Raw genomic sequence first — 138,934 nt, 5'->3', positions numbered from 1 at the left:
ATGGTCCAGCTGTGGCAGAGGGGTTGGACTCAATGATCTCTTTGGATCCCTTCCAACCCCTGACACTCTGTGATCCTGTGAGTGCTGTGCAGCTCCTGGGTGTGGGTTAGATTGACCAGTTATTCCTGTTTAACTAGCCTGGTCTGGAGCTCCTGAGAAAGACTTCATGATTCTCTCTGGTACACGGGATGTGTCAACACTCAGCTCAAAACAAGGTTTTGGGGACTTTGTGCTGCCAGTACTATGGCAGGACAAACTTACAGAGGGCTCAGCCCCAGCTTGCCCCACAGTCTGTATCTTGATGCTGATTCCATCCTGCACCAGAGAACTGGCAAAATGTTCCCCAGGCAGCAGAGCTTGAGGAAAACCCCACAGCATGTTTTTCAGTGTCTGCAGAGGTATGGAGTGGGGCACTGCATGCTCTACTGCGGTGCTCTCTGCTGTCTAATAGGGGTGGCCACTCGGGCTCTGACTTCATTCCACTGCCTGTTCTGCTTGCACAAACTGATTTTTCTGGCAACCTTCTCCTTTTGAGCTATGTGGGTTGAAATTAGCTGACCAATTAAAACGTTAGGAGGGTGGGCTGACCCACAGGCACTTGCACATGGTGTGCTGCTGCCTTTCGTTAGAAAACCTGGTTAATAACAGTAATAGAGCTAGCAGCTTTGCAGCTCTGGTGATGTATCAGCATGCTGTCATGCTCTGATGGCAAAACACTTCAATTCAAGCAAGCAGAAGGTGATGGGCCTGTGGAGAAACATATGTTCCTTCTCTATTATTTTTATTGTTCCTAATAGCAGTGGTTTTAGAAGCCCTCTATTTCCTGATCGCACCTTGAAGTGACAAAAGCCACTCTCCGTTTAGTGACAGGGTAGGAGGAGAGACCTGGAGGAGGCAGGCAGCAGGGACAACCTCTCAGGCAGCTGTCGTTTTAGCTCTGTGGCTCTAGGCAGAGCAGGTTGTGCTGTCGAGATTGCAGAGTTCCTGACAAACTGTTTGCTTCGTGTTTAACCCTCTCTGGCTGTTGGCAGCAGGGCGTGCTGGGGAAGCCCTGCCATGCTTGATCAGCTCTGCCATGCTTGATCAGCTCATCTTTGTTACAAGCTGCCCTGTGGAGGACTCAGCTCTCAGCATATTAGTGATGGCACATCTGGACTGATTTACAGAAGACTCAGCTGGGCTGGTTTCTTTGCTGTCCTACCCCAAACCATCATGGACACCTCTCTCCTGAAGCACCAAGGTTTTGGCAGCCAGCTTCAGCTCAACACGGACTGGTGGGGAGAGGGTGCATTTAATTTTCTCCTGCTGTCTCCAATTGTAGGAGCCCCATCAGTCTCTGATTTAGCTGAGCCAAGGGCTGGAGTCCCTCATTGTAAGAGTCAAGCCAGCCAAATTTGACTAGGACCCAGACCCTAGCTGTCACCTACATAGGGCAGAAACCTGCTCTGTGCTCAGAAATCCTCAGAAGCTGATAAATCAGAGGTCTTTGGAAAGGTCAGGGGGAATCTGTAATGTCAGTGCTGAGACTTTTGGCATGACAATTTTTGCTTCTAAGCATTGAAGTGTCACCCTGCAAAGGCAGTAGAGTTCACCTAGCCCTGGGCTGGTGATGAATTGCAAATCACCTGTGTTGTGTAACAGGGTAGCTTCTCGCTCTTCTTTCCATCAGTGGGAAGAGACATTTCTCTTGCAGATTAGGACAAAATTAATTGAAGTAAGAGTTGAGACAAAAAAGTCTGTCCACCCAGGGAACCCTGTGAATTGCTCTCCTGTCTCCCTCGGGAAGCAGGGGGATACATGTGTATTTGCTCTGCATCTCCAAAGAAAATGTGACACAGGGAGGTTGGGAGGCAGTGAGACAGAGTTCAGGAGAGAGCTGCCTGCGTGGGTGGAAGCACTGACAACCAGGAAACTTCCAGCCTAATAGAAAATGCAACCTGATGGATACGTTTATCGGCAAAGCCATCTGGGGTCTCAATGCCAGACGATCAGATGCATGTCTGTGGATAGATGGATGGAGGGATGGATGCATGGATGGATAGGGACTGCAGGGAAGAAGAGAGCCCTGATCCAGCAGCTCCTGTATGCATGGGAGAGCAGGACCTGCCTGGGGCTTTAAAGCTAAGTCTATGCCTAAGTGATGGTTTGAGCAGAACTGACTTCTATAAGTGGTGGAAATGGCCCAGCCTCTCCCACCAGTGATTGATTTCTCCCAATCCGTTCAGAGCATTTCCTTTCAGATGCATTAGTACAGGGGTCCCTGCCCTTCTGCAGCCCATCCTTATTTGCAGCACCACAGGGCAACACTGTGCCTGGGCCAAGCCAGCCTGAGCCCAACACACAGCATTGTCTGTGTAACCTCTCTGACCTTCATGGGCCGCAGCCACGACATATGGCTGTGTTTTTCCCACTGGTCGATGCAAAAATGACAGGTCCTTTGCTCTGCAGAGTCCTTGGAGCAGCAGCAGGGAGAAAGAAACCAGCTTTGTGTGAAGGGAGTGAGGGAGAGAGGGATTGAAATGAAAGGACGCGTCCCTGGCAATCTGTAGGCTGGGTTGGTTTCAGTGATCAAAGGTGACATTAGAAGGGTGCTGGGAGAGAAGCTGCTTTAAATAAGTGGGTTTCATCTTAATTGCATCTCTCTAAAGCCAGTGTAGCTGTTGTGTGAGGAAACCTTTCTGAGCTGGAGCCTGATTGACAGGATGGAGCAAAGGAGGAATGGGAAGGGGGAGAATGGCCATGTCCCCAGCTTTCAGTGAGAAACACTAGAGAATATCAAGTCTTGCCAGGACAAGCCCTATGAGGAGCAGCTGAGGGAGCTGGGATTGTTCAGCCTGGAGAAGAGGAGGCTCAGGGGAGACCTTATTGCTCTCTACAACTACCTGAAAGGAGGTTGTAGCCAGGTGGAGGTTGGTCTCTTCTTCCAGGCACCCAATGACAGAACAAGAAGACACAGCCTCAAAATGCACCAGGGCAGGTTTAGGATGGATGTTAGGAAGAAGTTCTTCATGGAAAGAGTGATTGGCATTGGAATGGGCTGCCTGGGGAGGTGGTGGAGTCACCATCCCTGGAGGTGTTTAAGAGGAGGCTGGATGAGACAGTGCCATGGTTTAGTTAATTAAAAGGGTTAGGTAATAGGTTGGACTTGATGATCTTAGGGGTCTTTTCCAACCTGGTTGATTCTGTGATTCTGTAGTGAGGTGTGTGTGTCCCTGGCACCCTGCTGTGCTGGGGTCTTAATTCGAGATCTCTTTGGAGAGAGCTGTCAGGATGACAGACCTAAAGGAGAGAGTAGTGGTTTCATCAGGGAGTCCCCAGGGGCTGCAGGTAGCCATGGGGAAATTCTCTCCCCTGTCACAGCTCTGAGGGGAGGAGGGATGAGACCATGGTGACACTTATCTGCTCAAGGACTGGCTTTCGGAGCTGCCACATATACAGGGACATGGACAGGTTTCAAAGTGGCTGTGAGTGATGTAAAGATGGAGATGAGAGAGGAGACAGAAGCATACTCTTGAGGTATGAACCAGTAAAGGAGATGGGAAATGGGGGCTGCATGGAGATCTGAAGGGAAGTTGGGACAAGTTATCAAGTATTTGCTGGCTTTTGTCTTTTGCCAGCTGGCAAAACTATCCTTTCCCAGCAGTACTGGTTTGCAGCAGCTGCACTGTGGCTGGAAGGCTGGACCCGAAGCTGATATGAAAGATGACAGTGCTCATGCTGCTCTAATCAGCTGCCTCCTCTCTGGCTGTTTTAAGGGTCAGAGCTGTTGGCTCTGTGACCAGCTGCAGTTCACTAGAGGTTGGAGTGAGAGTTCTCTGTGGAGGCTGTGCTGGTGCATAGACAAAATGGTTCTTATAGGCCTCTCTGTGTCTCAGAACACTGAGGTCTGTAGTACTTCTTGCATGGCTCTCAGCACTCAGTGGCTGTTAGCTTTCCCCTGGAAACCTCTTGGGGTCCAAAATTCCCAATCTGAAACTCAGGCACGCTGCAGTGGTGATCAACACACAGTCTGAAAGAAGACTTCTGTCTGTTGGAATGAGATTTGCTTGCCAGATCTTAGCAGTGCCCTGAAGTGCTCTTCTCCATCTGTGAGCAAAACCAGATGGGGACAGCAAAAGAGCTGAAGAACTTCAGCATCCCCTGGTTACAGAGGTGGCTGCACACCACGGGGCTGGTGTATGATAAGCCAAAGCCAAGTTACACTAATGAGCAGTTGATGAGTATAATCCCAGCTTCACCTGCTCATCAGTGGGCTGGAGCATTTCCTAATCAGTGACAAGAGGGGCCCTGGAAAGCAGTTCAAGGTTGGGAAATTTGAGGACTAACTCAGAAGGCAGGAAGGGGACGCTAGTATTTGCATATATTTGGCATAGCAAGAGCTGCTCCACTTCCTTGTTTTCGTTTAGGCACCCTGATAAGGTTGCTATAAAACTCTTTCCTGGCCCAGAAACCATGTGTCTATGAGAGCCAGCAGAGAGCATGGTAAGACTGCAGAGGAGTTGAGGGTACTTTGGTATGTTTGTGATGTTTGTTGCATTGTTGATGGGGTGTGAATTTTGGTCTTGGAGCCAGAAATACTCCATAGATGACTGAGAATGTGGTGCTTGGTACTTTAGGTTTATTAGCAGCCTGGGAGCATTTGGGCAGAGAGCACTTCTGCTTGGCTGTAACACGTCTTTGTTCAAGATGTGTTTGTAATCTGACATACATGGGAAATACTTTGCCATCAGGATGCAGCTGTCCTCAGGGAGAAGCACCACGTTTCATATCACTGAGAACTGCTCAACAACTGCCTTAAGATTGAAGCCACAGCACAGGCTGTGCAGCCTCCTCGTGCCTCAGTTTCCCCACTGGTTTGGATTGCTCCTAAAACCTGCCCAGAACTGGCCCTTAAGTTGGAACACCAGACCTGCCATCCCTGGGAGCTGCTTCCCTGGGAGCCCCTAAACTGTGCTCTGCTCAAACTCAGCAGGGAGGGAAGGGTTGAGCCTTCTCCCCCTAGGAGCAGCTTCTGCTGCCTTCCTATTCAAAGAGGTATCTGCTTTGCCCTTTGTTTTCAACCGCTTTTGGCTTTCAAGCCCTCTTCTCCTCTGCTAGCCTGCTCCTCAGCCCCCCGGTGTGCTCCCGCCAGCCTGGCTGTGCCCGCTGGAGGAGGACGGGGACGGTTGCATAAGCTGCACGCTGTCCTCCTGCCCGCTCCCGCATCGGCATTCATGCTGCACAGCCCCTATTATTGGGCTTGCAAATGACACTAATTTCCCTTCCCAAGCCCTCCCTATAATTTAGCAGCAATGTCCTGTACTCAGATATTATTAGCTGTGTCTTACGTGAACGGTTGCCCTCTTTCTGTTGGCGGGGGGAAATAATGAATTTGCTAGGGACAGCAGACCCGGACCTAGAGCCTTTGTCTTTATTTTTTAATTGACCTGGCTGGCTGGGGTTGGAATGGCATTAAACAGGCTCTGCTTAAGCCAGTCTCATTCCTTCTTAGCTGCCACTGGCAGCTCAGAGGGGATCCCCAGACTTGTGCGCTGCAGGAGCAGGGTGTCTTGGGAAGTCACCTGAGAAGGCAACGGACGTAAGGGCTTTCTAACCTCTAGGTAGCTGTGATCTATTTCAACACCTGTCACTCCTTGAGAGGCTCTAAGCCATCTGGCTCTTTTGTTATACCCCGTTCCTTTAAGGTTTTATTGTGCTGAGCTGGATGCAAGGTGACCTTGAACCTATGACATACAATGCATGCACCTGAGCAGGTTTTGTTGAGAGCAGAGAGAAGAATGAACTGTGAACAGTAAAGCTCCAGATATGCTGACCTGCCCCAACCCTTGGTTCTCCGTGCTGTGAACAGCTCAGCCCATGCTGTGCTGCCTTCCTGTCCTTTCCTGCCCATGCCTCATTTTTCCAGCCCTATACAAGATGCTACATGGAGAATTCCTGGTGGCTCTACGACTGTGTAATAATATTTGCCATTTGCCTTGGCTTCCTGTTCCTCCTGCTCCTTCATCATAGATCAAACATGTGTGAACAGTCAAATGCAGACACTGTCCCCTCTTTCCAAGTGATGCTTTGCCTTGGCCCCAGCAGGCAATAAGGTGGCCATGAGAGGTTTGTGCTCCAGCAGAGTGATCATTAGGACGCTTCTCTAGCCTACATCAAGCCAGCAGGCAGCACTGCTTTCAGGTGGCACAGGATACCCAGCTGAGAGGTCTGCAGACTAGGCTTCTTTTACACTCTTCCATCTGCTCTTGAGCACACTTGGATGGAGATTGTTTTGCACTTGACGCTGTTACTGATTCTGAAGATCTCCTGCCTTAGCAAGTTCACTGCCCACGGATGGACTCTGCTGCTGGCTGGTCTGTCTGATTTCTGTGATTCTGTGTATGGACAAAGGCAAAATTCAAATCCTGGCTCCCAGGGAAGGAGCAGCCCAGGACCGGATCAAGGAAGGAGGGCAGATAGGAGAGAGGATGAAGCATCAAGATGCTGGACAAGATCTCTTGGTTGAGAGCTGGAGCACGCTGCTGGAAACTGAGCTTTGTCTCCCTGGACACTGGAGAGAGAACATTTTCCTTCCTCCCACGTAGTCACCAGGCGTTTCCTACTGGAGATAGATGAGGAATTGATACTCCAGCTTTGTTAATTTTCTGTGGGTACTTGTACTCAGCAGTGCCATGGGTTTGTGAAGGGGATTTTCATCTGCCTAAGCAAACATATTAGAGATGCAGTCTATAGAGGAAGACTTAGAAGATAATCTTCTGTTGACCTCTCTCTTCCTGATTACCAGCCTTTCCTTCAGCAGATGCTCAGCTCTGCAGCAGGGATCACAGATGCTGGCTTTTTCTCAGCTTGGTTTCTGCAGGAATGTAATATTCCTGATGACAATGACAGACAAAATCCAGGGATTTGATATCAGCCATCTCTGCTGGTGACCCAGGGACTTAATCTGAAGCTTAGTGAAGGTTTTGATAGTTTAAAACCAGGAAGGGCCTTCGGGCTGGGCTCAGTAACAAAGGGAGGGAGAGAGGAGAGACTCCCAGCCAGACTGAGTCAGACCAGCTTGTGTTGTCATTTCTTCTGGCTTTGATTCAGTTCTTCTGGGAAGACACCCAGCTGGGACCTGCTCCTTTCCATGCCACCTGAGGTTGCTCCACCAACTGACTTCAAAGCTTCAGTATTGGTAGAGATCTCTTTGAAATATCCTGTGTTCACCTGAGGCCACAAGAAATAAAAGGAGGAGGAGGAAGAAAGCAAGAAGAAATGCTCCATGGGCCTTTGGAAATGTGTGATAGATGTGCCTCTTGCCAGTTGTGTGCCAGATCAGGTACAAATCCCAGGAGACTTTGGGAAGATCCACCCACCTGTTCCTGAAAGAATTTGGTCTGGGGGAAGAAGGAGGTAGAGGTGAAAGCACCAAATGTCAGTGTCACTAGAGCCCTTACAGGGCCTGGCAGTCTTTGGGGGTGCTGACACTTAGCTGACAGAAGGGGAGCAGGACTCAGCTCTCATGCAGGGGAAAAGTGGTGGCTCCAGCCATGGGAAGACGAAGCAAAGCTTTTGCCAGCAAGCTCTGAAAGTTTTTCCCATTCCACCTCACCCATCCCTACAGCTTTGCTGTAGTCTCCACAATTATTCCTCCCAGGGGTTAATTCACAGCTTAATTAAGTCTCCCCTTCCTCTGCTCTGGTCTTTGGTGTGATGGTAACACAGTCCAAAGGAAATGAACCCACCAAGTAAATGCAGAGGCCTTGAAAAGGAAGCCAGAGTTGTGACAGGGGATGATGGCATACTTGAACATGAGTGAAATGCCCCAGGTGTACCCTGCAAGGCTTTTCCAGTCTTACTGTCTTTGTGCTCAGAAAAGCACCCAGCTCAGCAGAATTTCTCAGCACTAATCTTAACCCTGCAGAGATCAAGGTCCTGATGAGGACCCAGAGGAGTCTGTGCCAAGTGTTAGAGCCTTTCAGTGGCAGTGATGATCTCTTAATGTTGATGTCATATGGATTCCTTAGGAGCACATGGTTTCGAAGCCATCCCTCAGTGGTTCAGCCTCCTCCCATCCAGGGCTGCTCTTTATTAGTAGGTAGGGCCTGGAAACATGAGAAGGAGGATGAAGTCCTTATCGCTGTCCTGGTATGTGAGGAAAGGCTTGAAGATGGAGAGGGCTTCACATGAGTCAGCTAGGTTGAGGAATTGCTCTGGACAAGCTGGAGCTGTGAAATACCAGAGATGCCTAAAACTAACCTACTCACCTGGAACCCACTGGAAGGTTTGTCAGCAGTCCCTGGGACACCCCACAGCTGGGAACCTCCCAGCACAACCCTGTAACAAGATAGACTTCGCTTCAACACTCTTCCTGGTCCTCGCTGATGACATCAGAGACCCGAGGGACAACAGCTACATTGAGAGAGCCCTTCCCATGATGAAGCTGAGGCCCTCCACAGCAGCATGGCCAGCTAAGCTCCTGTTGGCTCTGGGAAGCTCCTGTCCTGCTCAGCTGCTGCACTGCTGCTGAAAGCATGTGACAAGCCTATGAGACTTCAGAAATCATCCAGGCAGGAGCTTTCATCTCTTCCAGTTTGTCCTGAGTGTGGTTATTTGAATCCAGCTAAAACATCTCTCACAGGAAAAAGAAAAAAAGAAAGAAAGAAAAAGGCATTTGCCTGTGATTGGAAGCCATTAAAAGAAGCCTCACTGCTCTCCTGGCTTGGGGGCAGCTGCTCCAGTGCTTGACCCCCCCAACACCCCTCTCAGTATTCTGGTCACATGTACATTTCTCTAAGTTCAAATGCAATCATTGTAGCCTCCTTCTCTGCTGGACCCTATAGCCTTGGGAAGGTATCTGGGACATGTAGCTCCCCTTACTTCACTCTGTGGAGGGTTTTCTTACAGAGAGCAGAATAATAACCGGGACTGCAGGAAGGGGCAGATAGAAGGCACTGATATCCGGAGGAGCTGTTAGCATTTTCCCTGCTGTATCCAAGCTGTTGACCTCTGGTGGTGGTGTTGACAGCTCCCCCGTCCTAGCCTAGCTGCTGCTGGGGGGTGGTTAGTGCTAGTTCCACTTGTTCTTGATATATAAAGAAACCTCCATACTAAACAAGTGAGGGAGTCAAAGGTGAACTCATCAGAGACAGTCTGTAATTGTTGGAGATAAGGAGATGATCTTTATCACTGCTGAGATCAGCTGGGGCTGTCTGTTGTGGACTAGAAGGACTGGGCAAGCCCTGCTGCTCCCTCCTGTCTTATCTGCTAGCTAGCAGCAGTAATTTGCACTCCAAGCGTGTAATGTCTGGAGGAGTAGTGCATCTCTGTGCCCAACACCCCCCCACTGCTGCCAGCAGCCTGCCCCCTCTCCTGGCAGCAGGGGTTTGTCTGCCAGGTCCACAACACCTGTTAACATGTATTTTCCTGCCAGTGTGGTGAGTACTGATGCTTCATATCTCCTGGGGACAGAAGTGGATATGGCCTCTCTAAGAGTTTTGGAGAAGGGCTATTAGTCACATTGCCATTGGTCATGCACAGAGTGGAGCAGGGTCCTGCTACAGGACAGGAGATGTCACAGGTGTTCATTAGAACTTTTAAAACTTGATGACAATGTGACTCTAGCAGGACTTGCTAAACTGGGAGGCAAATTGGTCTGACTCCAACTCTTTCCCGCTGGGGCCGATGAAGAAGGAAGGCCCTCCAGGCTGTGGCACATTTATCCTTGCCCAGAGGGGACTGCCCAGAGACAGCTGGAGTAGCAGGTAGATGAAGGCTTCCCCTTCTGCTCATTCTTCCACTCAGCCCAGCAGCAGGATCCTTCCTCTTTGAGGAAGGTTGCTTAAAGAATGAATCCCAAGTAGCAGGGACATAAAGAGACAGCCAAAGGGAGTAGTGAATGGAGAAGAAAAAGAATCCTCATGCCCCAGAGAAGTGGATTTATGCATTGAGGACATGCCAGCAGAGTTCAGCAGGGAAGGAGGTTTAGGTGATCTTTCAGGATGCCTTTCTCTCTTGCTTTCTTTAGTGTGATAATACAAAGACCTTATCCTGGTTCTCCTAAGGACCAACACAATCATGGTCAAACATTAAATAAAATAATCTGATTATCTTCAGTTTTTTCAACAACTATAAACAGGTTTTAATTTGCACCAAAATCTGGCCTTTTGTGCCTGGAGTGAGGAAAAAAGCCCAACCCAAAAGATTCAGGCTTGCAAAGATTAGTTTTTCTCTTTCCTTTGTTAGGGGAGAACAACTCCTCTCAAGGCAGCCAGTGCCTTTCTCCTGGTCAAATACTCACAGCAGTGTATGGGTCTTGCAAGATGTCTTTTGATCCTCTGGTCTTAATCACTAAGCAAACATTCTGAAGTTGAAAAATTAAGGAGAAGCAAACAGTATCAAAGCACAGGGGTCAGGTGTGTGGAAAGGCACTGTTGTGCTGATTCCCAAGCTCTGATATTCCACAAGTTCACCAAAATTTCCTGCAGTCTGGCAGCAGATTGCACCCAGGAGTACTGCTAATGAAACAGCTTTGAGAAGTGCAGAAGGGGCTGCTGCGCCTTCCCTGGGGGATTTCTGGGCTTCTGGAGGTTACAGAAGCTGTAAGGAGATGGTCCTGAAACATGAGGAAGGGATTTCTGCTGAAACTTGGCTCGTGAGCTTGGAACTGAATCTCAGCCCTGCTGAGTAAACCTGGGGAGTTGTACGTGTTTGTAAAGCACTCTTGTGACCTCTCCTGTTGCTGCAAGAAGTTAAGACAAAAGAAAAGTGCAGGAAATGTCTCTGAGCCACTGTATAAATCCACACACAAGAATCTTGAAGTCTATGCTTCATTCCCACACCTGAAGTCCTCGGTCCCAAAGGCACGATACAGCTGGGAGGGGCAGCAAGGATGGTCAGCGGTGTGCTGTGTGTCTGTGTGAAGAGCAAGGGGGACAGGACTCAAAACCTCTTTGCTGAATGCAATGGGCACATCTGAGCTCACCCTGTGACCAACGTTCTCAACAGATGTGCAGAGTCTACAACGGAGACAAGCAGAAGATTGTCTTCACAGAGCTGCAGAGGGCAGAAATGGCCACCAGGCAAGCAAATGGAGATATTACATCATGGATCCTATCTCAGGGGGGAAAACAACGGCAGCTTAGGGGGAGAAGAGATCCAAGCATGGCAGCCTTTGAAAGCAGGTGCTTCTCTATCTGCAGAGACATGATGTAACATGTGCCACAGTCAGCCTGTGACCCTTTCCCCCCCTCTTTTTAGTTTCTCCTAAGATGAGATCAAATGTGTCTTGAATGAGCATAACAAGGAGAAAATGGAAAGTGCATGGCACAGGGCTGATGACAGAAAATTTCTCCCTTGCTCTCTCTCAGGGACTTACTTGCCCAACCTTGTCAGGCATTAAGCTCCTCTGGAGAAGCAGAAGATGGTCTCTGCACCCATTGGACAAGGAGCCTTCTGTGCCAGGCACACGAAGCGCCACATAAACAGCTTCCAGGTTATCTCTGCATTTGTTCCACTTGGGAGACGGTGTCTGCTCCCCAAGTCTGCAGCCAGAGCGTGTGAGGCAATGGAGGCCAATTACCTTCCACGTCGAGCAATTTGGGAGCGATTTCATGCTTTTTGGCTGTACCAAAGCCATGCCCAGAGAACTCGTCCTTTCGGAGAGCGGATGCTAAACATCAAACAGGACTTGAAGTTTCCAGCATTAATTTCCCATTTAGCCAAGGCAATTAAAAGCATCACCATGTAACACAGCTGATTTTCTCCTGCATTTTTATTTGCCTGCGTCCTTAAAGAGAGCGGCTCAGAAGCAATCGCATCTGGCCTGCAGTGGCGTCCTGCTGCAGCATGAACAAGCCTGGCTGCTTGCCCTGTCAAGGGCATCCCAATGTCCTCTCCATAATAACACAGTCCTGAAAGCCTGGGCTTTAAGAGGACAGCCTAACCCACCCAGAGAACCACTGTGCAGGCAGGTCATAGAATCATAGAATCAACCAGGTTGGCAGAGACCTCCAAGATGATCCAGTCCAACCTAGCACCCAGCCCTAGCCAGTCAACCAGACCATGGCACTACGTGCCTCAGCCAGGCTTTTCTTCAACACCTCCAGGGACAGTGACTCCACCACCTCCCTGGGCAGCCCATTCCAATGCCAATCACTCTCTCTGCCAACAACTTCCTCCTAACATCCAGCCTATACCTCCCCTGGCACAACCTGAGGCTGTGTCCCCTTGTTCTATTGATGGTTGCCTGGGAGAAGAGACCAACCCCACCTGGCTACAATGTCCCTTCAGGCAGTTGTAGACAGCAATGAGGTCACCCCTGAGCCTCCTCTTCTGCAGGCTGCACACACCCAGCTCCCTCAGCCTCTCCTCACAGGGTTTGTGTTCCAGGCCCCTCATCAGCTTTGTTGCCCTTCTCTGGACACGTTCCAGTACTTCAACATCTCTCTTGAATTGAGGAGCCCAGAACTGGACACAGTACTCAAGGTGTGGCCTGACCAGTGTTGAGTACAGTGAAGAATAATCTCCCTTGTCCTACTGGCCACACTGTTCCTGATACAGGCCAAGAATAACCTCCCTTGTACTGCTGGCCACAGTATTCCTGATACAGGCCAGGATGCCACTGGCTCTCCTGGTCACCTGGGCACACTGCTGGCTCATGTTTAGCCAACTATCTACCAGTACCCTCAGGTCCCTCTCTGCCTGGCTGTTCTACAGTCACTCTGTCCCCAGTCTGTAGCACTGCTTGGGGTTGTTGTGGCCAAAGTGCCTGCACTTAGCCTTGTTAAACCTCATCCCATTGGCCTCTGCCCACCCATCCAGCCTCTCCAGGCCTCTCTGCAGGGTCCTCCTACCCTTCAGCGAATCAACACCTGCTCCTAGCTTGGTGTCATCTGCAAACTTACTGATGCTGGACTCAATCTCCTTATCCAGATCATCCACAAATATATTGAACAGGATCTGGCCTGGCACTGATCCCTGGGGGACACCACTAGTGACTGGCTGCCAACTGGATGTGACACCATTCACCACCACTCTCTGGGCCTGGCCCTCCAGTCAGTTCTTGACCCATTTCAGAGTGAAGCTGTCCAAGCCATGAGCTGCCAGCTTTGCCAGGAGCTTGTTGTGGCAGATGGTGTCAAAGGCTTGCATGTCTCCATACAAGGTGGCTGTTCTGATGTTGGCATTGCTGGCAGGGCAGCAATGGAAGGAGGATGAGAATTAATGTTGAGGACAGGACCACTGATTGGGGCAGGAGGGTCCTGAGAGAATGGATCCAGACTCTTCTTGGAGATTCCAAGTGGAAGAAAGAGTGCACTGGATGCAAGCTGTTACCCCTGAAATTCCAATTAGATGTTTAGGAGAGAAATTGTCCCTCAGGATAATCAAACATTTGGCACAGGGACCCAGAAAGGTGGAAAATCTCAGTCCCTAGAGATACTGAAGATTTGGCTGAACAAAGCACTAGGCTACCTGATCTAAGCTGGCTGTGTTTAGTTAAGGGCTGTTGGGTCAGAGACTTCCAGAGAGATTTCTTCCAACTTAAATTATTCTGTGACCTGATGAAGATGTCACGACACCAGCAAGACTGAGGGATACAGTTCTGGCATTAATGATCAAGGCTCTCCATGGCTGGAGGACAAAGAAACCCTCAAATATTTTCAGGTGAACATCTCTCACACAGCTCCCTCAGTCTCTAAAACACAGGTACCAATGCTCTACCCAGGATCAGCTGCCTGGATTTATCTTGTTCCTAGCAGGGCTGTATTATTTCATATTCCAGTAGCAGGGTTCCATATGCCAAGCCCCATCATTGTGGCAGCTGATTATTCCTTATCTGTGGTCAGAGCTGTGAGCTGGAAGGATGCTGGCTTGAATGCAGCCCTTAGGCTTCTCTTATGCACTTTTCTCTCTTTTACTCAATTTCACCACCACAGATTTTAGCTGAACTAAATAAGGTTGAGCCTAATCAGTTCCCCAAGACACACAGAAAATGTTGATGCTTTATCATTGTGTTCTGCCATAGTCCAAACTCCATTTGCTTTGGTAGGTCCTCCAGATTTACAGAACTCTGGTGTGAGAAGATGTCACAGCCCAGCATGTCTGCAGCAACAGGCAGGAGGTCAGACAGCTGCCCACATGCCACCCACATGTCACACACATGCTGCATGTGTGTCTGTCTTGAGCAGACAAAGGAGGGTGTGGGTGCTGCCCCCTGGGTACCGATTTGCAAACACAACTCTTGAATTGGCAGTAGGCAGTGAGAAGAACAAGGCTGGGCTGGGTTTGACACCACAGGAGCAGTCAGCCCTGCTGCAGCACTGGGCCAGGCTTTGCTGCAGGTGGGTGAGCACCAGAACAGGCTGCCCAGAGAGGTGCTGGAATCTCCATCTCTGGAGTCATTCAAGACACTCCTGGACACTGCCTTGTGCAATCTGCTGTAGGTGGACCTGGTCTGGCAGGCAGGTTGGGCTATATGATCTCCAGAGGTCCCTTTCAGCCCCTGACACTCCGTGATTCTGTGTGACATCCAGGAGCATTTGCCACAGCATCCCACTAGTGGATATATCCCACTTAAGAGAGAGTCAAAATTTTCCCGAGCTCCCCTGGCACTCCTGTCTAGTGCCAAACTTCAGACGACTTCAGAGTCATCACTGAATCAGCCTGCCTGAAGCCATGGGATGCTTTTAGCCTCACTAGCCTGTACCAGCGATGCGATGAGTGCTGGCAGGTCTTTTCTGAGCTCTGCTGCCTGGGCTGTAGGCAACGCTGCCTGCGCACTTGTCTGGAGGGGGAGTAGGTTGCACAGCAGCACCAGGGACAGATGCCTTAAAACAGTAGTACTCCTGCTTCAGGCAGAAGAGTCTCAAGGCATCAGCTTCTCTCTAAAGGATGGAGTCCAGCACAGCTGTCTGTAAATCAGGCGAAAGAGAAGTGAATGGGAAGATAAAGGTCCTCCCGAGAGCAGGAGAGCAATAACCCAGCTCTGCGCTAGCGCGTGAGGTTTGCTTCCAGCGCAGGTCATCCCTCCAGCTGCCCATTCCTTGGTCCCTGACAGTTCCTTGGGACACATCCAGGTATTTACTGTCAGCATTGGCTCTTGGGAGACTTTGAAGTGTGTTGCCTTCCATTCAATTATCTCTGGGAGCTGCAAGGCTCAGTGGCAAAGGTGCCTGTATCATTCCATTTGTTCCCCAGCAGCCGTCAGGTTTTTAACCAAGTAATTAACGGTTGGTTTCTCTTGTACCTGAGAATCAACCAGCGAGGCAGAGATAAGGTAACAGCAACACAGCAGGTACCCTGCTATTATTTCTGGCTATGAATTAATCACAGATGGCTCTGTGAATAAATGCATTGATCGTTTGCTACAGCAATAAGAACTGCAGCCAGTTATGGTCTTTTTCTCTCTAGAAATACTTTGGAGACTGCAGACTTAATGAGTATGAGCCCAGGCTCTTCCCAGAACACTAATAGCATCCATTTGAAAGAAAATCTAGGCCCTGTATTTTGTGCCTGCTGGAAAGCCTGTCACTGTTAAGTGCCTCCATGTCTGGGGTCTGCCAAGGGAGACTGGACTCTCCAATTCTCTCCCTCAGAGAGTCTGGAAAAGATTAAAAGCGGCTGAAAGCAAATCATGCTAGCCTGATGGATGGTGCTAGACACTGTCATGTTGTGGCTGCTGGCACTCCTTCCCTTGAGAGCAAGAGTCTCATGAAAAACAGGGATTTGGGTAGAGCCTCGGGGAGTCAATATGGGTGAGCTGAGAATTCCACCTTGCCTTTGTACTTCATGTTGTTACTGCTCTGTAGTGATGGGGGATGAAGCCCCAAACTGAGAGATGAGATTGGATGGCCCCAGATGGTTCAGAGGAAAGGAATCATAGAATCATAGAATGGTTTAGGTTGTAAGAGACCTCAAAGGTAAAGGGTGGGATTGTCCTCCTTTACTCTGTTCTGCTCTTGTCAGACCCCACCTGGAGTACTGTGTGCAGTTCTGGAGCCCCCAGTGCAAGAAGGAAATGGAACTGTTGGAATGAGTGCAGAGGAGACCATGAAGATGCTCAGAGGGCTGGAGCAGCTCTGCTGTGAGGACAGGCTATGAGAGTTGGGGCTCTGCAGCCTGGAGAAGAGAAGGCTTCGAGGAGACCTTGGAGTAGCCTTCCAGTATCTGAAGGGAGCCTACAGGAGGGCTGGGAAGGGACTACTGACAAGGTCTTGTAATGACAGGATGAGCAGTAATGGGTTTAAACTGGCAGAGGGGAGATTTAAACTGGATGTTAGGAAGAAGTTCTTTACGGTGACGGTGGTGAAACATGGGCACAGGTTGCCCAGGGAGGTTGTGGATCGCAGAATCACAGAATGGGATCAAGAGATCCCATTCTGTGATTCTGCGATCCACAACCTCCCTGAAGTGTTCAGCATCAGGTTGGACGAGGCCTTGAGTGACCTGTTCTAGTGGGAGGTGTCCCTGTCTATGCATGGGGTTGGAACTGGATGATCTTTGAGGTCCCTTCCATCCTAAACATAAACACATTTAACTGTTTCTCTCCCAAGCCTCTAAGTAGGTACTTGAGGAAAAAGTACATGGTGTCCAGTGATGTTTTGGGCAAGTATCTTTTCCTTCTTGGAGGAAGGATGATCTACTCAAAGCTAGACTCAGATTCAGAAAATCCAAACTAAGTTCTGTGCAGACTCCCTAGCCCTTACTGAAACTACTAAATTCCAGGTTTTGAGGCTCTGGGCCTTATTAGGTACTCAGTAAAACAATACTAACAATCTTTGGTCTGTGTATTTACAACACAAACTCTACCACATCAAGGCTATCTCCTAGTCTGGCTGGGAATTACTGGTCTAATTTTCAGATGGAAACTCAGTACATGCTGTTTTGTAACAAATGGTAATGAAAATTCCCACATGTCCCTAATAACTTGGATAGGTAGGATTATTCACTCCAGTTTCCCACCCAAACAGATGCAGGAAACATCTGTCACAACCAACATACCTTTCAAGAGCTGAAAAGCTCTTTCCAAGCATGGGTTTTACTGGAGAGCTCAACACTGACTTTCACTGCATACCCAAACTATTTACCTCTCATCATGGGTCCAAGAGTATCTTTCCTTCAGATGCTCTGATAGGTTTTATCTTATATATATATGTATATATAACTAGTCAACCTTTATCTGAATTTGTACTTTCTAAATGAAAATTTAATTAAATAAAAACCATTAATATTTTAAAGTCCCTACCTATGGAAGTGAATTTTTTAATGTTTAGAGCCACATAGGAGAAAAAAAATACCATGGACTGAGTGAAAGTGCTGCTGCTGCACGGATTGGTGGTGGCTGCTGCTGCTGACAAAACAGCTACCCTCAGCAGGCTTTGGGAAACACCTGGCAGTGACACCACTTTTGGCCAACTTCTCTCACCTCCAGGTGGACCCTCATTACAACAGCTTCTGGTGCTGAGAAGAGTGAAGATGGATCCAGCCATGGGAGGAGTTACCTACCTGCTAGTAAATACCCATTGCTGATATGAAATGATTAACCAAGGCATTAACTCAGTGCTGAAGAAGCTGCTTTATCTGCCAGACAGCACAATCCAGGAAATTCCTTCACATTCAAGTGGTAAATATTTAAATACTTGTGTTCACCAGCAAATAGCCCCAAGGCCAAAAGGGCCTTGCTTGGTTTACTCGTTAAAATCTTTCCTTTAATCAACATAGCAGTACAGAGAAAATGGAGAAAACACAGCAGTAACAAAGAGATAGCAGCCCAGACACCCCCAGAGGATCCAGACAGAAACCTTCTCTTATCATCACACAGGAGGGATTCAGATGAGGAACACAGAAATTAGTGCTGGGAACTTCTTTTACCTGAGCTTACTGCCCATTCTCCCAGAGAAGCAGAGAGATCACAGGATCACAGGATGTCAGGGGTTAGAAAACACCCAAAGAGATCATCGAGTCCAACCCCCCTGCCTCAGCAGGACCATACAATCCAGCTTGGGTCACATAGGAACACATCCAGACAGGCCTTGAAAGTCTCCAGAGAAGGAGACTCCACAACCTCTCTGGGGAGCCTGTGCCAGTGCTCTGTGACCCTCACAGTCTAAAACCCTTTGTGTTGAGGTGGAACCTCCTGTGCTGCAGCTTACATCCATTGCTCTTTGTCCTATCCCAGGGAGCAAGTGACCAGAGCCTGTCCCCCCTCCTGACCCCCAGCCCTCAGATATTGATAAACATTTGTTAGATCTCCTCTCAGTCTTCTCTTCTGCAGACTAAGCAGCCCCAGGTCCCTCAGCCTCTCCTCATCAGGCAGTGTTCCAGTCTTCTAATCATCCTTCTATCTCTCCACTGGACCTTCTCCAGCAGATCTCTGTCCCTCTTAAACTGGGGAGCCCAAAACTGAATGCAGTACTCAAGATGAGGTCACACCAGGGCAGAGTAGAGGCAGAGAACCTCCCTTGATCTGCTGCATCTTCTTAATGCACCCCAGGATGCCACTGGCCTTCTTGGCCACAAGGGCACATTGCTGTCCCATGAATGTTATCCACCAGCACTCCTAGGTCCCTCTCCACAGGACTGCTCTCCAGCAGATCACCTCCCAGCCTGTCCTGGTGCAGTTTATTATTCCTCCCCAAGTGCAGCAATCTGCACTTGCCACTGTTGAACCTCATTATGTTCAATAATGAACCTATGCTGGGGTTAGAAATAGGGTAAATTGAAAATAAGATTTTTTCTGGCCAGCTCGAGCTGAGCTGTATCTTCTGCCACACTGTTTTTATATGCTCTCCTCACACGTTGTAATCCAGCTCTGGAGGGTGGCTCTAGCATGTGCCTTTTTTTGGCCTCTGGTGTGGAACAACACCTTGATGGGCTGTCTGTGATACTGATCGAAAGGATACACCACTTTGCCCACAGGAAGGGACTGACTCCATCAGGATACCCTGCCCTGAATATTCAAGAGTGTCAGAGAAGCCTCCCCAACCTTGAATCGCACAAAGAAATGGCAATTAGTAAATATGTTGTGCTCTCCACACACACAAAAAACACCCCCCCTAAAAAAAAAAACCCACCAGAAAATCCCAGACATGAGTGAGAGGCTCAGAGAATTTGAAACAAGCCAAAAGATGTACTTTTTCCACACATTTTGCTACTAAATTAGAAATATTATTGCTCCAGGCTAAAGTGCAATAGTTCCAAAAGCAGCCTAAGAATTTAATGAGAGAAGCATCCTTCAGGGCCTGTTAATAGCTATGTCAACCTCCACTTCAGGAGTTCAACAACCACAAATTGCTGGAAACTAGGAAGAAATTCCAGGGAAGGATCACTCCAGACTTGTTTTTACCCCTAAAGCCCTGACAGAGTCCTCTGTTGGTGCCAGACACAGGTGCACAATGAGAGGGACTTCTGATATATCATTATTTGTTTTCTGCTTTTCATTTTCAAGGCTTAATTCCTACTCATGGCAGAGCATTTCCTTCCACTAGGCTAGAACTTCTCACCAGGAGGAGGCCGGTCCATTGCCAGGAGGAACATCAAACAGGTTGAGACCACCAAGCCTTTGGAAGCTCAGGCCCCCAAGGTATGGTTTTGATTTTGAAACTGAGCTTTTCCTGATAACTGAATCAGATTTTGCCCAAAGCCTGTGTTCAAACACTTTTCTGTCCCCACAAGAGCAAGGAACTTGGATTTTCTTGCTACTAAAAGACAAAGGAGCACCAGATCACTTTATGCACCTACCCATGTACTGCAGACTCCTAAACACCACCTTGGAACCAGCTCAGCTGCTCTCCGGCTTAAGCTTGCTATTCAGCTCGCAGTTGAAGGCACCCAGAGATGCTGAGTGCTGTTCTCCTTGAGTTTGCTCTTCCCGTTTATCTCCCTCCCTGCTAAAGATGTGTTCCCTGTGTCTTATTTGCATTTGTCTGGCTTCATCTCTCAGGCACTGGCTCTTGTTCCAGCTTTCTCTGCTAGATTAAAAAGCTCTTTAGAAGCTGGTGTTTTCTTCCGCTGGCGGCACTTACGCACTGTAATCAAATCACCTCTTGACCTCCTTTCTGATAAGCTAAATAGAGTCTTTTAAAGTCTTGTTGAAATGCTTTTTTCTCTTGCTCTCAGATTATTTGCAAGCTCTCCTCTGCAGCACTCAGCCTGCATGCAGCACTGCTGGCCTCTTTCTGGGATAGGGAGGGGAGGGGAATGGGCATTTTAAAGAAATGGGGAAAGTCCTGCTCTAGCCAAGGCTTTGGCTCAGGGACCAGCTTTGCTACAAGGTCATCTACCTGCTCCACAGTCTACCTTCTACTCGTGGCAGGCTCTCACACAGAGTCACAGAAACATCCAGGTTGGAAGAGACCCTCAGGATCACTAAGTCCAACCTAGAACCCTACTCTGCAAGATTCACCTTAAACCATAGCCCTAAGCACCACATCCAAATTACCCTTAAACACATCCCACCTCCCTGGGCAGCTCATTCCAGTTCCTGACCACTCTCTCCATGAAAAACTTTTCCCTAATGTCCAATTTAAACCTCCCCAGCCTCAGCTTGAGGCCATTGCCCCTTGTTCTATCTCCAAGTATCTGTGAGAAGAGCCCAGTGGCAGCCTCTCCACAATGTCCCTTCAGGTAGCTGTAGACAGCAATGAGGTCTCCCCTCAGCCTCCTCTTCCTCAAACTGACCATCCTCAGCTCCCTCAGTTTCTTCTCATAAGATTTATTCTCTAGACCCTTCCTCAGCTTTGTTGCCTCCTCTGGACCTGCTCCAGCACCTCCACATCTCTCTTGTATTGTGGTGCTCAAAACTGAACACAACACACAAGGTGTGGCCTCACCAAATTGAGTACAAGGCGACAATCACCTCCTACTTCGTTTACACACACCAAAGCTCATCTTTCATAGAATCAGATCTACTTTGTCCACCTATTTGGAACACAAATGGTCTCAGCACTTGTCAGCACTGAGTCCCAGGCAGAAACACTTCTCTTCAGACAATGCACCAGACCTGCTGAAGTGTCCTCTGTGAATCTGGGACAGAGCTGTCCTCAACAGATCTAGTGCTTGCTGCTCCTCTCTTCGGCTGCCCCCTCCAAGAGCACTTCTTCCCCTCTTGTCCTCCATCTTTTACTACTCCATCCTCTTTACAGACCTGCAGCCTACCTTCTTGGGACAGAAGAGCAGCATCTTTGCCTTGTATAAATGCCTTGCAGAGGTGTCTCCCCTGCCTCAGAGCCCTTTCTTTGCCGCAGTATGACCAAGCATCTTCTCTGCAGTATTATAAGAGCTTCTGGGACGGGGAAGATCCTCCTTTCCACAGCCAGATGTTGTCAGCCTTTAGTTTCTATCTCCATCATTACCAGAGATCCTCCACTGCTCCCACAGTGTCTGTATTTTTTTTGGCAATGAAATGAGGAGCCCTGGATCTGAAGCCATCCCTCAGCGTGTCAGACTTGGAATGACTCCACTGTCTTCTTCCTGCTGCTCAGAGGCATTCAAAATGTATTTAATTAAACCCACATCAGAGAGCTGTTAGCAAGCTTCTCCAATTAGCAAGGTGGAGAGGACCGCATGTCATGGGGGGAAATGAGCAGACATGAAATGGTTTTGTTGCCTGTGCCTTCTTCAGTGCCAGATTAATTGGCATTTCTCTTTCAATTTAAGGCAGAGCTCAGGGCACAGACAGGTCACAGCATCACAGTGCAATCCCATCCTATTTTCTAGTTCTCACTCTCTCTTTTCAAGTATGACGGAAAATTTCCTGAGACACCTGAATCATGTTTGGCTTAGTCTGCAAGGGCACACAAAGAAGCAAAATTAGTGGCACTCAGATTGGTCCTGGATTTAGAGTTATTTAAGAACCTCCATGCTTCCTTATACATTCAGTATGTGTCTGTTAGCTTTTTTTCACATGCTTTGAGGCATGAGAGCCTCAAATCAACCTCAAATGGACTTGTAGCTGCTCAGGCCCTCTTTGTATGAAGCAAGTTGTCTTAGTCAGATGGTGATCTATCCTGACTGAGAATCCGCCTCCACAGACATCAAACTGAGCTTGCAGGTAGCTACAAGGATCAGATTCAAGGAGAGGTCATAGAATTATAGAATCAATCAGAGTTGGAAGGGACCACAAGGATCTTCTAATTCCAACTCCACTGCCATGGGCAGGGACACCTCACACTACATCAGGCTCTCTAGAGCCTCAGCCAGCTTGGTCTTGAACACCTCCAGGAGTGGGGCTTCCGCCACCTCCCTGGGCAACCCCTTCCAGGGTCTCACCACCCTCATGCTGAAGAACTTCTTCCTAACATCCAGTCTGCATCTACCCATTTCTAGCTTTGTTCCATTCCCCTCAGTCCTATCACTACCTGACAGCCTAAAACAACGCCTCTTCCAAAGTGTTAGCAGGAAACTTGCCTAGCAGAGGTGCTCCCCCTGTCTCCTCTAAGGACCTGCTGGCTCTCAGAATGTGTGTGCATCCTTGAGTCCATCCCATGGACTGTCACAACCTGGTGCTGTGTCTCAGCTGGTGCTGGCACTTGGTGGCATAGTTTAGCTGATGTCGTGGTGTTAGGTCATAGGTTGGACTTGATGATCTCGGAGGCCCTTCTCAGCCTCAATGTTTCTGTGATTCTGTAACCCTTCTGTCACTGGGATTACTGATTACAGCTGGTAAGTTCTGCTAGGGTCATGGCTGTGGCACTGGATGTGAGCTTTCGTGTCTGAACATCTCCACTGACTATTTACCTCTGCATAGATGAAAAACAATGGAAGAGCTGAGGGTTTCAGACTTGGTTACCTCCACAACTAAGGCTGGAAATGTCTTTTCACTAGGCTCAGTCCTTGAAGCACATTTTGCCATTGGACACTGGCACACTGCTGTTTTAAATCTCCTCTAGAGACTTATGACACCTTTGGGCTGTGGTGACACACAAAGACGTACTCTAAAACTGCAAGAGCCCTTCCAGACCTATGTGACTCTGTCTGTGGCCACCATGGCAAAGAGCAAATTTAAGCAGTCAACAAGTTGGAGGGTGATCAGGGCATCAATATGTGATATTGCATGATGAGACATGACACCTCATAGCCTTACACCTCTCTTTGGATCCAGCTAGGGATCCCAGTACACAGTGCCAAGATGACTGTTGGTCAGCACAGACACAGAGCAAGGCATGGACCTGTGGCTCAGGAGAGAACCACGTGCCAGAACTGGTTGAATAACCAAAGTTCTGCTCCTTGGGTCCACGAGCTCTGTGGTAACAGGTTGGACTTGATGATCTATGAGGTTTCTTCCAACCTTGGTGATACTGTGATACTGTAATGACCCAGCACTGCCCAGGAGTATTGCCTCCTTTGGAAGGAGAAGGAACCTAACTCTCACTCCAGAGGACATAGAAACAAATTCAACAGCTCTTTCCTTTGACTCCGAAAATGAAAGCTGCATTTTCCTCCTTGGAAATTCTCACAGGGGTGTCCTAAGGGTGCTGACAATCAGCTCCATTTTCCTCCCATATTTAAATGCAATTACAATCCCAACAACACAGCAAATCCTCTTCTATCAAAGCAGGGCACAGGGGTTTGTTTATTATTTGCAAATTGCAAACCAGCACTTGCTAAAGAGCCCTACCTCAACGTGGGAGCCCGCGATGGGGGACATGCTGCTATGACAACATGAGGCTGAATCATCCAGACAGACAAGACACACATAATTGTGTGATCACCTGTTCCTGCTTGTTCAAAGGAAATTTTATTAGTGCTGCTGAAAGTACATTAGAGAACAAAGCATAAAGCATCCACACATCAATCAGGGCTCAGCTAATCAATGCAAGCACCACCTGAGCCTGGTGCCTCACTGTTCGGCCATTCAGCATTTCACAGGTGTCAGGACAGCATTTACAGGAACCTGTGCTTGCATGTGAAAGATTCAAGATAAAAAACTCCATTTCTACTAAATCAAACAGTTCTGGCTTTTGGATCTGGCTGAGAATGCCAGATTTTTGACTGCAGGATGTTTGTGGTCAGTGGAGGGATGATGGGGATCCAATATAATGATTAGATAATAAACATGACTAAAGGCAAAAGTGGCTTCTTTAATATTAAAAGATAATTAAAATCCCAATAATTAAGAGGTGTAGGTGGGAGAGGAGTGCTGATCTGTTCTGCTACAGGCAAACAGGAAAGTCCAGGGTCATACTTCACTCAGACATACCTATAAATCCTTATGTGTTTATGCTGGGCAAGTACATTAGCCACAGCATCCATTTCCAGCTGGTGAGAAAGCAGTTCCACTTCTGCTAACACAGGGGCACCAAAATCATGGCTGCAATCCTAGGAGTGCTTCATATGTCTTTTTTTTTAAAGACATATAACCCCTGGGCTGCACAAAAATGACTTAATGTCACTTCCAGAATATCCCTAAATGTGAGCCTGGCACTTTTTCACGCTCGGTCCTTTCCAAATCCATTGGTGGTTTGGCTTCCTGAAGTATTTTATACCTTAATCTCCTTCACCCAGAAGACTCCAGCAGGTACAAAGGGCTGCTCAAGTGGAAAGAAGCCCATTGTATTTATTAATCACACTCTTTCTGAAAAGGTAGTCACATTCCAAAAGATTCTTTTTTATTCCCAAGCATTTTGTTGAGATTTGAACACTGGGTGACAAAAAAAAAAGCAATTTCCATGAGGTATTTACAGCATTTTAGGACCTTCTACCAGAAGCAGTAATGGCACTTTAGCATGACTTGGGGAGTTTTCAACCACTGCTCCTTTCCAATACTGCCCAAATGAATATCAGTTGAGTTTGCTCAGAAGCTGACAGGCAGCATTGTTGGCAGCAGCAGTAAGAGCTGAGATGTTTTCCTCTGTAGGTATTGCATATGCATGAGTGTCTCACTGAGAATGCTTCCATCTGCTCTGCGGTGAGCACAAGATGTGGGTATTCCACGAGAGCCATGCTGAGACCACTCAATCAACCACTAATAAAACCAGCCCCAGAGTAATCTGAAAACAAGAGGTTCAGATGCACAGTCATGAAATGCTGCTCAAGGAGCCCATGCTCCCAGGCAGGGCTATTCCTTCCACTGACAAAGCAAATCATGAAAAGCAGCCTCTCTCCCCACCTTCCTCTGTATGTGGCACCAAAGATTAGCCACGTGCAGGGAGAGACTGTTTGAAAGTCAGCTTCAGAAGGCAGTGAAGAGAAAATGAAGAAATACTAAGAATGAGGATAGCAAAGCATGACAACAGATTTGCAGGCAAAAGCAAGACCTCCCCCTTGCTGGAGATGGGCAGACAGTGAGGTCCATTCAAAGCTGGCTGAACAGCCAGAGGGTGATGATCAGCAGCATCAAGTCCAGTTGGAGGCCAGTAGCTAGCAGTGTTCCCCAGGGGTCAATACTGGTCCAGTCTTGCTCAACATCTTTATTAATGGTCTGGATGATAGACCTCATTGCTGTCTACAACTGCCTGAAGGGACATTGTGGAGAAGCTGCTGCTGGGCTCTTATCACAGGTAATTGGAGACAGAACAAGGGGGAATGGCCTCAAGCTGAGGCTGGGGAGGTTTAGATTGGACATTAGGAAAAAGCTTTTCATGGAGAGAGTGGTCAGGGAGTGGAATGAGCTGCCCAGGGAGGTGGTGGAGTCACCCACCCTGGATGTGTTTAAGGGTGGTTTTGATGTGGTGCTTAGGGATGTGGTTTAAGGTGAATCTTGCAGAGTAGGGTTCTAGGTTGGACTTGGTGATCCTGAGTGTCTTTTCCAACCTGGATGTTTCTGTGATTCTGTGATTCTGATGATACAAGGCTGAGAGGAGTGGCTCATACACCAGAGGGTCATGCTGCCACTCAGAGGGACCTTGACAGGTTGGAGAAGTAGGACAACAGGAACCTCAGTAAGTTCAACTAGTTGAACTGCACCATCTACTCATGTGGTGACTGAGAACTAGAACAGGTGGCACAGAGATGCTGTAGCCTCCATCCTTGGAGATATTCAAAAGCTGCCTGGATATGGTCTTGTGTAAACAGGTATAGATGACCCTGCTTAAGCTGGGAGGTTGGATAAAATTACTCCAAAGGTTCTGGCCAATCTCAACCGTCCTATGACACTAATTCTGTGGAGTTTTAAAAGGTCACATCAAACAGACATATTTTCAGACTGATTTAGGAAGATATACTTGTGAAGGCTCCTGTAGCCCTGCCTAGGGCTACCTTTGCACCAGGTTTAGGTCCACGCCAGTTGGCAGCGTCTCAAACTGCCACTGGAATATACCTGGCAGCTGTATTTGGTGAATGACACTGTGCTCTTAAGAGGAATCTTCAAGATCAGATGGTGCTATAAGATTTCTGCTCAAGAACAGAGGAAATCCTATTTCTCTGTTACTGTTTAAGCAAAAAAACTATTTGGGGAAAAAAAAAAACACAACAAATTAAAAATCTATCCCTTTTCTGATTTTGGCTCCCTGATGCAATTCTTTTTCCAGCCAGAAGATCAAAATCTTGTTGCTCAGAGGCAGAAGAGCAGCTGGACCTGTGGGCATGGCTGTCACCTCTTTGAATGTTCTTAGCACTCCAGGTTCTGGTTAGAGGGACAAACTAGGAACCTCAAAGCCTCAAATAAGACACCACAAAGCACTCCTATGAGACCCTTACCATAGGTGAGGAAACCTTGTGCCTTGTCCTTCCATGGTTTGGCAGACAGATTTTGGGATCTGGACCAGGCTGAGTGAGCTGTAAGAATGTATCTGCCTCAGATTTCTTCCTTGAACCCTTTTCCTGGCAAATCAAGATGGTGAAGGTGCAGGTGTTGGACACAGTGTGAAGTGTGGGAGTGGCTGTCGTGTTAACAGTCGTCTCCTCTTCCCCAGCCCAGCTGTGGCAAGATGGGATCCTTTCTACATAGCCAGGGGAGCACACACACACACATACAGCAAGAGGACAAAACTAACCTGGCAGAAAGCAGACATGCTGTCACACCTCCAAGGGGAAAACTGATGCAGCCTCTTGCTTCTGTTTCAAAATCAATTTCAGGCTGCTTCCATGAAAGAAACGGCATAAAGGGCATTAGGTTTGGCAACAGAGGCTGCTGTTCCCAGGATGATGGATGGGAGATGAGTACAATTACCTGGATGCCTAGAGCTTATACTCAGCCTTTTCTGTGGAACACTCTGGCTGTCCTTACCCATCACTAGGAAAATCAAAACGAACTCTGCAGAGCCACTTATGGGACTGGATTTGTCTCTGCTCTAGCTATCTTGGAGAACAGAACAAGGAGCAACAGTGGCAGATGCTCAGAAAAGACTGTCTGTAATGTTGTATCAAAGATGATCTGCTGCATATAAATGTAAGGGAACCTCTTGTGCATCAGCCATGGCCACTTTCCTACCCACTGGTCCCAATGTCCCTGAAGCTGCTGGTGACCAGTCCCATACAGGGTCCTGTGGAGGGACTCTGCTGGCAGCACACTCTGCAGCAGCAGCCTGACCTCCCTAGATGCTGACAGCTGACATCTCCCAAATGATCTACCCCACATCAAACTTCACCTTTATGGTGCTGATGTCAACAGCATCAGCCATAAACTTTTCACTGAGTTGTCTACCAGTCAAGTGTTGACTGATTCCTTCTTCCCAATGCCCTGGAACTGTCCTGCTGCTCATCTCAAAGGCCTTGTTACACCATAACTCACAAAGGGACTTCTAGTGCGGGCACTTTGTTGGCAGCAAAGCCACTGTTCCCTATACCTGCTGTCCCATCTCTCCCAAACTCACCATCCATCTCTCAAACTCCCTGCATCCACTTCTGGAGCCCCTATTACAAGAGGGATATGGATGTGCTAGAAGGTGTCCAGAGAAGGGCCACGAGGATGATCAGAGGGCTGGAGCACCTCTGCTATGAGGAGAGACTGAGGGAGTTGGAGCTGTTCAGTCTGGAGAGGAAAAGGCTCCCAAGTGACCTTCTTGTGGCCTTTCAGTATCTTAAGGGAGCCGACAAGAAAGCTGGGGAGGGACTTTTTAGGCTGTCAGGTAGTGATAAGGCTAGGGGGGATGGAACAAAGCTAGGAATGGGTAGATTTGTGCTGTATGTTAGGAAGAAGTTCTTCAGCATGAGGGTGGTGAGACCTTGGAAGGAGTTGCCCAGGAAGGTGGTGGAAGCCCCATCCCTGGAAGTGTTTAAGGGCAGGCTGTCTGAGGCTCTAGACAGCCTGATGTAGTGTGAGGTGCCCCTGCCCATGTCAGTGGGGTTGGAACTAGATGATCTTTGTGGTCCCTTCCAACCCTGACTGATTCTATGATTCTGTGATTCTGTTATTCTAAGATTCTAACCACCTTTCCTCCTGCACCTGATGAGAGAAGCAAAGCAAATGCAAAACCAGATCCTAAACACACCCTTTTCCAGGTGTCACCTGGAGTTGGCATGATGGCCTCAAGCATGAGAGAGCCTGTGGAGAAAGAGGTGCTGAAGTCTTGGCACCATCCATGCAGCTGGTGCTCAGTGGGCAGCCCATGGGATGCTCGAATGAGGACATCTGCTCAGGGGTCGTGTGAAGCTCACAGAACTTTCCAAACTGCAGGGAGGATCATGTGCCCTGGAAGATGCCAACATGATAAAGCAGCTGAACATCTTCAGCCTCTGGATTTCACTCTACAAGGAGACATGAAAGGGCATAGTAGGCAAAGGGTGATGACTGCTGCATTCCCCACCTGACTGGCAAGGGTCTTTCAGTGGCTTCTTAGCTCTGCCTTTGTTTGGAGGTCAAATGCAATAGGAAGTGCCAGAAAGTAGCAATTCAGAAGCTGGCCCCAGCTGCTGGTTGTGTTTTCTCTCAGGCTCACAAAACTGTAGGGATCTATAGCCAGCTTTAGGAGAGATGAGGGTGATGGCACCTCCTGGTATTTGGTGAAACTAATGAAGTTTTGTCTTTTTTTCTCCTCTTGAAAATTGAAATGCTTTGGGAAAACTGTCTCTAGGCAGCTCTCCTGAATAAGCTATTGTCAGGCCTGAGAGATGTGACTCAGAGCATCTTTAATCTCTGGGCGGGAGCGCTCTCCATGGCTTTCATGCTTTGGAATAAATCTTCAGAGACGTTCCCAAATTAAGCACGATTCCTTTCTAATCTCCTTGCACTTCTTCCTTTCCCCATTTTTATCAACAGGCTCAAACACATTCAGCATGGCCTACTTCGAAGCAAACTGATTAATGCAATCGCTTCAGGTTTTAGGAGGGATCAGTGCTTACAGCAGTGGAAAGGGCTCCTACTGCTGCCGGCAGCCCCAGCTCCACAGCAGCTTGGGAGGCTTATAGAGATCTGCCTGCGAGCAGAGCTGACAGCAGAGGATGGCAGCAGCCATCACGCTCACATGGGCATCATCCGAACTCCAGCGGGAGCCTGCTCAGTGTCCAGGTGGTTCTCTGAGCCCTTGAGGATCAGAAGCTGCATGGTGCTGCATAATGTGGCTGGTGCCTCCCGGGCATGGGGGAGAAGGGAAGTGGAGCTCAGTGTCATCTCTTCCTTTCCTGCCCCACCCGGCAGCAGCCAGCTGTGCTGTGCTGTGCTGCTCAGTGCCATCCCTTCCTTTCCTGACCCACCAGGCAGCAGCCAGATATGTTGTGCTGCTCAGTGTCACCCCTTCCTTTCCTGCCCCACCAGGCAGCAGCCAGCTGCATTGTGCTGCTCAGTGCCATCCCTTCCTTTCCTGCCCCACCAGGCAGCAGCCAGCTGTGCTGTGCTGCTCAGTGCCATCCCTTCCTTTCCTGCCCCACCAGGCAGCAGCCAGCTGTGCTGTGCTGCTCAGTGCCATCCCTTCCTTTCCTGCCCCACCAGGCAGCAGCCAGCAACCACAGCCAGAGGCAGCTGAGCCGAGTATCACAGCTCATGCTGCTCAGCTGCAGCTGGCACACATCTGGCACAGGAGAGAAGTTTTGGGTTTGCATCACTTCCACATGGGATTCGGGCCTGCATGTGAAAAGCCTGAGCTGAGTAGTTGACTTAATGTCATACTGCTCTGAGACAGTGGTAGAGAGGGATGTTGGGAGGGGGTGGTGAAATGTCGTGGGAGAAACTTTAGCTCTGCATCCATATGTGTGTATTAGTGTAGCTTGCTGGAGAGGAAGCTGCTCTTCCTGGCTCTTCTGAATCAAATTTTCTGATACAAAATGCCATCTCTCACTGACAACCTTCCTTGCATTCAGCTCAGGCAAGTCATTTTCAGTTTGTCTGATGGAGGGCTTCCTCTTAGGAGAGCCTCCTCCAAGGATAGCTCCTAAGAGCTTAAACAGCCAAAACAGGCAAAAGCAATAATTAACTGTGTTTTACAGAGGAGAAGCTAGAGATGAAAGAATTATGGAGACTCCTTTCTGCATCTGCAGTTTGAAGGGACAGAATCCTGAATTCAGATCTGCCACTACATTTGCCTGGGGCTGGGAAATGTGAGAGTGTTAAGTGTCCTTTGATATGTCACCAGGCTTCCCAGGACCAGAGTGGGTCCATGGCTATAGTTTTTGAAGGTGAAATGAAATAATGCCTAAAATGCTGAGCTAAAAAATCATTTTCATGGATAATACCAAAATGGGACATTGGCTACAGAAAGCTGAAGCTCAGAGAGCTGAAGGAGCATGACAGATGTTGACGTAGCTGCCTTTGGCTGCTCAAGTGGAGTGGCAAGGAGCCCTACCAGCTTCTGCCTTTGCAGTCTGGCCTATGTGTCTATAATCTTGTTTTTTTTTCTCTTGATTGACAGGACTGGAGGACCCTCATGCTTTAGTGAGTGTATAATGGCTGCCTTGATGTCATTTATTTAAGCTTTGGAATAGCTGTGCTTTCTAATTACTTCTTTTTGCCTGCCTAAAGAGCACCTTTTGCTTTCAGATTAACTTATTGCTGTCTCTTTGAACATGTGCCTCTGTACTCCAAGCACCCAGGGTTCTGTGAGATCAAGGCAGGCTTGGTTAAGGTAAAAGGCAAGTAGTGATCAAGGTGGGTTTTTTCCTTTTTGGAACATGAACGTGCCAGGTTTGCTGATCAGACTGTGTGTGTGGCATGATCAGCTAACTTAGGGTCCTTGTGCCTGCAAAAGAGACAAAGAGAAAAGTCTTTTTCCCAGTGGTCAGAGGGGCGTTGGTAGTGTCCAGAATGTGCACCCATATGCACTGCAAGCATATTTTGGTTGTGTGCAGTGGCTTCTTTGCTCTGGCAAACAAGAAGAATTTTGGTCTCTCTGGTAGGAGCTTCCTATGTTTCAAGCTGAAAGTGCCAATTTACTCCAAATATTCAAATGGCCTGGACAAAAATGGCTAAGTGCAGATCCACTCTGAAATTATTCACTATATGGTGGGACAGTGGCTTGGATGAGTATAAATTAGTAACAATCACACTGTTCTTACCTAATACAGGTTTGGCAGAGCTTTTAAAATGCTACTTCACTGTAGTTTAGTTGTGGAATGGAGGAATGCCCTGAGGTACAGAAAATGTAGGCATGAACGATAAACTGGCACTGCATCACCCTTGTTGTCCAGGTCAATGGGGGAAAAGTTGTCATTGGGCTTTGTGCAGCACTGGACACACCAGGCTAACTGATAAACCCTTGTCCTTTCTTCTAAGGTTTGTCTCCTGCCCATCTATTTCAGGCAGTGTGTTAAGCTGCTGGTAGTTTCCTCAGCGATGGTGGCTTTATGGGAATACAGAAATCAGGTTAGGAGGGAGGTCTAGGGATCACCTCTAGCCAAAGCATATACCCAACAGAAGGTTGTGTTGCTTGCTTTTAAAAACTGCAAGGGTGGAATGTCACCCATGTCCAGACAGGATTAGTTTTCCTCTTGGCATGGTTTCCCTTAATTTATAACCCATATCTTCTTGGGCTGCAACTCAAGCCTCCTGCATCCTTCTCTACCTGTTGTGACCACAGAGAAGACTTCCTTCACAGGATCTTTTATGCACATTTACAGATAGATCTCATATTTCCTTCCTTCCTTCCTTCCTTCCTTCCTTCCTTCCTTCCTTCCTTCCTTCCTTCCTTCCTTCCTTCCTTCCTTCCTTCCTTCCTTCCTTCCTTCCTTCCTTCCTTCCTTCCTTCCTTCCTTCCTTTTTTTCTGAGACTAAAACAGTAGTAGTCTTTTTGGTGTCTTTTTGACCTTTCTGTTTTCAAGTGCTCTGGTCACTCTTTCCACCTCTTGACACACTGAGACTGGGAACAACATTGCAGCTGTGTAGAGAGGAAGGATGCCTTGATGGCACCTGATGGCTTATGCCTGCTGATACACTCCAGGATGTAGCAGAGCTCTTTAGCAGCTGCACATGGGATGGCTCCAGCAGCTGAGGACTAAAGGAGACCTGAGCACAACTTCCTTCCAGGCTAGAAATGAACCCTTTATTGCTGTTTGTACACAGGAATTGCTCAGAGCAAACTGCAATATGCCTCCCTAAAGCAGGACAACCTATATGGGATGCAGACAGGCTGAACTGCTGCAGCCCATTTAGCACAGAGTTATTCCTGGCTCTGCTTGGACTCTGTGATGCCCAGCAAATGAGATGTTTCATGGTCCAGTGTGACTATCTACAAGAGGCATTTTGTGCTAGTGAAGAATCTCTCTCCTCTCTCCAGCTGTCTGTTCACTCCAAGCTTGTCAGAACTGCACATCTGATCCCCCTGTGAAGAATTTGGTGCAAGCAGCCAAGGGATTTTAAAGTTATTAGGAAATAAAAAGGATGGGAAAAAAAAGGTGAATAGTGGCATAATTCTGCTTCCTTCAGAAATAAAGCTTTAAAAAGATGAAAGGTATTTGCCTCAACTCTCTGCAGGCTCTACCTCAGCAGCCAGCTGGAGAGACGTTAGGAAAGCAGTTCCAGGAGCCTGGAGTTCTTAGCGTCAGTAAAACCTGCTGCTGGGCCAGCTGAGCCATTTCACTCAGAGCAATCCATTCTCCTCTGCCTCCTAACGGTTTCAGGTTTTCTCTAGTAGGTTTTTTTGGGAGTTGAAAGTCCCTCAGTAGCTAGGTCTACTCCTGTACAAGATGGCAAGAGACAGCCCACATATGGCAAGAAAATTCTTTGCTTGGCAGTGCAGGTTGTGGCATTGAGGTTCTTCCTTTTTCTTTTGTTGCTGCAGAGTCATACATGAGCTTTGTGCCCCCAGAAATGCAATTACTAGCTGACTGAAAGGAAGAGAAAACAAACACTGATGTACACTCTATACACTGGTATACAGCTTGGAGACTGTTTTCTGGTGGGGCTGAGTGTCTACAGCATGGCTGGTTTGGTTGAAGCTGTTTTGATAAGCATCTACACTCACAGGCTCACAGGCTCGCAGGATGTCAGGCGTTGGAAGGGATCTAAAGAGGTCATCGAGTCCAATCCTTACACCAGAGCAGGACCATACAATCTAGCTCAGGTCATACAGGAACACATCCAGATGGGCTTTGAGTCTTCAGAGAAGGAGACTCCACAACCTCTCTGTGGAGCCTGTGCCAGTGCTCTGTGACCCTTCCAGTAAAGAAGTCCCCCCTTGTGTTGAGGTGGAACCTCCTGTGCTGCAGCTTACATCCATTGCTCCTTATTTGTGTCTGCACTGAAGGCTGTGGACAGAGGCTGAAGGTTTCTAAAAGCTCTGGCACACACCTCTTTCATTTTGAGGCTCTTTCCTCTGTGCCTGTAGATGCCACAACATATGCCAGCCCTCCTTAGACTTCTTCCATGACAATCCTAGGGCTGTGAGGGGCATTAGGACATTTTACAATAGGGCACTGAATCTGAAAGCTGAAAACCTGGGCACAGTTTGCCTGTTGACAGGGATGAAGGTGCTGGATGCCCATCCTCAAAGACCTTCAACGCTCAGGCAAACAAAGCCCAGAGCAAACTGATTTCATCTTTAAAGTTAGACCTGCCTGGATCATAGAGTTAAACCAGAGACCTCCACAGGTCCCTCCTCACCTAAACGAGTTTGTGATTGCAGGCACAGTTTGGGGTAAGACTCATCTTTCTGAACTTCAGTTCTGCATCTCTGGGAGAAGGAAAAGTCACCTTCCTCATTCTGCTTTCTCCAGCCCACAAAAAAATCACAAAGAGAAAGTAAAAAAAAGACAAACCCAAACCAAACTCAATCCCCTTTTTCGAGGCTGGGAAGATTGTTGTGCTTGTCAGACGTTTCATTTTTTTGTATGACATTTTCTCTGAGGTTTTTTTTTCCCCTTGAAAATGTTATTACTTTTTTAGCTTGACTGAAAAGCCTGCTTTCAGGGAGGAGAAATACTCAATAACCATCTTGATAATGCTTTCTCTTGTATCTTCTGGAAAAAAAAAACCAACAGCAACAGCAACAACAACAACAAAAAAAGCCAAAACAACGATTAAAAGCACTCATTAGAAATGCTGAAAATCCCTCACGGTGCCTGTTTTGAACCCTGCAAAGTGAGAACAACAGATATTTCTGTATTTATTTCCCCTCTCCCCCCTCCCTCAAAATAGTTTCCTCCCCCCCCTTTATTTTCTAACTCCTTCCATTCAGCTGTAAGCTTTTCAGGGCAAAAATTGCCTCTTTAACAATGTCATTTCCCAGCTCCCACTTCACCAAGGTTTTCAATTTGGATGGGAGCTCTAAGTCAGATAATCATTCAAGACCACAATGTCCCTGGTTCAAAGCAGTGCCAAACACTTTAGGTCACAACTCCAAGCTAAGACTTTCATTTTATCAAAGAGCACCATTTGAAAGTGGTTTGGTTTTGCTTAATTTTGTTTTGTCTTGTTCTGGTTCATTTTTGCTTTGTGTCATTTTATTTTGCCTTGTTTTGTTTCATTTTTGTTCGTTTTGTGTCATTTTGGTTTGTGTCATTTTGTTTTATATCATTTTAGTTTGTTTAATTTTGTTTTGTGTCATTTTGGTTTTTGTCATTCTGTTTTGCCATGTTTGGTTTCATTTTTGTTTGTTCCATTTTGCTTTGTGTCATTTTGTTTTGCCTTGTTTTGTTTCATTTTTGTTTGTTCCATTTTGGTTTGTGTCATTTTGTTTTGTGTCATTTTATTTTGTGTCATTTTATTTTGCCTTGTTTTGTTTCATTTTTGTTTCTTTATTTTGTTTTGTGTAATTTTATTTTGCCTTGTTTTGTGTAGTTTTGTTTTATGTCATTTTATTTTGCCTTGATTTGTTTAATTTCTGTTTGTTTCATTTTGGTTTGTGTCATTTTGTTTTGTCTCATTTTATTTTGCCTTGGTTTGTTTCATTTTTGTTTGTTTCATTTTCTTTTGTATCATTCTATTTTGCCTTGTTTTGTTTCATTTTTGTCTCTTTATTTTGTTTTGTGTCATTTTATTTTGCCTTGTTTTGTGTCATTTTGTTTTGTGTCATTTTGTTCTGCCTTGTTTGGTTTAATTTTTGTTTGTTCCATTTTGGTTTGTGTCATTTTGTTTTGTCTCATTTTATTTTGCCTTGTTTTGTGTCATTTCGTTTTGTATCATTTTGTTCTGCCTTGTTTGGTTTAATTTTTGTTTGTTTATTTTGTTTTGTGTCATTTTATTTTGCCTTGTTTTGTGTCATTTTGTTCTGCCTTGTTTGGTTTAATTTTTGTTTGTTTATTTTGGTTTGTGTCATTTTATTTTCCCTTGTTTTGTGTCATTTTGTTCTGCCTTGTTTGGCTTAATTTTTGTTTGTTCCATTTTGGTTTGTGTAATTTTGTTTTGTCTCATTTTATTTTGCCTTGGTTTGTTTCATTTTTGTTTGTTTCATTTTCTTTTGTATCATTTTATTTTGCCATGGTTTGTTTCATTTTGGTTTGTTTCATTTTGGTTTGTCTTGTTTTGTTTATTTTCCCCCTCCCCAGTGGAATGAGTTTCCTGCTGCCATGCTTGTTTTGTAAACTATTACAAAAAATCATTTTTTGGAGGGGGGGGAGAAGGAGGAGGTGCTCTAAGTTCTCTGCTTTTCATGAACTGCAGCTATCAGAAATGATCATCACAGAGCCTAAGAGATCTGTCCTTTAACACTTACAAACATGTATCATGTTGATGAATTTAGATGGTCATTTAAAGGCAAATTGCTTGTCCTACTTTTTGCTTCTTATTGATTGTCATGTAATTAACTGATTCAGTGTGTTAATGCCAGCCAAAGCGCCTGCAACCCACTTAATCAGCAGAGCCTGATCAGAAGACTTGGGTTTAATTAGACTGCACTAATTGCCCCGGTGAAATGATGTTTCCTCTGTCCTCAGCCATTACTTACAGGTGCCAGATTTATTTGTTTTATTGAAATTGAGTCAGGGGCAGACAGAATAATATTTTGCCTGACAGAGCAAAGACTTCTCTAAGCAAAGACAAAGCAGCTGAGGAGAGCAGTCACACACTGTTAGAGCTGATCCATCCCTTTTTAGCTGAGCAGCATTACAGTCTGCCCACTTAAGACCAGGTGTATTTAAGGTTGCAGGGTCTATGCTGCAAGCTCTCAAGCTGGCCTTGAACCTCTCTGGAGCAATATAAGACCTGGGGCAAGTTAATACTGAAGTGGGAAGATCTGGGAAGGACCAGGTACTGAGTCAAAAATAACCAAAACCCCTGTTCCCTGTGTGTTATGCTCAACACCTTTGAATAGAGGAGTTGAAGTGGTTTTGGGCAGTGCATGCTTCAGAAGATGTCTTCCAAAGAATGCAGCCCCAACACTCATCAAAGGGGTTTCCTCAGACCCAGGTCTCAACATAAGGAACCACAGAATCATAGAATAAGTCAGGGTTGGAAGGGACCACAAGGATCTTTTAGTTCCAAACCCTCTGCCTTGGGCAGGGACACCTCGACACCTCACACACTACATCAGGCTCTCTAGAGCCTCATCTAGCCTGGTCTTGAACACCTCCAGGGATGAGGCTTCCACCACCTTCAGCATAAGGTCTCAGCACCCTAATGCTGGAGAACTTCTTCCTAACATACAGCACGAATCTACCCATTTCCAGCTTTGTTCCATTCCTCCTTGTCCTAGCACTACCTGACAACCTAAACACTCCCTCTTCAGCTTTCTTGTAGCCCCATTAAGATACTGAAAGGCCACAAGAAGGTCACCTGGGAGCCTCCTCCTCTCCAGACTGAACAGTCCCAACTCCCTCAGTCTCTCCTCATGGGAGAGGTGCTCCATCCTTCTGATCATCCTTGTGGCCCTTCTCTGGACATGCTCCAGCACGTCCATGTCCCTCTTGTAATGGGGGCTCCAGAACTGGATGCAGTACTACAGGTGGGGTCTCACCAGTGCAGAGTAGAGGGGGACGATCACTTCCCTCGCCCTGCTGCCCACACTTCTCTTGATGTGGCCCAGGAGGAGCATTTCTGCTACTAACTAGCCCCACTTCTGGCCCTTGGAGGCTGTATAAATCACCAGACTCATATGCAGCAGCCTAACTGTTCTCCCAAGGCAGCCAGTACTCGATCTCTGCAGAGCTCAGCCAGAAGGAAGGGAAGCAATCTCTCCTGTCCTGAGGAAAAAACGATCTGAAGAAATGCCTTTTTCAGTCATGCAAGCTCATGGTGGAGGGTGCTTGGTAGACCAACTGCTTAGAAAGTATGCATGTGTGTGTGTATGTATCATATATCCACATACACTCTGGTTTTCAGTTTTCACACCCAGGCTGACTATGGTGGGTGCCTCCCTGTGGATTACGAAAGTGACATGATGGGGGTAGCTGTTATGGGAAGGTGGTTACAATCCCATTTATTTCAGTCCTGGTCCTGCAACTGGATTTGCATAAAAGCACATTTGTACCCTTGAGCAGCATCCCTGAATGTAGCCCCAGAGAATTCTGCTTAGTGGTGAGGACCCAGCAGGAACAGGGACTGTCCCTAGTTCATAAGGCTGACATCTGCCCTTGGGCTTGTTCTGCAACTCTCTGAGTGCTCTGTAAATGTCTGATCTTGGCAAGGAAAATTGCAACTGATTGTAAATTTCTTGCAAAAATGGACTTTCAGTAGGGCCAAGCCAATTTGCTAAATCAAGCTGAATTTGGGAAGTAACTTCTGACTCCCCACCTCCCCTTAAGAAATGAGGGACGTATTTTTGGAAGGGCCAACACAGCTTGACTTTGATGTTTCCCAAACCCAGGTTCCTAAACCTTTGAAATGTTTTCAGGCTGTGGGGTTTGTTTTTTTCTTTGCTTGCTTATGCTTATAAAGGTAAGCAAGATAAGACTGGCTAATTAGCTTGTAAACAAAACAGAACACTTTGCATTGCATCAAATAAAATATTTTGGGTTGCTGAGTCAGACTCAGGCATGTTTAAAAACATTTTGGCAAAAGAACTAAATTAGAAGCAAAGGTGCAGCAGGGAAGAAGTACCCCTTGGCGACAGCCTTGCTCTTGAATGAAGGGCTGGCTCTTGAAAGCACAGTCCTATGGAGTAGAAAATGGCTGAAGCACTCAAAATGCTGATGTTTTTTCTTCTGCTGGAGGAGGATATTGCTTTGTGGGTGAGCAATACTAAACCCAGCTTGGTGAGCCTCTGCTTCCAGGTACTCTTCAGCCAGTGCCACGAGCCTGAAGAGGAATCAGCTGCTTAATGTCAAATTAGTGCCTGTGATTAGTGCTGGATGCAGCAACAACATTGAAGGAGAAATCCTAGTGTTTTGTCTCTGGAGGAGGTTGTGGGATTACTTGGAGGCTAGTCCTCTTTCTGCTTCCCAACTGCTCCCACATCCTCCTCTTGTCTCTCCACTTTCAAGGCTTTGAGCCCATGGTGTGTAGCTCAGATCAGTGTGGAGGAGTCTGCCCTTGAGGGTATTCTGACTTCCATCATAGTGCAATAAAATACTTATATGTGAAAGGGACACACCAAACCCATGAGGGAAGAAGTGGGTGTGCAGCATTTCTAGGGCTCAGAACTCATTGGAGTAGCATCTGTGCAGATTTTCCCCTGCTTCTTTTGGTTTTGTTGCTTTAAGGAAATAGGACTTTGTTTTGTTTCTTCTTCCTTCCTTCCTTCCTTCCTTCCTTCCTTCCTTCCTTCCTTCCTTCCTTCCTTCCTTCCTTCCTTCCTTCCTTCCTTCCTTCCTTCCTTCCTTCCTTCCTTCCTTTCTTTCTTTCTTTCTTTCTTTCTTTCTTTCTTTCTTTCTTTCTTTCTTTCTTTCTTTCTTTCTTTCTTTCTTTCTTTCTTTCTTTCTCTTTCTTTCTTTCTTTCTTTCTTTCTTTCTTTCTTTCTTTCTTTCTTTCTTTCTTTCTTTCTTTCTTTCTTTCTTTCTTTCTTTCTTTCTTTCTTTCTTTCTTTCTTTCTTTCTTTCTTTCTTTCTTTCTTTCTTTCTTCCTTTCTTTCTTTCCTTTCTTTCTTTCCTTTCTTTCTTTCTTTCTTTCTTTCTTTCTTTCTTTCTTTCTTTCTTTCTTTCTTTCTTTCTTTCTTTCTTTCTTTCTTTCTTTCTTTCTTTCTTTCTTTCTTTCTTTCTTTCTTTCTTTCTTTCTTTCTTTCTTTCTTTCTTTCTTTCTTTCTTTCTCTTTCCTTCTTTCCTTCTTTCCTTCTTTCCTTCTTTCCTTCTTTCCTTCTTTCCTTCTTTCCTTCTTTCCTTCTTTCCTTCTTTCCTTCTTTCCTTCTTTCCTTCTTTCCTTCTCTCCTTCTCTCCTTCTCTCTTTCTCTCTTTCTCTCTCTCTTTCTCTCTTTCTTATTTATCCTTTTTCTTTTTTTTTGCCCTTGTTGTAAATAAACAAGATGAGCAAATATTTATATTTGCTCTTGTAACAGTAATAAGGATTAGGCACCACTGGGGCCAAAGGGACAGCAGTTACAAATGACTCAAAAGAAATTGTGAAATCCAGTGTGCATGATGGTGAAGGGCTCTGAGAGCAAAGCTGGCAACAGTTACCCAGCTGTGCCAGCCTCCTGTGGGACATGAGAGCACACCTTGGGGTGTGCTCACCCCACAGCAAGCTGAAGCTGAAGCTTGCAGCCCAGAAAGCCAATCAGAGTTTGGGCTGCATCAAGAGAAATGTGGCCAGCAGGGCGAGGGAAGCGATCATCCCCCTCTACTCTGCACTGGTGAGAGGCCACCTAGACTACTGTGTTCAGTTCTGCAGCCCCTGTTACAAGAGGGATATGGATGTGCTGGAAGGTGTCCAGAGAAGGGCCACGAGGATGATCAGGGGGCTGGAGCACCTCTGCTATGAGGAGAGACTGAGGGAGTTGGGGCTGTTCAGTCTGGAGAGGAGAAGACTCCCAGGTGACCTTATTGTGGCCTTTCAGTATCTTAAGGAGGCCTACAAGAAAGCTGGGGAGAGAGTTTTTAGGCTGTCAGGCAGTGCTAGGTCTAGGAGGAATGAAACAAAGCTAGAAATTGGTAGATTCGTGTTAGGAAGAAGTTCTTCAGCATGAGGGTGGTGAGATCCTGGAAGGGATTGCTCAGAGAGGTGGTGAAAGCCTCATCCCTGGAGGTGTTCAAGGCCAGGCTAGACGAGGCTCTAGAGAGCCTGATGTAGTGTGTGAGGTGTCCCTGCCCAAGGCAGGGGGTTTGGGACTAGATGATCTTTGTGGTCCCTTCCAACCCTGACTGATTCTATGATTCTAAGTGGGTGCTGTATGGCTATGATGGAGCGTGCCGCTGGAGTGACTGGGTGGGATATGGGTCAGCCCTGTAGCCACAGCCCTTTCCTACTAGAGACAGTGTAAGTGCTCAAGCACCGTGGCAGCTCAGCAGCCAGACAGCTGGGGGTGGCAAACGTTATCAGCTGCCTGATTTCATCAGTCTGGGCTCGTGACTCAGTTTTCTTTCCGGTGACGTTCACACACACACGCCAAAAGCAGTGGCAGCACTGGGATCTCTGCTGCTGAGCCTCTGCCTCTGTCCAGAGTGCACCCTGGCTGCACACCGAATGGTATGTGCCCTCTACAAAGCAAAACAAGAGATTTTTTTTCACCCTGGAATTTATATTTTTAAAACCCTTAATGTTTCCTCCCTCAGTCAGTGGCTCTGGTGGAAGAGCAGTTGAGCTGTCACTGGCAGTGCCAAAACGTGATCACAGCTCCAGCTGATGGTAACTCGGAATGAGTGTAATCAGTTTTCCCTCTTGCTGTTTGCAAAGGAATGATCTGGAAGGACACTTGGCTAATTGCTTTCTCAGCTGAACACAGCAAACCTCCACTGGTGCACAGGGGTCTTCATCCTGCAGTCCTGCTTGCTTCAGAGCTTCACCTAAGAAGAGTCAGGTGGCACCACTGAACACTGCTAAAGCTGTATCTCTGCCCTTCTTATCGTGATTACAGCTTTTCACTTTTCAGTGCAGAATGCCTGAAGCTGTTAGATGAGGTCTGAGGCATCCTACCATCAGGAGACATTTTCTCACATTATCTCTCCCCCATGCTGGGTTTTTTTTTGCCTTTTACAAAGGTCAAAAGCTCTCTTGGCAGGACCTGTCCTTATTCCTGCCTGTGAAGAGCTGGACACAGGGCCCCAGTTCCTACAACTCATTTTGAAATGCTTCTGAGGGCTACTGGAGAGGGCCTGCAGGCCACAGAAAAAGGAAGTAGCCTCATAAAAACAAGAAAACCCAAGAAAAGGGTGTAAAAGAAGGGAGATCTCACAAAGCAGGGAGGTCACTGGAGAGGTTCTGGGGTCTGAGTGCAGTAGTGGTCCCACTCAGGTATGGTGGTGGTTGACACCAAGGGAGTGCCAGGATTTCATACCATGATGATGGTATGGAAGACAGGCTCTGTCTGATGATTTTTTGTGTGTGTCTGTTTTTGGGGGGAGCTAATCCTGTAGAATCCCTGAGGAATATGTTTGGCATTCTCCCTTTTCTCTGCTCTTACGGGAGGGACTCAGCATCCTGCAGAGACGGCAAGGGAAATCACAGGATTATTCCCCATGGTGATTATCCTGTGATCTCTCAGGGCTGTATAAATGGGAGCTGATTACAGCTAGAAAAGGAGTAAATTGTGTAATTAGAAAGGGGAAGAGGAGAGGACTTAACCTCTGCCTGAAGGTGCCAGTTTGGAGAGAAGAGTGGAAATAAGAATGTTGAACAGCACTTGTGCTGACACCAGAATGGCACCAGAAAGGGCCATTGCTACCTTGCCCCTGTCTGCTCCTGCCACTCTGGGCAAGCTCTTCAGTCTTCCCCTCTGGACAAAGAATGAAATATTTCTTTCTGATACATCTTTTAGCTATTGTCTTTGGAAAGAAAGTGGATCTCCTTTGTGCATACCCACTTTTCCCCACTCTTGTAGCTTGTTGGGCTTACAAGTGGCTGGCTACACTCAGAGATTTCCCTCTGGAATGAAGGCTAGAAGAGAAAAGCAGGATGGAATCCTCAGTGGTTCTGTGTTGAGCATAAGATGACTAAAATCTTTCTGGTCACCCTACATGGAGCAGGAATGATCATTTTGCTTGCTCTTCCTCATATTATTGACCCAGCCTGGCCTGGGCCACAAAATGTGTCTGTTCCCATCACAAGCAAAAAAAAACAGGCAGCAGAATTGTTCTCAAAGCCATGGTGAGGGAGGCTATTAATGTGAATATTATTCATGCCAGGAAAAATAGCCAATTACCTTCCTATAGAACCACTCTCAGCCCAGTGAGCCAGTAATTGCAACATCTAACATTTGTCACTGAGCTCTGGAAGCAGTCTGGGAATAAAATACCGACAAATGGATTTGGTCTTAAAAGACAGGCTGGAAACAGAGCTAAGATAGCAGATATTCAGGAGGTGTCCTGTTTTGCTGCAGGGAATCTATGCCCACCTCCTATCTGACACATGCAAGAATCTGGCTTTTCTTATATCCACTCTATTTTGTGTTCTAAAGGTGTGTAACTTCTAACGTGTGTGCATGTTTGTCGTGGAGGCAGGAATTACAGTATCACAGTATCATCAGGGTTGGAAGAGACCTCACAGATCATCAAGTCCAACCCTTTACCATAGAGCTCAAGTCTAGACCATGGCACCAAGTGCCACATCCAACCTTGCCTTGAACAGCCCCAGGGACGGCGACTCTACCACCTCCCCAGGCAGCCCATTCCAGTGTCCAATGACTCTCTCAGTGAAGAACCTTCTCCTCACCTCCAGCCTAAATTTCCCCTGGTGCTGTGTCCTCTCGTTCTGGCACTGGCCACCTGAGAGAAGAGAGCAACCTCCTCCTGGCCACAACCTCCCCTCAGGCAGTTGTAGACAGCCTCCTCTTCTCCAGGCTAAATAATCCCAGCTCCCCCAGCCTCTCCCCGTAGAGCTTGTGCTCAAGGCCTCTCACCAGCCTCGTTGCCCTTCTCTGGACACACTCAAGCATCTCAATGTCCCTCCTAAACTGGGGGGCCCAGAACTGAACACAGTACTCAAGGTGTGGTCTAACCAGTGCAGAGTACAGGGGCAGAATGACCTCCCTGATCCTGCTGACCACACCATTCCTGATGCAGGCCAGAATGCCATTGGCTCTCTTGGCCACCTGGGCACACTGCTGGCTCATGTTCAGGTGGGTATCAATCAGCACCCCCAGATCCCTCTCTGTTTGGCTGCTCTCCAGCCACTCCGACCCCAGCCTGTATCTCTCCATGGGGTTGTTGTGGCCAAAGTGCAGCACTGGCACTTGGAGCTACTGAATGCCATCCCATTGGACTCTGCCCATCTGTCCAGGCGGTCAAGGTCCCACTGCAGAGCCCTTCTGCCCTCCAACCCAGCCACATCTGCCCCCAGCTTGGTGTCATCTGCAAACTTGCTGATGACTGACTCCATGCCCTCATCCAGATTATCTATGAAGGTGTTAAAGAGGATGGGGCCCAGCACAGATCCCTGAGGGACACCACTAGTGACAGCCACCAGCTGGATGTGGCACCATTCACCACCACTCTCTGGGTCCGGCCCTCCAGCCAGTTCCTAACCCAGCACAGAGTGTTGCCATCCAAGCCATGGGCTGACAGCTTAGCCAGCAGTTTGCTGTGGGGGACAGTGTCAAAGGCCTTGCTGAAGTCCAGATAGACCACATCCACAGGCCTCCCCACATCCACCAAGCGGGTCACCTGATCATAGAAGGAGATCAGGTTGGAGAGGCAGGATCTGCCCTTCCTAAACCCATGTTGGCTGGACCTGAGCCCTTTGCCATCCCTCAGGTGCGCTCTTATCACCCCCAAGATAACCTGTTCCATCAGTTTCCCTGGCACTGAGGTCAGGCTGACAGGTCTGTAGTTCCCAGGTTCCTCCATCCGACCCTTCTTGTGGATGGGGACCACGTTGGCCATTTTCCAGTCTCCTGGGACCTCTCTGGTGAGCCAGGACTGCTGGAAAATGATGGAGAGTGGCTTGGCCAGCTCAGCTGCCAGCTCTCTCAGCACCCTAGGATGGATCCCGTCTGGTCCCATGGACTTGTGGGTGTCCAGATGGCTCAGCAGGTCCTGAACTAATTCTTCATGAATTTCCAAGGGAACACACCGCTCCCCTGGAAGTGGCTCTTACCCGCCCCCCCCACACTTTTGAATTTGCCCCAGCTAACTCAGATGGCCTCTGGGAATATAAATGAAGCTATTTATTTTACAGCAGCAAATATACAAGCAGCTATTTACAATATATACAGTTATATACAGAAATATACAAAGGATAAACAATACGGAAGCACAACTCCCCTCCCAGAAACCTGAGTCCTCAGGAGAGGCTCTCAAACCACCCCAACACCTTCCCCGGCCCCTCTCAACCTTACCCCAGTTCCCAGGAAGAATAGAGGTGCAGCCAAGAGGTTAGGGAGCAAGGTTAGTGGGAGCAAGGTTAATGAGATGTGACTAGGTCTGAAGGCAAAGGCAGAAGAAAGAAACAAAATGGAGAATGTTTCCTTCTTCTTCCCAGAGCTCTCAGCGTGACTGTGAGCGAAGAAACACAATTGTTTTTCATTTCACTGCCCACTATGTAGTTCTTTTACCAAAACATTCTAGCTTGCTTCAAACTAGCACAGGCAGGAACCCCCAAAGGCGGGAAGACCCCCAATTTATACCCTCACTAGACAAAGGGCAGAGTTACCACACCTTAGGCGCGAAAGCGCACAGCCAGTCCCAGCCAGATCCCAGTGTGGGCGCTGCGCGGGGCACTCCCCGTGCGGGCAGGACCCCTTTGCTCACCCCCTTCACGCCTGCGGGGCAGGTGAGCGGGGGGAACCAGGCGGCTTTCCCCCTCCCATTCAAGCCACGGAGAGAGAGGAATTTAGGGGTACACAGGACTTCCAAGACAATGTTCAATAAACTTCATAGAAAAACAGTGTGCAGTTCTAGGTGAGGATGCTACCAAAGCAGCTCCCTGTGTTTGCTGATGTTTAAGAAGGTCATCTGTGCAACTGGAAGTGACTGAAGTTAAGCCTTTGCATTTAGTTCCCAGGTTCACCAGTGAAACGAACAACAAAGGGAAATCCATTCTTCCCTTTAAACTTTTTCTCCTTGAAGGGACAGGAAGGCAAGACAAAATCCCTTTAAGAGCTGCAGGGCATAGCACACTGATTTGCTTGCTCTGCTAGATTGCATTGAAGCCTGTGCTTCACTCCCTGCCCATTCCCAAGTGTTCCATGGATGGCATCTGGAGATTTGACAGATTTCCCAAGATCTGTTAAAGCTGTAAGCTACTGTGGCCTCCAGGAACCCACCAACTCCAGAGGACATTCCAAGGCTCGTGAGAGGCACATCTTGGTGTTTGGGCATCTTGAGGGTGCTTTCCTTGCCTGTGGATCATAAAATCATAGAATGGGTTAAGTTGGAAGGAAACTCAAAGATCATCTAGTTCCAACCCCCCACCACAGGCAGGGGTATGAAAGTGTTAACTCCATGGATCACAGGACTTGGCTTATTTCATGTTTTCTCTTACATAGACAGAAGGATAATTTAGCTGGGAGTCTTCAAAATATGGTGGGTTTGGAATGTTGTAAGATAAAATACTGTCCTTTAAATCGTTTGGTGGACATCAGACCTCATTTATCAAGCCATCTCTGATCCATGGCACAGAGCAGCCTCATTTTGTGTAAACCAGCCTGCCCTTCTCATTCAGGGAGAGAAAAAACAAAACAAAACAATAAAAAGAAATTAAAATCTATGCTCAAATTGCTGCTGCTCTGCTTGCTTTTTCACGTCAAACCCCAACAAATACCCTTCAGGATATACCAAGGGAATTGCCTGTTTGTTCTGTGAGGGCACAAACTTGATGGTCCATCAACAGGGCTTTGGGGTCAGTCATACTGCTGAGTTTGTCAAGTAACACAAAATGGTACAAAACTGTCAGTCTGTTTTGAAATATGACAGTAAAAGAGAAGACCTCTGCCTGCACAGCAGGGTCACCTGCCTGCTCACAGATCACAGGGTACCAGGCATTGGAAGGGATCCAAAGAGATCATTGCCAAACCCTTGCCACAGCAGGACCATACAATCTAGCTCAGGTCACACAGGAACACATCCAGACAGGCCTTGAAAGTCTCCAGAGAAGGAGACTCCACAACCTCTGGGGACCCTGTTCCAGTGCTCTGGGACACTTCCAGTATAGATGTTCCCCCTTGTGTTGAGGTGGAACCTCCTGTGCTGCAGCTTCCATCCATTGCTCCTTGTCCTATCCCAGGGAGCAAGTGAGCAGAGCCTGTCCCCCTTCTCCAGACCCCCAGCCCTCAGATATTTATAAACATTTATGAAATCCCCTCTCTGTCTTCTCCAGACTAAACAGCCCCAGGTCCCTCAGCCTCTCCTCATCAGGCAGAGCTACAGTTCCCTAATGATCCTTGCAGCCCTCCACTGGATCTTCTCCAGCAGACCCCTGTCCCTCTTAAACTGGTGAGCCCCAAACTGAACACGGTACTCAAGATGAGGTCACATCAGGGCAGAGTAGAGGCAGAGAACCTCCCTTGATCTGCTGGACACACTCAAGTTCTTACTACACCCCGGGATCCCATTTGCCTTCTTGGCCACAAGGGCACATTGATGTCCCATGGATGTTATCCACCAGGACTCTCACGTCCTCTCCACAGGGCTGCTTTCCAGCAGATCACCTCCCAGCCTGTCCTGGTCCAGTTTATTATTCCTCCCCAGGTGCAGGACTCTGCACTCGTCCTTGTTGAACCTCCTTAGGTTCCTCTGTGCCCAGCTCTGCAGTCTGTCCAAGTCTCGTTGGGTAGCCCCACAGCCTCCAGCTGGATCATCAAGCCTCCCAGTTTGGCGTCATCAGCAAACTTGCTGAGCAGACTCTGTCCCCTCTGTGATTTAATTCCTCCTACCAGCTGGCACCGCACCCACGAGGCTCTGCCTGTAGAACCAGTGCCAAGCTCGTTTCATGAAAAGCTCCCACCCTTCCACCTTGGTGTGAAGGCGCTGCCTGCCAGCGCCTGATGCCCGCACTCAAACAGCACAAGCCGGCCCGAGAGCCGCCGCCTGTCCCGTTACCGGGAGCTACAGGGATGCCTCTGCCCACGGCCCGACAGACGGACTGCAGCAGCGAGTCGGCCCTAGCGGAGGCCTCGTCCCCAGCCGCCCGCCCCCCCCCCAGCGCCCCGTCTGCTGCCCACCCGCCCGCCCGTCGCGCTCTCGCTCCTCCCTCCCCAGTGGCACCAGAGCGAGTCGATGGAGCTCGGCGCTCGCTTGGCCATGCCTGCTGCGCTGCGAGGGGGCGGGGCGGAGCCTGCCCAATGCCTTTCCCGCTTCCCGCGCGCGAAGCGTTCGGCGCGCGGCAGGTTACCGGTCTGGCTCCGCTCCTCTCCGTGAGGCGATGGTGAGTGCGGAGCGGGCGGCGGCACCGGGCGGGGGCCGCACCGGACCTGCTCTGGGGGGGTGTGTGGCACCCTCGACCCCGCCGCTCCCTCTGGGTGTGTGCGCGACCTGTGCCTTTCTTCCAGAGGAGGAGCCTTGCCCCCAGCCAGCTGGCCAAGAGGAAGGCGGGCGACGAGGAGGAGGAGGAGGAGTGGCGTCCCCCTACGGTGAGCGAAGGGCCCTGGGATGTGGCGGCCTCGGTGGGATTGGTTTGGGCTCGGTTCCGTGTGCCGTCCCGAGCATCTGCATCTGTGTGCCCCTGCCCTTGGGAGTGCGGGGTGGCGGCGGACCCACAGCTGCCCTGGTTCCCGATTGGAAACTGTTCTCCCATTCTTCTGGAGTCTGAGGATCAAGCCCCAAGTTTATGCTTTTTTAACCAGCTGAGAGAAGACTTGTGTCTGGGCAGTTAATGGGTACGGACATCGTCTTTGTATAGATGATGCTTTGTGGTTATGGAAAAAACTCCCTGAAGAGCTTCCAAATGTTTTACGAGGTCTGTCAATTAGAAACGGGTAGGGTTTTAAGGCAAAACAGAAGATTACAATGCTATTCTGTTCGATGTCATGTGTCAGAGAGTCTCAGCTAATGGCTTCCGTGTCAGATTTCTTTTTCTGTGCCAGCAGATGGTTAAAACCGTGTCACAGTCTGAACAGAACTATGTTAAATCAGGAAACGGATGCTAGCTTGTCTTTATAAGTGTGTGAAATTATACTTCTGTGTGAGACCTTTCACCTGCATCACAACAGATGCCGTGGGAGCCTCTGGGGATTTCTCTGTAGTTTATTTCATGGTACTGATACATCCTTCTTTTGCCTTATGCCTTTCTTTTTAGGGAGAGGAAGCACAAATCTTAGTATAGGCTAGCCCTTTTTTTTTTTACAGACTGGGAGGTGGAGGTTATTTTTGTGATTGGAACATTTTAGCCCTCGTGCAGGTTCAACTTTAGGGCATGGTGACCTTGGTGGTGTTGCTGGCACTGGTCTTTGGCTGGGAGGGTGAGTAATGATTGTGTCTATTCAGTGGTACTCAGCTGGCTGGGTAGATTGTTTGTGTGGTTAGGTGCTTACTGAGTGTGACAGGGATGCATCTATCTTCTGGTCTCACCAGCTGCCTCTGAGTTGGTTTGGGTTGTTTTTTTCAGAGTCGGAAGAGACAGAAGCCTGTCAGCGAGACAGAAAGTGGAGAATGTTACAGGTCGCCTTTCCGGAAACCCTTGGCTCAGTTGACCAACAGACCTCAATGCCTGGATAGCACTCAGCATGTAAGTGGGTGTTCCTGCTGGCACACCGCAGCAGGTGGATTGCATATGGAGCTCATTCATCAAGAGAGTCCAGATGCTTCCATAGGCACATTTATTGAGAGATGTTACAGAAGTACCACAGACAGGGCCTTTAGAAGATGTGTTTTGCTAGCACCATTCATTTAATGTTGAAGATGTAGTGACAGTAATTTATATAATGGGTTCTACATGAAGGACAGTGCCCAGGAACATGGGTAGCTTCCCACACAGGTGGCTTGAGTGCTGTCTGCTTGCCCAGTTCTCTCTGGCCTTCTACTGCTAGAGAGTGGATGGAGGACTGGCTGGGTCCCTGCTTGTCCAGTTTGGATGTTTCTGCAATTGCAACCCAGCTCCTTTACAGGGAGTGAATTGCCTGACTGAATTACCAAGTCAGAGAGAAGCAATAGCAAGAAGTAAGTAATGCCAATGGATTTAACATGGGAGTTATGAAAAATCAATTTCACACATTAGAAAACCCAGAGGAAAATATTTTTGAAAAGCAGAGTTGGTGGGGGAAATTTTGCTGATTGGTTACTTTCTTCCTTTGGGATATTCTTGAAAATGGTCTGAAGGTTGAGTAGATTCAATAGAGGGACTTTCAGCATACAGCAAAATTGAGTTCTCAAAAAACATCCTGGGTTTGCTTTCTTGAGCAATCTTTGATTTCAGACTTCTTAAGCTTGTTTTTTTTTCTGAATTCCTAGGAGGCTTTTATCCGCAGCATTTTGTCCAAACCCTTCAAAGTCCCCATTCCAAATTATAAAGGTAAGATAAGGTTTAAGGATTGTCTGTGTTGACTGACTTGGGTAAAATAGATGATGTTCAAGCCTGTCAAATTGATCTGTGGGGATTATTGTGGTTTGGGTTTTGAGTTTGGTTTTGGGTTTTTTTTGATGTGTTCCAGAAATCCTGACTTAATTTTGAAAGAAAAATATTGGCACATTAGCAAAGTCTTCATATTTCATACTAGTGTTTAGTTTGGATATTCTTACATCTCAGGATTGGATTTTGTGTTTTTACTGCTATGTGTTTGATGTAGTGCCAGAAAACTGTACACCCTGCTGCAAATACAAAAGCAAGATGAGTTCCAAGCGATGAAGGTTTACCATCTAAATGATACTAACAGACAGAAGGCTTGAAAAAGATAGCATGTGCCAGTTTTCTTTCTAGTTGGCTTGGTGTGTTCAGTCTCAAGGTGATCTTCAAAGGAAGACAGTTTTGACATTCAAAGCCTCAGCTGGTTTGAATCAGTGAAGCACAAGATTTCAGAAACAAATAGGCCTGTTCCTGTTCCGTTCTTCCCCTTTACTCTCCAGCTGAAAAATTCAAGTGCAGATCAGCCAGTTTCAAGCTTTAGATATAAAAATAAGTCTGTAAGCAGACTGACTGTGACTATGAAATGAGAAACCTCAAATGAGTTTAATAAAGTTAGGTTGCAGAAAGGCAGATCTGTCAGGAGGCTGAAACAGAACTGTAACTGGGGAAGCTGCTTTATGTGGCTGCTACCTTTCCTAATTGGGAAATGAGACTATTTAATGTGCACTTTTCTTGGTGTGTGTGTGCGCTATTGCTTCAGCTCATGATACACACTGGTTTTGCCAGGAGCTTTATCAGGCAGTGAGCAAACTGCCCCTGCTTGAATCTTTCCCAAGTAGAATCAAACCTGGGAGCACAGTTGTCTGAGTTTTGGTGGAGAAAGGGATGTCTATTTGTGCTCTTTTTGTGTTCATCCCCATTCCAAAACTGTGACATCAAAATATAATACTAGGGAAAAGAATTCATGTTTGGTTTCTACTTTTCACAGAAACTGGCTCCAAGGTCAAACATCTACTATTGCACAGCACAGAGAAAATAATGCTCTAGAGTAGGGAATTGCAGTATGGTGCTAAGTATGATACTATAAAACTTCATCACTATTAAAGATCAATTCCTGACCTTACATAAAAGACACATCTCTGGCTAAGTCTGAGGTAGGTGATCTCAAAAGAGGAATTGACCCAGTGTGTGGTATGTATGTGGGAATGTATTTCTTGAGCTGCTGAGGTGTATATTTTGGACCCCTGCTTGTCTTTCAAAAACCTGGAATAACAGCCTTTGGGTACTAGGAGTAGCTCTGATAACCAGAGATGGCTAAGGGAGTGGTTGTGAGCGTTTTTAGTTGGATGCCATTGGAATGGATCTGGGAATAAACCATCACTCCCCTTGCAGGGCAGCTTCTACTGTTGCTGCCAGTATATAAGGCATCTGCTGCACCCAGTTGTGCCCATTCTGGTGCACCCAATGTGACAGGCAGTGCCATTGCTCCGTCATTGCCTCTACATCTTTATTGTATTTTATTCTGCTGCAGGGCTACCTGCTGTGCTGGCAGAGTGCTGCCAAACAACTGCCCTGTGTAGGTTTGCTGTCTGCATGGATTGTGCCTGCATTCCACTCCAGCACCCAATTAATTCACTATTCCTAAACATAATCAGGCCCTTCTGTGTCACTCTGCTTTCTTCCAGCAATAAGCTGCTCTTTGAGTTGTGCCTTTGTTTGCTTTCAGGGCCACTGGGCTTACGCGCTCTGGGTATCAAACGGGCAGGGCTGAGGAGTCCTCTCCATGACCCCTTTGAGGAAGGAGCTCTGGTTCTGTATGAGCCCCCACTGCTGAGTGCCCATGACCAGCTGAAAATAGACAAGTGAGTCATCACCTGGCACAAATTCCTCACCTCTGACCTCCACGTACATGTTAGGTTTATGTGCTTTCTTCCCAGATGTGAGCTGGGGTCTGAATACCAAAAGAAGTTTGATTCAGATATTCTGCTTCTGCATTCTTTTGGGTATGGTAACAATCAAAGGATTGTCCCCATGCCAAATTGTTTGTGTTCTTCCACAGGCTGTTTCACCTCCCACTCATTAAAAATTTAAGCCTGTTGCAGGGAACCAGCATGCACACATGGAGAAGCTGTTTAGAAAATCTTACGCCTTAGTTGTTGGGAAATATCAGCAACTAGGGACAAGCAAAGGGAGATGATTGACAGTCAAATGTTAGGCTGCCTAGTGTTTTTTATTCTGCAGTAGTTCCTTTTGTGCTATAAGAACTTCAAAGGCTGTCAGATGAATCTTCATGGATGGAATTGGAGGTCCCTTTCTCCAGTATTGTAGTTATAATATTGTTATTGAAATAAGGAAGATAATAATGACATTTTAATTGTGCCTCTGAACTACCTTCTGCCCTTATTCTAACCTTCGCCCAAATATGTAGTTTCACTGATGTTTCATACTGTAGATCAGATTCTTGTGACTTCATTCTCAAAACTGAATGAATCCGTTTTTCACTTTTTCATTGGCAGTTCCTTCCCTCATGCCATGGGAAATTCGTCAGTGTAGCAGTGAGACTTAAAAAAAACCCTCAAAACGCGAAACACATGCTGTGCTGAGTTCATTAATCACACTCTTCTTCCTTGACTGCCTCCTGCAGGGACAAAGCACCTGTTCATGTTGTGGTGGATCCTGTTCTCAGCCGTGTTTTACGGCCCCATCAGAGAGAAGTAAGTTTTCCATTGGGACCTGGGGGTATGGCTGGAGGACTTGATGCATTTCAAAAAGCTGCAGTTCCTCTTCTGGAATTGCTAGCCACCAACTGTGAGGTCTGCATAGACCTCACAGGCTTAACAGCCTGTGACAGCCTGACAGACTCTTGTCTGTTGCAAATGCAAAATGAAACATTTGTTTTAACCATCCTCTTAGAGCCCTGAATGCTGCCAGTATTCTCTGTCCTGTGTTAAGCAAGACGATATGCTGGGAGTAATACCATTGTTGTGTTTGTCCTTAAAGTTCTTGTGGGTAAGAAGTTTCTCTTCTCTTGCCTCTGATCTAGCAGGATCAGAGCGCTCCCAGCCTGAACACCATGCTGCCTGATGTGCGAGGTGTCTCTGTGGAGTTGTAGGTCAGGCCAGCTGATAGTGGAAACTGGATATTTCTGTGGCAATTATGCACTGGTTGCACAGGTCTATAAAAGCACATTTTCTAACTTCTGTCATCATTGACACCTTAGGAAAATACGAGAGTCTGCAGGGAGATGAGATCTTGCGTAGTCAGGGCTGAAAGTCCAGCCTTTACTTATCTTGAACTATGAAGATGTAGCTCTGCTGAGTGAAATGCCCTGTGGAAGATGATGGAATATGATTGCTATAAGTTATAATGCTGCCCAGTCTTTAGCTGAGTAGGGCAGGTTGTTCAGCACCATGTTCTGCTAGTCAGCAGAATTAATTTGACCCACTGTTTCTGAGCTAGGAAATACTGAAGCTCTTCTTTCTGCTAATGTGGTTCTCAACACAGTGTGGAGTAGAAGATTTTTTTTTTTCCTCTGGGTGTCATTTGGATGTTACCCTTTATAGATGTAAGCTGTCCATGACCTATGTAGACTTGGAATTTGCCAGTGGGGAGTGCCAAAAAATATTTTATGTCATAAATCGACACAACATCACAATATCCAAGCAATGGGCACTAATCTCTAAATATCTAATGCAGATATCTGGGCAGTTTGAAGTTCATCACAGATGCAATGCATTATCATTTAAGCCTAGAGGCAGCAGAGATGGAAGCTGTGATTGCTGATCTTGCAGGCTAAGCAGGTCAAGCTGGATGTGTTCCTGCATGGGAGATCTTCAAATGGCTCTGAAAGTGCTGTAGGCTGCTCCTAGCTTTTACTTTTATCTTGGAGTTGGTACTGAACCTGTGACCCAGTGTAATGCTTGTCTCTGGCTGCGTAGCTGGAGGCACTCTGGTTTTAGGTTAAGATACAGCTTGGTCGTGCTTTTGTTAAGTAATGATAGTTATGTTCATGTCCTAGGCACACTATTTTTTTTGGCAGTTAAGTGTCTCTGATAAAGCATTCTCTGTTCTAGTCTAACTAATAAGTCTTTGCCTACTAAGATTCCTGTGCTGCTTTATTCAGGTGGTGCTCCTAGACTGTTGTACAGCTTCATTCTTTGTCATGTCTTTTGCCCAGTTGCTGGGAGAGTACCCAACTGTATCTCCAGCCAAACACACTTTTTTGTCAGCAATCTACTTTGTTCATTTGGTGTAAATAAACCTTATTATCCTGTTGTTGAGGGCTTGAGAAAGAGGGGGGGAAAAAAGGACATGTAAGTTCAAGTGAAGGTGCCTCTTCTTTTCATCCTAGTGGAGCACAGTGGGGTGCATCTGTCCAGATGTGCTTGGGTTGTGTCCCTCACTTCCTGCTCTGTTGACACCATGCAGGGAGCTTGTAGGTTCTCAGCGCAATGCCCTGGTTCTCTCTGACTCTATCATCACATGATAGAGGAACATTTGTGGTGTCTCTTTTTTTTTTTTTTTTCAATCTGTCTTGGTGATGTGTCAGAGCTTTCTTCCACCGTGTGACACAGGCTTTAGCCTCAGCTCTGTGTCCTCTCTGGAGCTAAATCTGCTTTGAACTTTGAGTCCCCAGGTGAATCATTGTGCTCCTAGACAGAAGCAATGAGGGATGCTGAGGGTGTTCTGGGAGTGAATCAGGCAGCAGAAACAACTTTACTCACTCTATAACTCTGTGTGTTTAAAACTATCTAATTGCATGTTGTTAAGATGATTAACCTCTTTGTGTTTGATACAAGTTAGCTCATGGCCTGGGCTTATCTAATGCAGGGCTTTCTGGGAATTCATGCCAGAAAACTTGACAGAACTGTGCAGTATGTAGTAAGATTTCAGGCATTTTACTGAAGCCTGGCACCAATAATTCTGTTCAAACCAGATGTGGCTGTGTTTTAGCTGTGTCTTGGGTGATTTCCCACTGTCTCATTAGAATACTACGTGTCCCCAGAGATGTGCTACACAGATTTCCTGTTTATTGTAGTATCTGTCCTGTGCATTGTGGTAATGAAGCTGTAATGAAGTTGTCATCCTGCTGATGTCCCTTTCCTGCTTTGAGTGAACAATTTTTTGGCAGGGAGTAAAATTCCTCTGGGAATGTGTGACGAGCCGGCGGATCCCTGGGAGCCATGGCTGTATCATGGCAGATGAAATGGGGCTGGGCAAAACCCTGCAGTGCATCACACTCATGTGGACTCTTCTCCGGCAAAGTCCAGACTGCAAGCCTGAAATCGAGAAAGCCATGGTGGTGTCTCCCTCCAGCCTGGTGAGAAACTGGTACAATGAAGTAGAGAAATGGCTCGGGGGAAGAATCCAGCCACTGGCCATTGATGGAGGCTCCAAAGAAGAGATTGACCGTAAACTAGGTATAGAAATATTTGCAAACCATGTGGTTGGCTGTCTTAGGTTAAAGTCTTGAATTGAAGGAAGCTGATGAAGGAAGCTGATGATGAGAACATCTCTGGGCTGTCATTAGAATTCTGAAGACTGATGAAAACCTTCCCCTGATATGTTTAGATCAGGCCTTTGCATGTTTGATAATGGCTGGTCCAGTCTTGTGCAATGTCAGGAGTGCCTCTTCTTTCCTCCAGCCAGAAGTCAGGGGAGGAGTTGGGAGTGGGTCAGAAATAGGAACAGTGTTGAGGAAAGGAGCATGAATACACATGGGTGGGAGGGATGCCACGGTTTAATTGAAACAGAGAGGTTTTCTTAGATTGTTAAGGCCAAAATTTTGTCTACAGAGCTGCTATTAGTTTTCCTCATCCCTCTTTTTTTCCTTTCCTCCTTTTCCATCTGCAGTTGGCTTTATGAACCAGCGTGGCCTGCGAGTGCCTTCACCCATCCTGATCATCTCCTATGAGACCTTCCGACTCCACGCTGAGGCATTACAGAAGGGCAGTGTTGGGCTTGTCATCTGTGATGAGGTACAGGAGAGCCTTTAAGGAAAATCTCTTCCTGATATTTTCTTTAGATCTGGGCAAAACCAGCTCTGCTGTCTTGGAAGGAGGGAGGACAAGGTTTAGCTGTAGACAGGACCCATTATGGTGTTTGAGAGGATCCTGGTAACTGGCCTTTCCATACTTTGTGAGTTTCAACAAGGGAGAGTGTTTTCAGGAGCTGAGATACAAAAAACTCCAGGTAGTGGTAACTGTGATCACCTCGTAGATCCCTAGCAAGCTGGGGACACCTACTAGGTCACTTTCAATATGAAACATGTAGCAAAAAGGAGGTCTCCTGCCTGTCTGACTCCGAAGGAGGCCTTACTTTGTCAGACTGGTAATGTTGTAGCTCACTTCTCTCATTTTCATTTGTGTCTATCTTTGCTTAAGTGAGAAATTATTTTCTGTGGCCTGGCTTCATGTTCCCAGTAATTTTTAACTTTATTGTTTTGAGCAACAGCTTGAACTGAAGACTCTTGAGGTCTGTCCCAACCTAAATGATTCTATAATTCAGCATACTTTTGTGTGTAGTATTGCCTTCTGTCAGCCACATTTTCTGACCTTTTTACTCTGAGCTGTGCAGAAATTTGAAGGGCACTCCTATAGCAGGACCCTCTTTCCCTTTCTGTAGTCACCTGCTTGGGACAGAGGTAGGAGAGCTAGGTGAGGAGTTTCTTCATTGGTCAAGAGACCTAGCCTTGCCAAGCCTGTGTTGTCAAGCTCTGCCTTAACGTGGCTGAAATGGAGTTATATTTTCATTTAGTGTTCCCTATTTGTGGTTATAGATCGTGAGAGCCAGAGGTGCTCTGAAGGACAAAAATAAAACGAGTGCCCTCTGCTTCCTTGAAATGACCAAGCTGGAGGCCTCAGCTGCTGCTAGCGGTGTCTTCTGCTGCCTTGTGTAGGATTTCTGAAATAGCAGTGCCACCCTGTGGTTTGGGTTAGCATTTGCTGGAGCAGCGCTGAGAGGAGCTCAAAGAGATTGAGCATTCTTACAAGTGTAGCTCCCATCTACCAAGTCCATGACTCCCCACACTCTTAATATCTCAGGAATGGGACCAGCATTTGGGGGATGCTGGGAATGCAGGTCCCCAGCTGTCTTTCTTCCCTGTGTTCCCAGCAAATGCTCAGCTCTGCAGTGCTCTGGCATTTGTAAAAAGCATCTCAACACTTATGCTTTGTCCTACTCCATGGCACTCAGATGCTAATAAAGTGGCTTCCCCAGGAATGGTAAATGAGGCCTATATTCAGATCACCCCTTTGAGAGGTGTAGAATCTTTTTATGGCTGGCATAGCAAGCCTGGATATAGGCTTGTGATAATGACCTTGGGTGATGCAATGTTACTGGTCAGGGGTTCAGTGCCAAGTGTTGGTAGTTGAAAATGACCCTGTCTTTGAACAAGAAACAGTTCTTATAACTTGTGGTGGTTGTCATTTTCATGGTAGGCTTTTTTCAGTGTGACTCAAATGTTCTGGTCTGGGAAGCTTGTGATACAATGTTTACTCACAGAACAGCTCCAAGTTTCCCATCAGTTTCTTACCTTTGACAGAAATCTTTTCCAACACATACAACACTTAGTTGCACCCTGTATTGTGTTCAGTTTTGGGCATCACAATGCTGGAGAGCTGTGGAGGTGCTGGAGCAGGTCCAGAGGAGGGCAATGAAGCTGGAGAAGGGCCTGGAGAATAAATCTTATGAGGAGCAACTGAGGGAGCTGGGGCTGTTGAGTTTGAAAAAGCAAAGGCTGAGGGGAGAACTTGTTGCTGTCTACAGCTACCTGAAGGGACATTCTGGAGGGGCTGCTGCTGGGCTCTTCTCACAGGTAGTTGGAGACAGAACAAGGGGGAATGGCCTCAAGTTGAGGCTGGGGAGGTTTAGATTGGACATTAGGAAGAAGTTTTTCCACAGAGAGTGGTCAGGCACTGGATGGAGCTGCCCAGGGAAGTGGTTGAATCACTAACCCAGGATGTGTTTAAGGGTGGTTTGGATGTGGTGCTTAGGGCTATGGTTTAAGGTGAATCTTGCAGAGTAGGGTTCTAGGTTGGACTTGGTGATCCTGAGGGGCTTTTCCACCCTGGACATTTCTGTGATTCTGTGAAGTGGTGAGCTGCCTTGTGGGAGATACAGAACGTCAGTGTTGATGAGGATCTCCAAGCTGCTTCTCATCAAAGCCTCATTATCAGCTTTATTGCCTTATGCCCCCCCCCCCCTCCTTTTTTTTTTCTCCCCAAAGGGACATAGACTGAAGAATTCTGAAAACCAAACCTACCAGGCTCTCAACAGCTTAAATACTCCTCGCCGAGTCCTTATCTCAGGCACCCCCATTCAGAACGACCTGCTTGAATATTTCAGCCTGGTGCACTTTGTCAACTCGGGCATCCTAGGTAAGAGGTGAATGTATGAAATTATGAGGGAAGAGAAAGTGGCTGGCAAGGCCTTCCTTAGCTGCCCATGCCAACAGAAGCAGGTGCCAAGACAGTCAGAAGAAAGGTCACATACACATTGGAGACTTGCTCTACTTCAGTTTGTATCGAGACAGTCTAGATCAGGATCTCCTGTTCTAAAGTCTGTGTATTAACAGAGATCTCCTTCAAGGAAATGGTAAAGTACAGCAGTCTAACTGGTATTTTGGCAGGGAGATTAATGATGGCAAAATGAATATAAGATCCTGAGTACTATATGGCTGATCTTGTGTAGCTCTACTAGTCAGCCAAAACGTCCACCTAGGCTAGGAGTTTCTCTGACAATAAGACTTTGGAGAGTCTGCAGAAGTTGCTGGCCAGGAAAAGCCAGTAAGTGATGGGACTTCCCACTACACTCCTAGGCTGTGGCAAATTCAAAATGATTTGCCAGGAATGATGTCTTTGTAAGAATGCTCTGTAGAGAGGAGGGTTTGACATGACACACTCTGAGTACCAGAGGCAGCCTGTGAGACAGTTTTTCCCTGCTCTCTCTTGTATATCCATTTGAAACAGGAGACTGAAGTGACTGCAGGGTGGAATGCCATACCTTGTGGCAGACATAGGCAGCAGAGCCCCAGTTTCTGTCAGTCTGCTATCCAACTTTTAGATAATCTGAGAGAAAGCTGTGGATAGTGTCTAGTGTTTGGCATTAAGACTGCTCTTACTTTTTAAGGCAAAGGAGGCTGGTGAATATGGGGCTGACTTCCTCTGAGATAGAAAAGAGTCTGGATGAGAGATCAGTGCAAGTTTTCAGAATCAAACACTTTGTGCAATTGCAAGTAGTGGACTTGATTCCTGTGTTTTGTTTATATATGCAGAATCTAATTTTATTTTAAAAGTGAATTAGTCATTGCATCCTCTCCTGCATCACTGGGTTGGGAGCAGCTCTACTGTTTTCCTGTGTGCAGCAGCTTGTCTTTGTCAAGAGAGGTCATTTTTTTTCTGTCAAGGAATGAAAATACACAATCGGTAAATCATTTCCTTGTTGCTGTAACTCGTCACCCATTCTTGTCTCAAGATTGTTTAGCATCCAGTCCAAGAGGCTTCTCATTAATTCTAGTGCATGCACAACTCTAGTTAAACATCATTCATCAGATTCTTGGTCTTACAAGCAGCATTTGGATCCTACATTTTCCTGTTTAGCTGTTCTGCCCCCGGGATTTCTCAAGGAAAGGATATGATAAGTGGGGTAGATGTTCTGCAGCTGCTTTAATGTGCCTTTTTGGGGTAGTTATTACAAGTTGCTAGTGTAGTTTTTTTTTTCCTGCTCCCCTTGACCTGTACTTTGGGCAAGATTAGTCTCTGTGCCCAACCAGCTCTGAGATGAGGTTAATGCTGTAGCTACTGCCAGCAAAACTGCACATATGCAGTAGTAATTTTTCCTACTTTCAGCCTGTGACCAATAATAAGCAACTGATTACAGGTAATTTTGTATGAGGCACACAATGCCTGTGCTGTTATTTGCAAGGACAAAATCTGGGAGTAAAAGTACAGTTGGAATGTGATCAAAAGCAGTACATGGCTGACTGGACTCAAGTTTCTAGAATTGTATGACCTTTGTCAGTGGTTGAAGTACAGAACGATTTTCTGCTGTTGGTTTGCCTGCTTTGTTTGAATCTTTCCTGGCTTGAAAGAAAAACAAATCATACCAATGGGGAGTGAGAATTTATCTGCTGAGCCCCATGCTTGTGATGTGATAACTGGGGCTGTGGGGTACTGATCAGAGGTTATTTGGTAGTAGTTGTCACCTTTTTTGCTTCTGCTTTACACAGGGACTGCACAGGAATTTAAAAGACATTTTGAAATGCCCATCTTGAAAGGCAGAGATGCAGATGCAAGTGAAGCTGAGCGACACAAAGGAGAAGAGAGGCTTAAAGAGCTGATCAGCATTGTGAGCAGGTGAACTCCATCCCCCTTCTCTTTGCAGAGCTTTTGCATAATCCCTTGGTGAACACTGGTATCTTTCCAAATTACAGTTGTAGCTGTAATGAATTCTCTTGCCACTTACATCTTTTCAAGCCAGTGATTGTGCAAGTATTTATTGTCTGAGATACATCCCATGCAGCTTTAGGCTGAAAGAGAGCACATTGACATGGCACAGTTTGCTGAAGTCACCCCCAAGCAAATGTACTCGGGTACTGAATCATGATTTGACTCTTCTGTTTCTGTTTTCTCTTAGGATCTGAATAGTCAGACAGCATCCTTTTGTTTGAGTCAATGTAATTACAGTGTAAACTGGGTCAGACTTGAGAGGCATCCAGCCCAGATGTTGAGTGGCAGACAGAAAGAGTATAAGGAATGTCACTCAGTTCTGCTGTTGATTGCACAAGCCACAAGAGTCCAGCTTATACTTCAGTTGCTGTGTTGGCTCTGTAGAGCTAATGAGATTAGACTGCTAGTGTCAGAGATGTCACTTGATCCCCAAGAAGCAGCTCTATGAGACAAAATGCTGTGTTTCTTTTGGGTTGATTTTTGATACTTGTTCAAACTTGGTTTCTTTCCTCTCATGAATACAACCAGTTTATCCATGTCTGCTGGCAAGCCCTTGTCCCTCTCTAAGAGCTCTGAATGGAGACTCTTGAATTCTTAGTACTACTTGTATCTTTGTTTCTTTATCTTTTTTAATCTGAGCTTTTGCAAGCATCACAAATAAAATCCTGCAGTTCATAGTCATGATAAATCAAATTTCACACTGAGTACACAGCGTCTTTATAGAGACAGCCCTGACCTTGACTCAGTTTAGCTTGCAGTAGCCTAAGAGAAAGGACAAGTTGAGAAGAGCTTATTGCTTCTTGAGATGCATTCATTTATTTTTCTAGTTGATGGAAAAGAGGTGTCAAAGTGTCTTCTGGAATGCCTGTGCCTGGCTATGTTGACTTTTATTGTGTAACAGTTGTGATGCAGAAATAGGGAAGATGAAACACCTAAGTGGTAATAGATAAATTAATTGAATTTGGTGGGAATTTTAAAATGGAAAGTGAAGCAAAGACATGTGGAAACATAAGTGTAGGGCTGGAGGGGCCCTGGAGAAGGTGTCCAAAGCATCTTGCTGTTGTAAGATAGAAGATGTTAGATCTGAAGCATTCCCTGCTTAACCCCCTCTCAGCACAGAAGACCTTACAAATTTCCCAGGACAACTTTTCCAGGGCATCGCTGTCTTTGCAGTTAGAAAATGCTCTTAATGTGTAACATAAATCTTCCTTACTGCAGCTTAAGCCTGTTACTTTTCATCCTACTGCTTATGGGTTTGGAGACCAGATTATGCCTTTCTTTAACAGCCTTTGACAGATTTTGGGGCTGTCATAATATCCCTGCTGTTTTTCTTCTGTAAGTTTCGTAATGTATTTTTGATGTTTCCTGGCAGAACTGGGTTTCTGCACCTCTTTCTTATTCTGGTTGCTCAGTTCACTGCTGTCTCTTGTCTATTCCACCTTTTCTGAACTGTGGTAGAGCTGCCCCATGGGGAATTTCTAGAGCCCCAAAAGATATGCCCTTTGATGAAATCTTGGGCCAGACAATGAACCAACCTTGGCTGAGGATAGGACTAAACTATTACATGGGTTGCTGCCTGCTTGTACTTTAGGCTGTGTCCATAGTGTGTTAAATCTTGTCCTTGTTGGCTGTCCATGCTACTTTTTGAGAATCATAGAGTCATAGAATGGTTTAGGTTGGGAAGGACCTCAAAAATCATGTAGTTCCAACCCCCCACCATAGGCAGGGACACCTCCTATTGGAACAGGTCACTCAAGGCCTCATCCAACCTAGTCTTAAACACCTTCAGGGAGGGAGCATCCACAGCCTCCCTGGGCAACCTGTGCCAGTGTCTCACCACCTTCACTGGAAAGAACTTTTTTCTCGCATTTGGTTTAAATCTCCTCTCTGCCAATTTAAACCCATTACCCCTCATCCTGTTATTACAAGACCTTGTAAATAATCCCTCCCCGACATTCCTGTAGGCCCCTTTCAGATACTGGAAGGCTACTCCAAGGTCTCCCAAAAGAATTCTCTTCTCCCAGCTGAAGAGCCCCATATGTCATAGCCTATCCTCATAGCAGAGCTGCTGCAGCCCTCTGAGCATCTTCATGGGCTTGCTCCAACAGTTCGATGGTAGTCTGAAGAACTGAGTTTCCCTCATGAAGCTAAGGGCTCTGTTAGGTGGAATTATGCCTGATCCCTCCAAATCTCGTGAACCAAATTAGGAAGCCTGACAAAGACATCGGGCTGATGGAAACTCTTAGCATGGCTTTGACTGGGTGGTGGGTGTCTGGCCTTTACCACGTGTTGGGTGGTCTCAGACTTTGGGAGATAAGATATCAATGGGACTTTGTGTTCAGTTTGTGAGGAGTGACAGTGATAGAACAGGGGTTTGACATCATCCAAGCATCTGAATTTAATTTCCCTCCCTGCAGGTGTTTAATCCGCAGAACTTCAGACATCCTTTCCAAATACCTGCCAGTGAAGATTGAGCAGGTGGTCTGCTGCAGGTACCAGAAAGCACATACTCTGCTTGGGAAATGGTAGCAACAACGGGAAGGATTGAAAAGTTGCAGAAAGCCCTTCAGTGCTTATGATAGCTGCTTCCAGTTAAAACTCCAGCTGGTGTGCTCTGGGCAGCTGTGTGCAGCTGAGCTCTGGGCCATGCCGACTATCTGTGAGCGTTTATCCCAGCTTTGGACGGAGAGATTACTGCTCTGCTGTCAGCCTCGGAGGCAGTTCTAGGCTGTGGTGTAGGAAAAATTAAAGAAAAGTTTCAAAAGTGTGTAGATTGAATCATAGAATGGTTTAGGTTGGAAGTGACCTCAAAGATCATCTAGTTCCAACCCCTTGCCATATGTAGGGACACCTCCCACTAGAACAGATGGAGGAGGAGGGACAGATGGGGGTCAGTTTGAGTGCAGAGTGAAACTGCAGGGCTTTTGTTAATGTTTCAGACTGACACCTCTGCAGGCTGAGCTGTACAAGAACTTCCTGAAACAAGCCAAGCCAGTGGAAGAGCTGAAGGAGGGCAAAATCAGTGTATCCTCTCTTTCTTCCATCACTTCCTTGAAGAAGCTCTGCAATCGTGAGTTCTTCTACTCTTTACAATGTGTTTGGGTTTTGCGCTGTTGAGGGGCATTGTTTGGATCCCCATTGTGCACACCACAGTCTTTGCATTCTGTTCATTCTCCAGACCCTGCTCTTATCCATGATAAGTGTGTGGAAGAGGAAGAAGGTTTTATGGGAGCCCTGGACTTGTTCCCAACTGGCTACAGCACTAAATCTGTGGAGCCCCAGCTTTCAGGTACTGTGGAACTCAACAGCACCACTGTGGTGTCTGATGCAAGGAGCCATGAGATGATATTTAGATTTCATCAAATGCTCCTCCAAGGGCTGGAATTTGGTAACTTCTGCTCTAACTTTCTTCTTTTTATCCAGGAAAGATGCTGGTTCTGGACTACATTCTTGCTGTTACAAAAAGCACCAGTAATGACAAGGTGGTTTTAGTGTCTAACTACACTCAGACACTAGACCTATTTGAAAAGCTCTGCAGGAACAGGAGGTTTGTCTTTAGGTTTCATTTATTTAATCCTGCAAGACTGTACTTGGAGCCTACATTGTAAAATAAACTGGCTATTTTTAAAGTTCCAGTCAGCAGGAACTTATGATCTGGCTTTGACCTCACATGTTCCTGAGTTGGAGCTAATGTGGCTTCTACTTTTGGCTACTGGGTTCACTCAGCTGAAAAGCTCTGGCCCTTTGCAGCATCTCTAAAAGCCCAGGCTTTTGTTACACAGATACTTATGAAGCATTTTGCCCTTTCATGTAGTGGGGGTGCTGTAAATGTCTCTGCAGCCAGGCTGCAGTAAGTTCTCTATGTTGTAGGTATTTATATGTCCGGTTGGATGGCACCATGTCCATTAAAAAGAGAGCAAAGATTGTGGAAAGGTTCAACAGCCCCTCGGTGAGTAGAACCTGATGGTTGTGAGCAGCTCCCCTGCCAGTTCTGAACAGTGTGAGTAAAAGTGTGGTTGGTTCTGTAACTTAATCCAAGCCTCCTTTTCTCCACAGAGCCCTGAGTTCATTTTCATGTTAAGCAGCAAAGCAGGTGGCTGCGGTTTGAATTTGATTGGGGCTAACAGACTGGTTATGTTCGATCCAGACTGGAATCCAGCTAATGATGAGCAGGCCATGGCTCGTGTGTGGCGGGATGGCCAGAAGAAGACCTGCTACATCTATCGATTGCTTTCAGTGAGTCTTACTCCTCTCACCTCCTCAGCCTGGGCGTTGTAGCCAGGTGGGGGTTGCTCTCTTCTGCCAGGCAATCAGCAACAGAACAAGGGGACACAATCTCAAGTTGTGCTGAGGGAGGTATAAGCTGGATGTTAGGAGGAAGTTCTTCCCAGAGAGAGTGATTGGCATTGGAATGGGCTGCCCAGGGAGGTGGTGGAGTTGCTATCCTGGGAGGTGTTCAAGAAAAAGACTGGATGAGGCACTTAGTGCCATGGTCTAGTTGATTGGCTAGGGCTAGGTGATAGGTTGGATTGGATGGTCTTGAAGGTCTCTTCCAACCTGGTTGATTCTATGATTCTTGGTGCCAGCCTAGGCTGCAGCTGCTGTGATTGAGATTAACAGGGGAAAAACTCTTTTGTGTTGGTGAACAGAATTAATTGGAACTTAATTGCTTCCTACCCTTAAATGTGTTGCCATGGAAAACCATGAAGGTTCAAGCTAGAGGGTCATTACTGCACGGCTGGGTTTCTAGTGGTGACTGGCTTCTGAGACATAGAAATAACTGTGGCTTTCTGGATATGGTGCTCCTTTGAAGTCATTTAGGCATCTGACTTCATTAATTTTTTGGGGTGTGTGACACCAAACTTGCTGTTTCTCAGCCTATCTGCAGTCAGGCTTGGTTGTGTGTACATGTACTTAATAAACAGCTACTGTGTTCCCAGAATCACAGCAGCTTTTGGAATGGGACGGCCATTTAGCAGGTGGGATAGCTGCTCTAGAGGAAAAGCACAGAGACAGGCCTTTTTGGGCTGCTGTACCACTTTGTCCAGCATTGTCAGTTGTCATTACTGCTCAGAAACACCTGCTCTCTTCCCTTGTTCACCTTTACTTCTCATTAGCTCAGACTGAAGAGAATTTGGGTTTGAATTTTTGTTCTGTTGGGGGTTTTGCAGGGTGGGGTGTGTGCGAGCTTGTCTTCCTTGATCAATTATTATTGTACTTTGATATAACAGATGTTGTTCTTTGTCCATTTCTTTCTTATCATGTTCCCATTTTCGTACTGATCTGGGAGCAGGGAGCATCTTGATTTTTAGAACTAGGAAAGTGGTCTGCAAATCATGACCTGTCTGCCTCTGCTTTGTATTACGTTTGCAAAACATACATTTTGGTCTTGGACTTTTGCCTTCAAAATGTAGCATACTGAGCTTTCTGCACATCTGTTCTAGAAGTAGTCATTTCCCTCCAGACAGGGGCTGTGATTTGATCTGTGTGTGGGTGGACCAGCAAATAACTGCTGATGCTCATCTCACCTAGGGCTGTTTGTGGGGTAGGTTGTCTTTGGTGTGGGTTTGGTGGTGGTTTTTTTGTCAGAGAACGGCTGTAACTGTTTAGCTGCTTTCCCTTCATTCCTGTCAGCACAAACTGGTGTGGTATGTGAGCTTCAGCCACAAGTGGCAGCTCCGCCTGTTCTTCCTCATCCATATATCCATTGGATTTTTCTCTGTAGCCAGAATGAAAGACAAGAGAAACAAAACTGTGCTAGATCAACAACCAAATAGGATACAGTTGGACTGCAGCTGGTAAAACCTGCCTGTTGTCTGTACTGGTCTGGCAAGGCACTAAGTGGTCCTGACAGCTCACTGCTGTTTGATTTGTGACACTTTCCAAAGGTAGTGCTTCTTTTAGTGTACCACCTAAAGTCATCTTTGACTCTCCTGTAGACAGGGACCATAGAGGAGAAGATATTCCAACGACAGACCCACAAAAAAGCCCTCAGCAGCTGTGTGGTGGATGAGGAGCAGGATGTAGAAAGGCACTTCTCACTTGGGGAGTTGAAGGAGCTCTTCACGTTGAATGAGACAACCACCAGTGACACCCATGACAAGTGAGTATACTGAATGACTAATGGATGGAGTCAGCAAAGAAAACACTCCATACTTTGGTCTGCTGGTTCAGAGGTTTCCTTAGGCAGCAGGAGAAAGCTTAGAGAGGGACAGCCTCAAGTGTTCACTCTCCTGAAGCTGTTAACACCTGGAGATAAGAACTTCCTTGCTGTCCTCCCCATTTTGTTGTCAAAGGAAAACCATTCTGGTTGGACAAGTGAGCAATTCTTGTTGCTGTCTGTATTTTGAGGCTGTGAAATAACTGCAGCTAGTAAAAACAGAGAAATTGGTCAGAGGTGTTCAAACTGGAGCCCAACTTGGTTGTTACTGCTTTCATAGTGGACTGTGATCTCTAAATGCTGAGCTGCTTCCAGGAATACTCCATCTGCTGTGAATTCATAAGGCTGAACCAAGTGCTATTCTGGGGACTAAAAGAATCTTCTCCATTGTCTGCCCTTCTTCCTCACCCCTGAGACCTGTGATATTGTAACCATCAGAAAGAGGACAGGGAGTGCAGGAAAAAGCTTCACTGAAAGTTAAGGCTCTTAGTTCAGGCAAGAAGTGAAGAGGATTAGTTTTAAGCTGACTCAGAGCTTAGCTCTGTGCAGGTATCTTGTCTGTGTGGCAACAAGCTTCACTGTCAGGACTGCTGCTGCTCTTTTTCTCCTTCTATGGCAGCTCAGGAGATCGCCTGAGCACAACCTGGTGGCTGTGGTGGGAGCCAGCATAGAGTGGTTTGGAGCATGTTGTACACTCTTGAACTCAGGAAGCGTAGTGCAATGCTAAGAATGTGTTAGCAGCAGAGGTGTCACTTGAGATCTGCTGTAAACACCATCCCTCACCTATTGGGACAAACTCCTCCTGAATTTCCTCTGGAACCTGCTGGACCATTCTCATGCAGTTAAAAGTGGAGGGGGAGTGCCATTAGAAAGGAAACACCAAGGTTTTCAGGTGGGGGTCATTTCTAATCTGTCACATGTACAGAAGGTGGTTGGGCATTTAAGCAAAAGGTGGTAGTAATTAATCCTGTCTGAACATCCAACTGCCTGTGCTGCAGGTGGAGGGGAGCTAATCCAAATGTCAGTGGGCTGCATTTTTTGAAGCAACCAAAGCAGCAGTGGAACTGTGCATTGACTTTGTGCTGGCTCTGTTTCAGGATCAAGTGTCGCAGATGTGTGAATGGCCACCAGGTGCGGCCTCCTCCTGAGGGATCTGACTGTACCTCTGACCTCTCCCAATGGAATCACTGTGCTGATAAGCGGGGACTGCAGGACTCTGTGCTGAAGGCTGCCTGGGATGCTGCTGTCACCTTCACCTTTCATCATCATTCCCATGAGGAGCAGCGAGGGATTCCCTGACAGGTTACTGTCCCCTGTGGGGGCAAGGGCAGGCTGCTCCTGCAGCCAACCCCACTTTAATCCCTTTCAAGGAAAGGGGACGTAGGTAGCAGTACATACTGGCCTGTTGTGTGGCTATGGGACTGTAGAGCAGTAGTTTCTGAGAGGCTGGAAGGCCCTTGGCATTGGTTAGTGTCTGCAGCAGCAGAGTCTATGGGTTTTGCTGTGCTGTGTTGTATTGCGTGCCTGGAAAACAGCCCATTGGCAACTGGGAATAAGCGGATGTGTGATCAGATTCAGCACCGGTTCTTGTGGTGTTGGTGTCTGCGCCTTCTCCTGAGCTAAGTTTTGTCTTCTGGTTGGAGTTCAGTCTGCAGTTTTATAGCACTTGATGTATGCAATCATGATTTTTTTTTTTCCTTGACAGCTATGGCTTACAGTTGCTGATCAGAAACCTGCAGGATCCATTTCTGTTGTGAAATGTGAACCTTGCTGATAACTCGGGAACAAGAGGATTTGTACAGGAGAAAAAAAATATTTGGCTTGTATGTTGAACATCTGTTCAGAAAGATCATGCAGGCAGTTAGAAATCAGGCTCTCAGGTAACTGCCTTTATAAAACCACTTGCTTTGTTATGGGCAGGATCCCCTTGTCTAGCAGAGTGTTTTAATTAGATCACATTACAAGCCACTAATAAAATTCACACTCTGGTACATTATGGGTCTTATATTTTTATTATCAAAATGATACAAAAACCCAAACCATTCAAAACCTCTGTAAAATCACTGCAGACAGTGGAGATGGGCAACAAGATTGCAAATGAACGGCAGGCCACTTGGTACAGACAGAATTATTTCATTGTTTTGGGCTTTGTTTTAGTACAAAGTAAAAGTTTCCATATGTACAAGGTCAAGGCTGGGGTCTCTTTTACCTTATTTTCTCTCCCAGATAGAGGGAGGAGGAGTTCTTGTTTCACAGGTCACAGAATGACTGAAGTTGTAAGGGACCTCCAAGGCATACTGTCTAACATTCATTCAGGTCACCTAGACCTGATTGTCAAGGATCATAACCAGGTAGCTTGAGTCTATCCAAGATGGAGATAGACATTGGCTGAAACAACATGGTTTGCAACAACACCCAGTGAAATAAACAACTGCTTGGCCAGAAGTCTGCAGGAAGACACAAAAGCTCACTTGATATCTGTCCCACTTAAAATACTCCAACTGAGAAGATGGCAAGAGTCAGACTACCTCCAAATACAGCTGTGTTGACCCAGTCTTTTGTGCATTACTTTGCTGTGGTCCCTTTTCTTGTCACTCTTCTGTTTATTTGAAGAAAAACTGTACTCTGTCTGAAGCAGGAGAAGAAAGCCCTACTTGTGCTGTGAAAAAAATCTTATTGGCCAGGGACTGAACTATGTAGTTGAAGCTGATCAGTTTTGTGCTGCTCCTGTGTCCATCACATGACACTAATGTAGTCAGCAAAGGCCTGGGAGGAGTCCCACGAGTCGTTGACCACACTGCACACAGCTTTGAGACGCTGAAGTGCTTCTTGAGCTGTTTCAGCATCCTGGTCCAGCCAATTCTGGAAGAGGCGGAGGTGTGTAAATTGAATCTGTCCCCCTCTCTGCTGGATGTGGCCCTCTAGCTTCTTTGTGAACTCCAGGAGCCCATCAGGCTTGATGCAATTTGAGCTTTTCAGGGAAAACAGGACCAAAAAAAAAGAAGTCATTAAAAGTCTAGGCTACAATTTGAGCAGTTTCAATGACTCTTCCTTCTAGAGACTGCCAGTGCAGGTACTTGAGGATGTTTCAATGCAAGGTACAACTGTCTTCAACAATGTAAAGTTCGAGTGGTCTTACTTTTGATGAAAACCAAAACTAGCACACAGAGGAATATGAAGGGCTGGAAACTTTTTAATATTAAGATAGTAACCACTGACAAACTTGTTATCCTAGCCTCCTTACTGCTGACTTAGGGAGACCAGCTTAAAATGTTGTAGGACCCAGGTGGCTGCTGAAGCAGTGCCAGGACCACTTCAGTCTCATAGCAGCTGTCAACTGCCTAGCACAACCTACAGGTCCCAGTGAAGCCTCAGCAGTGAGTGATCATTTATCTCTTCCTTCTGGGAAAATCTGGACAGCATGTGGCAAGTCCTGGTGTTTTAGATGAAAAGGTCATTTCCCTTGCACAGATGTGTAAATAAATATGAAGTTGCATGCTGGACTTCATCCTGTGAGAGACACCACAGCAATCAGAATTGAAGGCTGCTGCAGCAGTGGCTGTGGTTAAATAAATTGGCAAGCCTGTGTACTCTTAGCAACCTGAGCCACTTGGATGTAAAGAAGAGGGGGCATTCAGGCAAAACTATCATTTCTGTGGAGAAATGTCACTTTCCGCTTCATGAAAGTTACTTCCTATCAGGCTCAAGAAAAGAGCAGCAGTTGAGGTTGAAGACCAAAGATGAAGAAAGGAACACAGAGGATCTGGATTCAGAAGATCTGGCAGGGCAATGACAGCATTCAACCCCTATGCAGGGGCAGTGGGAACACTGATGCCTAAGGGGTGTTCTAACCTACTGTGCAGTAAGGGCTTGCAGCAGCCTTCCAAGGGATCAGCAAAACAAAGCTGCTTTTAAGATGGAGCCTTTGAGACCTCTCACTGTTCATAACATGTTATGTTCATAACATTTATTAGAGGAACAGTGAGATCTCTCAGAGATGCTGGAAGTCTCTGAGGTTGTATGTTCCCACGGTAGTGTTTCTGTAAGCTTCTCTCAGGTACACATTCACTTAAGGATAAAACCATGCTCTGGCTTCTGCTGACTGAGCCCAGTTCAGACCTGGTCCTTCTGAAACAAGAAATTCAGTGTTCAGAACTAAAGCAGAATACCTGACATCCAGCTGGCAAAGAGCAGAGGAGGAATCTTCAGAGAAAATGTCTGCAAGAGCAACCAGCCGCTCGTTCCCTATGAGGGGGAGAAATGAACCTATTACATGCAAACTGGGAACGGTCTTAAACATTAAAATTGCCACAGGGCTGGCATCATGGTGCAGAAAGGAGGCTGTGAACTTGTGCATGCAGCACAAAGGACTCATCTCTGCACCCTCAGGGGCTTAAAGCAAATGCACACTCCTGCCCCCACACCGTTCAAGGCAATGGAAACATGCTGATAGGGCAGTCCTGGGTTTGAGAATTCAATGACCAGGATTAAACTCAAACCTCAGAAATCAGGAGTTTTTTGGGTGTTCCCATCTAATTAACAAACCAGAAAACTATTCTGGATTTACCTGAAACTCACTTTTCAGATGCTTTTGTGATCTAAAATGCCTATTTATTTCTGTAAATACAGTTCCAGTTCTTTGACATAAACCATTTCATTACTTATCCTCATCACTCTAATGGCTGCTGAGAGCTTTTAAGGCAAAAAAATCCCAAACTGCGGCAAAATCTGTGCCTCTGGATGGCAGGCACTACATTTGCTTCTGGATCTGTTCCTGTTAAAGTCTGAAGCAGATTTGTGTTCAGCCAAATATGGAATCCTGCTGATATCTGCTTTTGCTGCAGAAAAAAGCAACCACAATGCTTGTAGAGCATCTGAGCTCTTGGTACACTGGAGAATGCAACTGAAATTCTGCCTAAAAACTCCGTACAGATTTGGTGAGCTAAATCCACTCTGTCCGTCCATGTGTTTAGTTCACCTGCTAGCAACGGCCCTAACTGCAACCTCAAAGCTGTCTCCAAGAGGGCTAGTCTAAGGCTAAGGCCCCAGAGCAACATTCAGTGTACCCACCAAGGCGATTCCCAGGCAGTTTGAGGCTCTTCAAAGATGAGTTTCTTTTCACTGTATTGATTATTTCTGACAAAAACTCTGTAGTAGAGCTTTCAAACAGTCGGCAGAAGGAAAATGTGATTTCTGCAGAAGAAATGGATTGAGAGAACATGTTAGTACTCCCTGCACGCTTCATTATTCCATAATTACATCCTGCAGACAGCTCCAGACATTAATCCATCTGCAAGAACAAAGCCTCCCCAGCAGTGGATTGCATACAGCAACTCTGCCACTCCATCACAGGAAGAGAGCAGAGATCATACCTAGGGAAATGGCTTTGCCAGGTGACCCAATTAAAAGCTGATGTGCTTGGCAGGTTAAAAACATTTGTTTTATGGCCAAGACCGTGGACTCTGCAACATACACCAGATTTGTAGCTGCTCCTCTCTGCCCTGCTGGCACAGAGAACCAGATATGTTCCCACTGTGCCAACAGCTACAGATCTGCTCCAAGGACAGTGACATTTGGCTGAACCTTACACATCCGAAGATCACCTCTTAAACATCAGCCAGCTAGAAGCAGCCACCTGCAGCATCTTTCAAAGCACCAGCACCCAGGAATTTGCTATACCTTGCAGGACAGGATCCTGAAGCAAAAGCAGAACTTCTTTCTGGTGCTCAGCCAGGTTCACATCATGAAAACTCAGTTTCTTCAGGCTTGGATTACACTCTAAAACAGAATGAGTTGTCAGGTAAAGCGCTGAACATCCCTGGGATAAAAGACCCTGACCCACCTACCAGCTAATGCCCAGAAACTGAGCTGGACTGGATTTGTGCTGGATTGTAGGTAATTACAAGGAACCATCCTGCTGTGCAGGATCACTTGCAGGCTCAGTACAGGAAGTGGGATGGCTGACACCCATTTCCTGTTCTCAGATGACTTCAAGGATGTCCATATTGAAGAAATGAACCTGCCTATGCTGGCTTTATGCTAAAGGATGGAAGATCAGAGCAAGGAAGCTACTCTGTGTGTCCCAGTGATGCTACCTACAGGGCAGTAGAGTACCTTTGAGTGCCTCCAGAAGGAGCCCAAGCTCCTGAGAACAGGGTAGCGTGGCACTGTCAAGGGACAGCTGTTGGAGGAACTTTGATGCCTTGAGCACTGGCAGCAGGAACTCAGTGTGCAGAGGTTCCCTGGGGAATCTGATCTCTAGCTGCTCCAAACAGCTCTCTAAGGGAATAAAAACAAAGAACAATGAAAGAGCTTGGTTTGGAGTGCCCCTCTTCAACATAGCTAGGTCCCTGAGCAAGCAAGAAGTCTCTGTGCCTGACATAACTAGGTTGCTAGAAAGTACCTGTGTGATGCACCCTGCCCCACAGAGCTCAGGGAACTCAGACTTAGGGTGATATAAATCACTTAAAAGCTTGTTTCAGGACTCCTGTCACATCACAGAGCCACCTATTTCTGCTTTGTTCTCACAGTGAAACAACACCTGACAAAAGGTCACTCTTTATGCACAAACCAGTCAGTGTCTGCCCAGAGCACAGCAACTCCGACTCTACTCCATGCTCACTCAAGCTTTGCTTCCTGTTCTTCTGGTCATTCAAACGTTAGGGTGATAAGAGACCTGTGAGCTGAGAGCATGCTGGCCTAGCTTCCAGGCTGCAATCCAGAGATTTGGACACTGCTTTGCCCTCACCTGTGGTGTTGTGATGATCAAGAGAGGCCCTTCCTCTTCTTAAGGGTCTGTCTAAGGCTTAGAGGCTCACAGGCAATAGGCTGGACAAAGCAGAAGCTCCCAACCAGTTGACAGATCCGGTGGGATATGTTCCCTGTAGGCTTTATAAGGACAGTCACTGCTAGCAGGTTATGACTGGTGCTCTACACAGCTGGTGCTGCAGCAGGCTGGCACACAGCAATAAAATGCTTTGTCCAAGATTCAGACTCTACTGAGCACACCAGATTGGGAATGACAAACATCAACACCATCTAAATCAGAAAGCTGAGGCTGTAATTGCTCAGTAACACATCACAGTAACAATGTAAAGTTCGGATGTGCGTCCCAGGCTTTTACAGTTCTGCCTGCCACGTCCTGGTCATTACTTAGAATGATGATTCTTACCTGGGATTTCTACTTTACTGCAGCTTGGATTCCCCTCTGGCCTGTTTCCCTCCAGCTGGTTTTTGAGGTCGAAGCTGACTGAGAGCGTGTGGAGTTGGGGAAAGGCACTCAGGATGCAGCGAACAAGCTCCATGCAAGGCATGTGGGAGAAGACATCGCTGATGCGCACCACGCGGAGATGGCAGTCTGAGCGGTGGGAGAGGGCCCGGAGCCCAGAGAGGATGCAGTAGATGTTATCACCCAGGCCTGCAACAGCATTTGTACAGACAAGTGTTAGCTGTGCCTGGGCATGTGCAGCTGGAGCTGTGCCAATGGCCAAGGACTCCATGTCAAAGTCTAAACTCACAGACTGCATTATCCACATAGAGTTATACAATCAACCAGGTTTGAAAAGACCTCCAAGATCATCCAGACTAACCTATCACCCATCCCTAGCCAGTTAACTAGATCATGGCACTAAGTGCCTCATCCAGTCTTTTCTTGAACACCTCCAGGGATGGAGACTCCACCACCTCCCTGGGCAGCACATTCCAAGGGCAAATCACTCTCTGTGTGAAGAACTTTCTCCTAATATCCTATCCTCCTATATCTCCCCTGGCACAACTTGAGACTGTGTCCCCTTGTGCTGTTGCTGGTTGCCTGGAGAAGAGATTGACCCCCACCTGCCTACAACCTCCTTTCAGGTAGTTGTAGGCAGCAATGACCTTACCCCTGAGCCTCCTCTTCTCCAGGCTGAACACCCCCAGATGCCTCAGCCTCTCCTCATAGGGCTGTGCTCCAGGCTCCTCACCAGCTTCATTGGTTTTCTCTGGACACATTCCAGTGCTTTAACATCTCCTTTGAGGCACCCAGAACTGGACACAGTACTCAAGGTGTGGCCTGACCAGTGCTGACTACAGGGGAAGAATAATCTCCCTTGTCCTGCTGGCCACACTGTTCCTGATACAGACCAGGACAGGTTTTGACTCCGTATACACGAGATGGAGATCAGGCTCTTCCCTTTCCCTCTCTGCATAGCATTTAAGCATAAGGCCAAGGGCTGTTCTGAGGCAGAAAGACCCTATTCTCTCCTAGTAAGTCCTCATATTCATTAAACATCTCTAGTGGTGACATTCTCAAGATCTATACTCTTACAATACCCATTACAGTAAAAATACATTCAAGGTAAACTTGAGTAGTTTGGAAGGAGGCTACCTGTTTATACCACTAACCATTGTAAGACAGCACCAAGTTTTCTAAAGACACCCAGGAGCTCAGCAGGTTACTCAAAGTCCGACAGGTCTCTCCAGTCAAAGGAATGGAGAACAATTCCAGTGTGGACACACTTCGGAAGCGGCGAGCAGCTTTCAGAGCAAAGATCCCAGCAGATCCTCTTTTCTTACAGCCAGCATGGCCAGTGCACAGAGACCCTGAGGAGGAGCTCGTCCAGCTGTCAGCATTTTCTCCCTCCATAGCACTGTTTTTGTCAAGTAATCCTGAATTTTCCTCTCTAGCAACAGTGAAAACAAAATCATACAGATCTTCTGGGTCAGCATACAGTCCCCTCCTTCGTCTAAAGCAGCGGCGTTTCTTCCCCACTGTGGGTTTCAGCCGCCTGCATGTCTTTCGAAGAGCAGAGCGACAGGACAGCTGGCTTGAGGTGCAACAAGAATGTCCCCCTTGAAAGCCCATGTGGTCACAGATGACGTTGCTGCTTCCCTCCTCACATGCTTGGTTTTGCAGAGGAGGACTTCTTGCTCTGGAGAGGACAGAGTTCAGGCAAGCATCAGCCTCACATCTATTCATCTCTGTGTCAGCCTCCTCTGGGGCCCTGGGGGATCCCTTCTGGTTCTCACCATCACTGTGCTCCCTCTCATCATAACAGCCCCTCTCTGCTCGCTCTTGTGCTGACTCCTGGCTTTGGGCTTTGTCCTCCTGTCTGCAAAAGTCACAGGGGCTGCTGTGGTAAGCAAGGGCATTTCCCGAGCGCCAAAATCCAGCACTCATACTCAAAATGAGAACAAGAAGAACTGTGTCAGGAACAGGCCAGGAATACATGGACACTTGGCTGACAGAACCATGGTGAATCAGGCGGTGAAGAAGCAGAACCAGCGAATGCCTGATGGACTGGTCAGAGGAGAGAAGGTGCTGGAACTTCAGGATTTGCAGGGAGCTAGCCAGGTTTTCAAGCACTTTCTGGTTGTGCTCAGCAGTGAGCTCTACTGCGCCCTGCAGCATGTTGCAAAGGGTAAGCTGGGAAACGTGTGGGGAGCTGTGGAGCAGAGGTGAAAAGTTGCGGTCGTTGAGACGCCAATCAGAGGAAATATCCAAAACACCGTGAAGAACATTTGAGAAGAAAGTTTCAAGGAACTTCTTCCTCCAACAGGTTATGTTCTGCAATTAAACAATGGGGCTGTATTGATAAAAAGCCAGCCAAAAAAATCAATCTTCTTATTAAATTATTATCTGCTGCTTTGGCAAATGCACTGTGCTAAAGAAATTACTGCTAGCAGAACTGAGACTGCCTCTCCAGTTTCCAGCACCCTCAGTTTTAGTTTGTTGAAACACTGAGTTACTCAAATCTCTTCAGCCTGCTTCTGGCCTAATTTGAACATACTCAGTTGTCTGAAGTGAAGTCATGGGTTTGCCTATTAAAAACCACATCATCAGGAATTTTCCTTCCGAGCATGTACTTAACAGGCTATGATTAAGTTGTCTGTCTGTTGACAATTCTTTTGTGATGCTGAAGCAATCGAGCTGCTTCAGGTTTCTTAAAACCTTTCTTCTAAAGACGCTGTCTTAGGTATTTTTCTTGCACTTTCTAAGATACCAGCACATTTTTGTGCCAGTGTAGGTGTAAGGATGACATAAGATACTGTTTTTATCCTCCATTCCCCTAAGAATTACATCTCTTAAGAGAGGATTTATTCCTTCAGCAAACTCACTGTTGTGAGATGAAGAGTGGTGCTGTACACCATGGTAACTTCCACAAACCTTATTTCCCAAAATGATCACACTACAAGGGTCTGGAGCTCTATAAATGCTTATAAACAAGCACCAGTACTCAAAAGGTAGCCAGCAGCCCCAAGAGGCTTTGGAAGAAGATGGCAGAAACAGGGTGCCTGTGTCTTGCCCCTTCTCCTGCTGGAAGCATCCCCTCACCTCTGAGTTGGGTGGCCTGGTTTTCATCACGTCATCCCACAGCTTGCGCCAGATGGGCTGTGTTGAGAGGCCTGGGGGTACAAAAATAACCACCTAGGATTATTAATCAACTGGGGGTTCCTGCCCTGAATCTCACAGGGACACTGGGCAGACAAAGGGCTGCACTGGGGGACACAGACCCAGAACTCTTCAGGCAACAGGATGGTGCTTTGCAGCACGGGAAAGATGACACTGAATCATAGAATGGCTTAGGTTGGAAGGGCCCTTAGAGATCATCTACTCCAACCTCCCTGCCACAGGCAGGGATGCCTCTTGGCTAGATTCAGCTGCTCAAAGCCTCATCCAACCCCCAAAGAGGAGGCATCCACAACCTCCCTGGGCAGCCTAATCCAGAGTCCCACTACCCTCATACTGAAGAACGTCTTCCTAAGATCCAGTCTAAACCTACTCTCCACCAGCTTAAAAGCATTCCCTATTGCTAGACACTCTTATGAAAAGTTCCTTGCCAGCTTTCCTGTAGGATCCCTTCAGGTATTTGGAAGACGGCTCTAAGGTCCTCCTGGAGTCTTCTCCAGGCTCACCAATCCCAGCTCCCTTAGCCTATCCTTACAGCAGAGGTGTTCCAGGCCTTGGGATCTTTCTTGTGACCCTTCTCTGGACTTGCTCCAGCAGCCCTGAAGATGCCTTATGACGGGGCTGAAATCGGGTTAGAAAATGGCAGGGTTTGTTGGTCCTCAAAAGGAGTGAAGTTACAGCAAGGTGCATGAATGCTGCCTGGCTACGGGACATGACTCAAGGTTTTGAAGGCAGTATTCAAGCCCCGGTGGCAGCCCCGGGTAGTGTCGCCGTCGCGGGGTGTCATGTCCCACCCCTGACAGAGAGGCTGACCGCTCAGTCCAGTGCTGCCACTCGCAGCCCGGAGAGGTTCGCCTCTCCAGCGCGGGTTCCTCTCCCTCGCTGGGCGCCCGTCCCGTGTCGGGCTCACCTCTCCAGCTCTACAGGTGTGCCCTCAGTACGGGCGGGCTTTGTCTACTCCGTCAGTTTCGGGGGGCTCGTCCCTCCCTTCCGGGCGTCCCCTCGATGGTTTGCCGCCATTCCCGCCGGTCTCACCTGCTCTCCGCGCAGCGCCCTCGGCCCGCTCGAGGCGGAAGATGGAGAGAAGCGGCAGGAGTCCCCGCAGCAGGTGCCCGGGCAGCGCTGTGGGGAAAGGCAGACGGCAGCAGGGTGCGGGCAGGTTCCAGGCTCCGCGCCCCGCCGCCCCGCGCCGCCCGCTCCTTACCCCAGACGTCCTGCTCCAGGGCCCCCATGCTGCAGCTCACCGCCGCCGCGCTCAGCGCGAACAGGCTGCGTGGAGCCTCCTCGGCCATTGCCGCGCTCAGTCCCGCCGCCGAGCCGCCGCCACCTTGGGGAGGAAGACCGCCGCGGGTGCCGCGCCCCGCCGCCGCCATCTGGAGAGGAGGCTGCCGCGCGCCGCCATCTTGGGGAGGTCACGCCGAGGGACAGCCTCTTCCCGCCCGGGGCCGCCCAGGCGACGGCGGCAGCCGCGCTGAGCCAGCGCCCGGGTTCCCATCACTGGGAAGAAGGGCATAAAGAAAGCAGGGAGCGGAACGGCAGACACCTTGAGACGGTCACATCCTGTTTCGGGAGGGATACGCCCAGGCCAGCGGACGTACTGCCCCGCGAAGTGTTTCCGCTTCTGGGGCGGGCAGCGGCGGTTCCGGCGGGTGACCCTGCGGAGTCCTTCTGGGAGGCGGGAGCTGAAGGATGGGGCTGCACGATAGCGTCGTTCACGCCGGGGAGCCCGAGGTGAGCGGGGCCGGGCTGCGCTGGGGCCGCCCGCGGGGCCCGCGCCGCATCCCCGTGTGACACGGCAGGGTCGGTAACTGTCTTTTCCTTTGTTTTTTCCCGTAGGAGGAGGAAGAAGAGCTGGTGGTAAGTCGAGGGGCCTGGGCCGCGCCTGTGGGGGAGCCGGTGGTCTCGGTGGCAGCGGGAAGGGCTGCAGCCTCTGCAGCGGCGGGTTGCTCTCCGCCGGCGGTAGATGCCCCGGTGTCTTTAGGCACTGACAAGCTCGTAGGGAACTGGGTCCCCGTCACTATTGTGTGCTGTCGGTCCAGAGCGTAGTGAGGAGCCAGCTCGAATCTGGGTTTCGGTGTAGATTGTAGAACCATAGAAAGGCTTGGGTTGGACAGGCCATAAAGGTCATCTAGATCCAACTCCTCTGCCCTGGGCAGAGTCACCTTCCACTAGTGCAGGCTGCACAAAGTCCCAGCCAGGCTGGCCTTGAACACTTAGGAAGTATCCACAGCCTCTCGGAGGAATGTATTTCAATGCTTCACCCCCCACACAGCAAACAATTTATTCCTTGTATTTAAATGTACTCGCCTTCAGTTTAAAACCATTACCCCTTGTCTTATCACTGCACTCCATGATAAATCTTACGTGTAGGTCCCCTTTAAGTACTAGAAGGCTGTAATAAGGTCACCTCAAAACCTCCTCTTCTACCGGTTGAACAATCCCAACTTTCTCAGTCTGGCTTCACAGGGAACATGCTCCAGACTCCTGATCAATTTTGTGCCCCGCCTTGGGACCTGCTTGATCAGGTCCATGTCTTTCTTACATTGGGGTCCCTAGAGCTGGACAGTACTTCAGGAGGCTGGAATAGAGGGGAAGAATCGCCTCCTTCCACCTCCAGGCCACACTTGTTTTGAAGCAGCCCAAGATGTGGCTGACCTGAGCTGTGAGTGTGCATTTTCAGTTTATATACAGCTTTTCATCCACCAGTATCCCCCTAAGTCCTTAGCAGGGCTTCTCTCAACCTTTTCACCCCCTGACCTGTAATTTGTGCTTGGGATTGCCTCAAAATATGTACGGGGCTTTGCACTTGGCCTTGTCATGAGGCTCATATGGGCCCACTTCTCAAGCCTGCCCAGGCCTTCCTGTATGCTATAGAGCAGTTTAGGATGCAAAGGACCTTAAAGATAGCTACTTCCAACCCCCCACCGTGTTCCTCTACTACATTATCTGCACAGCATAGGACTCGCTGTTAAAGCAGTGGGTGTTGCTGTTGGGGTGAAACAGCTTTGAGATGTCCCAGTTTTGACAGCAGCCCTGTTTCTGCAGGATCCTTTAGAAACAATCCGTGAGCACTGCGAGCAGACGGAGAAATGTGTGAAGGCAAAGGAGCGGTTGGAGCTGTGTGATGCACGGGTGTCATCCAGGTCCCAGACAGAAGAGCAGTGCACAGAGGAGCTTTTTGACTTCCTGCATGCCAGGGACCACTGTGTAAGTACAGCACCTGTGGGTACAATGTCCCTACTTCACCTGGGAGCTGTGCTACATTTAGCTGTACTTCTAAGAGTGTAGACAATTAAAGTGTGAGTTGTGACAGCTTTTTAGTCACAGTGAGCTCTGAAGAACTGCAAGCCCTGATGCTTTTTCTTGTTTAAATGTTTGGTTCCTCCTTGGTGAAACAGTTCCATCTACAGTTTGGCAGGTTATTAAACTGAGTTGTAAGTCAAACATAGTTTCTGCCTGCAAGTGGCCCTTTTGCTATTTCGGTGTTGTGTTTGCCCTTTTAAAGTTAAACCTTTGCAATCTGAGGTAAAACTGAGAAATCTCAGCTTGTTAGTTGTCTGAAATGACTTGCTGCCAACCAGTGAGCAGAATGGAGGGCTATGGGACCAAGTGTCCCAGAAAACCACAGTGCAGGTGGTAACTGCTGATTCCAGCCCTAAACTGAGTATTGTCGCTTCTTTTCAGGTTGCTCACAAACTCTTCAAGAGCCTGAAGTGAAGGTGGGCATGGCTGTTCACCTGCTTCCACAGCTGGTGTTGGCAGTTCCTGGATCCAGTACTGCTTCCTGCCTGTTCATTCTCCATGCTCAGTATAAATAAATCAGCTTCCTGGCAGCGACTGAGTGTCAACATGTCTCTGCATCTGTTCTCCTGAAAGAAGATGTGCAGCTATACAAAAAACGTGTCGGTGTTCTGTGATTTTCCATATTAAACAGTGAGAGTTCCCATAGAAATATCCTCCATTTGTCTCCTTGTCTTTGTGTTTCTAGCATGTACTGGGTGAAGATGAGATGAGTGGGTGTCAGAACCTAGTTTGTGGGGCAGATTTTTCTTCGCTTGTGGAAATGTTTTTGTGCACTCATGATGTGCAGCCTGGTCCCACAGAGAAGAATTTGTTTCTTGGAGTCACAAGGATTATTTCCAAGCCCCACAAGGCCCATATTGTTTAAGCAGTAAGCTCTAAATTAAAGAGAGAGAGCCTTTTCTAGGAGAGAAGTTTCCTTGGAGGCAGACTGTCAGCTGTCCTTTGCTGCCAACAGCTGGAAGGAACCTTTGTGTTCTTGCCTGGAGAGCAGACCACAGGCTGCAGACTGGCAGGCAGGTGGTGGCTCCACCTGCTCAAACCCCGAGTATGAAGAGTCATCTGCGGTGACTAAAGCCCATCTATGTGAGTCAATAGTCCCTTCTGCTGACCAGGAACTGCCTTGTGGCAAGGTCAACTTTGTCACTTGCCTGTTTTTTCTTGCGTAGGACTTTTAATATAAGCAAAACCTTTCTTAACCAGCATTAAAAAGAAAGCAAAACACAATACAAGAAGCGAAACACTTTTAAAATGTAGTAGTCCATAAGCCTTTTGCTGGTGGTCCACAAGTACTGCATTGATGTAGTAGTCCATAAGCCTTTTGCTGGTGGTCCACAAGTACTGCATTGATGTAGTAGTCCATAAGCCTTTTGCTGGTGGTCCACAAGTACTGCATTGATGTAATAGTCCATAAGCCTTTTGCTGGTGGTCCACAAGTACTGCATTGATGTAGCAGTCCATAAGCCTTTTGCTGGTGGTCCACAAGTACTGCATTGATGTAATAGTCCATAAGCCTTTTGCTGGTGGTCCACAAGTACTGCATTGATGTAGCAGTCCATAAGCCTTTTGCTGGTGGATTTCCAGTGTAACTGCTGTTGGGCTGAAACGGTGCCTTTACTGGGGTAAGTGTTGCATGTTAATTTCAGAGGTGTTGGTTGGTCGTAGTTTGGTTTAGTGTTTGATTTTGTTTGGTTGGTTTTCTCCTTGGGACACACCGAAGCCCCCAGTGTGTTTCTCCCACCGCAAGCCTCTTTCGCTTCCAGCCCAGACCCGGCTCCAGTTCTCGCAGCTGTTCCCCAGGCCCCGGTGACCCCACACGGGGTTCCCTTTCCCAGGCGGGGGCGCTGCAGAGCCCCGCGGGGGTCCGCCGGCGGAGGTGCCGGTGCCGCTCCCGCCCCGGAAGCGAGCGGCGGCGCGGAGCGATGGCGGCTGTGTGCCGGCGCGGCTGGGCGGCGGCAGCGCTGCTGCGGCGCGGGCCGCTGGCGGGCCTGGCGCCGGGGCCTCGCCGGCACCGCCACAAGGAGAAGTGGGTGAGCGGGGCCGGAGCGGGGCCTTGCTCTGCGGCCGCCCGACCCCGCCGGGGCTGGCCCACATCGCGCTGCGCTGCGGCCCTGCGTTTGTCCCTGCTAACCCTGTTGGACCCCGCTGATCTCCGCATTTCACCCCTGTGCAGCTCTCTCTGCGCCGTGCTGTTAACACCCCCTGAGCTGTTCACACCGCAGGTCCCCTGCCGGCATGCTCGCCTCGTGTCCCCAGCCTTTCCCGGTGCCACCAGCCCGTGGGTGCTCAGAGGCACACTCCTGTGCGGGGCTGAAGGAAGGCCCCAGGGGCTTCCAGTAGCATAGAACCTGGCACTGAATTCTCCTCGGAAAAACGCTGAGACTAGGGAGGGAACGCTGGGCTGCCCAAGTATTTTTGTCTTTTAACCTCTCTGATACTTCTTTCCCCCCAGGCTGCCACGGCCCCCCGCATCCCCCCGACACGCCTGGCCCTGCACGACTTCGATGTGAACTACAGCCTGCAGCTGAAGGACTTGTGGCCCTCTGTCCGCATTGGCCTCCTGTGCGAACAGAAGTATGGTGCCCTCATCAACAACTTCTCTTCTGCTGACTCTGTCACCCAAGAGCTGGAGCAGCTGAATGCCACCGATTTTGTTTCTGAAGCCCTCCGAAAGGTGCAGGTTACATCTGTGGAGGAAGTGGAGAGAAAGGAAAGCAGGTCCCTGGAGGGGTCTGGCGAAGGCAGGACAGTGATGCAGGCAGAGATGATGACGCAGGCAGAGATGATGACGCAGGCAGAGGTGTCACCACAGCTTCGTGCCTCCATGTGCACCCATATCAAGTGTTACACCTTCCCCAGGGGTGACATCACGCGTTTTCGCCCTGCACGGTGAGACATCCCTGGGACATGCTGCCTGCTGTCCTTACCATTCTTGGGAGCTGCATGTGTGTGAGCACCTAATACTTCTCTGCATTCCCATCCTCATGTATAACTGCTGTTTTCTTTTTCCTTTGCACGTTTGCTTTTTCCATGCCAACTGATGATTTTCAGGCCGGACACTCTGGGACTCCTTAACTATTATCTCCTGGACGCAGCATCTCTCCTGCCTGTCCTGGCGCTCAATGTGCAGCAGAATGACTGTGTCCTTGACCTCTGTGCTGCTCCGGGTGGCAAGACTCTGGCTCTGCTGCAGACTGGTGTTTGTGGTAAGTGGAGGTGGGTGTTTCTTGTCCCCATGCATAAACTGGAGCTGGAAGTGAGCGCTGTGCCCATTGATGTCTGACCATTAATACCTCTGGTTGTAAGAGTGGGGCCTCAGGTGTGTTTTTGCAGGAGTGACTTTCCCAGTGTGCCTGTTTTGTCCTCTCAGGGCACCTGGCAGCCAATGATGTTTCTGTTTCCCGGACCAAGAGGCTGTGTCAGGTTCTCCGTAGCTATGTTCCCAAAGAAGTCAGGGAAACAGTGAGTGTCACATCTTACGATGGAAGGGACTGGAAGGACCTGGAAGGTGGCATTTTTCATAAGGTAGGTGATTGGGAACTGGTGAAGATAAACCCACTTAGGTGAATATCCTCCTGTTTCAGAGGAAGACAGCAGCTTATCCTGCAGGACAATGGTGTAGTTTTCTGTAATCTTAAATGGCAGAGAAAGAAGACTAAGCCACACCTAGAGTAATGCATCCTCTTGCTATACTCTTCCTGCAGGATCTGATGCATATCATAGAATCATAGAATGTCAGGGGCTGGAAGGGACCTTGAAAGATCATTTGGTCCAGCCCCCCTGCCAGAGCAGGATCACCTAGAGCAGATCACACTGGAGTGCATCCAGACGGTTCTTGGATATCTCCAGAGAGGGAGACTCCACAACCCCCCATGGCAGCCTGTTCCAGTGCTCTGTCACCCTCACAGTGAAAAAATTCTTCCTCAGGTTCACTTGGAACCTCCTATGCCTCAACTTCTGCCCCTTGTCCTGTCACTGGGCATCACCGAGCAGAGCCTGGCTCCATCCTCCTGGCACTCACCCTTTACGTATTTATAAACATGAATGAGGTCACCCCTTAGTCTCCTCCTCTCCAAGCTAAAAAGCCCCAGAACCATCCAGGTTGGAAAAGCTCCTCAGGATCACCAAGTCCAACCTATAACCCTACTCTACAAGATTGACCTTAAACCATAGCCCTAAGCACTACATCCAGACGAACCTTAAACACATCCAGGGTGGGTGACTCCACCACCTCCCTGGGCAGCTCATTCCAGTCCCTGACCACTCTCTCCATGAAGAACTTTTTCCTAATATCCAGTCTGGACCTGCTGAGTCTCAGCTTGAGGTCATTCCCCCTTGTTCTGTCTCCAGCTACCTGTGAGAAGAGCCCAGCACCAGCCTCTCCACAGTGTCAGTACTAGGGAGATGCATGGAGTTGAAATGTTCACTGAGGACACGTGAGAGTGTGATGTTGTCCACCTTTTGTGTGTCTGTCTGCACATTCCCAAACACAAAAGCAGCCAGAGGAGTTACAGCCTAGTTTGGCTGCACACCTGTGCTCGGGCAGCTTCAGCTAGGCAAAGCACTGAGAGCTGCTTGGTGTGCACCAAGGATGGAGGACTTGGGCAGGGTGTGGGCTACACTGGGAGGTTAGCTGAGCTTGACCTGGGCACAGAACTGATGCAGGACCTCTGCTGCTGCAGGTGCTGGTGGATGTACCCTGTACGACAGACAGGCACTCTGTCATGGAGAATGAGAACAACATCTTCCACAAGATGCGAACCAAGGAGCGTCAGATGTTGCCCATGCTGCAGCTGCAGCTGCTCATGTAAGTGAACTTGATGTTGTGGTTTGGTGTTCTTTGTGTTACAGTAGCAGCTCTCCATGGCCAGCAATGAAACCTCTGTGTTTTGCGTGTCCCTGACTGGGGATGTGGAAAGTAAGAATAGTTTTCTGGAATGGTAGTGGTTGAACACATCAAATGTGTTGCATTTGCATAAGAAAGTGCAGTTGTTGGTCAAATCAAATGTTCCAGTCCTCAGCTGTAGCCATAGGAAGTAGGAAGGAGTGTCTTAAGACACAGGACAGGTACAGCAACATCCTTTTGTGTGATGATCTCTTGGGTCCCACCTATCAGCCCTGGAGGGGCCCTAAATGTCCTCATCTCCCAGCACACAGGAAGACATGGAGATGTTTCACCATGCTACTTTGCTGGGAAGTCTGAGTGGCCTGACTATGAGCCCAGGCATGGCAATGCTGAACTGCCTGAGCCTCTTCTCCTGTACCTACTCTTAGCTTATTCCGTTGAAAGTGAGTGCAGAATTGCTTCCTCCAGCTGCTCTTCAGTAGCATCTCTCAAATTATGCCAGGGGAGGTACAGGCTGGGTGTTAGGAGGAAGTTCTTAACAGAGGGAGTGATTTGCCATTGGAATGGGCTGCCCAGGTCGGTGGTGGAGTCTCTGTCCCTGGAGGTGTTCAAGAAAAGACTGGATGAAGCACCTAGTGCCATGATCTAGTTGGTTGGCTCGGGCTGGGTGGTAGGTTGGACTGAACGATCTTGGAGTTCTTTTCCAACTTGGTTGAGTCTATGACTCTATGATCTCTCCCATGTTAAGTACTTTAGCAATCCAAGGATCAGTTTGACCCATATTGCACTGGTCTGTAACAGCCCTAAAGATGCTGTGACACAGTGAGAGTGCTGAGCCTGCAGAACTCGAGGAAACTTTGCAGTGTTGATTTGAATGAGTAGAGAGTCTCTTCAGAGGGACTTGGATGGGCTAGACCAATGGGACAGCATTAATGGGACGAGTTTCAACAAGGTCCTGCACCTGGGTCACAACAACCCCAAGCAATGCTACAGGCCTGGAGCAGCGTGGCTGGAGAGCTGCCTGGCAGAAAGGCATCTGGGGGTTGTAATAGGCAGGCAGCTGAATAGGAGCCAGCAGTGTGCCCAGGTGGCTGAGAAGGCCAATGGCATCCTGGCGTGGACTAAAAATGCTGTGGCCAGCAGGAGTAGGGAGGTGATTGTCCCCTTGGGCTTGGCTTTGGTGAGGCCACACCTTCAGTATTGTGTTCAGTTTTGGGCACTGCAATACAAGAGAGATGTGGAGATGCTGGAGCTGGTCCAGAGGAGGGCAACAAAGCTGGGGAAGGGCCTGGAGAATAGATTATATGAGAAGCGACTAAGGGAGCTGGAGATGGTTAGTTTGAGGAAGAGGAGGCTGAGGGGAGACCTCAGTCTACAACTACCTGAAAGGAAGTCGTGGAGAGGCTGCTGCTGGTCTCTTCTCACAGGTGATTGGAGACAGAACAAGGAGAAATGGCCTCAAGCTGAGACTGGGTAGGTTTAGATTGGATGCTAGGAAAATGTTCTTCACAGAGAGAGTGGTCAGGGACTGGAATGATCTGCCCAGGGAGGTGGTGGAGTCACCCACCCTGGATGTGTTTAGGGGTGGTTTGGATGTGGTGCTTAGGGCTATGGTCTAAGGTGAATCTTGTAGAGTAGGGTTATAGATAGTTTGGACTTGGTGATCCTGAGGGTCTTTTCCAACCTGGATGTTTCTGTGATTCTCTCCCACCTCCTGTGAGTTATATGCTGGCCTCCTAATTGTGGTGCTTGAGGATGCTGATGTCCCTCACAGCCCTCTTCTTCCCATGATGGTGTGTGTGTGTTCATCTTGCCCGCAGGGCTGGGATCCTCGCTACCAAGCCAGGAGGAAAGGTGGTGTATTCTACCTGCTCCCTGTCCTCGCTGCAGAACGAGTATGTGGTCGAGAGAGCAGTAGAAATTGCAGAGACTGAGTTTAACATCAGTGTCCAGGTGGAGAACTTGAGCCACTTCCGGACACTCTTCCAAGACACGTTTGCCTTCTTCTCGGGTTGCCGGCTGGGGGAGCTCGTCCTGCCTCACCTCACAGCCAACTTCGGACCTATCTACTTCTGCAAATTGCGTCGCCTGTAGAAAGAGCAACAGACTCTGGCTGCTGGCTGTCAGCAAAGATCTCACAGGGAAAGCAAAACTGCTGCTTTGTATTTATTCTTTTTAAAAAATGTCTCGGATGAAGTCTGCTTTCCCACTGCAGACAGAGACAATAAATGAGAAAGATCTGTGGAGCCTTCTGACTCTTTATCTGTGTGAGCCTGAGGTGTTTAATCTAGGAAAGAGAGTCACACAGAATCACACACAGAAACATTCAGGTTGGCAAAGACCCTCGAGATCATCAAGTCCAACCTATAATCCCACTCTACAAGATTCACCTTAAGCCATAGCCCCAAGCACCACATCCAAAACACCCTTAAACACATCCAGCGTGGGTGACTCCACCACCTCCCTGGGCAGCTCATTACAGTCCCTCACCACTCCATGAAAACTTTTTCCTAATGTCCAATCTAAACCTACCCAGTCTCAACTTGAGGCCATTCCCCCTTGTTCTGTCTCTAGCTGCCTGTGAGAAGAGCCCAGCAGCAGCCTCTCCACAATGTTCCTTCAGAAGAAGGACTTCTCAGAGAGAGTGATCATCCATCTTGGGATGGAGTAAAGGCCCCTCCGTGGGTCCTGCTCTCCCTCCTGTCTGACTGCTTTGATTCTACATGTGCAAGTTTGGGTCAACAAAACACCATCTGGGATTCTCACCATCTCCATAATTGAGTTGCATTTGTCTCTGCTTATCTCCTCCATAATTGAGTTGCATTTGTCTCTGCTTATCTCCTACCTTCAGAAAGAACAGCCTGAGGTCCTGAAATAACAGGTTCCCTAAAAATGCCTGTGATGTTGGCAATGGGCTTGAGCTGCTTGATACCTTGTGGTGGGAAGAGTGTGGTGCTATGGAAAGGTCAGTGACTGTTGCCATCCCTTGCAGGCAGGAAAGGTGTGGTTGAGAGGGAAGTTGTGAACACTCCCATACCAGTTGCCATTTAATGCCCAGTGAAAAGGTGTTTGTATGATTTTAAGTACTCATAGTGCATTCATACAGTCTTGGCCATCAGTGAAGGATTGCTGCACTTGGTGATGGGTTGCTTAATAAGCAGGTTTTTACTTTTGTGAGTGAAATACAGTGAGGGGGAGGGCAGACATGGCTCTGTTCCTTACAGGGCAGCCCATAGTTACATCCATATGACATTATGCCAATGTCAGCAAGAAAGGACTGTGGAGATTTTGTAATCCTTTTCTTTCAACATCATCCTACTCGTGCAAGAGGCAGCATAGATAAAAGTCAGGGTGAACACCCATACCTCTCCATCCTTCCAGGAAGGTATGGTTCATGGGTCTGCTACCATTTAAACACAGTTTAAGCCAATCCTACCCTCTGGCATTTTGGTTCCTTACAGGATTCATGCTCAATCCAGTAAATGGATTTTCTTTCCTCTTCCTTTTGCTGTAATCTGGTCCTGGAGGGCATGGGACTGTAGAGGCTATGCTGCTGTCTTCTCATGGCTGAGGGTCTCCACCTCCTTCATCAGCCGCAGGCACAGCTCCTCCTGCCATGGCAAGGCCACACACTGCACAGCCACTGGCAGCCCCACAGCTCCTGCCACAGCCTGCAGCAGGAGTACAAATGGTGAGGGTTTACCTGGGGGTGCTCAGGTCTCCAGCAGCTTGGTTTATGTTCCAGAGAGTGGGGCAGGTTGAAGGCTGGGCCCTGCCACTCTAGCAGTTTCAGTGTGCTGGGGCAGAAGGAAGGCTTGTGCTGTTCTTGTGGTAGAAATGGTTGACAAGTCTTGGACAGTGCATTCAGGACATTCCCACCCAGCTCTGCTTTGAGATCTCCTTGAGATCTCTTCCCTTCAGTGTGCTCATTCCTGATCCATTCTCTACTAACAGCCTGGGCCTGGTGAAGGTGTCACAAAGCAGAAGGAAAGTGCAGTGCTGTGCTGTCAGCTGTGGCTGTCACAAGGACCTAGTCAAACAAGCTTTGTTGTGTGGCTCCTTTCTGGTTTCAGCCTAAAATCCAGCCTTGGGGTGCTCATCCATTCCCCTCAAAACGAAGTGACCTATGTTTCTGGGGGACTTGAGCTAAGAGGGAGTTGCAGGGTGTATGTAAAGAGGTGCAATCTTTTGCACTGTGCTCATATCACTGGAGATATTTATGAGCCCCCGAGTTCAGGGAAACTGTGACTTGAACATCCATCAGCAATCTTGCTCCACCACTTTCCATATCATATACCTGTTTCAGTGTGTGGTCCCAGGGGTCATCACAGCCTCCTTGGTAGAGCTTTAACTCTTCCTCATCAGCCTCTGTCACCGTGTTGACAGGTACAACCCCAGCAGGGAAGTTCAAGACATTGTACAGCATTGTGGAGGAGATGGCAGCTGAGAGAAGCAGAAGAAAGAATGCAGATAGATAGCTGCAGTCTCCTGTTTTCCTTCAAAGTTATACATTACATGTTCAGTAAAGCCCCTGAGAACAAGCTGCTGTTGGGAGGAACGATAGGGCAGGGCTGGTCTTCTGCAGGCCCAAGTTCTACAGCAAAACACAATTGCCACCAGATCATGTAATCCATGTCTGACTCTGCTCACGTAACTTCATGGTAGTTGTTTCTCTTCCTAATGCCCATAAAATGCTAGGTGGGCCATGAAGCTTCACAGTAGTGGATGTTTCTGTCCCGTCTCAACCACTGTGGTCTTCTACACTCCCAGGATGGTCCCAGACCCACTTACTGAGGAGTTTCCCAGGGTATCCTGTGGTGAAGGCAGGCCCCAGGACAGGGCACAGCACAGCATCCAGCTGCAGTTCCTTCCACCGGGTGATGAATTCAGTGCGATACACCTTAGGGAGGAAAGAGCAGATGACATGGAAACACTGGCACAGGTTGCCCAGGGAGGTTGTGGCTGCTCCCTCCCTGGAGGTGTTCAAGGCCAGGTTAGATGAGGCCTTGAATAGCCTGTTCTAGTGGGAGGTGTCTCTGCCTATGGCAGGGGGTTGGAACTAGATGATCTTTGAGATCCCTTCCAATCTAAACCATTCTATGATTCTGTGGAGGTCACATAGATGTCTGGAGCATCTTGGTGTCTCCAGGGTATGCACCAGGCTCTAACATGGCTAAGGAGGCAGCAGCAGGCAGCTGTGCTCAAGAGAAAAGGCAGGGGTGGGGGTGTGTCTGCCTATACAGCCCGTGGCCAGACTTTGGCCAGGGACTGGGAAGAATCCTCTTTAGTCATTCCCACTCCTAGTGTAGCTTTCATTGTGCTGGGATTATTGGATATGGACATTTGGGCTTGAGCAGTGTGGGCAATAAAGTCCTGGTCCAGTTGAGTCAAAAGCCCATCTACTCCACTTCTATCTCTCTTTTGTGTCTTCTCTGTCCTATCTCCTCCCCAACACAGTTCCTGTCCTAACTTATGACCCTCCAGCCTGACACTTGCCGTAAAACCTCAGCTCTTTGTATAATGCTGTAGTGGAAAGTCCTCAAAAACATACCTCTATCTGATGATGATGATTCCACATCTCCTTCACTGACCTGCAGATGGAAATTGTAGCAACATTTTTATACTTCAAGAGGAGGAGGAATTGCCAGGTAATCCTCCAGGTTGATAAGATGCCATGATTTTAGCAATGACTTAAACCAAGACATCTGTCACAAGTCGTTTAAAGTTTCCTTTGGCATTTGACTAAGCAACAAATGTCTAGAAGTGGTAGGAGGTTTCTCCTATGAGGTTGGATTTAGTGCTCATCCACCAGATGCTTCCTGTGTGACCTCATCCAAGTCACTCAGTCCTCTTGTGACAACACTAAGGGCAGTGCAATACAGGGGAGATGTCTTTCCTAAAGGCTGAAGCCACATCCAAGGTAGTGGGACAGCCTCTGCAGAGAGCAGACCAGAGCCTGTTGTGAATCCAGTCCTCCTCACCATGGACATTTAGAGGTACTGATGCCATCTTACCGCATTCCAGCCAAGGCACTCAGATAGTCAGCCAAGCGGGGAAACTGGGAAGGAAAGAGGCTCCTGTTAGGGACACGGTGCAGGAGAGGGGTAGGGGGAGAGGCTGAAGGATCTGGGGCGTTTTGGTTTGGTGAAGAAAAGACTTAGAGGGGATCTAGTCAATGTTTATAAATATCTGAGGGCTGGGTGTCAGGAGGCAGGGGACAAACTCTTCTCATTTGTGCCCTATGATAGGACAAGGGGTAATGGATATAAACTACAGCACAGGAAGTTCCACCTCAACATGAGGAAGAACTTCTTTAAGGATCATGGAGCACTGGAACAGGCTCCACAGAGAGGTTGTGGAGTCTCTTACTCTGGAGACTTTCAAGACTTGTCTGGGTGTGTTCTTGTGTGACCTGCACTAGATTCTGTGGTCTTGCTCTGGTAGGGGGGTTGGACTTGATGATCTGTGGAAGACCCTCCCCACCCCTGACATCCTGTGATCCTGTAATTACACTGTGTCATCCCAGGAAACCCTTGGTCTTGTCCTGCCTGTGTCTCAGGGGATGCTGCACTGAAGGTGAATGATGGTGATTAAAATAGTGATTCTGAATTTACTTTGCTTCCAAGTACTGAGTGTTGGTTCCCAATTAGTTTCTCACATCCCAGCATTTCCAGCACGTGGAGGAATGCACTGACTTGAACCAAGTTGCCTTCCATTATTTTTGATAAATCAAACACTTTTTAGCTTGGTATCACACAGAAACAAGACCTCTAGAAGTGATTTGATTGCCTCTCATTGCTATGTTTTTGATCCTGTCAGCTGAGAACAACTCAGCTGGACAAAGAAGCAGAGAAAATGTAGGATGGTGGAGAGAAGCCCTAAACAAGGATGCTCAGCTGGTGAAAGGGGTACAGTGAGGACTTGCCTCACCAGGAATTTCCCATGAAGGTGTGATCTTTGGGAGGCCTCCTGCACAGCAATAGAGCTTCAACCTCAAGTTGCTCTGCTGCAGTAATCCCAATGCACGAGTCTGTAGGACACTGGGCACTGCTAGGTCTAGCATATGAAGAACCACTTGCTGTGGGCTCTGCATGAATCTCCTACATCTTTTGTATCATCCTTCTCTCATCTCTTGTTGTACTGGACAAATCTCAGCAGGGGTCTAGAACACACCTTCCAAAGTGATAGCAGTGTCTTGGCCTGAAGTTCCAGTGTTTCTAGTTAAAAGTGTCTCTGAGTATCACCGTTAGGGTTTCAGACATTTCATAGCCTTGCTGCCACCACTCTGCTTTGAGTCTGAGGCCAGAGACTCACCAGAGGTTTAAGAAGCAGAGCCAGCAGCTTCTTCCCCAGCCTTGGGATCTTGCAGCAATTCACCTGTGGTTTCAAGCTTGGATCTACAATATCTCCTGTGCTGAGAGATGACAAGAGAAGGGGATCAAGCCAGAGAAGCTGTTTGCCCTTTCCCAGAAACCTTGGCATCTCCAGTTTGGAGTGGGAGAGGTGAGCTTGCTTTGCCTGTGTATTGTGCTCATGGGCATGGGGATGGAGGTTTTTCAGGGCATTCCTGCCGAAGGGCTCCTACTTACAACACATCCAACCAGGCACAGCCTCCATCAGCAAAAAAGGTCTTCAGAAACAGTTCGTTCATGACATAGTGGATCCGAGGTGGAGAAAAAGGAACCAGCTGCACCAGAACACAAGATTATGTGGCAGCCTGGGGATGTGAATGATTTCCAGGGCTCAACCTCAAAGAGCAGCACCTCCCTGCACTCCACCTTCCGACAGAGCCCACAGCTCAATCCTTTACTAGCCCAGGCATTTCTGCCTATGATTATTACTCCCTGACTATTATTTGGCTCAGCTCCAAGATTTCTTCAGAGCTGTTTCCTCCTCCATCCAGCTCCAGGCAGTCACTGGGCTGGAAACTGTACTGTGTTCTCACTTGTCCCAACAAAACTGACACCTGCTCAGACATGGATTCACTTTGCTATGAAAACCACCCTGTGTTCACATGTGCCACCCCATTTCCCACAGTCCTTCTCCCTCAGCGGTCTGTGAAGAGTAGAAATCTCCATGGACACTGGAGAGGAAGGGGCAAAACATCCTCAGTTCAAGAGGGACATAGAACTGCTTGAGGGTGTCCAGTGCAGAGCCATGAAGATGTTAAAGGGAGAGGAACATCTCTCTTACAAGGAGAGACTGGAGGAGCTGGGGCTCTTTAGCTTGGAGAAGAGGAGACTGAGAGGTGACCTCATCAATGGTTATGAATATGTGCAGGGTGAGTGCCAGGAGGCTGGAGCCAGGCTCTGCTGGGTGATGCCCAGTGACAGGACAAGGGGCAATGGGTGGAAGCTGAGGCATAGGAAGTTTAATTTAAACCTGAGGAAGAATTTTTTCCCTGTCAGGGTGACAGAGCACTGGAACAGGCTGCCCAGGGGGGTTGTGAAGTCTCCCTCTCTGGAGATGTTCAAAACCCCCCTGGACGCGTTCCTGTGTGATCTGCTCTAGGTGATCCTGCTCTGGCAGGGAGGTTGGGCTGGATGAGCTTTTGAGGTCCCTTCCAGCCCCTGACATTCTGTGATTCTATGATGTTGTGAACACCTGTAAAAACTCTACTAGGAAACAACAGACCTAAAAGCCAGAACAACTTTCCAGAGTCAAATGCAGCATTTTATGGCTGCCTCTGTCTGGCATAGACCACAGCCACCAGATTAGAGATGGATTTGTTACAGCCCTGGGCCCTTGAATCATAGAATCACAGAATTGATTCAGTTGGAAAAAAAACTTGAAATCCAAGTGTTAACCTGGCACTGCTAAGTCCATCCTTAAACTGTATCACTAAGCATCACAGCTATGTGTCTTTTAGATATCTCAAGGGTCAGCAATTCCTCTGCTTCCCTGGGCAGTCAGCTGCAACACTCCACAAACTTTTGATGAAGACATTTTTCTTCAATGTCCAATCTAAACCTCCCCTGATGCAACTTGAGGCCATTTCTTCTTGTCCTATCACTTGTTACTTGGGAGAAGAGACCAACACCCTACTCACTACAACCTCCTTTGAGGTAGTTGTAGAGAGCCAGGTCTCCCCTGAGCCTGCTTTTCTCCAGGCTGGATAACCCCATTTCTCTCAGCTATTCTAAGTAAGACCTGTTCTCTAGACCCCTCACCAGCTTTGGTGCCCTTCTTTTGATACACTCTGGCCCAAAACTAAATGCAGCTGTGTGAGTTGCAGCCTCACCAGTGCCGAGTATAGTTTTAAAAGGTGCCAGCTTGCTAATTGCTCCTGCTGTTTCGCCAGGGCTCACACTGCTGCCCGGGGTAGGCAGAGTGTCTGCATTGTCTGCTTGGCAGTAGTAACTTCATCCCATACCTCTGGTGGGTCCTTTATCCCACAGCTGGGCTTGGGGGCTCTGTGTCTGGTTTCTGAAGGGTGATTTCAGCAGCCAGGGGCAAAGCTGGGGACACCCTGGGGTGGGGAAGAGCATGGGGTGGCTGTGCTCACCTCATGCCCAGCTGCCTGCAGAGCCACCCTGGTTTCCTGCACCGCTCGCCGCATGCAGGGGGGCAGCGGGAAGTAGCCGTCTGTGTCGTAGTACCCGACCCGCAGGGGAGCAGAGCTGCAGTACACCTGGAGCAAAGAGCCACCAATGAAGCATTTCTAACCCAGTGCAGAAGGGGGCAAAAGCTCCAGATGTTAGGAAGTAACTAATTTTCTGGCTTTCCAAATGTCCACCCTTGCCTTTTCCTCCAGCCTCTTCTTCACCACAGGATCACAGAATGTCAGGGGTTGGAAGGGACCCAAAGAGATCATCGAGTCCAACCCCCTTGCCACAGCAGGACCATACAACCTAGCTCAGGTTACAGAGGAATGCATCCAGATGGGCCATGAAAGTCTCCAGAGAAGGAGACTCCACAACCTCTCTGGGGAGCCTGTGCCAGTAAAGAAGTTTCCCCCTTGTGTTGAGGTGGAACCTCCTGTGCTGCAGCTTACATTCATTGATCCTTGTCCTATCCCAGGGAGTAAGTAAGCAGATGCTGTCCCCCTCCTCCTGACCCCCAGCCCTCAGATATTTATAAACATTTATTAAATCCCTTCTCAGTCTTCTCTTCTGCAGACTACAAAGCCCCAGGTCCCTCAGGCTCTCCTCAGCAGGCAGTGTTCCAGTCTCCTTATCATCCTTGTAGCCCTCTGCTAAACCTCCTCCAGCAGATCCCTGTCTCTCTTAAGCTTCATCTCTCCCTTCCGATAGATTCAATCACTGCTACAACAGATAGAGGTGGAAAAAACTCCTGAAGTTCATCTGCTGCAAAGGGAAAAGAAATGAAGAGGCAGGAATTTGCTGCAGGAGCTTCTGATCCTGTCTCATCTCCCCCTTAAACCTCCAATTTCTTGTTCCTGGAGTTTCCTTCCTCTCACTCTTTCCTGGGGTCTCTTGATCTGACAAACTACCTGCCAGCTGGGCAGGCATGCAGGATATCTACTTACTTGCCTATTATTTTCTAGAAATGATGAATTAGGCCTTCAAAGAGAGTTAAGAAGTAATTGGAAACTGTAAAGATCATTGAACCCCTCAAAAACTCATAAGCTGAGCATGCAGCACCCTCAAAAGAAGCAGGACTTACCTCCTCATTGAAGGGAATGGGAGGCACAGTGGGGTCCAGCTGGAACATCTCCTGGCAGAGCAGTGCCTTCATGCACAGGGCCAGGCTGTCCACATCTCTTGCCATCGGACCCAGAGCACCAGGAACTGGAGTGGGATGAGAGCAAATGTCTACATTAAGGAAATGGGTGCATCAGACACTGGTTTACCCCTCTGCATAGCCACGCTGGCTGTGAGGGATCATCAGGGAAGGAGGTGGGATGTTTCGGAGGGACTCCAGACATAGCTTGGTTGTCACAGGCCTACAGGAGGACTCTTCACAGCATTGAGAGGAAAGCAATTAAAAATTCATGTACCTGCCAGGATCCCACTGACAGGGCCACCCACTCCAGACACGCTGTGGGAAAAGAAAAAGAAGTACATTGGCATTTCAGTAACAATGAGCGTCTCCCAATGCCTTTGAGTAGCACAGTGAGGGCTTTGCTTCAGGACCCAAACCAGAAAGAACGAAACATTGGTCAAAAAGAAAGCAAAACAAAACCAAACCAACAAATCTTTGTTCATTTTTGCTACCATTTAATCCCTTTAGCCCCTTTTTCCTTTTAACTCCAGGCCATATTTGTAAGGAAAACACAGCCACTTCCCCACTGCCTCTTGAGAGATGAGCACAGCAAGCCAGCCTTTATGAAACTGTCCTCTCTTTTGCCCCCCAGGGGCTTACTGAGAACCTCTTTTGCTGAGTTTGATTCTTAGCAGGCTCCTTGCAGAGTGGGGAAGGCAGACCCAGCACCTACCTGAGCCTTTGGGCTGTGGGTTTGAGCCCGCAAAGCCCGCAGAAGCTGGATGGCAAGCGGATGCTGCCGCCGATGTCTGAGCCAATGCCCAGGATGGAGCCTCCCCCAGCGATCAAAGCTCCCTCTCCTCCTGAGGAGCCCCCAGGGCTCTTCTGGTGGTTGAAGGGATTCAAGGTCTTGCCAAAGATGGGATTGCTGCAGTCGTAGCTGGGGAGAAGAAAACCAGCAAGTGAGTGATCTAATGCCTAATGCCTTGAGCTTGTTGGCTCTCCCTTGCAGCGAGCTTATGTGGCACAGTCACATCATTCCTTCCTGTAAATCCCTCAGGACACAGCTCATTCCCATGAGCCTCTGATCCCCATCCCATGCACAAGTGCACTTGATTTCTCTTGTCTTGGTAGTTTCTTAAGCCTCTTAATCTTATCTTAAATCTATTTTCAGTTGAACAGAGATTGCTGGCAGATGATGGAAGAGGCACTCATCCAGGCAACAGCTCAGAAGACAGGAATGAAGGATCCTGTCTCGGGACCTGCTGGCTGGTATTTAACTCCAGGAGTACAACCAGAGGAAGATTTACTAATGACATATGTTACTTGAAGAGGGATTGTGGCACGTTGGTCATTGCAAAGGGGATGGCTCCCTGTTTCTTCAAAACCTTGACTAGGACGCTGTCATCCTGTGCAGGAGTGCCCAGGCATTGCGCAAGCCCACAGGTTGAGAGATGCCCCTGCAGAGAGGAAAAGTGACAAGGGACACAGTCAGTGCATTTGCCCTGCCATTTTGGAAGGGTGATCTGGTGCCCTCTTTTTAAGGGAGGAGTTGGTAATAACCCGCTCTCTCTCCTTTCATCCTTGACATAGGGCTGCCAAGAACTGACAGGGCTCAGGCTTCTCCTGAAGCAGTCCTTGCTCATTTCTATGCTATTTTTCTCCCCTGACCCCCTATTCAACTCCATAGATAGCTCAGAATCAAGCCTGGTTTCCTGCTGTCTGTGTTCACCTCTTCAAGGAGAAAACACACATCCCAGGCAAACACAGTGTGATCCTTTGCAGTTAGTCTTAGTGTTTGGGGCTTGCCTTAGGCTTAGTGCACTCTTAGCAGGGTTGGTAAGTAAATGTGGAGGAGACTGACTAACAAATTTGGCTCAGGAGTGTGTGATTAGCCCTCATAAGGGCTTGCCTGGGAGGAGGCTCTCCTGCACAGGCCCTTGGCTAAGGGGCTCCATGGCCAGGCTACAGCACAACAGGGATTTGAGGTCAAGAGTTCCTGCTACTTTCCAGAGGCTGAGTCATGTTCTTGCCCCTGATACTCAAACCTCAGAGCAGAAGACTGAGTTACTGCTCAGATGACCATATAGCCCAGCTTGTGCTGTCTCACATATTAGAGAAGAAATCATTTGGGTATACAACTGTTCATTCCCTGCTGTTTTGTGGGTGTTTTGTGGGTACTGGCTTCAGAGTGCCAGGGTTCTAGCTGCAATGAGGTGTGGGGGCATAGCCTCTGTGCTGGTTTGAGGCTAATTGGAATATTTTAATAATGAGAAATGAGACCATTGGCTGTGAAATGAAAATGATAGTGATGTCTATATTACCCACTGCTTTTGTTTAGAGATATAAAAAGCTAATTGGAATATTTTAATGATGAGAAATTAGACCATTGGCTGTGAAATGAAGATGATAGTGATGTCTATATTACCCACTGCTTTTGTTTAGAGATATAAAAAGCCAAAACATAAACAAAGATTCTGTGTCTCTTTGGCTGCACTTTGCTTTGTTAACTCCTTTGCCTAGGCCTGCATAACTGAATATAATCATTCTCCTTCTGACCCCTTATCTGGCGTCTCACTCCTGCATGTAAACCTTCTAAGATAAGGAGGGGGTGAGAAGTTAATTCAGAGCCCTCCTGGGCAGTTCTGCTGTCTGGGAGGGGTTTTGAATTTCTGTATTACTTTTAACTTGTGTACAATTATATGTAATGTAAATATCTGTATATATTGTGTCTATATGCTTGTACATATGTGCTACACTGTAAAATACAGCTTCATCATCCTTAACTTCCAGCCATCTGAGCTAGTCTGGTGAATGCAAAGTGGGAGAGGGAAACTCCCAAACCACCACTGCAGCCTCTGACCCACCCAGGCTTCCTATACTGCAAACAGAGTCCTTCCTCATTTTCTGTGTCCCGCTGCTTCAGTGGCCAGCCCAGCCCATAGTGGCACCTTGTGGCTGATGTGATCCTTTATGCTGACAGGGATGCCGTAGAGCAGCCCTTTCTCCTTCCGCCGTTCTATTTCCTGGAGCTGCTCCTCACACTCTGGGATAAAGTGTCGCAAGCAGTTTGTTTGCTGGGTCACTTCCAGAGCCTTTGCCAGACATGTGGAGGAATAGGTATTAGTTGAGAACAGCACCATTGCACAGTTGCATTCAGTAGCTACCTGGATCTTCAAAGCAAGGCATGGTAGCTTGGCATGACAAGAAAGCTGGGGAGGGACTTTTTAGGCTGTCAGGTAGTGCTAGGGCTAGGGGTAACACAACAAAGCTAGAAATGGGGAGATGCAGGCTGGATGTCAGGAAGTTTTTCAGCATGAGGGTGGTGAGACCCTGGAATGAGTTGCCCAGGGAGGTGGTGGAAGCCCCACCCCTGGAGGTGTTTATGGGCAGGCTGGCTGAGGCCTGATGTAGTGTGAAGTGTCCCTGCCTATGGCAGGGGAATTGGAACTAGAAGATCCTTGTGGTCCCTTCCAACCCTGACTGATTCTATGATGTTATGATTATATGAATGGTGACCCCATTCCTGCAGCATTCCAGCTCAAGCCATCTCAAAGGTCTGCCACTGATGGGTCAAACCCAGGAGACAGACTGATCCTCACTTGTTTGTATCTTTCTCCTAATTCTTGCTATACTAAAGGCTTGTCATAATCACCAACTGCAGCAAGCATCCTCAGCCATCACACGTCATGGCATGGAGAGCATAACTGATGTTCCCACCACACTGAAAAAAGGCACTCACCTTCTCTAAGTAAGCATAGAGGACAGTCCTGGGGGACAGCAACCCTTTCTGCAATCTCTCAGTGAGTTCCACCAAGGGCAAGGACAGGATAGCATCTGTCTGGACAGTGGGCATCTGCAAGGGAAGATGAAGGAGATATCAGAACAGGAGCTCCAGTTACCCATTGGCTCAAGAAGTTTCTTAATCTTTGCCAACATTATCAACAGAGCTTGCTGGAAAGGCAGAGCCCCACATGTGAAGGATCAGACTTTGAGCTGCTGAGTTGGGATGTCATGAACATGATGTAAAACCAGGATCCCACCTGCCTCTAAGGTTGTAGAAGAGCTTCATGAATCTACTGCAGAAGAGGACAAGGCAATGCCTCGTAACAGAGCCTTCCTTCTGGTGCTGCAGGGCAAGTCTGTGGATAAGTCTACTAAGAGGTAATCTCTGTTGAGCAAACACCAGTCTGGGCAGAAGGCAGCAAAGTCCTTGCACACAGATCTCAGGCTGGTCCCTGACCCCTCAGAGTGGGTACAAGCAGTGTGGGTCAGCCCAATGCGAGGACAAACAGTTAGTAGCTGTAGCCCAGCAAGCTGCAAAGAACTCAGTAGGGACTCAAAGGTGAGTACATTCTGCTCACGTGGAGACAATTGGCACTTCTCAGTGCCACCAGCTTTTGCAAAGGTTTTCTATCATATTTAGATATAGGTACTTAAGAAACAATGTTGTGCAGACACATATCACATGTAGCTGATAGGCTTTATCTCCAGATACATTACCTGTGTAAACATGAGCTGGTTTAACCAATACCTGCTCAGAAGCAAAGAAGCAGGAAGTAAAGGTGGTTAGAAAGCAGTGTTGCAGTAGGGATTTGGGGCCACACTGGCTGGGTGCTTGTTGTTTCCAGGGAACACTGAATGCATTGTGTTTCATTACTGTTATGTTAGACCAAACATAGAATCATAGAATCATAGAATCAACCAGGTTGGAAGAGACCTCCAAGATCATCCACTCCAACCTAGCACCCAGCCCATTCCAATGGGAAATCACTCTCTCTGTGAAGAACTTCTTCCTAACATCCAGCCTATACCTACCCTGGCACAACTTGAGACTGTGTCCCCTTGTTCTATTGCTGGTTGCCTGGGAGAAGAGGCCACCCCCCACCTGGCTACAATGCCCTTTCAGGTAGTTGTAGACAGCAATAAATCACCCCTGAGCCTCCTCTTCTCCAGGCTAAACACCCCCAGCTCCCTCAACCTCTCCTCACCAGCTTCGTTGCCCTTCTCTGGACATGTTCCAGCACCTCAACATCCTTCTTGAATTGAGGGGCCCAGAACTGGACATCTTCTAAGCAGCCTGCTGGGCCAGGTGGTCTCACTTGCTGGGAAATCTAGTGAAAGCTCTTTGGAAGACTTTCCAAGAGCTATCCAGAAGCCAGGTTTTAAAGGTAAAGATATAAGGGTGACAGATGTGTAAACAGCATTTGTAAGAGGAATGACCTTTCTTGTTTGTACCCATAGAGACAGCAGACATTTCTGGATCCCCAAAGAACTTTTGGATCAATGAAGGGCTGGTGCTTCATGACCTGTGTTGTCCAAAATACTCTTTTCCAGTGAGTTATTCACATCTCCCTGGCTATAGACTCCCACCACATCTCAGCCAGCTTGAGAACAGTGATCTCCTTCCTTCCCAAGACAAACTTTCCTCTTGCTGAAGGTTGCTGGTACCCCTCCCCCAGGCTCCTTATTATGAAAGCTATGGAGGTATGATCTGGAAAGGAGAGCTGAAGAAGAATCAGCAGACACCTTGGTGGACCCTAGACCCCCTAGAAGGATGGGTTACCTGTTCCCTGAACTGCTGGACAATCTTTGCCATTTTCTTCACACTTTCATCCCTGGTTCTCCGAGCCTCTTCCATTTTCTTCTCGACTTGCCTTCTGGCTAGCTGTTTCCAGACCACCACAGCTGCTGCAGAGCCACAGAGCAAGACCAGGACAGCAGAAGGATCCACCTTTCTCTCAGGCAGGAGCTCTCTTAGATGTTGCCGGATCATAATGTGGCCTTCTGGTCTCCAGGGATGGAGCAAGAGAGAAAAGCAAGGCAGAAGACCACCTTCCCTGACTCGCCAGACCTGTCCCTCCTCCCAGCACCATCCATTTGGGTCAGCAAATAGTTTGCAAGTCCAAAGCTGACCCCTGCAAAGCTGCCCTCAGTGGAGCATGCAGTGGAGAATGATTGATTGGGAAACGGAAAAGGTGACGTTTGGCCAATGAACCTTGGCATGTCAGGTTTATAGGGGGGTTCTGGGCAGTGGGAAGTGCTCCACTGGGGAGGAAAAGCTGAACAAAAGAAGTGAGGAAATAGCTGCTCTCCTATTTCCTGTGTAGTCTGAGAGGACAATGGGAGAAGGGGAAAAAACAGCTTGAAATCACCAGACTGCCCTGCATGGGAATGGGGAGTAGCATGAAGAGAGGATGAACAGCTGTGGGGTACTCACTCACTCTGCAAATCCCTTAGGCTGTGTTGCTCCTGTGGTGACCAGAGGCTGTTTCAGGAGGCCTTTGAAATAGGGCTCAGCACTACCTTGATGTCTCATGCACCAGGAGGAAAGGCTGTTCCACCATATGGCAGAGTATTGCCTTAGGAATGGAAAATCCCACAGAGCTGCAGGCCAGAAGTAAACTATTTCCAACAGATATTAGTGCATGAGGTCCTTCCAGCACAGGTGTGCTCACTGCTAGCATGCAAGAACCATGCACTCAGCTGAAGGCAATGACCCAGCCAACATCGGCCCCAAAACAAAGGCCACAGCCTGTCTGTAATCATTGCTGGCTTTGGATGGTCCTACTATGGGTCCTACCTTGAAGAATGTTTTTGGGCAGAGAGATTGTACACTACAGAACTTTGAGAGGTTGCACTTGATGCTGAGAGACCCAGAACCTGATCCTGTTCCAACAGAGCATGGAACTGGCTATGGAGAGGAAGGTGAGGAGCATTCTCCCATCAGTTCTAGGCAGTCCTCTAATGCTTGATTTTTCATCCATTGTTGTGCTCATCCTTGGCAGTTATAAGAATCCTCTGTTGTGTTCTGTGTCCATAGGGAATATTCTCTTTGTTCTTAACTGGAGGACTTTGTGAAGGACTCTGGACAAAATTGGCTTTGGCATCCTCTAAGAAACAGTCTGGGGTGACTGGACAGCGAGACTGAGGCACCCTCAGCAAATCTGCAGATGATACCAAGCTGAGTGGTGTGGTCGATAAGACTGAAGGATTGGATGACACCCAAAGGGACCTGGACAGGCCAGAGAGGTGGGCTGTGGAGAGTCTCGTGAGGTTCAATAAAGCAAAGTTCAAGGCCCTACACCTAGGCTGGGAATAATCTTCTGTATCAATACAGTCTGGGAGATGAAGAAATTGAGAGCAGCCCTGCAGAAAGCAGTATGGGGGATACCGGTGGATGAGGGGACCTATGGGAAGGCTGGAGAAGGACTGTTTAGGAGGGCTTATAGTGACAGGACAAGGGGCGATGGTTTGAAACAGGAGCAGGGGAGATTTAGGTTTGATGTTAGGAGGAAGTTCTTTACAATGAGAGTGGTAAAATGCTGGACAGGTTGCCCAGGGATGAGGGCAAGAGGCTGTCCTGGGAGACATTCAGAATCAGGCTCGATGTGGCCCTGGCCAGCCTGATCCAGGGGGAGGTGTTGCTGGTTACTGCAGGGGGTTGGATGAGATAACAAGATGCTTGGGGCAGTGTGGCTGGAGGGCTGCCTGGCAGAAAGGCATCTGGGGGTTGTAATAGGCAGGCAGCTGAATAGGAGCCAGCAGTGTGCCCAGGTGGCCGAGAAGGCCAATGGCATCCTGGCTTGGACTAAAAATGCTGTGGCCAGCAGGAGTAGGGAGGTGATTGTCCCCTTGGACTCGGCTTTGGTGTGGCCACACCTTGAGTGTTGTGTTCAGTTCTGGGCACCACAATACAAGAGAGACGTGGAGATGCTGGAGCTGGTCCAGAGGAGGGCAATGAAGCTGGGGAAGGGCCTGGAGAATAAATCTTATGAGGAGCCACTGAGGGAGCTGGGGATGATTAGTGTGAAAAAGAGATGGCTGAGGGCAGACTTCATTGATGTCCTCAACTATCTGAAGGAGAGGCTGCTGCTGGTGTCTTCTCACAGGTAATTGGAGACAGAACAAGGGGGAATGGCCTCAAGCTGAGGCTGGGAAGGTTTAGACTGTACATTAGGAAAAAGGTTTTTCATGGAGAGAGTGGTCAGGGACTGGAATGAGCTGCCCAGGGAGGTGGTGGAGTCACCCACCCTGGATGTGTTTAAGGGTGGTTCGGATGTGGTGCTTAGGGCTATGGCTTAAGGTGAATCTTGTAGAGTAGGGTCATAGTTTGGACTTGGTGATCCTGAGGGTCTTTTCCAACCTGGATGTTTCTGTGATTCTGTGACCATTGAGGGACCCTTCCAACCCAATGCAACCTGTGTGTTTGTGAGCTGACAGTTACACAGTAACGAATGAAGCTGGTCTTTTTCTGCGTTCCTTTTCAGCAGCAGCCTTGCTCACAGGATGCCTTCTCAGCTAAGGCACAGCCGGCTTTACGAGAGCAGCAGCTGGGGACATGCTTGCATCCCACCCAGCTGCTGCTGCACCGCGCTGGGGACATGCTTGCATCCCACCCAGCTGCTGCTGCACCGCGCTGGGGACATGCTTGCATCCCACCCAGCTCCTGCTGCACCGCGCTGGGGACATGCTTGCATCCTACCCAGCTCCTGCTGCACCGCGCTGGGGACATGCTTGCATCCCACCCAGCTCCTGCTGCACCGCGCTGGTGTCTGCAGCAGCTGCCTCCAGAAGGTGTGTGTGAACCGGATCAGCAAGCAGCCACCCTCAGCCCTCTCTTAGCCTCCAGGAATAAACACAAGGGCTTCCTGAGTCAGAGGCGGGCTCTTTGTCTATGGGACAGCAACATAAGCTCTAGGATGGGCTGGGCAGATGTGGGAAGTTTTTTCCCCGTGCTGGGAAGTGCCAGGGTATGAGTGTCCCACATCAGCCTGCGCGCAGGGACCTGTGCTCCCACCCTGCCCTTTAGACGCTTGGCAAATATTTGACGGAGGCAGAGCCGGTAGTGTCCAGCTGACCTTGTGTTTCAAAGGGCAAAATTCCAAGCATGCAGCTGCCTTTCCAAGTGGCCAGATGCTGCTGAGGAAGCTTCTTTTCCTGTCAATGTGCAAGCATCTCCACCTCCTTCAGGAACTGGAGGTATGGATCCTCCTGCCACAGCAAGGTCACAGCCCCGCAGTTCCTACTAAAGCCTGCAGCAGGGATGCAGGTAGTGAGGAGTGGAAGGTGAATCCATCCTCAGGACTGGGATGGTTTCAAAATCCAAGCCTTTCTTTGCACCCTATGAGTAAACCTGCTGAGGTACTACAAGGTCCATGAGAAAATAAAGAGCCCCTGCCACTGAGGGGGGCAGCTACACAGAGGTGAATGGACTGGGTCACAGTGGTGGCTTTGTGTGGACCCACGAAGAGGAGCAAAAAGTGCTTGGGAGAAAGGTCTGTTGAGAAAGAGGCTACTGTCACTGTGGAGAAACCAAGGCAGGGAAGCAAAGGAATGTCTCAAGGCAAGTCTTAAAGCAAAAGCAAAAGCAAATCGCAAGTTCATAGTAGATGTGAGAGATCTGTGGCCAAGAGAGCCAATGGCATCCTGGCCTGCATCAGGAGCAGTGTGGCCAGCAGGACAAGGGAGGTTATTCTTCCCCTGCACTCAGCACTGGTCAGGCCACATCTTGAGTACTGTGTCCAGTTCTGGGCCCCTCAATTCAAGAGCATGCTGGAGCATGTCCAGAGAAGGGTGACAAAGCTGGTGAGGGGCCTGGAGCACAAACCCTAAGAGGAGAGGCTGAGGGAGCTGGGGGTGTGCAGCCTGGAGAAGAGGAGGCTCAGGGGTGATCTTATTACTGTCTACAACTACCTGAAGGGAGGCTGTAGCCAGGTGGGGGGGTGGCCTCTTCTCCCAGGCAACCAGCAATAGAACAAGGGGACACAGTCTCAAGTTGTGCCAGGGTAGGTCTAGGCTGGATATTAGGAGGAAGTTGTTGGCAGATAGAGTGATTGGCATTGGAATGGGCTGCCCAAGAAGGTGGTGGAGGCACCGTCCCTGGAGGTGTTCAAGCAAAGCCTGATTGAGGCACTTAGTGCCATGGTCTAGTTGACTGGCTAGGGCTGGGTGCTAGGTTGGACTGGATGATCTTGGAGGTCTCTTCCAACCTGGTTGATTCTATTATTCTATGATCTGCCTGACCCACAGGTCAGTGTTCACTCCTCCACATTTCACAGGTATGCTCTAAACAGAAAGAACAACTGCAACATTTCACAAAGCTTTTCTTGCCTAAATGGATCCAGAGCCAAGGACAAATGCACTAGAAAAGTTACGACACTTTTTGCAGGGAGAGTCAGGCTCTAGCAGCTGGTCTGGGATTTGATTGTGGTACCTACAACATCTCCTTCACTTTGGGCCATCACAGAAAAGAGGCAGTTAGACCAACTCCAAGAGCCCACTCATGTCCCCAGCAGGAACTGCACTGCCTTTGCAAATCAAAATTCCACTGACTCGTTGCCATCACACTCATTCCAACACCTTCAGCCCTCAAGCAGACAGGGTTGTGATAGAAACTTTCTATGATGGAACTCTTCTCCCTCTAAGTTTGTAATAATTACCAGTCAGCTTGGAGTCCATTTTGATTAAAATGACAAATAAATCCTGACAGCTGCACCTCGTGGTGATGTTTTTGGAACCAAACACTTTTCCATAGCAATTGACAAACCAAGCTATGTTAACTACACTGCTCTGAAAGAATTTTCAAGGCACTTCACAAAATGCTGAAATCACAGTGAAATAGGCTGGTCCCCTCTGGGAGGGGCTGTTCCAGTTGGCTCAGAGGGCTGAATAACTAAACTGTACTCTGGGAACTCTCCAGTTTCTGACTCATTTCAGCCTGGAATATCTAACAGAAGCATAAGATTTTCCTCAAATCCAGCCCAACCCCACCAACCCTCACAGAATGGAACAGCTAATTAGAGACTTGCCACTGCTTAATCTACACTTTTCCAAGAAACAAGGGCAGAGGTTCAAGGTTGAAAGTCTCTTTCAAGCAACCCTTTTTAGTATTGCTCAGCCAGGACTCTGTTCATTCTCTGGACAAACTGCAATGGGATGGGGAGAGAAATCTCTCATCCCAACCCTCATGCCTCTGACAGAAAGGGAGTCTTTCTCTTCTGACCATCCCTACATCTGTCTCACTTTCATGCATATTGTACTGTTTTCCTTGGGCCTTTCCATAGCCATGTCATAGAATCATAGAATGATTTAGGTGGGAAGTCACCTCAAAGATCATCCAGTTCCAACCCCTCACCATAGGCAGGGACACCTCCCACTAGAACAGGTCACTCAAGGCCTCATCCAACTTGCCCTTCAACACCTCCAGGGAGGGAACAGCCACAACCTCCCTGGGCAACCTGTGCCAGTGTCTCACCACCCTCACTGCAAAGAACTTCTTCCTAACATCCAGTTTAAATCTCCCCTCTGCCAGTTTAAACCCATTACTGCTCATCCTGTCATTACAAGACCTTGTCAATAGTCCCACCCCAGCTCTCCTGTAGACTCCCTTTAGATACTGGAAGGCTACTCCAAGCTCTCCTCGAAGCCTTCTCTCCTCCAGGCTGAAGAGCCCCAGATCTCATAGCCTGTCCCCATAGCAGAGCTGCTGCAGCCCTCTGAGCATCTTCGTGGCCTCTTCTGGACTTGCTCCAACAGTTCCATGTCCTTCTTGTGTTGAGGGTTCCAGAACTGCACACAGTACTCCCAGGTGGGGTCTGAGGAGAGCAGAATAAAGGGGCAGAACCTCCTCCCTTGCCCTGCTGCCCACACTGCTCTTGCTGTAGCCCAGCACACAGTTGCTGTCTGGGCTGCACTCACACTGCCAGCTCATGTTGGGCTTTTCATCACTGCAGACCCCCAGGTCCTTTCCCTCAGAGCTGCTCTCAGGCATTTGTCACCCATCCTAGATTTGTGCTTGGGATAGTGCTGACCCAGGTACAGGACCTTTCACTTGGCCTTGTTGAATTTTATGAGGTTGGCCTGGGGCCACCTCTCCAGCCTGTCGATGTCGATGATATTGATCCTACTTAGAGCTTACAGCTGGACCAGCAAGGTAGAGAAAAAGTCCAGGAGCATTGCTACTTCTTTCATCATGCACAGGTCTGTCTGCTTCGAGTGACATCAGTTTGTTCAGTGCCCTGATAGTGAAGGACTGGGATATTCCTATCTGCTCCATGGGTGGGCACAAAGCTTACAGCGAGAAGTTGGGCTGGGCTCTTCTCTGGTCTCACCATGGGCAAGCAGGGCAGGGGAGAGGCCAGGTCATTTGAGTGCAAAGTAAGAGAACAGTAATGGAAGGGAAAAAAAAACATATAGGGGAGTGGGGGGCAAGGAAGGGGGGAAAAAAGAGGGGGGAAAAAGGGGAGGGAAGGGGGAAAAAGGGAGGGAAGAAGAGAAATAAAAAAGGATGGGGAAGGAGAAAAAAAAGAGGTGGAGAAGGGAAGAAGGAAAAGAAGATAAAAGAGAATGGATTGAGACTGTTTGGAGAGCTGAGGATTTATGCAGCAGTATCAGAGTGAAAGAAGTACCAACCTTAAATCTTGCTTTTTTGTGTTTCAAGGGTGAGCTCTGCTGTGCTCATGTGTTTTAATTTCTTCTATTTGTTAAACATTTGCTTTTAGATGCTTCAGCTACCTCCTCCCTTGGAACTTGTCTGAAACGAATGCCTGGACTCCTGGGGCTGATTTCTCCAAAGCAAATATTCTAAGAGGCCAACTGATGTGACCTTAAGACCTCACATTCTGTTCCTGGTGTTGGGACTATACAAAGTCTGATTTGCACAAAACCAAAAAGCAAACCCCAAACAAACCCTGCAAAACCAGGCAGAGATGTATAAAAGTAGATTGTCTGATCACTCAGTCTCTCAGCCTTGTTCAGTTACTTACCTGGCTGTAAAATGAAACATGAATTGAGGAGAACATACGTAAATTCCTATTAAAATCAGGAGGAAGGAAGAAAAATGACCTAAGCAAAGACTGCAGCCAGAATTTTATTGCTGCAGATGAGAGAAACAAGAGAAAACAAAGCTTTTTTTGGCCCAAGCAGGATTTCTTCCTTATTTTCCCAGCAGGCTGAAGCCTGGACTTTGGTCAGTGTCAGGCAACTGAATAAGCACTCTGCAAAACAGGGGAATCTTACTGACCTGGAGGAGGTGTGGAGGAAGAAGTTTCTTGCTAACCTAAAGTTATGTCCTACTAAAGCCTTTTTCTCCTTGAGTTTCATCACTTGAACTTACCAGACTGCTCTCAACAGCACCCACTCTACTTTTCCCTTATGTTCTTGTAGCAATGCCAGCAGACATCATGGACAACCTGTCTTGAGAAGGACCCTGAGTTTTATTCAGGAACATGCTCTACTCTCTGCCAAGCCAAGGCACTTAGCTGCTCTTTAAATTCTTTGAAGAGACCACTACATCTGGTCCAAAGATGTGTTTTGTCTCCCTGATGCTTTTCTGTCTCTATATGGACCTGTCTCCACCTCATCCACTTCAGCATACAGGAAGGCTCCAGCTGAGCTGCAGAGCGGGGCTGTGAGCAGCTGAGCACTCCACTTCAGTATCTGTTGGATCATAGTGTGGGCTTCCACATGGATGCTGGGTCCTGGTTGCTAATGCTGAGAGATTCTGAGATCTGACGACCGCCAGGATGCAGGAGAGGGGAGAGCAGGAGGAACAGTAAGTCACTTTGAGAGCTACCCACAAAGGGCAGCTGGAATGCAGAGTGAAAGTGTTCATGGGGGAATTCCTTCTAGAAATAGGATACTTGGAGCTCATTCAGCCTTGTAAAGATGTGCAGGCATATACAAACAAGGGGAACTATCCTTACTTTGCAAAACAAGGTCTGTGCCTGCTCAGATCTGGCCAGGAATACTACCTGGGCAGTCTACCTGCTAATAGTGAGCTGCCATCTTCCCCACCAGAGGACAGCTGAAAAGTCTTTGCTCCTGGCCTGAGATAGTCACAGTCGTTTGGCAGACTCCAATGAGGCAGGAGCTGTGTGCACAGGCACAGCATCTTCCAGGCACAGGCATCTTCCATGAACTGGGCTGTGCAATGGACGTGATTCCTGCTCTGTGCTGAACAGAGGAAGGAGAGTCAGGGTGAGGAGCCAGCACTCGCTGCATAACTCAGACCTGTTTGTGACCATGTAAGGATACTGAGTGACTGCAGCATCTCTGCCCAGCCCAGCGAGGTAGATAGAATCATAGAATGGTTTAGGTTGAAAGGAACCTCAAAGATAATCTAGTTCAAACTCCCTGCCATAGCAGGGACACCTCCCACTAGAACAGGTCACTCAAGACCTCATCCAACCTGGCTTTCAACACCTCCAGGGAGGGAGCAGCCACAACCTCCCTGGGCAACCTGTGCCAGTGTCTCACCACCCTCACTGCAAAGAACTTCTTCCTAACACCCAGTTTAAATCTCCCCTCTGCCAATTGAAACCCATTACTGCTCATCCTGTCATTACAAGACCTTGTAAATAGTTCCTCCCCAGCCTTCCTAATAAATGTTTATTAGATCCCCCCTCAGTCTTTTCCAGATTAAAAAGCCCCAGGTCCCTCAGCCTCTCCTCATCAGGCAGTGTTCCAGTCCCCTAATCGTCCTTGTAGCCCTCTGCTGGACCTTCTCCAGCAGATCCCTGTCCCTCTTAAACTGGGGAGCCCAAAACTGAAGATAAGGTCTCACCAGGGCAGAGTAGAGGTGGAGGAGAAACTCCCTTGATCTGCTGGGCATGCTCTTCTTAGTGCACCCCAGGATCCCATTGGGCCTCTTGGCCACAAGGGCACACTGCTGTACCATGGACAACTTGTTACCTTTTATTCTTCTGCCCTTGTGTTTCCTGTCAGAACACCATGTGCTGCCCAGACTGAGACATTAATGACGTAAGGGGACATTTCCGAGGTGATTTCTCTGGGTATTACCCCAGGTCCTCCCCATGAACAGTTCTGCCTGAATGTTACTGACTGGAGATCAACAGCAGTTTGAAGAATTATGTCCACCTGAATAAAGAGTTGGGTTCTTTTGGCAAAAGACAACAACAATAAAATACCTATCAGACATGGGTTAAAAATATTGTCACAAAGCCTTCTTTCATTCTGCATCAGGATACAGGTAAGAGTAAGAAGCAGCAAGAGACAGCTAGGCAAGCTTGTCAAACTGGGCTCCCCCTCCCCCCAGTGCAGCAGGAACAGCTTCAGGCTTGCACTATAAACCCAAAAGAGCTCTAGACATGTTGCCTGATTTACCACAGCTTTGCTGAACATCAGACACTGAATGAATCCAACCTCAAAGAGCTGTTTCACTTTGTCTTAGTAAGTAGACATCAGTGTATCACACTCTGGCTGCTGCTGCAGCTGTAGGCTGGATACAGAGACGTATTTCTCACATAGTCCTACCCCTGTTCTGCCACTCCAAGATTTCTGTACTAGGAGCTACTTTTCAGCCTGACTTCAATTTCCTTCTGTAGTCTTAATTCCTCCTGCTGAAAGTTCAACAACTGAGATGGGTTTCCTGGGAATAGAGTCAGAGGAGATAACCTGACTTTAGTTTTTCCTTGCCTGAGAGAGAAGCTGGTTGCTAGCCAAAAGATTTGAATCATCTCTTGTTTGCAGTAGATGACAAAAAAATATGATGTGGTTCCCTTGAAGAAAAACAGTAGAGAACATCTCTGAGGCTAATAAACCTTTCTGAGAGTTTTCTTTTTGGTTGGCTTTGATGTTGGTTTGGTTTTGGGTTTTCTTTTTGTTTTGTTTTTGTTTTGTTTTGTTTTGCTTTGTTTGGTGTTTTGTTTTGTTTTTCAGGGGGAGGAAAGAATCATAGAATCAATCTGTCAGGGTTGGAAGGGACCACAAGGATCATCCAGTTCCAACCCCCCTGCCACGGGCAGGGACACCCTACCCTAGATCAGGCTGGCCAGAGTCCCATCCAGTCTGGCCTTAGACACCTCCAGGGAGGGGGGAAGGGAAGAATCTGTTTTCACTTGAAAAAAGACAAACCCAAACACTTGTATCAGCCCAGTGACCCAGACGGAGCTTTCCCTCTGCCCTACAACACGTCAGAGTTACTGCAAACGAGTGTGTGTGTCCACTGAGTGACTGGCACTGGTGGAGGCTGTGTGGTGCAGGCTAGGGGCATGTTTCTGCTCGGCAGGGTTGCAGGAGTGTCCTATGGAGACACAGGTCCTGCCTTGTGGGAGGACACCAGAGCAGCTCAGCTTCCTTAGCTTTGCAAAACACCAGCTGAAAGGGGATACCATTGCTCTTTATAAATAGATCGCGAACGAGGGCAGCAGTGGAAAATACCAGAGAGGAGACTCACTATTTAAGCTCAAGGACAGTAATAAAATGAGGATAAATTAGAAGTGAATAAACAGCATGGGAAGTATGAAAGTTTCCAACTGTCAGAGCTATGGAGAGAGTTGCCAGCCAGTAAAAACAAAATACGAACACAGAGCTGAGCTGGTTTTAAAGAGAATCATAGAATCAGTCAGGGTTGGAAGGGACCACAAGGATCATCCAGTTCCAACCCCCCTGCCATGGGCAGAGACACCTGACACTACATCAGGCTGTCTAAAGCCTCAGCCAGCCTGACCTTAAACACCTGCAGGGATGGGGCTTCCACCACCTCCCTGGGCAACCCCTTCCAGAGTCTCACCACCCTCATGCTGAACAACTTCTTCCTAACATCCAATCTGAATCTACCCATTTCTAGCTTTGCTGCATTTCCTCTAGTCCTAGCATTACCTGACAGCCTAAGAAGTCCCTCCCCAGCTTTCTTATAGGCCTCCTTAAGATACTGAAAGGCCACAATAAAGTCACCTTGGAGCATGATCAGTTTGTGAACAGCACTGGACTCAGTTTTTCAGTACATGTGTTATTCTGTGCTCCAGATCCCAAATGAGTTAATACTAAACCTACCTAAGCCAAAGAGTTCACCACTACATTTTCTGACCCCTAAGATCCTTGTTGGAGCATGGTCTCCGCCATTGACAATAACACCTAAAGTCTGAAAGGAAGGATTTGCACTGAGAAATGAAAAGAAGAAACAAGGCCTCATCTGTAGGGGCTCTTCTCATGCTATTTCTGCTTAGAAAGTGCAGGACAAGGGATCATTTTTCCTCCCCATCCTCCAGTAAGTAGAGACCTCAAATGAACATTTGTTGCCTTGAGCTCTTATCAGTCCTTGCAGAGACTGACTTCCAAAGAAAAACTCAGCTGCTTTATTTCCATATGATGCTTTTCCAACCCTGAATTCCTCACTGAGCTCACAGCTATTGCTTAGAAACTTTGGGAATCTCTCACTATATGTAAGGGGAAAAGCCTCCAGATAAATAAACAAATCACATTACTGCCACTGCTCCATGCTGACTCCAGAGGTTTTGGGCAGACCTAGAAAATGGCAGAGTTATTGAGCTTTGGGACTGTGGCAACAGAAAACAACAAAATGAAGAGAGACATTGTTATGGGAATCTCATGACCCTTCTTGGGAACAAGCTAGAGGATCACCCAGCTGATTCCACAGGGTTCACATGTGCTTACAGGAGCAGAGAGCTTCTAGGTGCTCTGTCACCTAGATAAAAATCATGGCTGTGTTTTTAATGCATTTCCTCCCAGTTCTCTGTGTCTCTCTGAATTAGTTGTGGCAATTAATGAGGCAGGAATTATAAAATATGTATTATTTTTGTTTCAAAACCCCCTCCCATTGGAATGGGCTGCTCAGGGAGGTGGTGGAGTCGCCATCCCTGGAGGTGTTTAAAAGGAGGCTGGATGAGGCACTTAGTGCCATGGTTTAGTTAATTGGAAGGATTAGGTAATACAGTGGACTGGATGATCTTGGAGGTCTCTTCCAACCTGGTTGATTCTATGATTCTATGATTCTCCCCATCCTAATCCTTGTGTGTGTAAGCTGTGTGAATGCAATAAAGCTAGCCTATGCATTTGACACCATTTGTGCCTTAGTTTTGTGACCGAGAATCTGAACCTTCCACGCCTGGAATTCCTCCAGACTGGGACAACACCACACTGCACTTGCATGCAGAGGCCTCTGCATTAGCTTGGCACATGATGCTCTGGGTATCAGAGTACACCTGATGAGGAAAGTAGGCTGTAGCTCTCTGTGCTGATCTCTATGGAGACATCCCAGCCCTGCCACAATGATTCCTGAGCTCTTAGAATAATCTCTGGCTGCATAGCCCTGAATAATACTGTGCTAACCTCTGGTGGTGCTGAGGGAGCACATCCTCATCTGTTTCAGCCTGTGCTGAGCAACTCCGTGACAGGGCTTTGCATGGCAAACTGGAAGAGGGGAAATTTAAATTAGATGTTAGGAAGAAGTTCTTTACAGTGAGGGTGGTGAGACACTGGCACAGGTTACCTAGGGAGGTTGTGGCTGCTCCCTCCCTGGAGGTGTTCAAGGCCAAGTTGGATGAGGTCTTGAGTGACCTATTCTAGTGGGAGATGTCCCTGCCTATAGCAGTGGGTTGAAACTAGATGATCTTTGAGGTCCTTTCCAACCTAAACCATTCTATGATCTACCAGCATGAACTGGCAGACACACTTGTGTGCATCCCCTTTCTCTAGAGCTACTTCAACACATCTCACTCCACTCCACAGAGGGCACTGGAAGAAAGGAAACAGCCTTTACATTGAGTTTTCAAACTGAAAAAATATCAACCTCCTCAAACCTGTGGCACTCATTATTCAGAACTAACCTATAAACTTTAGATGTCTCTTGCTGGGACGATTTTCTGCCCTGGATTTCTGTCTCACTCATTTTCTCATAAGCCACACTTCAGACATCTCAGTTTTGACAAATTGTAATCCCCAGTATTCTCACCAAATTAGCTGGGTTCTAATTTGAAATCTTCCACTAAAGAAGAGCATCACAGCATCTCTCCCAGGCTGGAAATCACAGGATCACAGGATGTTAGGGTTTGGAAGGGACCTCCATAGATAATTGAGTCACAGAATCATAGAATCAACCAGGTTGGAAAAGACCTCCAAGATCATCGAGTTCAACTCATCACCTAACTCGTTCTAATTAACTAAACCATGGCACTAAGTGCCACATCCAGACTTTTTAAACACCTCCAGGGATGGTGACTCCACCACCTCCCTGGGCAGCCCATTCCAATGCCAATCACACTTTCTATGAAGAACTTCATTCTAACATCCAGCTTAAACCTGCCCTGGTGCAGCTTCAGATTGTGTCCTCTTGTTCTGTCACTGGGTGCCTGGTGGAAGAGACCAGTTGACATACAGAAAACGAGACCTCACAAGACGCAGAGTGTTATCAGGTAAGGCATGTTTAATCAGCGCTGGGTGGCAAGGGAAGGTCATCCTCCACAGCCCTTGCACACCTTCACCTTCTTCAGGTGAATATTGATGCTACAAAACCATACCTATTCAGTACAGGGGTAGGGTTATTACAGTTAGTTTTGGGAATAGGGGGAGTTATTAGAGTCAGTTCCTGGAACTCGTTTCCATGGTGCCCCACCTCTTTACACATGCTCATTGCCACCTGGTGGTCGTCTTTTGGGGTCTCTGGGAGGAAGGTCGACGTCTTCCTCACTCTGACCTCTCTACCTTTCATCCACCTGGTGTTGGGACTATACAAAGTCTGATTTGCACAAAACCAAAAAGCAAACCCCAAACAAACCCTGCAAAACCAGGCAGAGATGTATAAAGGTAGATTGTCTGATCGCTCAGTCTCTCAGCCTTGTTCAGTTACTTACCTGGCTGTAAAATGAAACATGAATTGAGGAGAACATACATAAATTCCTATTAAAATCAGGAGGAAGGAAGAAAAATGACCTAAGCAAAGACTGCAGCCAGAATTTCCTTGCTGCAGATGAGAGAAACAAGAGAAAACAAAGCTTTTTTTGGCCCAAGCAGGATTTCTTCCTTATTTTCCCAGCAGGCTGAAGCCTGGACTTTGGTCAGTGTCAGGCAACTGAATAAGCACTCTGCAAAACAGGGGAATCTTACTGGCCTGGAGGAGGTGTGGAGGAAGAAGTTTCTTGCTAACCTAAAGTTATGTCCTACTAAAGCCTTTCTCTCCTTGAGTTTCATCACTTGAACTCAACAGACTGCTCTCAACAGCACCCACTCTACTTTTCCCTTATGTTCTTGCAGCAATGCCAGCAGACATCATGGACAACCTGTCTTGAGAAGGACCCTGAGTTTTATTCAGGAACATGCTCTACTCTCTGCCAAGCCAAGGCACTTAGCTGCTCTTTAAATTCTTTGAAGAGACCACTACATCTGGTCCAAAGATGTGTTTTGTCTCCCTGATGCTTTTCTGTCTCTATATGGACCTGTCTCCACCTCATCCACTTCAGCATACAGGAAGGCTCCAGCTGAGCTGCAGAGCAGGGCTGTGAGCAGCTGAGCACTCCACTTCAGTATCTGTTGGATCATAGTGTGGGCTTCCACATGGATGCTGGGTCCTGGTTGCTAATGCTGAGAGATTCTGAGATCTGATGGATGACCGCCAGGATGCAGGAGAGGGGAGAGCAGGAGGAACAGTAAGTCACTTTGAGAGCTACCCGCAAAGAGCAGCTGGAATGCAGAGTGAAAGTGTTCATGGGGGAATTCCTTCTAGAAATAGGATACTTGGAGTTCATTCAGCCTTGTAAAGATGTGGAGGCATATACAAACAAGGGGAACTATCCTTACTTTGCAAAACAAGGTCTGTGCCTGCTCAGATCTGGACAGGAATACTACCTGGGCAGTCTACCTGCTAATAGTGAGCTGCCATCTTCCCCACCAGAGGACAGCTGAAAAGTCTTTGCTCCTGGCCTGAGATAGTCACAGTCGCTTGGCAGACTCCAATGAGGCAGGAGCTGCGTGCACAGGCACAGCATCTTCCAGGCACAGGCATCTTCCATGAACTGGGCTGTGCAATGGACATGATTCCTGCTCTGTGCTGAACAGAGGAAGGAGAGTTAGGGTGAGGAGCCAGCACTCGCTGCATAACTCAGACCTGTTTGTGACCATGTAAGGATACTGAGTGACTGCAGCATCTCTGCCCAGCCCAGCGAGGTAGATAGAATCACAGAATGGTTTAGGTTGGAAGGGACCTCAAAGATAATCTAGTTCAAACTCCCTGCCATAGCAGGGACACCTCCCACTAGAACAGGTCACTCAAGACCTCATCCAACCTGGCTTTCAACACCTCCAGGGAGGGAGCAGCCACAACCTCCCTGGGCAACCTGTGCCAGTGTCTCACCACCCTCACTGCAAAGAACTTCTTCCTAACACCCAGTTTAAATCTCCCCTCTGCCAATTGAAACCCATTACTGCTCATCCTGTCATTACAAGACCTTCTAAATAGTCCCTCCCCAGCCCTCCTAATAAACGTTTATTAGATCCCCCCTCAGTCTTTTCCAGATTAAAAAGCCCCAGGTCCCTCAGCCTCTCCTCATCAGGCAGTGTTCCAGTCCCCTAATCATCCTTGTAGCCCTCTGCTGGACCTTCTCCAGCAGATCCCTGTCCCTCTTAAACTGGGGGGCCCAAAACTGAATGCAGTACTCAAGGTGAGGTCTCCAAGATCATCGAGTTCAACTCATCACCTAACTCGTTCTAATTAACTAAACCATGGCACTAAGTGCCACATCCAGACTTTTTAAACACCTCCAGGGATGGTGACTCCACCACCTCCCTGGGCAGCCCATTCCAATGCCAATCACACTTTCTATGAAGAACTTCATTCTAACATCCAGCTTAAACCTGCCCTGGTGCAGCTTCAGATTGTGTCCTCTTGTTCTGTCACTGGGTGCCTGGTGGAAGAGACCAGTTGACATACAGAAAACGAGACCTCACAAGACGCAGAGTGTTATCAGGTAAGGCATGTTTAATCAGCGCTGGGTGGCAAGGGAAGGTCATCCTCCACAGCCCTTGCACACCTTCACCTTCTTCAGGTGAATATTGATGCTACAAAACCATACCTATTCAGTACAGGGGTAGGGTTATTACAGTTAGTTTTGGGAATAGGGGGAGTTATTAGAGTCAGTTCCTGGAACTCGTTTCCATGGTGCCCCACCTCTTTACACATGCTCATTGCCACCTGGTGGTCGTCTTTTGGGGTCTCTGGGAGGAAGGTCGACGTCTTCCTCACTCTGACCTCTCTACCTTTCATCCACCTGGCATCAGTTGTGGGTCACATTCTTGGCTGGAGTCTCCAATGTTCACATCTCTGAATACAGAATTCTTCTTCTCCATGAGAGTATTTCAAGACCCTCTCAAGCTTAATCCACCTCCTTTGTGTTTATCTGATTGATGCTGCTTTATATCAGCGCTCACATAGTTAATGATTTAACCAGCTTTCCACACTCTAAATTCTCTATCCCTTTTCCCATATCCCAACCCCCACCCGGCTACAACCTCCTTTCAGGTAGTTGTAGAGAGCAATAATGTCTGCACTGAGCAGTCTACTCCAGACTTGAGTCCACCCCCTCTGCCAGAGCAGGACCATGGCATCTAGTTCAGGTCACACAGAAACACACCCCACGGAGACCTTGCTGAAAGACTTCACACTTTGTATACACATAGTTACCACTTGGTTTTAGTTCTCATTTTTATTTCTTAGTTTTCCTCTTTATTCCCTCATTTTTTTCCTCTTCAACAGGTGTGATTTGCTCTTCTTCAGCCAACAGAGTGAGCCACTGAAGATGTCTGGTTACTACTCCAAGCAGAAATGACCGAGGGTTGGCCACAAAGAGGCTGTTACAATGCAAACACTACAGGCCAATTTTCTTTATTTTTTTTTTTACTTTCACTTCCCCATCTTCCTCCTTTCCTCTCCATCTCCTACTTCCCCCCATCTTCCTCCTTTCCTCTCCATCTCCTACTTCCCCCCATCTTCCTTCTTTCCTCTCCATCTCCTACTTCCCCCCATCTTCCTTCTTTCCTCTCCATCTCCTACTTCCCCCCATCTTCCTCCTTTCCTCTCCATCTCCTACTTCCCCCCATCTTCCTCCTTTCCTCTCCATCTCCTACTTCCCCCCATCTTCCTCCTTTCCTCTCCATCTCCTACTTCCCCCCATCTTCCTCCTTTCCTCTCCATCTCCTACTTCCCCCCATCTTCCTCCTTTCCTCTCCATCTCCTACTTCCCCCCCATCTTCCTCCTTTCCTCTCCACCTCCTTCCCTTTCTCCCATCCTCCTCTTTTCATCTCCAACCTCCATTTCCCTTCTTTCAGCACCATCTCCCCTTTTCCACCATATCTGCCCTTGTCCCACCCCACACTGCATTTTCCCCCACACTTTTTCCTCCCAAACCCAGAGCACCCGGGTGCTGCCAGAATCTCCTCCCACCCCCGGTGTGACCACTTCGCCCTCCCTGCCCACTCCTCTTTATAATCAGCCCCAGGAAGGGCAGAAGCCTTAAGCTTGCCCAACTAGGCAGGGGGATCTGCCTCCTGGCATAATTGGCGAGTCCCTGTGGTGCACACTGAGTGATTTGGAGTGGGATATAAGGTCTGGGGGCCCTGGTGGCCCCCTGGTGAGGCAGGAAGAGGCTTGATGAGGACAATGGCACTTCTTTTTGCTAGCTTGTAGAATAACTGCTGTAGTTCAGGATTCTGCTCGATGAATGTAACACTTCAGAGCCTAGCCTAGGTCACTCACTTTATTTATGTAGCAGCAGAGGACACTTTCTAGGGTCATGGAGCCCTTCTTCAGCTACTCCATCAGTTCCATCATTGTCAGGGAGAGGATATGTGCACTCTGGATGCCTGAGTTCTGCAAAGGGCAGGAAATCAGGTATGGATCACAGAATGTCACAGATTGGAAGTGACCCAAAGAGATGATCGAGTCTGACCCCCCTACCACAGCAGGACCAATCTAGATCAGGTCATAGAGGAATGCCTCCAGATGGGCCTTGGAAGTCTCCAGAGATGACTCCACAACCTCTCTGGGGAGCCTGTTGCAGTGCTCTGTGACCCTTACAGGTGAAAAGTTCCCCCTTATGTTGAGGAGGAACCTCCTGTGCTGCAGCTTCCATCCATTGCTCCTTGTCCTATCCCAGAGAGCAAGTGAGCAGAGCCTGTCCCCTCCTTCCTGACCCCCAGCCCTCAGATATTTATAAACATTTGTCAAATATCCTCTCAGTCTTCTCTTCCCCAGACTAAGAAGCCCCAGGTCCCTCAGCCTCTCCTCATCAGGCAGTGCTCCAGTCCCCTACTCATTCTTGTAGCACTCTGCTGGAACCTCTCCAGCAAATCCCTGTCCCTCCTGAGCCCAAAACTGAAGGCAGTACTCAAGATGAGGTCTCACCAGGGTAGAGTAGAGGCAGAGAAGAACCTCCCTTGATCTGCTGGGCACACACTTCTTCCTATTGGCCCTCTTGGCCACAAGAGCACATTGCTGTGCCATGGACAACTTGTTATCCACCAGCACTACCAGATCCCTTAGGTTAGTTTATTAGAAGGATTATGTGACAGGTTGGACTTGGTGATTTTGAAGGTCTTTTCCAGCCTGGTTGATTCTGTGATTCAGATCACCTCCCGGCCTGTACTGGCACAGTTTATTATTCCTCTCCAGATGCAGGACTCTGCACTTGTCCTTGTTGAACCTCATTTGGTTCCTCTGTGCCCAGCTCTCCAGTCTGTCCAGGTCTCACTGGACGGCTGCACAGCATTCAGCTGCATCAGCCCAGCCTCCCAGATTGTTTTCATCAGCAAACTTGCTGAGCATACTCTGTCCCCTCATCAATGTCACTGATGAAGATGCTGAACAGCACTGGCCCAGCACTGATTCCTGGGGGACTCCACTAGTTACAGCTCTTGAGATATCTCAGAAAAATTCATTGCCAAGACACAAGGCAAAACTTAAAGGGCGATGCAGTGCTTGGCTCTCCACAAGCATGGGTGCAGCTCTCATTCCCTCTCCTAGGAGAAGCTCCTCCAGGCTAGGATTTTAAAATGTAAACAGATAAACCTCATCCAGCACTTTCTGTGCGGGCATGGAGTACCTGCAGCTGGTGAGAAAAACCCCACCCAAACTCTGCTGGGGCTCAGCTTCACATAGCATTCAGTCTTGGGATGTCTGGAGATCACTCCCCTCTTTATCAGCAAGTTTGCTGATCAAGAAACAGGGTTTGGGAGGCTGCCTTCTCCTAGGCTGGGATAAACGCCTCTGCTCAGCCCCTAAAAAGACAGCATGCTCTTAAAATTTGGTTTAAATCAGAGTCATGCAAAAACCCCAAACAACGAACACACAAATCCTGCCAGAGGTTTGTCACAATGGGCTTGTGACCCCATTGCACCAGGAAAACGCTTCTGTGTTACAATATCCCTTTCTGGGTCACCCTTGGAAAACGGCTGGGAGCAGCCAGAGCTACAGCTTTCTGTCTCAGCACCTGGGAAACCACACTGGAAAACCTGGCATGGGCCCTTGCACCAAACTGGAGGAGACAGTGCCTGGCTGGTTACCCAATCCTGGTGTGCTGGTTTATATATGCAACACTGCGAAGCACTTCACAACCCTGCCCTAGGGAAGGCAGAAGTGCCTGAAGGAGGCAGGAGCTGCTTCCCCTGCCCTGGCACGCAGGGTGCTAGCAGCCCCACACTGCAGGAAGCAGGCCAGCTCCCTCCCCTCTTGCCACAGCTTGCAGGCAGGCAGGCTCAGCTCTGAGCTCAGACTGCTGCCTTGTGTCAGGGGATCCACCAGATTTTGAATCATAGAATCAACCAGGTTGGAAGAGACCTCCAAGATCATCCAGTCCAACCTATCACCCAGCCCTATCCAGTCAACTAGACCATGGCACTAAGTGCCTCATCCAGTCTTCTCTTGAAGACCCCCAGGGACGGTGCCTCCACCACCTCCCTGGGCAGCCCATTCCAATGGGAAATCACTCTCTCTGTGAAGAACTTCTTCCTAACATCCAGCCTATACCTACCCTGGCACAACTTGAGACTGTGTCCCCTTGTTCTATTGCTGGTTGCCTGGGAGAAGAGGCCAACCCCCACCTGGCTACAATGCCCCTTCAGGTAGTTGTAGACAGTAATAAGATCACCCCTGAGCCTCCTCTTCTCTTTTGTCCTCAGAGAGGTGAGAGTGAAGGGTAAGATCCCTTTTCTACAGCACCCCAAGTGCTGCCAGAACTCCAAGGAGTCTGGGCACCTTGGAGAAAACCCATCCTTGTGCCCCAGTTTCTCTATCTGTAAGAGAAAGAACATGTTTGTTTGTTTGTTTGCTTCCTTCCTTCCTTCCTTGGGGGGATGGAGGGTTATAAAAATCATAGAATCAGCCAGGGTTGGAGGCACCACAAGGATCTTCTGTTTCCAATTCCCCTGCATGGGTAGGGACACCTCACACTACATCAGGCTGTCTAGAGCCTCAGCCAGATTGCACTTAGACACCTCCAGGGATGGGGCTTCCACCACCTCCCTGGGCAACCCCTTCCAGGGTCTCACCACCCTCACACTGAACAACTTCTTCCTAACATACAGCACAAATCTACCCATTTCGAGCCTTGTTCCGTTCCCCCTAGTCCTATTGCTATCTGACAGCCTAAAAAGCCCCTCCCCAGCTTTCATGTAGGCCTCCTTAAGATACTGAAAGGTCACAATAAGTCACCTGGGAGCCTTCTCCTCTCCAGACTGAACAGCCTCAACTCCCTCAGTCTCTCCTCATAGCAGAGGTGCTCCAGCCCTCTGATCATCCTCGTGGCCCTTCTCTGGACACCCCATCCCAAACACAGACCTGAAACAACGAACTTTCCAGTATCAAAACCCACTGTATTAGGACACTGATTGGAAGTGCTTCGCCACTGTGGTGCTGGCTTTGCTTTTGCCTTGTGCCCTGAAGCCAGCAGCGAGCGCAGGCACCGCCGTGTCCCTGCGGAGGGAGACTCGAGTCCTGCAGGTGAGCCACACCGAAGGGTGACCCACACTGACGCCACCTGGGGTTCTGCACAGGCGAGTGTGTGGGACTCAGATGATTGCGTTTTCCTTCGCGACAAGGGTCTCCACCTCCTTCATGAGCCGCAGGCACAGCTCCTCTTGCCACGGCAAGGCCACGCACTGCACGGCCACTGGCAGCCCCACGCTGCCGCGGAAAGCCTGTGGCACAAACAGAGGGAGAGGGCAAAGGGCACGTCCAGGAGAAGGGATGGGGATGCTTGCATCCCTGGGGAATACAGTGCCACTCACCTTTGCCAGGGTCCGGTCCCACCAGTCCCGAAAGTACCCCTGGTAGCCCTTCAGCTCCTCCTCATCCTCGTCAGTCACCAACGTGACTGGGACCACGCCGGTGGGGAAGTCCAAGGCATTGTAGAGCATGGTATAGCTGACTGCCACTGAGGGAGAGGGATTGCTCAGTGCCAGCCCACTGCAGAGAAAGCCTTTGCCCCCCTCTGCCTATGTGAGCTTCCAGCTAACAGGGCACCTGTGCTGGGAACTCCAGGGTGGCAGGATGGAAATCTGCTCCTTGGCTCCCATATACATCACAGGGAGGGCCCTGGGTGTATCCCACCGGCTGGGGCTGAAGCTGTCCCAAAAGCAGAGCTCTTCCCACCACTGGCCAGTGCCTGGGGGGTGTGAGGGGAGGAATGCTTCTGAGTGCTGCCAACAGGCTCATGCTGGTGGTAAAGGTTGGCAGACCTACCTGAGAGCTTTTCAGGGTAGCCAATGCCAAGAGCTGGGCCCAGCATGGGACAAAGCATGACATCCAGATTCAGCTTTTTCCACTGGGTGATGAACTGGTGGCAGAACTCCTGAGGAGGAAACACACTGGTGGAGTGGATGCACTGCCCCATGGATGCTGACTGAGCCTCTCTTTCAGTGGCCCTTCCCCATGAGTAGCCATCAGGCTACGTCAGGTCTGATTCTACTACAATCCACCAACCCTCTGCCAACAGCCTTCTCAGTATTCAAAGCATCCTCCCCTCTGCTAAAACTGGGGGATGGGAAAGATAGAACACAGAGACACATGGCAACCTGGGACACAGGCATGGCTCTTGAGGAAACTAGAACGGTAATAAAGGCAAGTCTGCTGTAGCTGATGGCCTGTGTTTTCAAGTGTAGGACTTGAAACTCCAAGTCTGATTTGAGATGATGAATGTGTCTATGTGACACCCTAATATCTGAGCGTGCTGAGAACTTGCACATCCAAGTCAGATTTGTTGAGAAGAGATATATTCCTACCTCACAGCTCCAGTGACTCGACCATCTCCTAACACTGAGTACTGAAACTGGCTCTTCCCAAAAAGAAATGAAACAAAAACTACTTAACCTCAAATTGCAATACTTTACCTCAATTTCATGATGAAGGCTCCAGACTTCATCCACTGTGCTGAAAAAGAAAACAATAACAACAAAAGGCACAACTACTGAGCACTGGGGAACACCACTTGTGACCAGCCACCACCTATGCCTTGGAGGCACAGCACAACACACACCCGCTCTGCTGTGGGATGTGAGTCTTTCCTCACCACTAATTGTCCATCACTGACATAGTAGCAAAGAGCAAGCGTCCTTCCCTGTGCATTTACCTTCCTTCTGTCTTATGGGGTCCCTATCTCATGGCATGGCTGATGCATTAACCAGTGCTGAAGCTGACACTGTAGTTCATTTCTACAAGCTTCACTGTGTTCCTAAGCAAGAGGCCTGCCTTTATTCTCTTCCTCAGTACCAGAAGAGTTTGTGAAACCCTGCAAAGTTAAGGTATTGATGTACACAGCTCTTGGTTTGCTCCCACCCTTCTGTTTTTGCAGATGTGTGCAGCTGGAGCAGTATCCCTAATGCAGCAAATGCTGCTGCTCTCCATAAGAAAGGAGCAAATCTTCACACATTTGCCCAGGCTCAGATTTACTCACTTTGCTCTCATACTTCTTAGGATAGCTGACAACCGAGGCACCTGAGAAGGAGAAAGAGAACAATTTAAGTTAATCTCAGGCCTGTTCTCTGACAGCTCTGTCACAAATACAAGATGTTAACTCTGCTCAAGCAGGACTGGATTTTCCCCAAAGAAGGGAGAGGATGAACAAAAGCAACTCCATTGCAGTTTGGAGATTAGAATTATAGAATCAGTCAGGGCTGGAAGGGATCACAAAGATCATCTAGTTCCAACACCCCTGCCATAGGCAGGGACACCTCACACTACATCAGGCTCTCTAGAGCCTCAGCCAGCCTGGACTTAAACACCTCCAGGGATGGGGCTTCCACCACCTCCCTGGGCAACCCCTTCCAGGGTCTCACCACCCTCATGCTGAACAACTTTGTCCTAACATCCAATCTGCATCTACCCATTTCTAGCTTTGTTCCATTCCCCCCAGCCCTATTGCTATCTGACAGCCTAAAAAGTCAGCTTTCCTCCCCAGCTTTCTTGTAGCCCCCTTAAGATACTGAAAGGCCACAGGAAGGTCAGCTCGGAGCTTTCTCTTCTCCAGACTGACTTGCCCCAACTCCCTCAGTGCCTCCTCGTAGCAGAGGTGCCCCAGCCCTCTGATCATCCTCGTGGCCGTTCTCTGGACACTTTCCAGCACATTGACATCCCTCTTGTAAAAGAGGCTTCAGAACTGGATGTGGTACTCCAGGTGGGGTCCCAGCAGTGCAGAGTAGAGGGGGAGGATCATTTCCCTCATCCTACTGGCCACAGTTCTCTTGATGGAGCTCAGGATCTGGTTGCTCTCTGAGCTGCAAGAGCACACTGACGACTCACATTGAGCTTCTCATCCACCAGCACCCCCATGTCCCTCTCCTCAGGGCTGCTCCAGCTAGTCACTGCCCAGCCTACATTGATGCTTGAGATTGCTTCGTCCCAGATTTGTCTAAGCACAGATATCTCTATGATAAAGCCTCACAGCAATGTGAAACAAATTATTCACTACCTATTGCTTAACTCCATCTATACTAGAAAGAAATGAACCTTACAAAGGGTTTGACAGTCCAAGAGAGGACAGTTTTTAGCCAGTTTGGTGTCTTCGACAACCAGAATAACAGCCCAACGCCACTTCTATCCAGCTCCCCTTTGCTGAAAGAGAAAACAATGTTTAGCCCAGCAGCGTTAGGAAGCAATCACAGCAGATCAGATTTCACAAGGCCAGCTCCTTTGAAGAGCGATAGCTAAGTGACAAAAAGAGGTTTGCCCCTGCTCATCTCAGTTTATAGGATATAAACACCCTGTTTCCTTTCATTTCTGAAGGCTGGTAAAAATCCCAGAGACCCAGAGTCCAGCTGACTCGATCGATGGGAAGTTCCCCTGTAAATCCCAGTGCATATCAGCCACTATCTACATCCAGTAGATCTGCTAGCTGTACCTCATGACAGCCAGACCTTAGAGAGGACTTTAATCAAAGAGCAGCAGTAAAACCAAACAATTCCAGGCTATACTTACAAGTTCCTGATAAAAGAGACACCTCCGTCTGAAAACATTCCCCTAAGGCAGAAGTTAAAGACTACGGAGTCCACATTCATGAGTTCGAATGGCACCAGCTGGAAGGACAACAGAAGAGTCAGCACCACAAGTAAGCCGTGAGGGACAAGCCATTGAAGGCTCATGATGGGCCAAGCTGGGCTGAGGATTTCCTGAGAAGTCCTCAGTAAATCCTCCAGCGTCTGAGGCCACCAGGTCACAGAACGGCTTAGTCTGGAAGGGACCTCAAAGATCATCCAGTTCCAACCTCCCACCATAGGCAGGGACACCTCCCACTAGAACAGGTCACTCAAGGTCTCATCCAACCTGGCCTTCAACACCTCCAGGGAAGGAGCAGCCACAAGCTCCCTGGGCAACCTGTGCCAGTGTCTCACCACCCTCACTGCAAAGAACTTCTTCCTAACATCCAGTTTAAATCTTCCTTCTGCCAGTTTAAACCAATTACTGCTCATCCTGTCATTACAAGACCTTGTAAATAGTCCCTCCCCAGCCCTCCTGTAGGCCCCTTTCAGATACTGGAAGGCTACTCCATGGTCTCCTTGAAGCCTTCTCTTCAGGCTGCAGAGCCCCAACTCTCATAGCCTGTCCTCACAACAGAACTGCTGCAGCCCTCTGAGCATCTTCATGGCCTCCTCTGGACTCGCTCTGTCCTTTCTCTCTTGGGGGCAGAACTGCACACAGTACTCCAAGTGGGGTCTACTAGAGCAGCATAAATGGGGAGAATCCTCTCCCTTGCCCTGCTGGCCACGCTGCTCTTGCTGCAGCCCAGCACATGGTTGCTGTCTGGGCTGTGTCTGCACACTGCTGGCTCATGTTGAGCTTTACATCAATCTAGACCACCAGGTCCTTTTCCTCAGAGCTGCTTTCCAGCCATTTGCCACCCAGCCTGGATTTGTGCTTGGGATCGTGCCAACCCATGTGCAGGACCTTACACTTGGTCCTCTCCATCTCATCCATCCTTCCTCAGAAACACTGTTTCCCTTCGATTATCAGCAGAAGGGCCAAAAGATAGAGGATGGACTGTCCAGGTATCCCTGAAGTGCAACAGTCCCTTCGAAACTGGCAGGAATGTTAGAAAGCATAAAATTGTGCTTCCCACTTCACCCCTAACCCTTGTGCGAGTGAAAGGGCAAGAGTGCAGCTATCATGCCTCACACATAGGAGAAAACTTGCTAAAACAGAAGAAAGGAGGAAGGAGACAGCCTTTGCTCAGCATCCCAGAAACCTGAGACCCTACAAACGGGCCTTGGTCAATATGGTGTTTCTTGGCTATAAAAGATCTGCCACATGGAACTTTCCCCCCTTTTTTAGGTCCCTGTTTCCAGATACAAAACCAGAAAGGGGCTTTCCATGCATCATGCAGTAGATCTGTGGAACTGCTTGCCAAAGGATGTGGTGCAGAAGAGGTGAAACTGGGTGGAGAATAGATCAAACAAATGCTCAGCAACAGCTCTTCACAGCCATTGGAGAGAGTTGGTTCATCAGACTCAGGAAACCTGCTGAGCCGACAGTAGTCATACACCACCAGGACTGCAAGCTCCCTGCAGGCGCTGCCTCAGGACCCAGATTAAACAGTGCACAACGTAAATCTCAGCCAGTGTGTGAGCAAATGCACTCACTACAGACAAGTCACACAGTAGTGTGTCTACTCCCCACCATGCGTTATTCGTCTCCCTTTTGTGCTTGCCAGTACCTAAAGAGCACTGATCCCTTGCCGAGAGGAGAAACCAACTTGCAACATAAAGAATTCTCTTTTCCAAAAGCTGCTCTCTACTTTCATCAAAGCTGCAGGAAGCTGAGTGGATTCCAGGTCCCCTTTCCTTGCCAAATTTTTTTGATATTCACCTATGTGCCCTAAAGACATGATAGGTAGGCAGAATGGAAGAATAGATGCCACACAACTACTGGGCTCATGCAACACCCTACCGTGTGGCCAGCATCCTCCAACACCTGCTTCACCTCGCGAACGGCACGCCTCATGGCTGGGCTTGGCATGGTGAAGAAATCAGTTTCATAGTAACCTATGCGAAGGGGCTGCGTGCCAGAATACACCTGCAGAGCAAGGGAGAGTGGCAGCTGCAATGATGTCTGTGAAACCAGAAGCAAACAATGCACCCACGCTACAGAGCGGGTCTGGAAAGCAGCACTGACATGACCACTCTTGGGTCACAGGAGAGGGCCCTCATCAGCCACTGGCATTTTCAGCCTGAGCGCTGACACCTCTTCTCAGAGACCTTTGCTCTTTCAGAGGTCCTTTACCTCTTCATTGAAGGGGAGGGGGGGCACTGTGCTGTCCAGGCTGAACATGTCCTCACACAGGAGTGCCCGCATGCACAGCGCCAGGCTGTCCACGTCTTTTGCCATTGGCCCCACTGCTGCAGCCACTGGAAGAGACCAGAAGAGAGCATTCATGGCTTGAGGACTTTCAAGGGCATGTCCTGCAAAACCAGGACATTTTGGCACTGTTTTGAGTCAGTCCAGTGTTGGGAATAGTTCCTCTTTGGGAACTGGTCTGGAGGTGCCTACAAATGTCTTCCCACCAGCAGGCCTGTCATTGTGGACCCAGAGTTGTTACCCACCAATGTGTGTCCCAGTGTCTCTATTCCATGATTTGCAGAATTAAACAAAAAGCTTTATTGATCAAGACACAAGGACAGTATAAGACACCCTATCTGACTGCTAGTCCCAGCTCACATGAAGCAGTGGCCAAAACCACAGCAACCATCTGGGTCAGAAGTGTGTTGAGGTTTGTGCTACACTGCTCCTCTTGGCTCAGGCATATTCCAGCTTTGCAGGAACCTTGCTATAGGAGTGGCTCTCTGAAAGACTCCCTGTTTTTCTCAGCCCATAGCCAGCTGAAGGTCCTTCTCATCCCTGCTCCACTCCCCTCCCTGAAGGGCAACCATCAATTCCTACCTGCTTTCTGCCCAACAACACCTGCAATGACTCCTTTTTTACTGCAAAGAAAAGAAAAAACATACATCAGCTGAATAGAAGCAAATGGTAATGAAAGCACTGACCCTCGTTTGCAAATTAGGGGTTGGCAGAAGAAAGGGCCAAGAGGAAGCCCAAGAGCGATCCAACCTAGACCAGAATGATTTATACCCTGTCAGTCAGGAACAACTACTCCCCTAGCATGCAGATGGACACTTTCCCTTCTCCTTTTTGGAAGAGCTAATGCTTTACTCATTACAGGCCCCAGGAAAATGTCTGGGCAGGAGGGAGAAACAAACCCTTCCCAGTAACTCTGATGTTTAATCTTGCTCACAGAAGTAGAAGCATGCCAGCACAGCAACTGGAAAGGTGATGCATGGGTCTCACCCAGAGGCATCACTGCAATACTCACAGTACCTGAGTCTGTTCCCAGTGGGTTTGAGTGCACAGATCCCACAGAAGGCAGCAGGGAAACGTAGGCTTCCTCCTACATCTGTCCCAATGCCCAGGATGGACCCACCTCCTCCTATAAGTGCCCCTTCTCCACCAGACGAGCCTCCAGGGCTTCTGGTGTAGAGCAGAGGGTTCAACGTCTGACCAAAGAGTATGTTCCTGCAGTCATAGCTGAAGACAGAGGGGAGATTGCAAATGAGAGGAATGTAGATTATCTACTGATGTTGATCTCAGGCATCACAGAAAGACCTTTAGAAGGCAGTTAGGCAAATCAGTAAATGTTATGTTGATATTATTTATTCTGAGGGAGCTTCCAAAGCTGCCATGAGGACCAGCAGCCTTTTCACAGTGGTGCCAGGACCTAGATTCACTGCCAGCTAATTTCAGTGTTCAGTTCACCTGGCAGGACACAGGGACAGTAGCCAAATAGCTGTCCAGCAGAGCACATGTGACTTACCAATAAGCACAGCCCATACCAATGATATCAGGAGTACTCTTGCCAGATAAAGCAGAGGTTTGGGGGCAGGATAATATAAGGTCATTAGCTTAATTAGCTAACTAGCTTTCCCTTTCATGAATATGTGCTTGCACTCTATAGTTAACAAGACTATTTCTGAGGAGTTATTTGAAAAATAAAAAGTGATCTAAAACCACCCAGCACAGAAGAAAAGAGCAGTGATTTCTCTCCTCTTCTCCTTGTCTTTGGCATCTTTATTTTATTTTAAACTAGAGTTAATTTCCAACCTCAGTGTACATGTGCTCACTTGAAGTAAAACTGAAAGACACTGAGGACGAGGACCCACTTCAAAAGAAATGGAAATGAGAATCTGACTTGACAGGAACCCTCTCTTGAGTTGAGGAAGACAGGACTACTGCCATGCTGAAGGAACAGAACGCCAACCTACCTGACAAGGGACTGGGGAACATTGGTTTTGACAAAGGGAATTGCCCCCTGCCTCTTGAGCACCTGCACCACCACGCTGTCCTCTGCCGCGGGTCTATTGAGGTTTTTTATAAATCCCAATGTGGAATCATGACCCTGGGAATACAGAACAATGTGGTTTCCAAAGGGGACTGCAATGCCTCCTGTTGATATACATAAGCACAGAATCATAGAATTGGTTTGGTTGGAAAAGACCTCTAAGATCATCTGGTCCAACCATCAACCCAACACCACCATGGCCATTAAACCGCATCCCAAAGTGCCACACCCACACATTCCTTGAACAGCTCCATGAAGAGTGGCTCCACCACCTCCATGGGCAGCCAATTCCAATGCCTGACCACTCTTGCAGGAAATAAATTGTTCCTAATATCCAATCCAAACCTTTCCAGCACAAGTTCAGGATATTTTCTCTCATTCTGTCTCTGGTACTAGACAGAAGAGACCACCTGCATGTGCCTGCCCCTCCAGCAACCTGTCCATCACACACATGTTGTGTGGTGTATTGGTAGCAGCTCCGATCAGCCTTTTCTGTTGGTTCAATGTGGGAGATGGGCATGTGCTGATTTGAGGCTAATTGGAATAATTTAATGAATTAGATTATTGGCTGTGAAAAGAAAATAATAGTGATGTCTAAATCACTCATTCATTCTGTTGGAACACATAAAAGCAAGGACTCATAGATAAGACAGTCTCTGCCTGGCTTTTGCCATATTAACTCTTCTGCCTGACCCTGCCCATTTCTCAACTAATCATTCTGCTTCTAACACCTCTTGCTGACCTTTAAAGACCATCTTGCATATAAGAAAGATTCTGAGATGAGGGAGAGAGTGGAAAGAAGGTGGAAGGGTGGTTGGGAGCCCTTCTTGGGTATTCTGACTGCTGGGTGAGGTCTTGTATTTCTGTATTACTTTGAACTGGTGTATTACTGTATATAGTTGTAAATATTTGTAATATATTGCATAGATGTGCTTGTAAATTGTGCTAAGCTGTGAATACAAAGCTTCATCCTTTAACTTCCAGCTGGCTGTTTAGTCTGGGTGAATCCTTGAAGGGGGCTGAGGGGTGGTGACCCCCAGAACCACTACAGGGCAGCAACTACATCACGTAACAGAGCAGGCCATCCTATATCATCTATGACAAAGTCAAGCCAAATGCTGAGGTCAAATGTCACCTGCCACTGAACTTCAAACCACAAGAACCTCAAGATACAGGCGATGTTGTGCTGTCAGTACCTGGCAGTCGATGGAGTCTTTGATGCTGACAGGCACCCCATAGAGCAACCCCAGCTTCTCTGGCTTTGCTTTCCGCAGCTGGATCTCGCTCTCCTGCAGATACTCTGTGATGCAGTTTGTTTCTGTGGCGATTTGGAGAGCCTTGAGGAAAGCAGGCAAAGACTCCAGGTGAGACACAGTCTGGCACTTTGCATTATGGTCTTCTCTTTTACATCTGCCTCTTCACCCTCTTTCACCTCTCCATCTGTGCAGCTGATATTAGGGCAGCTCTTCCTGTTCCTTTCTAAGACATTTTCATGACAAACTCCAAAACGTTGTCTGGTCACAGGGAGAGGCCATAGCACCAGCTGGTGTGTGTGATGAAAAGAGGCACTCAACTCAGCAGAGTGCTGACTGAGCTCCTAGAGTGGCATTAGATGATAACACCAAAGTGGTAAGCCAGGAAGTGACTCTCTAATTATTACAGCAAAAATAGAGAAAGGAAGTGGATGCTGAGGTTTACCAACACATCTGGAGAAGGAGCAATGACAACAGTAGCACTCTGAAACTTTCCTGTAGCTATACCTGCCCCTGTGAAAGCATGGGCTCCCTGAGGAAGGTATGGGCTTGCTGGATGCTGAGCCTGCAGCTCCTGTTTGCTCTAAACCAAGGTAAGAGCCACAGCAGCCACATGCTCAGCTCTCCCTTAACTCACAGAAAAATGTACAAGGGCCCAGTACTAACCAGTGAGCAGTGCCAGCTCAGCAGCATTTGAACCTTATCCTGGACTTATCCCAAAAAATCAAGACCCACCATGGGTGATATGCAGCCCCATCACCCTTGCTCCTCACCTTGCCCACATAGGCATAGAAAACATGCTCCGGAGGGAGTGAGCCATCCTGGATTCTCTTGGAGAGTTCCGGCAAAGGCAAAGAGAGGATGGAGACCATGTTCACGGAAGGATGCTGCAAGAAAGGTTGAACAGACAATAATACGCCTCTGTCCCAGCTGCTGGGCTCCTCCTCTCCCCTTGGTGAGACTGTAACCCATCCGAGAAGGATGTGCCCTTTAGAGGCAACTTTTGCCGTAAGACCACAGTCCTGCTCCTATCTGATATTAATGACTACGGCATGAAACCTGCAACACCAGTAATTCAGGCTTTCTAATCTTGTTTCGGTGGCCAGATTGATCTCATCAAGAACTTTGCTTAAGAGAACGTGTTTCACACAGCGTTGTTCAAACAGGTCTTGGGCCAGGCCCGAGGGAAACTGGTCAGTGAAATATCCTCTGCTGAATCACAGTGGGCACTTGCCGCACGGTTACAGACATTGCTCCAGCAAGAAACAAGACCGAGCCTGGTGCCAGGTCACCTGTCCTCGCCAAGATATCCTAGAGGCAAGTACACAAACCAGGGAGCTGGCAGCAGACAGGTAATTTTGGGATCTGCCAGAGATTGCCTCAACACTTACTAAATAGCACGAAAAAAAGACCAAACCTCCTCCCCCAGGCTGGACTCTGAACCCCAACGCGGCCAGCGCAGCCCGGGAGGCGGCAGCGTGATGCGGCGCGGTGGGCACAGCGCCGTTCTGCCCAGGGCACCCACGTCCTCGGCCCGCACGGCTGCATTTTGGCTCCTGCTGATAACACATCGCCGCCTTCTGCCGCCTCCTCGGCAGCCGGGCTGAGCCTTCCCCCATGGCGGAAGAGGCCAGGAAGCTTTCAGCCCGGGATTTTCCTCTCCTCGCTGCCGGTTCCCGTTTGCCGGCGCTTGCGCTGCTGCCCGTTACCGCCGCCGCACCGGCTGCCCCAGGAAGCGTTTCCTCTCTACAGAGAGCGCTGCGTGGATGGGGAGTGGGGTGCGTGCGTGTGCTTGCACACAGAGATATAAAAAGAAAGAAAGAAAAAAAGGCAAAGCGAAAAGCTTAACTCCCCACAGCCCCATATAAGGCGCCGGGATGCCGCCTGGCAGCTATTGCGAGCCGCCCAGCAGCTGCCCCTCGCAGAGAGACCACACCCAGGGAGGGCTGCAAGACTACTGCCCCCGGGCGTGTGCTGGGAAGATGAGGCCAGGGTTGAGGGGCCATGGTCGGGCGGGGACTGTCTGATCATCCACAGCCTTCCCCCACCTCAGGGGTGGAGAGGAGGAGCGCTGCTCATTGCACTCACCTGCTCCCGAAAGCTCCGCGTAGCCATCTCCATCCTCACCAAGCTCCGCTCCTGTCTCTGCTGAGCCTCCTTCACCTTCTTCCAGAGCCCCCTTTGTCGCCGCCATCGCAGCAGCAGCAGGAGGAGGCTGGCGGCCGAGCAGCAGAGCACGGCGGGCACGGGCAGCCGCATGGTGAGCGAGCCTGGCTGGCCGCTAGCTCCGCTTCACCCGGCAGGTCCAAGGGCACCCGCTCGGCGATGGGCAGGGTGGGGGAAGAGGGAGGCAAAACCTGGGGAGGATTCACGGGCGGGAGGGTGGCTAGGAGCTCTGGAAAAGGATTTAACCAGCTTGCTACTTTGCACGGGTAGGAGATAGGGGAGCAGGAAAAACTAGATGAAAACTGGCCCCACCCTGTGCTGGGTGGTCTCTCTCTGACAAAGGTTATTCATTCTAACGTCCTTCGAGTAAGGCTTTGATCTCCCTCTAATTTTACAGCCTCTCTAGGGATACTGTTGGCTAGGAGCATTAAGACGACGAGAGGGAGTCCTAAAGATAACCAGCGTTTTTGCATTTCCTGAAGCCCAGCAGCTGTGTGGGAAAAAGGAATTATTAATGTCCCAGCCAGTGCCCAGCAGAGTTCACTTTGTCGTTGTTGGAGCATGGGTGTGCCTGCACTCTGTGAAGGGCTGTGGTTTCCAGCCCGCTGTCATCCCTGCTTAGGCAGGGGAGTGCCTGCTGGCACCTCTCACTCAGCTTTGAGGGAAACTCCAATATAATTTCCTTGTCATCAGCTCCACGTGAGGTCTGTCCTTGAAACACCTCCGCCGCTTGCAAAAATGCATGAGCAAATACTTCACAGAATCCCAGAACGGTAGGGGTCGGAAGGGACCTCTAGGGGTCGTCAAGTGCAGTCTCACTGCTAAGGCAGGTTTGCCTAGATCGGGTTGTACAGGAATGTACCCCGACAGGTTTTTTAAACCCCCGAAGCAGGATAATCCGCAGCCTCTAGGGGCAATCTGTTTCAGGCGATCCAGTTTAGACTTTGCCCATAGGATTGTGGAAAACCTATTGGGAAGGGTCTGGGATGTCTTCTCCCTCCCTCTGTGTCCCAGCAGGATGGGCTGTGCCAAAGCCACCCACAGGCAGATACTGAGCTAGAGAATGCTGTGGAGTTGTATGATCCAGACCTGATTTTCATGGTGTTATTTCTCAGGTCACTTGCTTTACTTCAACCTTTAAACCATCAGGGCTACTTTAGCAGCATGTGAGCTCGGAGCCAGCCTCCCTCCTCCGGAGAGAAACAGGATCCTGAAGCTCTTTGAGTTTTGAAGTCTGGGGAATATTCAGCCCTCACTGAACTTGTGGTCTGCAGCTTCTTGCTCTACTTGAGGACGAGCAGCTCCCTGTTACCTGAGTTAAGGAAATTACATGCACGCCTTTTCTCCCACTGTTTTGTTCTCTCTCTCATCTTCTTTCTTCCCTTCCTCTCCCTTCTTTCAGACTTGGGGACTCAGGAGATTATACAGCAATGTAAGTTTCCAAGGGCACTGCAGCCCCGTGTGTGCAGACTACTCGGGGCATAAGAAAGTGTGAGAGGAGCGAGGTGGGTGGGGATGCCCTTGCAGTGAGCCAAGAGGATGGGATCAGCTCAAGGTTAGTGAGAGGAGATGCTCTGATCCCTATCTCTTTTTCCCCTCCCTCTGTCTCACTCTAGAGGCTTCACACTGTCATGTGCACTAACTTCACCCTGCGACAGCACAAAAAATGGGTTGTTTCCCTACAGGCTGCAAAACCATGTTGCAGCTGAGACCTTTTAACAAGAGAAGAACAAAGCCAACAACAACAAAACCATAGCGAACTTTGGAGAAGCAGAAGCTAAAAACAAGTTCTGCTGGAAGACAAAATTATTTCTGCAACCCTCTTCCCACTAAGTTTAAATTCTGCTTTAAATCTCTCATGTAGGAGCAGTTTTCAGCTTCTGCAGTTCAGTTTGTCTGAGGGAAGAAAACAAAGTACAAGCTGTATGCCTGGAGCGTCAGACCCACCACAATCTGCTGCTGGAGACTCCCCTTCTCCCCTCTCCTGGGCAAGTGTATGGGCGTGAATAGATAAGAGTCGAGGCATCAGGCAGTGGCAGGGCTTAGATTTCTGCTGTAGCCAGCCAGCTCCAGGAGGTTAACTCAGGGCATGGAAAACCCCATAATGCAGCTGGCCTGTGTTATGACCCAGCTGCCAGCAAAGATAAGACAAGGCAGAGGACAGGACAGGTGCAGAGTAGGCAAGTACTGGCTGGGCACACTCTGTCCAGGAGAATGATCCCTGGAGAGAGGTAAAATGGTACTGGCCTTGCTCCCCGTGGGCTGGGGAACCAACTTCTGGCTTGTGGGGTGCGTGATGCCTCGATGTCCCTTTGGGACATGGGTGTGTCCTTGCCAAACAAGCAAGTAGAGCTTTTCTGCTGTTACGTCTATCGTGTTACTTATGTGCAGCAAAGGGGGCTTGACTCTTCAGGTGCTGGAAATGAAGATGGATTCTACATCTCTACTACCTGGCAGGGCTGGAGCCTGCCACTAGGAGAGATTGAAAGGATCATCTGGATCTGTGAAGGCTTCCTTCCCTGTTACCCACACCCCTCCCTGTGTCCACAGAGCTGTGACTGAGTGGGTGCCACCACACCCAAGAGATGCTGTAACCTTGGGGTTACCAAAGGAGGGATAGAAAAGCACCCTCTTCTAGCTGTGACACATCACAGATGAACTGAGTCAGGTTGGAGGACCCACTAGTCTCCATTCATCTGATGCCAGAGCAGATGTCGAGAGCATGACTAATACACAGCAATGTTTTCCTTACCACTGTCTCCTGGTGTATGGAGAGCTCTGGCTTCTTAAAGCAGAGGTTAGGTTTCAGTGACTAATAGCTGCATGCTTGTACAGGTCTTCCTGGTGTGAAGTAATCCAATTCCCTCACTCACAGTGTCCAGCAGCAGTGAGATCCACAGTTTTTATCCATGTGCCACAGGGGAGCAACATCTCCTTCACTGATTTCATTTGCTGCCCTTTATTTCAGAAGAGGCAATAAGAAATTGATCGCTGTTCACCTGGGAATTTACACACTTTTGTTCTTCCATTTCATCCTACTGCTTTTGAACTGTTTCCCAGAGCTTAGCAACCTGCTCCTGCTACCAGCTGCCAGTCACAGCCTTGCTGGGGTCTGGCCCCCTGGAAGAAGAAAACCCAAGCTTCATTTACAACAGCAAACAGTCCCTCTTGCTACATTTCTTCTGACTCTGGAATGGGAATTCATCAACATCTGAAAGAAGGTGAAACAGATTCTCTAACAGCTGCAGTTTAACCCCTGCAAGAGTTGTCCAGCAGCTCATGCTAGAGCGATTCCTTTGGCTTCTGCAAGGAAATGCACCTATCAACCAAATTGTTCACTCTCTGACACGTTAATTGGATACTTCTACAGGCAGAGGTGACTGAAGATATTTGTCCTCACAGATGTGTACCAGTGCTCTGCCAGTGAGAGGCCTGGTTCAAGGTCCATCTGCGTCAAGCTGGCATACCCGAGTTACTGTAGGCAGATTGAATACGTTAGTTTGTGCCAGGTTTCTGTTGTGGACTCTGTTCTGAAGTAGATTAGGCAGTGCCTGTGGATTTTTTTCACCAGCAGAGTGAAGGAGGAGCTGACCTGGAAGATGCTGGTAACTTGCACATGCAACTTACACTTGTGCAAATTCTCTCTGTCCTTGTGTGCTAGCAGCTGTTGGGAGGTAGTCTGAGGGAGAATCGGGAAAAGTTGGAGAGATTGTAGCAGTGGGGTTCCTAGGATGGGGGAGACCCTTTGGGAGAACCTCAAGATTTCTGAAGGCACCTTAAGCAAATAGCTTCAGGTTTGGAAAACCTCCTTTCTGTACAAATGAGAGAGTGGGGATTTACTCCTAATAGCGCCTGTGGTACAACAACCTCAGTCCAAAGTGCTTTGTTTTTCATGTGAACATCATATTCTGTGATTAAAAAAAAAACAAAGACAGAAAATTTAAGTGGGTAAAATTACTCGTGTAGTTGTTTTACACAGCTGAGTGAAGATAATTGTATTGGCAATTGTGAGTGATTACAGTATTATCTGCCATCAAAAAAGTTATTTTTTTGAATGCTAAAGGAATTAATGATACATAAAACGGTGCTTAGATTGAGTGCATTCATCAGCAGAAATGCCTGGTGCTGGCACTGCTACACTGTAATTACTCCAGCAGCTCAGAAAGGGAACAGGAGGTAAGGGGCTGGTGTAAATACTGCCAAAGATTTACACACATTTACATGCTGAGCAGCTCTGGTGCTCAGGAAGTGGGGAGCGGAGCCAGGGCAGCAAAGCTGGTGAGGTGAGGACAAGTTTTGCTCCTTCCTTTTCCTTGTTGTGTATTATGGAGCCAAGAATGGAGGATTGTCTCTGTGCTGAAGACTTTCCAAGGTGAAGCTGGTGTGGAGAAGATGGATAAATCCTTAGAATAGCAAAGGATGGGCACAAGCTTTATAGCATGCTGCCTCATGTTGTGTTGAGTTGATAAAGCCGTTCTTGGAGTCATAGGCAGTGATTGCTCCATCGCTGGGAGACTGCTGCTGGTGGCGACAACAGCAGGGGTAGTATTCCCTAGGGACATCTGCTGTGCCCTATGCATTGAACAAGCTTTTCATGCTGCTGCCATTAGTGGAATTGGGTGAGTGGGAGCATCAAAGTGGGCATGGAATGAAGAAATCTGAAGGTGCTCCCCAGCTTGCTCCACACCTTGGGGTCTTTCAGAAGGAGATCTAATACGGGGGTAGGAGGTTTACAGGCTGGGGCATCGTAGGAAAGACTGTCACAGGGGCTGTGAGCAGTCTGTGCAGAGCAGCAGGATTTTAGAAGAAGGGCAGGGAGTTGCAGCCCCTTCCGTGGACCCTCCAGAGATTGACCTGTACTCCATTAGAGCAGCGAACCTTAAAAACCTTCCATGACCTCTTGTGCACAGCTGCCTTCTGAGCTTTATTGTGAGCTACACTAATGAAGAAAGAGGAGCCCAGACCTGTTCCTGCCCATGGGGTAATCGCAGGCCAGTGTTCAGTTCTGGGCCCCCCAGTTTAGGAGGGACATCGAGGTGCTTGAGCGTGTCCAGAGAAGGGCGACGAGAGGCCTTGAGCACAGCCCTATGAGGAGAGGCTGAGGGAGCTGGGATTGTTTAGCCTGGAGAAGAGGAGGCTCAGGGGAGACCTTATTGCTGTCTACAACTACCTGAGGGGTGGTTGTGGCCAGGAGGAGGTTGCTCTCTTCTCTCAGGTGGCCAGCACCAGAACGAGAGGACACAGCCTCAGGCTGCGCCAGGTGAAATTTAGGCTGGAGGTGAGGAGAAAGTTCTTCACTGAGAGAGTCATTGGGCACTGGAATGGGCTGCCTGGGGATGTGG

At 48.3% G+C, this 138,934-nt stretch overlaps 6 protein-coding genes across 14 annotated transcripts; 3 read left to right on the top strand and 3 right to left on the bottom strand.

Annotated features, from left to right (window-relative positions):
* Positions 1-47,541: 47,541 nt before the first annotated feature.
* Positions 47,542-68,340, top strand: RAD54L (RAD54 like). Of its 2 annotated transcripts, XM_064147631.1 has the most exons (19): positions 47,542-47,608; positions 47,733-47,813; positions 48,788-48,907; positions 49,630-49,690; positions 51,468-51,603; positions 52,386-52,455; positions 54,873-55,161; positions 55,595-55,719; positions 57,969-58,119; positions 59,970-60,096; positions 62,607-62,681; positions 63,129-63,259; positions 63,368-63,478; positions 63,613-63,736; positions 64,060-64,138; positions 64,246-64,425; positions 66,129-66,292; positions 67,447-67,651; positions 68,055-68,340. In XM_064147631.1, exons 1-18 carry the CDS (start codon positions 47,606-47,608, stop codon positions 67,646-67,648), a joined length of 2,229 nt encoding a protein of 742 aa, XP_064003701.1. In that variant the 5' UTR covers positions 47,542-47,605; the 3' UTR covers positions 67,649-67,651; positions 68,055-68,340. The 2 variants fall into 2 exon arrangements, with proteins under 2 accessions (XP_064003701.1, XP_064003700.1); XM_064147630.1 differs by having other exon boundaries at positions 67,447-68,340.
* A 2-nt stretch (positions 68,341-68,342) lies between these two features.
* On the bottom strand, positions 68,343-78,131 carry LRRC41 (leucine rich repeat containing 41). 4 transcript variants are annotated; one of them, XM_064147626.1, is made up of 10 exons: positions 77,941-78,131; positions 77,772-77,858; positions 76,662-76,732; positions 74,732-75,893; positions 73,521-73,766; positions 72,464-72,628; positions 72,029-72,127; positions 71,420-71,542; positions 70,519-70,594; positions 68,343-69,320 (listed from the first exon to the last, which is right to left on the bottom strand). In XM_064147626.1, exons 1-10 carry the CDS (start codon positions 78,107-78,109, stop codon positions 69,086-69,088), a joined length of 2,433 nt encoding a protein of 810 aa, XP_064003696.1. In that variant the 5' UTR covers positions 78,110-78,131; the 3' UTR covers positions 68,343-69,085. The 4 variants fall into 4 exon arrangements, with proteins under 4 accessions (XP_064003696.1, XP_064003698.1, XP_064003697.1 ...); XM_064147627.1 differs by lacking the exon at positions 68,343-69,320 and adding an exon at positions 69,347-69,859; XM_064147628.1 differs by lacking the exon at positions 72,464-72,628.
* A 257-nt stretch (positions 78,132-78,388) lies between these two features.
* Positions 78,389-80,688, top strand: LOC135177523 (cytochrome b-c1 complex subunit 6, mitochondrial). Its single transcript, XM_064147632.1, has 4 exons — positions 78,389-78,467; positions 78,573-78,593; positions 79,782-79,943; positions 80,421-80,688. The coding sequence occupies exons 1-4, from the start codon at positions 78,426-78,428 to the stop codon at positions 80,451-80,453; spliced, it is 258 nt and encodes an 85-aa protein (XP_064003702.1). The 5' UTR covers positions 78,389-78,425; the 3' UTR covers positions 80,454-80,688.
* Positions 80,689-81,957: 1,269 nt separating this feature from the next.
* NSUN4 (NOP2/Sun RNA methyltransferase 4) lies at positions 81,958-87,128 on the top strand. The gene is made up of 6 exons (XM_064147637.1): positions 81,958-82,066; positions 82,489-82,925; positions 83,088-83,242; positions 83,407-83,561; positions 84,719-84,843; positions 86,703-87,128. Exons 1-6 carry the CDS (start codon positions 81,959-81,961, stop codon positions 86,974-86,976), a joined length of 1,254 nt encoding a protein of 417 aa, XP_064003707.1. The 5' UTR covers position 81,958; the 3' UTR covers positions 86,977-87,128.
* A 4-nt stretch (positions 87,129-87,132) lies between these two features.
* On the bottom strand, positions 87,133-101,898 carry LOC135177524 (vitamin D3 hydroxylase-associated protein-like). Of its 4 annotated transcripts, none has more exons than XM_064147633.1 (16): positions 101,768-101,898; positions 101,114-101,334; positions 99,290-99,403; positions 98,499-98,642; positions 96,874-97,007; positions 96,281-96,487; positions 95,843-95,883; positions 95,509-95,633; positions 94,388-94,513; positions 92,472-92,569; positions 92,197-92,296; positions 90,897-90,940; positions 90,434-90,473; positions 89,674-89,782; positions 89,180-89,325; positions 87,133-88,553 (listed from the first exon to the last, which is right to left on the bottom strand). In XM_064147633.1, the coding sequence occupies exons 2-16, from the start codon at positions 101,321-101,323 to the stop codon at positions 88,428-88,430; spliced, it is 1,764 nt and encodes a 587-aa protein (XP_064003703.1). In that variant the 5' UTR covers positions 101,324-101,334; positions 101,768-101,898; the 3' UTR covers positions 87,133-88,427. The 4 variants fall into 4 exon arrangements, with proteins under 4 accessions (XP_064003703.1, XP_064003704.1, XP_064003706.1 ...); XM_064147634.1 differs by having other exon boundaries at positions 101,772-101,898; XM_064147636.1 differs by having other exon boundaries at positions 101,114-101,238; positions 101,772-101,898.
* Positions 101,899-122,146: 20,248 nt separating this feature from the next.
* Positions 122,147-134,244, bottom strand: LOC135177519 (fatty-acid amide hydrolase 1-like). Of its 2 annotated transcripts, none has more exons than XM_064147625.1 (15): positions 133,515-134,244; positions 132,200-132,313; positions 131,370-131,510; positions 130,097-130,277; positions 129,156-129,362; positions 128,721-128,761; positions 128,064-128,188; positions 127,731-127,856; positions 125,766-125,863; positions 125,303-125,402; positions 124,246-124,286; positions 123,683-123,722; positions 123,036-123,144; positions 122,582-122,727; positions 122,147-122,491 (listed from the first exon to the last, which is right to left on the bottom strand). In XM_064147625.1, the coding sequence occupies exons 1-15, from the start codon at positions 133,618-133,620 to the stop codon at positions 122,363-122,365; spliced, it is 1,704 nt and encodes a 567-aa protein (XP_064003695.1). In that variant the 5' UTR covers positions 133,621-134,244; the 3' UTR covers positions 122,147-122,362. The 2 variants fall into 2 exon arrangements, with proteins under 2 accessions (XP_064003695.1, XP_064003694.1); XM_064147624.1 differs by having other exon boundaries at positions 130,097-130,230.
* Positions 134,245-138,934: the final 4,690 nt, after the last annotated feature.

This window comes from Pogoniulus pusillus, chromosome 8 (genome assembly GCF_015220805.1).
Source record: "Pogoniulus pusillus isolate bPogPus1 chromosome 8, bPogPus1.pri, whole genome shotgun sequence".
NCBI lineage: Eukaryota > Metazoa > Chordata > Aves > Piciformes > Lybiidae > Pogoniulus > Pogoniulus pusillus.
Note: the sequence above shows the minus strand (reverse complement) of the source record. Positions and strands in the feature narration are given on the sequence as shown.

Coding starts and splice junctions, on each gene's coding strand:
- RAD54L (XM_064147631.1), top strand. Junction 64,139..64,245: donor AAAGGTTCAACAGCCCCTCG/GTGAGTAGAACC, acceptor TTTTCTCCACAG/AGCCCTGAGTTCATTTTCAT. Junction 66,293..67,446: donor ACCAGTGACACCCATGACAA/GTGAGTATACTG, acceptor GCTCTGTTTCAG/GATCAAGTGTCGCAGATGTG.
- LRRC41 (XM_064147626.1), bottom strand. CDS start 78,109: ATGGCGGCGGCGGGGCGCGGCACCCGCGGCGGTCTTCCTCCCCAAGGT. Junction 76,733..77,771: donor GGGCGCTGCGCGGAGAGCAG/GTGAGACCGGCG, acceptor TTGTACCCCCAG/GCCTCTCAACACAGCCCATC. Junction 75,894..76,661: donor CCAGGCCACCCAACTCAGAG/GTGAGGGGATGC, acceptor GTTTAATTGCAG/AACATAACCTGTTGGAGGAA.
- LOC135177523 (XM_064147632.1), top strand. CDS start 78,426: ATGGGGCTGCACGATAGCGTCGTTCACGCCGGGGAGCCCGAG. Junction 78,468..78,572: donor TTCACGCCGGGGAGCCCGAG/GTGAGCGGGGCC, acceptor TTTTTCCCGTAG/GAGGAGGAAGAAGAGCTGGT. Junction 78,594..79,781: donor AGGAGGAAGAAGAGCTGGTG/GTAAGTCGAGGG, acceptor CTGTTTCTGCAG/GATCCTTTAGAAACAATCCG.
- NSUN4 (XM_064147637.1), top strand. CDS start 81,959: ATGGCGGCTGTGTGCCGGCGCGGCTGGGCGGCGGCAGCGCTGCTGCGG. Junction 82,067..82,488: donor ACCGCCACAAGGAGAAGTGG/GTGAGCGGGGCC, acceptor CTTTCCCCCCAG/GCTGCCACGGCCCCCCGCAT. Junction 83,562..84,718: donor AAGGTGGCATTTTTCATAAG/GTAGGTGATTGG, acceptor CTGCTGCTGCAG/GTGCTGGTGGATGTACCCTG.
- LOC135177524 (XM_064147633.1), bottom strand. CDS start 101,323: ATGATCCGGCAACATCTAAGAGAGCTCCTGCCTGAGAGAAAGGTGGAT. Junction 99,404..101,113: donor TCCAGCAGTTCAGGGAACAG/GTAACCCATCCT, acceptor CTTCCCTTGCAG/ATGCCCACTGTCCAGACAGA. Junction 90,474..90,896: donor AGTGCCTTGGCTGGAATGCG/GTAAGATGGCAT, acceptor TTCCATCTGCAG/GTCAGTGAAGGAGATGTGGA.
- LOC135177519 (XM_064147624.1), bottom strand. CDS start 133,685: ATGCGGCTGCCCGTGCCCGCCGTGCTCTGCTGCTCGGCCGCCAGCCTC. Junction 130,231..131,369: donor AAGACTCCATCGACTGCCAG/GTACTGACAGCA, acceptor CTGTATTCCCAG/GGTCATGATTCCACATTGGG. Junction 125,864..127,730: donor TGGAGGATGCTGGCCACACG/GTAGGGTGTTGC, acceptor TTGTCCTTCCAG/CTGGTGCCATTCGAACTCAT.